Here is a 144,179-nt window from a genome sequence, read left to right on the forward strand (position 1 = left end):
CAGAGATAGTTATATCAGACAAAATAGACTTTAAACTAAAAATGGTGACAGGGACGAAAAGGTCATTACATAAAGTTAAAAGCGTTAATCCATCAAGAAGATATAACAATTTATAAATATTTATGCACCCAACATCAGAGCATCTAAATATATAAAATAAAAACTAACAGAGATAAAAGGAAAAATAAACAGTAATACAGTAATAGTTGTGGATTTTAATACCCCACTCTCAACAATGGATAGTCCACACAAAGCATCAATAAGGAAACAATGGATTTGAACACTATAGGTCAAAATGACAGACATATACAGAATATTCTCTCCAACAACAAGAGAAACACATTTTTTTCTAAGCTCACATAGAATATTTTCTACCACTGAGCATGTGTTAGGCCACAAAACAAGTCTTAGAAAATTCAAGAACATTGAAATCATGTGAATTATCTACTCCGACTACAATAGCATGAAACTAGATATCAATAATAAGAGGAAAACTGGAAAATTCAGAAACACATGGATATTAAACAACACTCTCCTGAAAACCAATGGATAAAAAAGATAACTTAAAAGGGAAATTAAAAAGTTTGAGACAAAAAAAGGAAAACATAAAACACCAGGATCTGTGGGATACAGCAAAAGTGGTTCCAAAACGGAAGTTCATAGCAATAAATGCCTACATTATGAAACAAGGAAGATACCAAATAAACAAGCTAACTACATGCTAATGAACTAGGGAAAAAAAAGCGAAAAGTTAGCATAAGAAAGGAAATAATAAAGACTAGAGCAAAAATAAATGAAATAGAGAACATAAAAACAACAGAAAAGATTAACCAAACTAAGAACTGGTTCTGTGAAAAGATAAGCAAAATCGATAAACCTTTAACTAGGCTAACCAAGGAAACAGGATCTAAAGCAACAAAATTATAAATGCAAACAGAGACATTACAACTGATACCACCAAAACTGACAGAATCATGAGGATCCTATGAGCAACTATACACTAACAAAGTGGACTACCTAGAAAATGGAAGAATTCTTAGAAACATACAACTTACCATGACTAAATCAGAAAGAAATAGAAAATCTGAATAGACCAATTGCTAGTAAGGAAATTTAGTCAGTAATCAAAATTTAAAAAAAAACAAAACCCAGGACCAGATGGCTTCACTGGTGAATTTTACCAAACATTTAAAGAATTAACAGCAGTTTTTCTCCAATTCTTCCAAAAAAATCAAAGGGATGGGAATATTCCCAAACTCATTTTTCTGGGCCAGCATTCTCTGATCCCAAAACCAGAAAAGGACACTACTAGATACAAAATTATCAGCATTCCTAATGAGTATATTCCTACTGAGTATAGATAGAAAAATTCTCAAAAAAATACTAGGAAACCAAAATTTAGCAGCACATTAAAAGGATAATTCACCATGATCAATTGGGATTTATCATTGGGATACAAGGATTATTCAGCAAACGTAAATCAAATAATATGATACACCACATTAATAGAATAAAAGAATCATATCATCTCAATAGATGCAGAAAAGTATTTGACAAAATTCAACATCCATTCATGATAAAAAAAACACTCTTAAAAAATTAGGCATAGAAGGAACATATATCAGCATATTAAAGGCTATGTATGACAAGCCCACAGCTGACATCATCCTCAATGGTGAAATGTTGAAAGCTTTTCCTTTACGATCAGGAACATGACAAGGGTACCCACTCTCACCACTCCTATTCAACACAGTACCAGAAATCCTAGCTTGAGCAATCAGCCAAGAAAAGGAATAAAAGGCACCAGAACTGGAAAGGAAGAAGTATAGTTTTATCTATTTGCAAGTGACATAATTTTATATAGAAAATTCTAAAGAGCCAAATATCAGTTAGGTCTAATCAATGAATTCAGTAAAGCTGTAGCATCCAAAATTGACATACAAAAATCAGTAGTGCTTCTCCACACTAACAATGAGTTTTCTGAAAAAGAAATAAAGAAATTGATCCCATTTGCAATAGCATCAAAACCAATAAAATACTTAGAAATAACTTTAACCAAGGAGGTGAAAGATCTGTGCAATGAAAATTGTAAGACATTGATGAAATAAATCAAAGAAGACTCAAGTAAACGATGGTTAGGTAACACATGTTGAGGGATTGGAAGAATTAATACTGTTAAAATGTCAATACTACCAAAAATCATCTATAGACTCAACGCAATCTCTATCAAGATTCCAATGGCATATTTATAGAAGTAGGAAAACACTCCTAAAATCCAAAAAGAACCAAAAAGACCCTGAATAGCCAAAAAAAAAAAAAAAAAAAAAAATTAAGAACAAAGCAGGAGGTATCACACTTTCTGATACAAAGATATACTATAAAGCTATAGTCATCAAAACAGTATGGTACTGGCATAAAAACTAACAAACTGACGAGTGGAACACAATAGAGTTCCCAGAAACAATACCAAGCATATACAGTCAACAATATTTGACAATGGAGCCAAGAATACTCAAAGGAAAAAGATGGTCTCTTCAACAAATAGTGCTGGGATAATTAGATATTCACATATAAATGAATGACTCCTGGACACCTACCTTTCACCACTCACAAAAGTTAACTTGGAATAGTTTAAACACTTAACTATAAGACCTGAAAATATGAAACTCCTAGAAGAAGGCATAGGAATAAAGGTCCTTGACATGGGTGTTTGTAATGAGTTTTTGTGTATGACACCTAAAGTACAAGCAACAAAATCAAAGATAATTAAGTTGAATGAATCAAAGTAAAAAGGTTTTACATAGCAAAAGAAACCATTAACAAAGTGGATAGAAAACCTATGGAATGGGAAAAAAATATTTGCAAACCATATATCCAAAGTACAAAGAACTCATACAACTCAATAGCAAAAGAAATAATAACCCAATTACAAAATGGGGAAAGGACCTGAATAGACACTTCTCCAAAGAAGATATTCAAAAGGCCAACAAGTACATGAAAAGTTGCTCAATATCATTACTTATTAGGAAAATTAAAATCACAATGACATGTCACCTTACACCTGTTATAATGGCTGTCATAAGAAGACAAGCGATAACAAGCACCAGTATGGATGTAGAGAAAAGGAAACCCTCATGCATTTTTGGTGGGAATGTACATTGGTGCAGCAATAATGGAAAACATTGTGGAGGATCATCAAAAAGTTAAAAATAGATCTACCATATGATCCAGCAATTCCACTTCTGGGAATATATCCAAAGGAAATGAAAGCATTAACTCAAAAAGATATCTGCCCCTATGTTCATCGTAGCATTATTTACAATAGTCAATACATGGAAACAATCTGTGTCCACTGATGGATGAATGGTTAAAGAAACCATGGTGTGTGTGTGTGTATATATATATATATATATATATATATATATATATATAATATAATTCTTAATAATTGAGGATTTTCTCTTTTTTGTGACAACAATGATGGACCTTGGAGGCATTATGATAACTGAAATAAGTCAGATAAGGAAAGATAAAAGCTGTATGATCTCATTTATATGTGAAATCAAGAATAAATCACCTCATAGGAAAGGAGATGACTTGTGGTTACCAGAGTAGAAGGCATGAGGAGGGGGAAGTGAAGGAAATTATTCAAAAATATAAAGTTCCAGTTATAAGAGAAACAAGTATTAGGGATATAAAATACAACATAATGACTATAGTTAACACTGCTGTAAGATATATAGGGAAGTTATTAGGAGAGTTAAACTAAAAGTTTCATCACAAGGAGAATTTTTTTCTTTTTTTTCCTTTCTTCCATCTTTTCATTTTATCTATATGAGATGATGAATTTTAGATGAACCTATTGTAATCATTTCAAATACATGTAAATCAAACCTTCATGCTGTATGCCTTAATTGTATACAGTGCTATATATTAATCATTTCTCAAAAAAATTAGAGAAGAAAATTATGGGGTTAAAAAAAAAGAAGGCTTATTTAGCCTTAGAAGTAAAGTAACACTAGACTTATCTCAGTAAAATATAAAAAGAAGCTCAAAAAAATTAAGCTCATCTGCAAGTTAATTAACTGCCTACCAGAATAAAACTTCTCCCTTTTTTAAGGCAACACAGTCTAAACATTAATAAACTAACATATGCAAAGTGCAGCAAAAATAGCAAATTATTAAACTTAGATATAAGAGAAAAACCAGTCAATAGCCACAGACTCAGAAATAATGAACATAATGAATTTTGCTGACACAGATTTTAAAATAATTTTTACAACTATGTTTAAGGATTTAAAGGCAAATGGGGATTTCAATACAAAAAAGAAAAGAAAATACATAAAATAAGAACCAAATGTAAATTACAGGTCTGAAAACATATTCATATAAGGATCAAAAATAGATAAATGTTTTGAAAAGATTAACTTTATAAGAGATATTTCAGAATAAATAAAAACTAAACTTGAAACCACTGGAAGCAAAAATTGTCCAAATAAAATCAAAGATAAAGGTTTAAAGAAATTGAACAATGCATCAGTAAATTTAGGCAGTATCAATAACTCTATCATATTTGTAATTATATTTCCAGATAAATAGGGAAGAATATTAGGACAGAAAAAAACATTTAAACAAAATTTAAAAATGGATAAAATTTTTCAAATTTTATGTAATCCATAAACCTAGGGTTTTCAGTAGCTCAAAAAACTCCAACCTGAATAAGAACAAATTAACAAAATAAAAATGTGTGGAATATCATAATCAAATTACAGAAAATCTTTGATAATAGAAAATATTAAAAACAGCCAAAGAAAAAAAGGACCCATTATATACCTGAAAACAAAACTAAGGAATATCACTGACTTCCTAACAGAAACAATACAAGCCAGAAGACAATGTTTTAAGGGCCAAAGAAGGTGAGATAAGACTGTCAAATAAGTTTCCTCATACAGTAAAAATATTCTTCAGAAATTAAAAAAATATAAAAATCTTTTTAGAGAAAAAATAACAAAATTTTTTACCATGAGAACTAGAATACAAAATACATTAATAAAGAGAATTTTTAATGCAGATGGAAAATACCATAAAAATATTGAATATAGAAAGAAAATGAACATGCTTATTGACCTCTTAGCAAAAATAATAGCAACATGTTGAATGTGAGCTTTAATATATATAAAAATAAAATACATGCAAATCTACAAAGAAGAGAGGGGGAAATGGATATATACTCTTAGAAGGTTTTCGTATTACATATAAGGAATATAATATTAATTTGACGTAGACTGTTTCAATTAAACTCTATAATTCCTAGAGCTAGTACCTAAACAAAGCTAGTACCTAGAACTAATAGGAAATAAAAGAGAATATTTAAAATAAATTCAACTAGGGAAGAGATATAAATATGGTGGAGTAGGGGGATGCAGAACTCACCTCCCCCCATGAATATCTCAAAACTACATCTACATGTGGGGCAATTTTCACTGAAAACTAAATGGAGACTGGCAGAGAGACCCTTGTACAATTGAGGCTGTAGAAAGGATCCACATGGAATTGGGTAGGAAGGGAAGAGAAGCTATCAGGTTGGGAGCTGTGCCCCTAGGAGAGGACTCAGAATGGGAGGGGATTACACAGGTAGAGATCCTCTACCCATAAGAGGATCTGGAGAGTGGTTAGAGCCACATAATGAGTATCCCAGCCTGGGGTCTGACACTGGGAATACGAGTCCCCTTGGCTGTTTGGAGGGCTGGTGGAATTAACAGGAGGAGTGTGGGAAGCCTGGACTCTGCCCATGAGAAGGGTACACACATTTGCTTACTCCTGAAATAGGGCAAAGAAGGCAGCTTAAAAATGCATGGGATGATGACCAATGTCCTGCAACCACCCTGGCGTACACCCTAGCCTTAGCTGAGTGCCTGCAACTGCACGACTTGCTTCACAACACAGTTCCAGCCTGGGGCAAGGGCTGCTGTGACCAGGGGGAGAGCTCATTTGGGAGGGATGGAACTGGCCCAGACCCAGAACAGTGTCTGAGCAGGATGGAGACAGCCATTACTGGCACTTACAGAGGCAGTGCATTCAGAAGATTTCCCAGACTCTAAATGCAGCCAGGGCCACCACAGCCCATGCCCAGGCCCGTGCGAGGTGCCTGCAACAGCTGTGCCTGCTCTGTGGTGCAGCTCTGCACTAGGGTGAGACTAGCATCAGCTAAAGGGAGAGCTCAGTTGTGAGGGACAAAGGCAGCTCAGACCTGGAGTGGTATCTGAGTAAAGCAGGGGGCAGTCATTACTAGTGCTTATGGAGATAGTGCATCAGAAACAATCTGGGCTAGGTCCAGGACCACCACAACCTGCAGCCAGGCCCAGGCTGAGTGTCCACCCATCCCATCTTGCTGTGGCACTGCTACTCCCTAGGGCGAGGGAACTGGTTCTGGGAAAGGTGAGAGCACACACTTAGAGGGAAGAAAGCCAGTTTGGATCTGACCCTCAGGGCTTCTTCCCACCACCAACGTGGTAGTGTTAGCCACTGAGCAGAGGAGAAATGGTGACTCACACCCCTCCATCTCCAGCCCCGCCTCTTAACAAGGTGACAGCTGCAAGAATACCCCAGAGCAAGGCATGACTTGTGCTCATAACAGATCCACATCTCCCACTAAAGCCAATGGGGACAGACTGACTATATAGGGATGCTCCCACATGACATTTCTTCAAGACTGGGGTAGCTAACTGTTTCACCTAATTTCCTAGAGACAGAGACAGAGACAGAACTGAAGAATACAATTACTGAAATAAAAAACACACTAGGAGGGGGGCTTCCCTGGTGGTGCAGTGGTTGAGAGTCCGCCTGCTGATGCAGGGGATGTGGGTTCATGCCCCGGTCCGGGAAGATCCCACATGCCGTGGAGCGGCTGGCCCCATGAGCCACGGCTGCTGAGCCTGCACATCCGGAGCCTGTGCTCTGCAACGGGAAAGGCCACAACAGTGAGAGGCCCGCGTGCCACAAAAAAACAAACAAACAAAAAACACACTAGGAGGAATTAAAAACAGACTAAGTGATAAAGAACAGTAAAGTGACCTGAAAGATAGAATAATGGAAATCACCCAATCAGGACAGATAAAGAAAAATAATGAGAAGAGTGTAAGGATATCTAAGACAACAGCAAATGGACCAACATTCACATTATAGGGGTTCCAAAAGGAAAAGAGAGAGAGAAAAGGGTAACAAATATATTTGATAAAATTATGGCTGAAAACTTTCCCTAACCTGAAGAAGGAAACAGATATTCAGGTACAGGATACACAAAAGGTCCAGAATAAGATGAACCCCAAAAGACCAACACCAAGACATATCATAATTAAAATGGCAAAAGTTAAAGAGATGATTCTAAAGGCAGCAAGAGAAAAACAGATATGAAAAAGAGAACCCCCATAAGGCTATCAGCTGATTTTTCTGCAGTCACTTAGCAAGGCAGAAGGGAATGGCATGATATATTTAGAATGCTGAAAGGGAAAAATCTGCAACCCAGCAAGATTATCATCTAGAGCTGAAGGAGAGATAAAGTATTTCTCAGACAAGCAAAAACTAAGAGTTCATCGATACTAACCCTACCCTAAAAGAAATGTTAAGAGGTCTTCTCTAAGTGGAAAAGAAAAGGACATTACAAAAAGTAAGTATCTATAGGAAAGATAAAATCCCACTAGCAAAGGCAAATATATAGTAAAGTCTGAGGATCAACCACTTAATAAGCTAGTACAAAGATTGAAAGACAAAATCTTGTAAGATCTACTATAACTACAATAATCAGTAAAGGGATAAACATGAAAATGTAAAATATGACATCAAAGATGCAAAATGGAGTCGAGAGGAGTAAAAAATGTAGATCTTTTAGAATGTGTTTGAACTTAAATGACTACCAATTTAAAACAAGTAGATAAGTCAACATATACGAATCCCAAAGTAACCATAAATCAAAACCCTATAAGATACACAGAAACTAGACAGAAAGGAACACAAGCATACCACTGAAGAAAATGATCAAATTACAAGGGAAGAAACTAAAAGAAGGTAAAGAATAACTACAAAACTACCAGAAAACAAGTAAAAATGGTGATGATTACATACCTATCCATAATCACTTTAAGTGTCAATAGAATAAATGGTCAAATTAAAAAACATATGGTAGCTGACTGCATAAAACAAGAGCCATCTATATTCTGCTTAAAAGAGGCTCACTTCAAGGCTAAAAACACACAGACTGAAAGTGAGGAAATGGAAGAATATATTTCATGCAAATGGAAATGACAGGAAAGCAAGGGTAGCAATACTCATATCAGAAAAATAGACTTAAAAAAACTAAACCTATAACAAATGACAAATAAGGACATTATAAAATGATGAAAGGATCAATACAAGAAGGCCACATAACATTCATTAACATATGCACCTAATACAGGAGCACCTAAATATATAACACAAATATTAGCAGACATAAAGGAAGAAATTGACAGTAAAACAATAGGGGATTCTAACATCCCACTTAAGCCAATGGACAGATCATCCAGACAGAAAAAATCAATAAGGAAACAGTAGTCTTAAATGACAATAGTACAGTTAGACTTAAAACATATCTACAGGACATTCTATTCAAATACAGCAGAATACACATTCTACTCAAGTGCGCACAGAACATTCTCCAGGGTAGATCACACACTAGGCTACAAAACAAATCTCAACAAATTTAAGAGGCTATAAATTATATCAAGTATTTTTTCTCTACTACAACAGTATGGAACTACAAATTAATTACAGGAAGAAAAATGGGAAATACACAAACACATAGAGACTAAACAACATGCTACTAAAAAATCAGTTGGTCAATGAAGAAATCAAAGAGGAAATCAGAAAATACCTCAAGATAAATGAAAATAGAAACACAACGTTCCAAAATCTATGGATGTAGCAAAAACAATTGTAATAGTAAAGTTTATAGTGATAGAAGCATAACACAAGAAATAAGAAAAATCTCAAATAAGCAACCTAACCTCTCATCTAAAGGAATCGAAAAAAGAAAAACAAACTAAACTCAGAGTCAGCAGAAGGAAGGAAATAATAAAGATCAGAGAGGAAATAAATAGAGATCAAAAAAGGAATAGAAAAGATCATTGAAACCAAGAGCTAATTTTGGAAAAGATAAATACAATTGATAAACATTTAGCCAGGCTCCTCAAAAAGAAAAGAGAGCAGACCTAAATAAAATAAGAAATCAAAAAGAAGAATTAACCAATATCAAAGAGATACAAAAAATCATAAGAAAATACTATGAACAGTTATATGCCAACAATTGGACAACCTGGGAAAAACAGACAAATTTCTAGAAACACACTGTCTTCGAAGATTGAATCAGGAGAAAATAAACAATCTGTGCAGACTGATAACTAGGAGTGAAATTGAATATGTAATAGAAGAACTCTCAGCAAACAAAAATTTAGGCCTGGATGGCTTCACAAGGAATTTTACCAAACATATAAAGAAGAAATAATACTTATCCTTCTCAAACTACTCCAAAAAATTGAAGAGGAAGGAATACTCCCAAACCCATTCTACAAGCCCACTGTTACTCTGATACCAAAACCAGGCAAAGACACTGCAAAAAAAGCAAATAACAGGCCAATAAATCTGATGAATACAGATGCAAAATTCCTCAACAAAACATTAGCAAACAGAATTCAATAAGATATAAAAAGGATTATACACCATGATCAAGTGGGAATTATTCCAGGGATGAAAGAATGGTTTAATATCAGCAAATCAATCAATGTGATACACCACATTAACAAAAGATAGGATAAAAATCCCATGATAATCTCAATAGACATAGAAAAAGCATTTGACAAAATTCAACATCCATTCATAAGAAATCTCATCAAAATTGGTATGGGGGGGGCTTCCCTGGTGGCGCAGTGGTTGAGAGTTTGCCTGCTGATGCAGGGGACACGGGTTCATGCCCCGGTCCAGGAAGATCCCACATGCTGTGGAGTGGCTGAGCCTGCGTGTCCAGAGCCTGTGCTCTGAAACAGGAGAGGCCACAACAGTGAGAGGCCCGTGTAAAAAAAAAAAATTGGTATGGGGGAACATATCTCAACATAATAAAGACCATTTATAACAAGGCTACAGCCAACATAATACTCAGTAGTGAAAAGCTGAAAGGCTTTCCTCTAAAATCAGGAACAAGACAATGATGCCTGCTTGCACCACTTCTATTCAACATAGTGTTGGAAGTCCTAGACACAGCAATCAGACCAAAAAAAGGCATCTAAATTGGAAGAGAAGTCAAGCTGTCACTATTTGCAGATGACATGATAATAAATATATATATATATACACATATATATATATATGACTCTAAAGTCACCACCAAAAACTATTACAACTAAAAAATGAATTAGTAAACTTGCAGGATACAGAAATCTGTTGCTTTTCTCTACACTAATAATGAACTATCAGAAAGAACAAAAAAAAATCCCATTTAAAATTGCATCAAAAAGAATAAAATAACTAGGAATAAACAAACAAGTAGGTGAAAGACCTGTAATCTGAAAAGTATAAAATATTGATGAAGTAAACAGAAGATGATACAAAGAAATGGAAAGATATCCCATGTTCTAAGATTGGTAGAATTAATATTGTTAAAATATCCATATTACCCAAAGCAATCTAAAGATTCAGTGCAATCCCCATAAAAATATCCATGGACTTTTTTCACAGAACTACAACAAATAATCCTAAACTGTATATGGAACCAAAAAAGCCCCAAATGCCAAAGCAATCTTGAGAAAAGAGAACAAAGCTGGAGTTTTCACATTCCCTGACTTCAGACTATACTACAATCTACAGCGTTATCCTAGCACAAAAACAGACATATAGATCAATGGAATAGAATAGAAAGCCCAAAATAAAACTACACACCTATGGTCAATTAACCTACAACAAAGAATATAAGTATATACAATGGAGAAGACAGTCACTTCAACAGATGATGCTGGGAAAACTGGAGAGCTACATGAAACAAACTGAAATTAGAAAATTTTCTCACATGACATACAAAATTAAACACAACATGGATTAAAGACCTAAATATAAGCCTGGAATCCATAAAATTTCTAGAAGAAAATAGAACATTCTTTGATGTGAATCATGACAATATTTCTTGTATCTATTTCCTAAGGCAAAAAAAAGCAAAAATAAACAAATGAGTTGTAATTAAACTTAAAAGTTTTTTCATAGGAAAGGAACCATCCACAAAATGTAAAGACAATATACTAAACAAGAGACAATATTTGCAAATGATATGACTAATAAGGGGTTAATATCCAAAATACATGAACAGCTCATACAACTCAATAAGCATAAAAACACAACCCAATTAAAAAAATGAACAGAAGACCTGAATAGTCATTTTTTTTCCCAAGAAGATATCCTAAAAGGCACACGAAAAGATGCTCAACATCGCTAATCCTCAGAGCAAAGCAAATCAGAACCACAATGAGATATCGCCTCACACTTGTCTGAATGGCTATCATCAAACCATCAACAAATAACAAATGTTGGCGAGGATGTGGAGAAAAGGGAACCCTAGTACTCTGCAATTGGGAAGGTTAATTAGTGCAGCCACTATGGATAAGAGTATGGAACTTCCTCAGAAAAAATAGAATTGTCATATGATCCAGCAATTCCAGTTGCTAGATATATGTCCAGAGGGGAAAAAAAAACACACTAATTTGAAAAGATACATGGACCTCAATATTCATGGCAGCATGATTTACAATACCCAAAATATGGAAGCAACCTAAATGTCCATCAACAGATGAAGTGGATTTAGAAGAAGTGGTTTATATTTACAACAGAATAATACTTAGCCATAAAAAATGAAATTTTTTGAATGAAATTCTGCCATTTGCCACAGCGTGGATGGACCTAGAGTGCATTAGGCTTAGTGAAATATGTCAAAGACAAATACTGTATGTTGTCACTTATATGTGGAAGCTAAAAAATAAACAAATGAATATAACAAAACAGAAACAGACTCACAGATAAAGATAACAAACTAGTGGTGTTACCTGGGGTAGGAGGGAATGGGGGAAATGTAGGGGATTAAGAAATACAAACTACTATGTATAAAATAAATAAGCAACAGGATATGTTGTACAGCACAGGGATATATAGCCATTATTTTCTAATAACCTTAAATCGAGTACAATAAAAAAGAAAAATCAAACCTCTATGTTGTACATCAGAACCTAATATAATATTGTAAATCAACCATACTTCAATTTAAAAAGATAAAGAAATTTAACTATCTCTAAAGGAAGCAGAAATGGGAAAAAAAAGAAATAACAAATGAGACAAGTAAAAAAAATGGTATAAAGTACAATATAATGATATCGATAATTATTTTAAACTTAAATGACTCATGTACTTCAATAAAATGCAGAAATTTTCCATTTGTATTCAAAAGTAAGGGTAACTTACCTGCTACTTATAATGCTGAAGCTTAAATATAAAACCAGACAATGATAAAGCAAAAGGATAAGAAATCATAAACAAGCAAATAGCAGTAGAAGGTTACTGGGATTATATTATTATTGACTATATTATTGTTGATTATATTATTATCAGACAAAATAGACTTGGCAATACCATGGACAATTACAACAGACTGAGAGATATATTTCTTAGGAAATGATAAAATTATCAAGAAGACATAACAATCCTAAAGAAACCTAATAATAGAGCTTTAAGATAAATAAGTAAAAACTGACAAATCTAAACTGGAAATAGACAAAGCTAATGTTATTATTGGAGATTACATTTCATTTATCAATAATTGTTAGAAAAAGAAGAAAAAATTCAGTAAACATATAGAACATCTGAACAATTTTCCAACCAAACACTCAAAAACAGCAGAATACATTTTAAAATGAAATATTCCCTATAGACAGTGTGCATAGCAGTAATGATAGATATACAGATGAGTAAAAGAGGATAGAGAGTGAAAAAATAAACACAAACTTATAGGGTGGATTTATTCTCTACAAAGTGCCAAGTTAGTTCAATGAAGAAAAGACAGTCTTTTTAATAAATGATGCTGAAACAATTGAATATTTCTATGGGAAAAATAAAAACAACATTTCCTCCCCCAAAATGGGCAATTTTGAATAGACAATTCACATAAGAAGTTTGATGAATGCCAACAGCCGTATGAAAATGTGCTCAGTTAGTCACCCAGAAAATGCAAATTAATACTATTATAATGAGATAACACTACATAATTATTTGATTTGCTAAAAATCAAAATGCTTGACAATAACCCAGTTTTGGCAAGGAAGTGGAGCAGTTGGAACTCTCAGAGATTTGTGATTGAAATACACAATGATATAGTCATCATCAACTCATTAATAAGCAAGCAAATTGTGATATCCCAATATCAGAGTACTACTCAGTAATAAAAAGAAACAACATACTTATACATCAAAAAACATGGATGAATTTCAAAAGTCTGCTATGTGTAAAAATTCAAACACAGAAGAGTAAATAGTATGATATCATTTATATGAAATTATAGAAAAGGCAAAACTATGGCAGACCAGTGTTTCCCAGTGGTGGGAGAGGGTGGCCACAGGAGGCATGGACTCCCAAAGAGCCCAAGGATACACGTCAGTTGGTTGGAAATGTTCTGTATATTGATTAATGGGCTAATGACTATATACAATTGGCAAAATTCATAAAACTGTACACTTAAAAGGGTAAATTTTTTCTAGTTTAATTTTTTATAATTGACTTTTATTTTTCGGCTAAAACAAAGTTCATACAATTCAGAACTTGAGATTTCACTGCCTCTTTTGCAAAAATTGAAGCTCACTCTGGTCCAAGCATATTTCTTCCGATTCCTTTACCATTTCAATGTACATTAGCCACTGGCATACTTCCACTCCTACTAGTTAGGACTGCAATTTCTTATCAAAGTTCTTGCCCTTAAGGCTGCCAGATCATGTTTTACGTGTTCTACCAGGAAAAGCCAGCATCCCCTCACCTTTTGTAACCCAGTGGTTGACTGATGTGTGGGATAATAATTCAAGTGTTCTATCTCTTCTCTCTTGTCAGACACTCTGAATTGGTATATACTTTTGCTAGCTCCAGAGATCCCCTGCAGGATGGAACTAAAGTTGCCCTACAAAGGACTTTGCCTGTTATTGAGCCTTTTCCCAATTTTCTTACTCTCTTTCTGATTTTTACCAGAAGGCTTCTTTATAAATCACTTACACACAAATGTTCATCCTTGGATCTCCACTGATATAACCTAACCTAAGTAAAAGAAGACATTCTTTAGTGCTATTCATGAGCCTCCCAGTTAAAAATAAGAAAATTCCAATTAGAATTAGATGAGGTTTAAAATAAAGTGGAATTGTATTGGCAGAAGTGCCTCTGGACTGTCAAGGCTCTCATAATGCCTTATATCTTTTTTCTTTATATCAACCTAAATTATCTCTTGTTGCATAGGGTTAACTCTATACAGTGCATAGGCAGGTGGGGTGGGAAAGGCAAATATTTATACACCACCAGAGACTATCTGAAGCTAACTCTGTTTATGAGATATAAAATGAAGGTGAAGAGCTTGAATATTAAACTGCTAAGGGAGAGAAAGTAAGTATTTTCTGTGTTATTTTTGGTTTTGTTTTAAATATTTTTTCTATTTCCAATATGTCTCTATAGAAAAATATGTACTGAGATACACTTTGGATATTGGCTTTATTGAAAGACAGGGAACAGAGTACATTGTATATGGCAGGCACTTATTAAATATTTGTTAACTCATTTTTTTGTTGAATAGTAGTAAAATGTGCTTTAAAAGAAAAAAAATAAGATGACTAAAAGCCTCTGGTAGAAACTTGTCAAGCAAGTACATATTCATATTATTTGCTACTTGAAAAAAATTAACATGTTTTACCTGATACTTAGGTTACAGAATCAATACAGTTTCTCTAGCCAAATAGTAGGCACTGATATTCACAAAAAGAGAAGACAGTACCAAGAAAGCAATAAGATTGAGTTTTTTTGTTTTTTTGGCCACACCATGCTGCGTGTGGGATCTTAGTTCCCTGACCAGGGATCAAACTTGTGCCCCCTCGCAGTGGAAGCACAGAGTCCTAACCACTGGACCACCAGGGAAGCCCCAACAATAAGTTGAGTTTTGTGTGATTGCTTGATTTTATTTTGGAATGAAAGTGTTATTTTATTGTTTTTACTTTAACCTATTATGAGGCAGACTATCAATATAGAGTATATGCAGAGATTTTGGGGGAATCAAAAAACATAAAATATCTGCATTTTATAAAATATATTTCTTTTGAAATTTTTATCGATCACATTCATAATTTTTTACTAGTAAATGTTCCACAAGGTGTTTAAATAATTATTTTCTATTAATATGATAATCAACTGAACAAGGAAGAAGAAAAGAATGTTAAAATACCTCTCCTGGAGGAAATTACAACCAATCGAGATATATCTTAAATCAATACTAACTATAAATTTACCTCCTCTACTCCTGGGACCATAACTAGAAATATACACCAGAAGCCCATGAGGACTTCTGTTATGGCATTAAAATCAATGACCACAAGAAATAAGAAATAATTAATATTGTGAAATCACCCCTGAGTGGCATAACGTGTTATCCAATTATGTGATGTCTTGAAGGTAAAATATTTTGAAGGTGACAATGATGATGATGATGGTAGGCAAGGAGGGAGAAGGTGGAGAAGAAAAAGTTAGCAATGGAGGAGGGTGAAGGAGGGAGAGAGAATTGATGAGGACAAAGAGAAAAATGTAAGAAATATGGACAAAGGGGATGCAGGGAAACAGGCAGGGGAAAAGCAAAGAGAAAAAAATATTTTATGTAAATTTAGCTGAACCCTTTAGAAATTACTTTATTGGTCATTAAGAAGTTAGAATGTTACATTTAATTTCACTCAGTAATTTTGTCGCTTTCTTAGCTTATATATGAGGGTTTTTAAAGTGATAAACAAAAATATATTTAATGATTAAGACCTTAGTTTTATAATGTCAATGTCAGATGATAAATACCAACATATATTGACATATATCTATGTATCTATATGCATACATTCATACAGATATATACCCTTACATATTCTTGTCCATATGTAAAAGTATATAGGCACAAGATTACACAATTTTTTTCTATAATAAACCCTATTTTTCCTTCATTATTATTCAGAAAACTCACATAATTTTGCACACAGATTTTGAAAGGTTTACTTATATTACCTGCCATGAAAACTGGATTCAGTAACTCTCCTCTCATTAGTCTCATACACAGACAGTGTATGACTTCACCCTTAGCAGTCTCTGTGTGATGCTTTTTAATGTTTTGTGCATTGACAATTGGCAGGTAAATTTCTTAGGAGTATAGACAACATATGCCATACAACACTCAGAGAGTAAATGTTTCCTTGGTTGGCTTTTCAGGCACAGTACAGGTAAATTAAGTCAAACCTGAAATAAGTGGTACAAGGGAGGTAATGCAAGTTGAAAAGTGATAAAAAAAAAACAACAACTAGTAAATGGCTATTTTGCAAGATAAATGTACATCGTTGGCATGAGATACAAATATGTATTAGAAAAAACAAAATTTCTCATGAAATATGCAAATTATTCTGTTACTTTTAGGCTAGCTTCCACAGAGTTAATTTATCTTCTGAAAGAATAGTTATTTTTTTTCCTGCAAGGTTCAATGATATAAACTCTATTGAATGCAAAGGTCAAGGAATGCTGGGTGTGAGAGGCAATGATAAAAGAAGAAATGCCATCAGTGCTCAGGGCTCTAAACTTCTAAGCTAGGTACAAAAGTTCAAAGATTCTTAGAACCTGGACATTCTTCCTCAGCAAAAATCTGACTGGGTGTCATTGAAATCTTGCTTAATGTATCCGCTTGGCCAAAGATCTAGCTGCACTTGGACTGACACTGGGGATTCTTTTCTTGTTTTTACTAAGTAAGCTTAAAGTTTTGTGTTGTGTCACAATATCCAAATAAGCAAGATGCGTGTTCCTTCTTCTGAGGTTTGGGCCCTCTATTAGTTTACATCTTCCAAGTCCTTTCAAATTCATGTTATATTCTCAGTAGTCTGTTTGCTCCCAAATCCAGTAATCTGAAGGTTCTCTCATTAAACAAATATAGAACTATTAGAAGTTAAAGCATATATCTAATTCAATTACATCACAAAGTACAAATTTAACTTTAATTAATCATACAGTTTAATACAAACCATTTTTATTCTATAAATCTTAAATATTAATATAGGTTTACTTTTTGCTAAGGGTGATAGTGGGACTTGTATGCAACTCGTCTTGTATTCCTTATTACATGTTAAACCAAAATATACTCAGTATCAAATTATAAATATCATAATGAATTAAGATCCTGTCAATTGTTTATTTTGTTCTAGAAGATAAAAATATATTCTGGAAAATTTTTTGTGCTATTTTAAGCTCAACTCCGAGAGTGAAAAATTACTCAGAAGAGTTTAAGAATTAGTCTCAAACACTGTATTGAACCAAAAGTCATTAAAAAATTAAGGGCTTATGTGTTGAAAGAATGTGCATATTCTACCACAGTTTTAAAAGTATGGTGATTCTAAAAGTCAGCAAAGTATCCCACAAATAAAAATTGAAATTATAAACTGTGAGAGTAGTTAGATACTAAATTTCTTATAAAAATAAAATTTTTTACAAAAAGAGTGGAAACAATTTACCTAGAATATATAATAAGCTTATATATGCACATATATTTACATGCAATATTCTTTTTTTTCTTTCTATAGTCTCTCTATAGAGTGCTGCCAGTGTCTTCATTTTTTTCTCCAGGTAGAAGTAATTTGAAACACTTAAATAGACTAGGAGGAAATATTTGAGGTATGCTCGAAAAATTCTTTTGAAGAAAAAATGTTTGTAAATAATAGTAACAATTAGCATGTACTTATAATGTCTCTTACTAAACACCTTATGCCATTTTTCTTTTGTAAATAGAAATATCTGTTTTTCAAAACAAAGTGTCATATGTCATAATTATCAAACATCCTTGATTTAAAATTTCATGTGATAGGGAGGCTTAGAATAGAGGAGAGAGTGTTGTTGGACTTTGAGTAGAGTTAGTTAGCATACATAGTTGTCATGATCTATAAAAGTCATTATTGAGCTATTGATACTAGCTAGACAGTGTGGGGAGAATTATAAATAATGCAGGAAGAAAACTGTTCTGAAGAGGAAATTAAGGAATGAATTGGTGAAAAAGATTAAAAGGAGTCTGGACAAAGGTTTGAATTTCAAAATATAGCTTCAGAAATTTCCAAAGTATTGGGTAAATAAAGCCAGCCAATATTTTAGATTTGTAATTTTTCAAGAACTGTGAGCAAGTATATATAAAATCTATATCTAAATAACAATATAACTTTTAAAAGCAGTTTTAATTCATGTTTCATCTATAAGAATCCAATCATTTTAAAATTTGAAATTCTTTGTAATATTTTAAATTTTGTATTCAGGGTTTTTGGATGTCTCACTTCTGTAGTTAAAGCCAATTATGCCCATGACACTAATGGGGGAAAAAATGAATACCCTGAATATGTCTTGTTTTAATAATAAAATATTCTAGATAATTAAAATGTTTAATGTGGAAGAAGTTCACAGGCAGCAACATTCATACAGCATTCACGAATTCATGCATAATAGATGTGAAGCAGAAAAACAACTTCAATAATTATTGTGCACAGTATATTGAATACTATGATGATAAATAAAAGAGAAAAAATGTAGAAAACCTGTATTTTTTAAAATGTACATTAATGATGAAAATATTAAAAATCTTTCAAACTAACTCAACTTGGCTACTTTCTCAATTCCATTTTTATGCATTGTCTATTTTAAAATACTATGCACAATTTACCCTCAAAGATAGTTTTCAGTTTATTATCAGTATGTAATTTATTTATTATTTTTATAAGGCATACAAATTGTGCTTATGATCTATATTAACACAGCTAATGTTAAAAATAGCCAGAGTTGTGTGATAGCTACAGGGCTATTAAATGTGTTGATACACAAAATATTCATTAAATTTCCTAATATTTATGTAAATGAAATCCATAATATGAATTATACAAAGACACAAAATACCATCTGAGTTACTTTACCAATCAAATTTCTGGAGGTAGCATTGCAAAGGAACTTCTGTACTTAGAAAATTGAATGCAAATGTTCTCCTTCAGAACTTTTATAATCAAAGTAACATAGGAGCAGATAGGTGAAAGACAGTCTAAAAATACTTTCTGGAAGTAATAAAAAGTGCAAGACAATGATATGAACACTTATTCCATACAGTACATTTTTGTGTTGTGTTTTTGAGTGTTATTTTTATGAAATATAAAAATTTTCTCTGCTCTCAAATATGTTTTTAGGTAAAATATTATATAAAATTATGATTGTTCCTACATTTTGCCAAACATATGTATAAAAGAAAAAATACAGTTAATCATGCAACTGTTATTAAGCAGGTGGCAATTTGGCATCATGCAGACAAACCATCTGGTTGATTGACTAAAATTTCACTTTTCATAGATCTCCCCATAGCATATAAATGTGTCAAAGATTCCCAACATTTTTGAAAAACTGGCTGTGCTGTCATGTTTTAAAATACAGTGATGTACCAAGTATATTTTATGACTTTATATAAGCTATTTAAAATATTTGTCAGGTTTTATTGAGTTTTTTTCTCATGCTATTTTGCAGGTATGATTCCTTGGAAAATAACTAGTTTTCTAGTTTCTTTAATTGCATTCTGTGTTTAATTCTTCTTCACTTTCTTCCTTAAACCTGACCTTTAGGCATTGGTGGCTACCTTGATACTAAAATTGTTACACAGTTTCAATAACTGATTGCTACTCCCGATCAACAGAGATGTTAAACTTATTTAATATACCTTAAAATGTTTGTCCTTCTATATTCTGGAAAACACCTTTTATTTCTAACATTTAATTTGACAATTTATAAAATAATATACAGTTGACCCTGGAACAACACTGGGGTTAAGAGTGCCAACCCCTGTACCATTAAAAATATGCATAGTCATCCCTCCCTATCCACAGCGGATTGGTTCCAGAATCTGTCCTGGATACCAAAATCTTCACATGCTCAGGTCCTATAGTCAGCCCTCCTTCCACATCCTCAGATTCAACCAACAGTAGGTTTTCTAATACTATATTTATTGAAAAAAATCTGTGTATAAGTGGACCCACACAGTCCAAACCTGTAATTTTCACGGTTCAACTGTATATTCATTATATATATTTTATATATACATTTATATATTATAAAATATTTTATGAATGTAACACTCATATAAAATATATTTTACATTACATGTATGTAAAATTACTACTAAAAATCAGAGAATATAAGAGAGAACCAGCAGTACAACACTTGAAAAATAACCATAATTAATTTATGGAAAATATACTCTCAAATAAGTTTTATTTCCACATGGGCACACAAACATATGTTTTAATTCTGAACCAAATAAGGCTCATATATTAGGTATTGTTTCAGAATGTACTTTTTCCCTTAAAATTTTGAGGTTATTTAGAGGTAGTAATTCCTTTGGAAACATTTTTTTCTGCCCTTGAAGGGAAAAATACAAGTTAGTATTTTTTTAATACATTGCATATTCTGTTACAGGAAGATGGGAAGAAGAGTTTTAAATATAAAAATAAAATGGACTTTTCCAAATAATACATGTTTCAGTTTAGAAAGTACTTTCCCCTTTACTAATTATCTGCATATATTAAGGATGTGCCATTCTCCTTCAATAAAGTATATGTTCCTTTGTATGAGAAATGGGTCTATGTCTCATCTATCTTTGCATTCCCTAGTAGGGCATAGAGTAGTTGATGAAAGTTTTTATTAAATAAAAAATACCACCCTGTTCTAGTTGTTGAATTCATTTGTTCATATGAAAATCAGATATATTGTATATTTTCTTTTATTGTTCCAAGTGCAATCCAGACTAGCTGATTTTTGGCACCATACTTGTTTGTATTCATTGTGGAGCTAGCAAAACTGTCTTTATTTACACTATTTTGCTAATACTACTGTGTCTGCTTTTAAACAATTGACAGTTGCTACTTTTAATTATTACTGTTTTTAAACAGTGGATATTTACTATGCTCAATTATTATTTTTAAAAATCAAAGGACACTATTATCCTAATTAAAAACAATAGAGATCATAAGAGACTTCTATGAATAATTATAAGCCAACAAATTGGACAATCTAGAAGAAATGGAAAAATATCTAGAAACACACAAATTTCCAAGACTGAATTATGAAGAAATGGAAAATCTGAATAGACTGATTACTAGTAACAAGATTGAATCAGTAACCACAAATCTCACAACAAACAAAGGTCCAGGGCCAGAGTGATTCACTGGTGACTTCTACCAAACATTTAGAGAAGATTTAATAACTATACTTCTCAAACTATTTCAAAAAGTTAAGAGAACACATTCAAACTCATTTTAAAGGCCAGCTTTACCCTGAAACCAAAACAGACAAAGAAACTACACAAAAAGAAAGTTACAGGCCAATATACATGATGAACTTAATGCAAAACTTCTAAACAAAATATTAACAACCAAATTCAACAATTCATTAAAAGGCTGGTACAGCATAATAAAGAAGGATTTCTTTCAGAGATGCAAGGATGGTTCAACATCCATAAATCAATCAGTGTAATACACTGCAATAACAAAAGGAAGGATAAAAATCTTATGCTCATCCCAAGAGATGTGAAAAAGTCGTTTGGCAAAATTCAATATTTATGATAAAAACCATTTATGAGTTATAGAGGGAATGTACCTTCATATCATAAATGTCATATATGACAAGCCCACAGCTAATATTATACCCAGCATTGAAAAGCTGAAAGCCTTTTCTTGAAAATAAGGAATAAGACAAGGATGCTCACTATTGCCACTTTTATTCAGCATAGTATTGGAAATGATAGCTAGAGCCATTAGGCAAGAAAAAAGGCATCCAAATTGAAAGGAAGAAGTAAAACTGTCACTATTTGCAGATGACATGATACTGTATATAGAAAATCCTAAACTCTTCACCAAAAACCTGTAATCAATTCAGTAAACTTTCAGGATACAAATTAACATACAGAAATCTGTTGCACTTCCACACATTAATGATAAACTTGCAGAAATAGAAATTAAGAAAACGTAACTGTATCAAAAATAATAGAATGCCTAGAAATAAATTTAACCAAGGAGGTAAAAGACCTATACTTTGAAAACTATAAGACATTTATGAAAGAAATTTGAAGAAAAAAAACAGAAATGGAAAGACACACTGTGCTCATTGCTTGGAAGAATTAATATTGTTAAAATGTCCATACTACCCAAAGTAATCTACAGATTCAATGCAATCCCAATCAAAATACCAAAGACATCTTTCACAGTACTAGAAAAAATAATCCTAAGATTTGTATGGAGCCACAAAACACACTGAATAATCAAAGCAATCTTGAGAAAGAAGAACAAAGCTGGAGGAATCATGCTTCTTGATTTCAAACTATACTGTAAAGCCATATTAATCAAAACAGTACAGTACTGGCACAAAACAGACACATAGATCAATGGAACAGAATAGAGAACCCAAAACTAGATCCATACATGTATGGCCAATTGGCCTACAATGAAGGAGGCAAGAATATATAATGAGGAAAAACTATTTCTTCATCACATGGTGTTGGGAAAACAATTCAGCTACATGCAAAATAATGAAACTGGACCACTATTTTATACCACATACAAAAATTAACTCAAGGGCTTCCCTAGTGGCGCAGTGGTTGAGAGTCTGCCTGCTGATGCAGGGGATGCGGGTTCGTGCCCCGGTCCGGGAAGATCCCACATGCGGCGGAGTGGCTGGGCCCGTGAGCCATGGCCGCTGAGCCTGCGCGTCCGGAGCCTGTGCTCCGCAACGGGAGAGGCCACAGCAGTGAGAGGCCCGCGTACCACCAAAAAAAAAAAAAAAAAAAAAAAAAAATTAACTCAAAATGAATTAAAATTTTGAATGTAAAACCTGAAACCATAAAAGTCCCAGGAGAAAACATAGGCTCATAGGTGGTAAGCTCTTTGACATCGGACTTAACATTTTTGTATCTGATTCCACAGGCAAGGGCAACAAGAGCAAAAGTAAACAAATGGGACTACATTAAGCTAAAAATCATCTGCATGGTGAAGGAAACCATCAATAAAATGAAAAGGCAACCTACTGAATGGGAGAAGATATTTGCAAATGATTTATCTGATTAGAGGATTAATATCCAAAAGATATAAAGAACTCATGCAACTCAATATCAAAAAATTTTTTTGATTAAAAAATTAGCAGAAGACCTTGATAGGTATTTTTTTGAAGAAGACATACAGATTGCCAACAGTCATATGAAAAGATGCTCAACATCACTAATCATCAAGAAAATGCAAATCAAAACTACAATGAGATACTACCTCCTCTCTACCTCTTATCCATCAAAATGGCCATTATAAAAAAGACAAAAAATAACAAATGTGGGAGAGAATGTGGAAAAAAGGGAACCTTTGTGCAATGTTGGCTGGAATGTAAATTGGTGAAGCCACTATGTAAAACAGTATGGTGGTTCCTCAAAGATGAAAAATAGAACTAATTTATGTCCAGTAATTACATTTCTGGGTATTTATCTGAAGAAAACAAAAACACTAATTTGAAAAGATATATGCACCCTTATGTTCACTGCAGCATTATTTACAATAGGCAAGATATAGAAGCAACCTAAGTGTTCATTGATAGATGAATGAATAAAGAACATATTGTGTGATATATATACATATACATACATACATACATATACATATATATAATGGAATATTAGTCAGATAAAAGGATGAAATCTTACCAGTTGCAACAACTTTGGTGGACCTGAGGGTATTATGTGAAAATAAGTCAAGCAGAGTAAAATAAGTCAGACAGAGAAAGACAAACACCATGTGATTTCACTTATATGTGGAATCTAAAATAAAAAATCAAAAACCCAAAAGAACAAACCAAAAACCCCACAAAACCATAGTTATAGACACAGAGAACAGACTTGTGGTTGCTAGAGGAGAGGGGGTTTAGGGATGGGAAAATGAATGGGAGGTGTCAGGAAGTATAAAATTCCACTTATAGAGTACATATGTCATGGGTATCTAATGTACACCATGGGGAATACAGTCAATAATATTTTATTAACTTTGTATGATGAAAGATAATAACTAGACTTATTGTGGTGATCATCTCATAATATATATAGACATGAAATCATTATGTTATACACATGAAAATAATATGATATTGTATGTCAATTATACCTCAGTAAAGATAAATAAAACTTTAAAATATGGTGTCTACTTTTTTCATATGTTGCATATACTGAATACCTAATAATGAAACCTTTCCCTATTTTTGTATGATAGGAAGATTTGAAATTATTTTTCAATTTAAATATATATATTTCTTATATGCTATAAAATATTTTCTTCTTCAATGTGATTTAATCATATAATAATGGATCACCTAAATGATTTCTCTTACAGAATCAGAATTTTATAAAATGTACTCTCTATGCCATATTCCTCAGAATCAAATGAGTTGATATTTTACAAATAAGAATATGCAGTAATTAGATTACAGTGGAAGAAAAAGATGCAATCGCCAAAATAAGCATATGAAAAGGCCAAACACTGTTCACACGAAGGATCAATTCAAAGAGGAGAGAATATGTTTACTATATACAACTGACATCAGAACACTAGTGAATAGCAGCAGAAGCATATAGCATAATATCTTTTTTTATATTTTTAGAGCACAGCAAAATTAAGAGGAAGCTATAGAGATTTCCCATATGTTCCCTGCCCCCTCACATACAGAGTCTCTCCCATAATCAAATCCCCCCTCTCAAATCCCTTTGTTACAACTGGTGAATTTACACTGACACATCACTATCACACAAAGTTCATAATTTACATTAGAGTTCACTCCTAGTGTTGTACATTCTATGGGTTTGGACGAATGTATAATGACATATATCCATAATTATAGTATCAGAGTATTTTCACTGCCCTAAAAATTCTCTGCACTTCTTCACATATTCATTCTACTCCCTCACCCCACCCCTACAAAACCTTGTTAACCATTGCTTTTTTTTTACTGCCTCCATAGTGTTGCCTTTCCAGAATGAAAAATAGTTGGAATTATACAATAGGCAGACTTTTCAGATTGGCTTCCTTTATTTAGTAATGTGCATTTATTTCCTCCATGTTTTTTCATGGCCTAATAACTCATTTCTTTTTAGCAATAAATAATATTCCATTGTTTAGATATACCACAATTTATCCATTCACCTACTGAAGGACATCTGGATTGCTTCCAGGCTTTGGCAATTGTAAATAAAGCTGCTAAAAACATTTGTGTGCCGGTTTTTATGTGGACATGTTTCAACTCCTTTGGGTAAATATCAAGGAGCATGATTACTGGATAGTATAATAAGAGAATGTTTAGTTCTGTAAGAAGCTGCCAAACTGTCTTCCAAGGTGGTTGTCCCATTTTGCATTCTCACCAGCAATGCATGAAAGTTCCTGTTGTACCACATCCTTATCAGCATTTGATATTGTCAAGGTTCCAGGTTTTGACCCTCCTAATAATTAAGTAGTGGTATTTTATTGCTATTTTAATTTGCATCTCCCTGATGACATATTATGTGAAGCATCTTTTCATACATGTAATTGCCATTTGTATATCTTTATTGGTGAAGTGTCTATTCAGGTTTTTGGCCCATTTTTTAATGGGGTTGTTTGTTTTCTTACTGTTGAGTCTTAAGAGCTCTCTGTATATTTTGGATAACAGTCCTTTATCAGATGTGTCTTTTGCAAATATTTTCTCCCAGTCTGTAGCTTGTCTTCTAATTTTCTTGACATAGTCTTTTGTAGGGCAGAAATTTTTAATTTTAATGAAGTCCAATTCATCAGTTATTTCTTTCATGGATCATGCCTTTGTCATTGTATCTGAATAGTTATCACCATACCAAAGGTCATCTATGTTTTCCCCTATGTTATCTTTTAGGAGTTTTATATTTTTGTGTTTTACATTTAGGTCTGTGATCCATTTTGAGTTAATTTTTATGAAGGGTATAAAGTCTGTGTCTAAATCCATTTTTTTAATGTGGATGTCCAGTTGTTTGAGCACCATTTGTTGAGAAGACTATCTTTGCTCCATTGTATTGCCTTTGCTCCTTTGTCAAAGATCAGTTGACTACATTTTGTGAGTTTATTTCTGGGCTCTCTTGTCTATTCCATTGATCTATCTGTCTGTTCTTTCACCAATACCACACTGTTTTGACAACTGTCTTTTTTTTTAATTCATGAATTTATTCATTCTTTTGACCTGTTCGTTTTTATTGTGGTAAAATATACATAATATAAAATTTACCATTTTAACCATTCTTATGAGTACAATTCAGGGACATTAAACACATTTCATCTTTGTGCAACTGTCTCTACTATCCATCTACAGAACTCATCATACCTAACTTCATCTCTGTTATCATTAAACTGTTACTCCCACTTACTCCCTCCCCCAAGACCCTTGTAAACATTATTCCACTTTCTGTGCCTGATAACTGAAAGTCTTAAAAACAAGTTGTGTCAGTCCTCCAATTTCGTTCTTGTCTTTCAGTATTGCGTTGGCTATTCTGGGTCTTTTACCTCTCCATATATACTTTAGAATCAGCTTGTCCATTATGATAAAATAACTTGCTAGGATTTTTATTCAGATTGCACTGAATCTATAGATGATGCTAGTTATAGGTTTTATGTAAATATTATTTAACAAGTTGAAGAAGTGCCCTCCTATTCCTAGTTTGCTGAGAGTTTTTATCATAAATAAATGTTGAGTCTTGTCAAATCCTTTTCTGTATTTATTGATGTAATCATGTGATTTTTCTTTTAAGCCTGTTGATTGACTTTTGAATGTTGAACAAGCCTTGCATACCTATGATAAATCCTGGCATAATAAACTTTTAATTAAGTATTCACTATAAATTTTAATAATGATTATTTGGAATATAAATGGAATAAGAAATGGAGTTTTTATTTGTACATTACTATGGCCCAGTGTATACTAAGAATGGTACACCCATTATTTAATCAATTCTTATTATTGCCCTGTTAGTGGTATTCTCGATTTTATTTAGGATAATAATGAAACTGAATGAATTTTGTTATTTGAAAAAAGTTAAGAAAATTCAAAGAAACTTAATGTGAAGATGATATTCAAAGCCAAGTTGTATCTTATTACAAAATATTTTCTGTTCTGTTAGATTGAAAATATTAAGATTAAACCAGTCTGATATTACATTTGCACTTAAATAACTGGCATGTCTTTTTATTTAAATATGTTAAATGACATAAACACATGTATATGTGTTTTTGTGTATATGTGATTCCATATGGAACTAAGTTAAATAATACACCCATAAAAAATCATTTCTAAATACACATTTTAGAGACTATTTTAATAGAGTATGTCCAAGTAAACATTTGCTGCTGCTGCTATTATTGTTATTGTTGAGTTAATATTACTATGGATGCAATGAAAGTAAATCCTGATTCCATTTGTGGTTTAAACTAATAATCTTTAAAGTCCTCCCTCCCATTCTGATTTTCTCTTGTTTGGTAAAAAATATATGAATAATGCCACACTGTAGAGGTGAGCATCTGTTTGCTAAAAATGGTAATGTACTGTTTTTCTTCCCCAAAATGGTATGTACCACAAAGTGTATCCATTTTATGTTTAGAAATTAGGATATTTATTTTAGTGAAAAGAAACTGTGTCTTCATACTCTAAATTATAATAGAATTGTTTCAGTCAAAAAGCAATTTAAGTCAGCAACATATTGAACTGTAATTAAAGATTTATGATTCCATTAAAAGTTAATGTTATAGTTAATCCCTAATAATAAAACACTTCATTAAAGTTCAGTGTTATACACAAGGAGGAATATAAACACCAAATTTTCTCAAATATTTACTGGGCTTGCGATTCTATAGAAATATTAACACTTGAATTTCAATAATATATCAGACTTATTTTAGATTTGATTGTGGAATTATGATTGTCTTTCTCTGCATATATGTGCAGAATATATTTTGTGGGATGTGATATATTTATTAGATAACTGGATACCCTGAAAAATATTGTGATGCTTTCTTTTCATTGTATTTCAATCTAATTCTTAAAATGATGATGGATTTCTGATCAAGATGATACAGTATATTCATGTTACAATGCCCTTTCTTAGCTCTAAACATTATAAGTATAGATAATTGAAAAGGCATGGCCAGGGTGGAAAAAAAGAGGTGGAAAAAATGAATGCAGTGTTGAAACTATGGGCTCTTGATCCGTAAATATACAGAGATGATCAAGGATTTGGCTCTGACATGATAAGGGCCAACATGTGTGGGAAGAAGAGTCAGAATCACTATTTGAATATAAGAATTGGCTGTTAAGCTCTCTATCTCAGCAAATGAGGCTAGCAATTCTACTGAACAACCACTACTTCAATAGTATTGTCATATTTAGTAAACAGAAACACCAAATATAATGGGGCATATTTATACTAAAATATTATCCAGTTTATCTTAATTCAAATTTACCTGGGCAATCTTCATTTTATCTGGCAACCATAGTCCTAAAGCTACAGTTAAAGAAACATGTACAGCTTCATAGCTGAAAAAAAATTATGGTAACTCTGTGTTTAAATTTGGCTCCCCCAAACCACCATAGAATTAAAAACTCAATATTTTATCAATTTTATAAGGCTATAATATTTCATCATAAGTCTCAAAACTTAAAGACTAGTAGGCCAGGGAACAAACTGCTGGCTAGGAGATATTGATATTAACCATCAATAAATATAATACAAAATAAGACAAAGAAAAATTATAAATATATTAGAAAAGAAAATTCCTTTTCCAAATAATAAAACATACCAAATTCTAAAATGTGAAAGAAAAATAAATACTAACTATAAAAACAAATATACAATTAGTATGTAAATTAAATCTAGATGAAAATGATTTTATAAAATGGTTTAATGAAGAGATTAAATTCTGCATGTTTGTGATTCTCAAGTAGTTATATAAAAAATTTTAAAGAAAAAGGTATTATGAAATGAAGAATGAGATAGTTTTTGACTATGGAAAAAAGAATTGAAAAATTTGGAAATAAATAAATAAATGCGTGTGTGTGTGTATTCCCTGAAATAGAAGCACAACAGATAGCACAAATTAGATAAGACACAAATGAGGAAAATCTTAGCAACTTTTCAGACAATCCTGAGGAATTTGCCACTAATGTACCAAAGTGTTTAGACGTTGGCACTGGCGTAATGTTAAGAAGATCGGTGGTATAACATGTAGAGACTCTGAAATAGACATTTAAGTTTCAAAAGAAAGTGGAAGGAATATCAGAGTGGCAATACTTGAAGATATTATCAATGTGATATCTTGATAACTGAAGAAAAAAAGTTATGTTTTTATATTACACTTATGCTAAAAATGTAAATAAAATATATCTGTACCTACATCCATTATATGGAAAACTTCCAAAAAAAAAAAACTAATCAAGTTTTGGTTTTTTGTTGGTTGTTTTTTGATTGTTCTAACTTATAAAAGAGAAAAACAGATCATTTGCAGAAGAAATAAAATTAGTTTTTTATGAAATTGAAATATCAGATTTTTTTAACCAGCTGCAAAGAATATCTGAAGAAATGTTGAGGAAAAATAACTAAAAACCTAGAATATTAGCTAAACTTTAACTCAAAACTGAGAAAAAAATTTAGATTTCATTTTGAGCTCTATGATGACCAAGGCAGCTATCTAAAAACCATCAATAAATATAATACAAAACAAAACTAATATATAGGATCTTCTTTAGCAAGAATAAAGAAGGATAGAAATGCTGAATAGATTAAGACAGTATCATAGGTAAACCTGGAATTCTAGAATAGAGCTATAATTTAAAAATTGCAAGGGGCATGTGACTTTTTCATTGTCCTTTCAGAAATCTTTCAGAATCAAGAAGGATAAAAATATGAAATGCAATCAGTATTTGCAACAATAATAGGAAAGTTATGTATCCTGACACTATATTATATGGGGTAAGTCTGTTAAATGGAGGCAAATTTAGATAATGGTTTGGAAAGATGTCAACAAAAGGTACCCATGGCTGAAAACTTCACTACTATGATTGAGACAAATTCTCCAAATTAAGTGATGCAGTTTGAGATTCAAAACCAAAATTGCTTATTTGAAACAGGGCAGTATATTATGGCTGTGGCAGAGTTTCCTCTTTCCAACCTCATTTGTCATGAAGAAACAGCAGGAAAGTGACTATGTATGAGCAATTCCAAAGAGAAGTCATTTAAACAAAGTAGTTTCTGCAGTGAGGCTTTGTTGTCTAGCAGAAATGAAAACTAAGAGACTATACTCAAATAGATGCTCTAATTTCATAAAGAAAGTCTTTGCTATACTATAACATGACCCTGGTCCTCCTGATAAAAGCTGGTTCAGGGAGTAATTACACTATTCAAATACAAGTAAAATGCAAAATATCAAGCATGGTATCTATAAGATGTATGGAGAAAAGAAGAAGAAAAAAAAATATCCAAATGGTTATACTCATCGGGAAAAAAAATTTACTACAGAGAAGTGTAAACACTGTGACCAAAAATTTTGTCATTACACTTTTAGAAAATATAAATCAATGTCCTTTTACTTTTGTGAAATTAGAGTATAAAACAGACATACAAAATCTCAGGGACAATATATCAAACTAGAGAAATAAACTTTGTACTAGCTGACCTTTGTGAAGAATCATAAGAGAAAAATCAAACTATCTTAGAGGAAAAAAATTACCTTGAGGTAGCACAAAGGATGCAATATGGGGCATGAAAGAGAGAAGTAAAAAAATTCACAAAATTTTTAAAAAATGAAGTAAAACAACATGAAACTCAAAAGAACGTTAAAGAAAAAGTATTGAAATCAGCAACTGAAAAGACATACTGTGTCTTAGAAAAAAAATCAAGAGTGATTAACTTAGAACTATCTAAATAAAGCTAGTTAATTTCAAAGCTTATCAAGAATCCATGGCAAAAGTGAGGGAACTTTGCAGCTGTAATTACATTCTATAATCAGTTTACTTTTTACTTTAGGTTAATAAAAGGAAGTTTATCTTGTGTAAGCCTGATCCAATCAGGTGATCCTCTGAAAGAAGGCTTAATGATGAGAGACACTCTTTCCTGAAGCAAGCTTTATCCAGCTGCAAGAAAATGAATCTTGCCAACTATACATTAAGTTAGACGAGGATGCGAAGTCCTTTGGTTAAAATTGAAACAATTCTCTCCTAATTGTGCATGTTTGCAATAATTCAGAATTATTAAACAAAGGTATGATGTGGTCAGATTAAATCCAAACAACATAGAGAACTGTTCTGAACTGAGTAGAATGCTGAAACGAGTTATACATCATATTTATCTTCTAGTATAAAGTAGTTTCTTGTACATCAACTTACATTCCTCAATATTTTTATCTTTCTTTTCCTTCTCTTTTTTGAATTTTTATGTCTATTAATCTCAATTATATATGTTTTTTCAAAAATGAATTGGTCTAATATTTTGGGCATTGAATAGCCATATGAAATGTTAACTAGTTACAAAAGAATTTCTTTCAATAAGTCTGAAATTCATAATGTAGACTTTCATGATTTCCACCATTTTATAAAAATGCTTTATGTCAGAAACACTGGTGCATGAAGAATTGAATTGATATATTGAATAGAAAAAGTGCTGAATATTTCTAGATATATGCTCAAATTTCAGATGCTTTTGAATGTGTATGTAGAGAACACATGATGTCTTTGATGTTCCCAAAAGGTTCAAAGACAATAAATGCCTGATGTAAGGAAATGGGCACTCTTTGTTGACACACTGCTGATACCATGTAAATGTCTTTATACGGTATCTCATTAAGATTTCAAATGTTTCTATAGTCATAGTCATTATTTGTTATCCTTCAGAGGAATATGGGATTTTAAATTGTGTCAGAGCAGCTGTTCAAAGAAGCCACTTGAGTAGTGAGGGTTATTACTCACAGTCTTAGCATGATGATTGCATTACCGTGTGCTGGAATATGATTTTGAAAAATGAGAAGTACTCTATCTAGGAAGAGAGGAATGACTTGCTGTTTGTTTCTGAATAACTCAGTCTGCCACATGTTAGGTTGCAATAGATACAGTAATCTTATAATGATTATTGAAACCTCAGTAAAATGTCTCATTAAAGCAAACTACAGGGTATCTGAGGTTTGATATGTATTTTTCAAACAACTGATAGGACAATTGTCTTTGAAAAATGAAGAGATGAGTTTCAAGGGCATAAGATCCTAACATGTGGTTGTTACCAAAGATATTTTACTATTATTATTATTAATCATAACTTATTTATTTTGTTAATTTCTAGGATAAGTATAGTTCAGGTGCTACTCCCTGTGTTCCAGTTGTGTTCCAGGAGTTGTGTGATAATTTTTATTTTAATCATTCAAATTTTATTTTAAATATGTTAGGAAGATACAGACCATAAACTACTACTACTATAAATTATTGTGAAAGTTAATTGCTCCTTGTAATAAAAATAAACACTGCTTGATGTAATAATATTATGTCTATAGTTATATAATATTTATAATATTATATGTCTATACTTTTTTACATACAAGTTCCATCAAAATGGTCAAGCAATTAATTTTACTAAATGGTTTAACATTATTATGTATACTACTGTAGGCTAATCTCACAACCATTCAGACTAGTTCAGACATTCCTTCCTTTTAGTAGATTCTATGTTTTGGCATATCCAAAATAAATATAAAAGTTATCTATATCTTTTATATATAAAAATGGTTTACATATAAAAAAACCACATATATATATATATAAAATCTTTTCCAAGGTAAGAAATAATACCTAATAGCATTTGAGAGTGAAAATTTAGAATACTATAGAATGAATACATTACTCTCCCTCCCACTCACCACTGAGTCCAGAGCTCCCTGTAGGATCAGTTGAGGTAGTTTTTGCAACTACATTTCAGTTAACATTTGTTCTCTCTCCAATCTTAAGACATTCCCTGATAAATTTCCTACATAAGTATATCTCTTTCTTGGAGTCTTTGCCCCAGCAAATCTGATCAATGACTCAAAAACATTTAAACATGCGCACATATATAGATACACCCACTTCTTTTTTTTTTTTGCGGTATGCGGGCCTCTCACTGTTGTGGCCTCTCCCATTGCAGAGCACAGGCTCCGGACGCGCAGGCTCAGCGGCCATGGCTCACGGGCCCAGCCACTCTGTGGCATGTGGGATCCTCCCGGACCGGGGCATGAACCCGTGTCCCCCGCATCGGCAGGTGGACTCTCAACCACTGCGCCACCAGGGAAGCCAGATACACCCACTTCTTAAACACACAAACATACACACTCATGTCTAAGTTTTGTTGCTTGCCTTTCCCCTACCAGTATTTTTATTTATGCTGAGGGTGTCTTTGGGAATGAGGAACAGTGCTGCTTATCCTACAGCCTTTCTCTGGCATATACGCCTTATTATTGAATACTCTCTAATTAGAGCAATGCCTGGAAAATAGTGAGTACATGATAAGTACTGATGTTGAATGATAGGTCAAATAAAGGAATAAAACATAAATAAAGCCATCATTTCTGTTCTCTGACTTGCAAAAAACATTTAATTTACTTTTGGAGCAGACTGTTCTATGTAGCCACATGTGGCTACATAGATTTAAATCTGTATTAATTAAAATTAAATGAAATTTAAAACAGTGATTTTTTTTTTCAGCCTCACTAGCCACATTTCAAATGCACAAAAGCCACACAAACTACCATACTGGGTGTTCAGATTATAGAACATCTTTCCATTGCAGAAAATTCTATTGGAAAGTACTAGTTTAGAGATAAAATGCCTGCCAAGGGAATGCTGTCCTTTAGATATATTTATCTTTAATGGAATTTTGCAATATTTGAGTGACTGTTAAGATGCTGGAATCTCAAGGAAAGGTGCTCAGCAGAAGTACGGTTAGTGACGGTGTTAAAAACACTTTGTGTACCTAACATTACATTCATTTTAAAAGAAAGGAAACCATTGGAGAATCCTGAAAAAAATCAAAAAAAAAAAAACCAGATATTTGTAAAAGACATCTAAATTTTGTGGTAAATTGTCTTTGCTTAAAAATATATTCTTTAAAATTAAATAAATAAGTACACAAAACAACTACAAATCATTCAAACATTCCTATGATACTTCTATTAAATTCCAATTACTAGATAGAAAAGCACAGCTGTTACATGTTCAGTCCTCCCACTGCCTCTCCAGGCTCACCAAAAGAAAAGCTGCTGAACTGGTGCAATGATCCAAACACACATGAAGCCAGAAGCACATAGGTATTATGTATTTTTAGAAGATATCTGTACCTAGATACACTGGAAGGAGGCAAATTATCTGTGTCACAGAGTGGTATAGTTTATACATACATATCATATATCTAACAGATATTGGATATATAGCATATATATATATATACACATGTGTATATGTAACTATATATATACATATATAATATATATGTATATACATATATAAATCTTGGGTAACAGGAAAGTTAGGGCTGTATATAGGCATGGACACATTAACAGAGCATTCATTAACCAAAATATCCAGTTACAGATCTGTATACAGATGCAAAAGTTCTCACAGAACAAAATATTCACCAAAGATTGGCTGCTCAATAATCCTCTCTCAAACATTCTTCCCCATTTCACACAAAGGTGTATTTCTGCCAAATATCTGTATTCCAACAATCTCCATCATATCAGTAGTTTTTGTTTTCTGTCTGTTAAACACTTTGTTTTGAACTGTTCATGTAAAATAATGTAATGCAAAATTTCAAAATAAGACTGCAAATATTTGAAATTTCATGAAACTTTTGAGCAGCTACTGGTTTGAGAACATATGCAAAGCCCTCTGCAGTGCAAACCTGTCAGAGATCAATTTTTATAAAAATAAATAGGTATTATGAACTCATTAGCTATTAACTAATTAGTTCATTAATTAATCGGTTCAGTTAACAAATACTGATCCAGGTTCCATTATTTCCCTGACATTTTAGTTTCTGTGAATAACAAAAAAAAAAACAAAAATTTCTGTTCTTATTAGATCTCATGGGGAGAGGAAGTTTCTCTGCTCCTTAGCAGACACAGAGACATCCCTGGGAAAGGCAGGCATTGGGAAGATGAGCAGCAGGGATCTGACAAAATATGCCTATAGGACATGTTCTTTAAAAATATGATGGATTCATTTTATGTGTCAGCAAAAATAATTTGTTCAGTGATCAAGCTGCAAAATTCCAATGTGAAGTGTGGAACTTCCTATAGTGCCGTAAAATATTTTGCCAAGAAAGTTTGGAAAATAAAATGGTACAGATAAGAGTATAACAAGGGGTTTCACTCTTGAATTTTTGTAAAATTAGAATACAGCTCAATTTTGATTTGAATTTTATTAAACATGATTATAAACATGTTTTTATAATTTAACAATATTTTCAAGGTAGCACTTCACATCTAAAGACACAAACAGGCTGAAAGTGAGGGGACAGAATAGGGTATTTTATTTTCATGCAAATGAAAATAAAAAGAAAGTCAGAGGACCAATGCTTATATCAGACAAAATAGAATTTTTAAAAAGGATTGTAACACAAGACAAAGGAGGACATAACATAATAATCAAGGGATCAATCCAAGAAGAAGATATAACAAATGTAAATACAACTGCTCCCAACATAGGAGCACCTAAATACATAAGACAAATTATTAACGGACATAATGGAAGAAAGTGACAGGAAAACCATAATAGTAGGGGATTTTAACAACCCTCTTACATCCATGGACAGATCACTCAGACAGAAAGTCAACAAGGAAACACTGGCCTTAAATGACATGTTAGATCAAATGAACTTAATAGGTATATATAGGACATTCCACCCAAAGCAGCAGAATACACATTCTTTTCAAGGGCACATGGAACATTCTCCAAGAAAGATCACATGTTAGGACCCAAAACAAGTCTCCATAAATTTAAGAAATTTCAAATTATATCAAGCATCTTTTCTGACCAAATGCTATGAGATTAGAAATCAACTTTAAGGACAAAAACCACAAAAACACAAACATGTGGAGGCTAAACAATATGCTACTAAACAACCAAGGAATCACTGAAGAAATCAAAGAAGAAATCAAAAAGATACCTGGAGACAAATAAAAATGAAACACAAAAATACAAAATCTGTGGGATGCAGCAAAAGCAATTCTAAGAGGGAAGTTCATAACAATATAAGTCTACCTTATGAAAAAAAGAGAAATCTCAAATAAACAACCTAATCTTACACCTAAAGGAACTAGGAAAAGAACAAACAAAACCCAAACTTAGTATTACTAGAAGGAAAGAAATTATAAAGAATAGAGCAGAAATAAATAGAGACTAAAAAACCAATAGAAAAGATCAATAAAACAAAGAGCTGGTTCTTTTAAAAGGTAAACAAAATTGATAAACTGTTAGCCAGATGCATCAAGAAATGAAGAGAGAGGGTCCAAACCAATAAAATCAGAAATGAAAAAAGAGAAGTTACAACCGATACCACAGAAATACAAAGGATCATAAGAGATTACTAGAAACAATTATATCTAACAAAATGGACAACCAGGAGAAATGGACAATTTCCTAGAGGTGTACAATGTCCCAAGACCCAGGAAGAAATAGAAAATATGAACAGACCAACTACCAGTAATGAAATTGAATCAGTAACCCCCCCCAAACCCCCCAAAATTCCCAATAAACAGAAGTCCAGGACTAGATGGCTTCACAAGAGAATGCTACCAAACTTTTTTTTTTTTTTTTTGCTGTACGCGGGCCTCTCACTGCCGCGGCCTCTCCCGCCGCGGAGCACAGGCTCCGACGCGCAGGCTCAGCAGCCACGGCCCACGGGCCCAGCCGCTCCACGGCACGCAGCATCATCCCGGACCGGGGCACGAACCCACGCCCCCCGCATCGGCAGGCAGACTCCCAACCACTGCGCCACCAGGGAAGCCCTACCAAACTTTTAAAGAAGAGTTAACACCAATTCTCCTCAAACTATTCCAAAATAATTGAAGAGGAGGGAGCAATTCCAAACTCATTCTACAAGGCAAGCATCACACTGATACCAAAACCAGAAAATGTCACTACAATAAAAACATTATAGGCCAATTTTCATGATGAACATAGATGAAAAAATCCTCAACAAAATATTAGCAAAACTAATCAAACAATACATTAAAAGTATCATACACCATGATCAAGTGAGATTTATTTCAGGGACGCAAAGATGGTTCAATAACTGTAAATCAATCAATATAGTACACTACATTAACAAAATGAAGGATAAAAATCATACAGCAATTTCAATAAATGCAGAAAAAGTATTTGACAAAATACAACATCCATTTGTGATAAAAACTGTTAACAAAGTGGATATAGAGGGAACATACCTCGACATATTAAAGGCTGTATATGATAAGCCCATAGCCAACATTATATTCAAGGGTGAAAAGCTGAAAACATTTCCTCTAAGATTAGGAACAAGACAAGTATGCCCACTCTCACCACTTTTATTCAACATAGTATTGGAAGTTCCAGACAGAGCAATCAGACAAGAAAAAGAAATAAAAGGAATCCAAACTGGAAAGGAAGAAGTAAAACTATCACTGTTTGCAGATGACATTATACTATATACAGAAAATCCTAAATATGCCACCAAAAGACTAGTAAAACTCATCAATGTATTTGGTACAGTGCAGAATCCAAAATTAATATACAGAAAACTGTTGCATTTGTGTACACTAAAAATGAACTATCAGAAAGAGAAATTAAGAAAACAATCCAATTTAAACATTGTTTAAATGTTTAGACAATGTTTTAAGAAAACAATCCAAATTAAGAAAACAATCCAAAATACCATGGAATAAATTTAACTAAGGAAGTAAAATACTTGTACTTGGAAAACTATTAAGTTACAGATGAAAGAAATTGAAGATGAAACAAAAAGATGGAAAGATATGCCATGTTCATGGACTGGAAGAATTAATATTATTAAAATGATCATACTACCTAAGGCAGTCTACAGATTCAATGCAATCCCAATTGAAATACCAATGGCAATTTTTACAGAACTAGAACAAATGACATTAAAATTTGTATGGGTACAAAAAAGACTCTGAATAGCAAATTTTGAGAAAGAAGAAAAAATCTGGAGATATCACATTTCCTGATTACAAACTATACTACAAAGCTACAGCCATTAAAGCAGTATGGTACTGGCACAAAAAGAGACACATAGATCAATGGAACAGAATAGAGAGCCCAGAAATGAACCCACACTTATGTGAGCTATTAATCTACAATGAAGGAAGCAAGATTATACAGTGGGGAAAAGACAGCCTCTGCAATAAGTGGTATTGAGAAAACAAGACAGCTGCATGCAAAAGAATCAAACGACTACTCTCTCACACCATGCACAAAAATAAATTCAAATTGGATTAAAGACTTAAGTAAGATCTGAAACCATTAAACTTGTAGAAGAAAACATAAGCAGCACTCTTTCTGATATTGATCTTAACATTATTTTGGCTATTATCCTCAGGCAAGAGAAACTAAAGCAAAACTAAATAAATGAAACTACATCAAACCAAAAAGCTTTTGCACAGTGAAGGAAACTATCAACAAAAGAAAAAGGCCACCTACTGAATGGAAGAAATATTTAAAAATGATACATCTCATAAGGGATTAATATAAAAAATATACAAATAACTCATACAACTCAGCATCAAAAAGCAAATGACCCAATTAAAAATGGGCAGAGGATCTAAATAGACATTTTTCTAAAGAAGACATACAGATGGCCAAAGACACATGAAAATATGCTCAACATCACTAATCATCAGGGAAATGCAAATCAAAACCACAATGAGATACTACATCAAACATGTCAGAATGGCTACCATCAAAAAGGCAACAAAAGCAAGTGCTGGTGAGGATGTGGAGAAAACGAAACCCTCTTGCACTGTTGGTGGGAAGGAAATTTGGTGCAGCCACTATAGAAAACAGTATGTAGATTCCTCAAAAATAGAACCACCTTATGATCCAGCAATTCTACTCCTTGGTACTTATCCAAAGAAAACAAAAACATTAATTCAGAAAGATATATGCCCTCCTACGTTTACTGAAAAATTATTTACAACAGGTAAGATATGGAAGCAACCCAAGTGCCCATCAATAGACAAATGGATAAAGAAGATAAGGTATATATATATGTATATATACACACATACCATATATATGTATATACAGAATGGAATATTATTCAGCCATGAAAAGAATGAAATTTTGCCATTTGTGACAACATGGATGAAACTAGAGGGTATTATGTTAAGTGAAATATGTGAGACAGAGAAAGAAAAATACTGTGTCATTTAACTTGTATATGTAATCTTAAAATCAATACAAATGAATAAATAAAAGAAAACAGAAAGAATTATATATACAAGGAACAAACAGGTAGGTACCAGAGAGGGCGAGGGGGAGGAAAGAAATAGGTGAGGGACATTAAGAAGCACAAACTTCCTGCTGCAAAATAGATGAGTCATGGGTATGAATGTACAGTGGGGGAAATATAGTCAATAAATAAGTAATTTCTTTCTATGGTGACGTATTGTAACTAGACATTGTGCTGATCATTTTGAAATGTGTAGGGAAAAAAATCACTCTGTTGTGTAACAAGAACTAACATAGTGTTATAGGTCAACTATACTTCAAAAACAAACAAACAAACAAACTCATAGAAAAAGAGATCGGATTTGCAGTTATGAGAGACAGGACGTCGGGGGAGGGGGAACTAACTGGATGAAGGAAGTCAAAAGGCACAAACATCCAGTTATAATAAGTAGTAGGATCGTAAGGTACAACATGATAAATATAATTAACAGTGCTGTATGCTATATATGAAAACTGTTAAGAGTAAAGCCTAAGTGTTCTCATCACACAAAATTTTTTTCTATTTCTTTACTTTTGTACCTATATGAAATAGTGGACGTTCAATAAACTTATTGTGATAATCATTTCAGTATGTAAATCAAATCATTATTCTGTACAACTTAAATTTATACAGTGCTGTATATAAATGATATATAAATAGAACTGGAAGAAAAAAAATCCATGCAAATAGATGTGAAAATATAGGCAATATTCATGCCTTTCAAGTATACACTATGGCTAAAACCAATTATTTCAAACCTTTGGAAAAGTAAAATAAAATAATTATTTTCAATCTTCTAAATATTCAAAATAATGGGTCTAATTTATTTCAATAAATAAATACCATAAAAATATAGCAGATATATTATCAGTGTGCATTTGCAATTAGGACCTACACTTGTTAACTTCAAAATAAAACTATTTTCATTTTAAATTTCTATTTCCAATTTTTTAACATCTTTATTGGAGTATGATTGCTTTACAATGGTGTGTTAGTTTCTGCTTTATAACAAAGTAAATCAGTTATACATATAGATATTTTCCCGTATCTATTCCCTCTTGCATCTCCCTCCCTCCCACCCTCACTATCCCACCCCTCTAGGTGGTCACAAGACACAGAGCTGATCTCCCTGTGCTATACGGCTGCTTCCCACTAGCTATGTATTTTATGGTTGGTAGTGTATATATGTCCATGCCACTCTCTCACTTTGTTGCAGGTTACCCTTCCCCCTCCCCGTATCCTCAAGTCCATTCAATGGTAGGTCTGTGTCTTTATTCCTGTCTTGCCCCTAGGTACTTCATGACCTTTTTTTTTTTTTTTTTTAGATTCCATATATATGTGTTAGCATACGGTATTTGTATTTCTCTTTCTGACTTACTTCACTCTGTATGACAGACTCTAAGTCCATCCACCTCAGTACAAATAACTCAATTTCATTTCCTTTTATGGCTGAGTAATATTCCGTTGTATATATGTGCCACATCTTCTTTATCTATTCATCTGTTGATGGACACTTAGGTTGCTTCCATGTCCTGGCTATTGTAAATAGAGCTGCAATGAACATTGTGGTACATGTCTCTTTTTGAATTATGGTTTTCTCAGGGTACATGCCCAGTAGTGGGATTGCTGGGTCGTATGGTAGTTCTATTTTTAGTTTTTTAGGAACCTCCATACTGTTCTCCATAGTGGTTGTATCAATTTACATTCCACCAGCAGTGCAAGAGGGTTCCCTTTTCTCCACATCCTCTCCAGCATTTATTGTTTCTAGATTTTTTGATGATGGCTATTCTGACTGTTGTGAGATGATATATCATTGTAGTTTTGATTTGCATTTCTCTAGTGATTAATGATGTTGAGCATTCTTTCATGTGTTTGTTGGCAACCTGTATATCTTCTATGGAGAAATGTCTATTTAGGTCTTCTGCCCATTTTTGCATTGGGTTGTTTGTTTTTTTGATATTGAGCTGCATGAGCTCCTTGTAAATTTTAGAGATTAATCCTTTGTCAGTTGCTTCATATGCAAATATTTTCTCCCATTCTGAGGGTCATATTATTGTATTGTTTATGGTTTCCTTTGTTGTGCAAAAGCTTTTCAGATTCATTAGGTCCCTTTTGTTTATTTTTGGTTTTATTTCCATTTCTCTGGGGGGGGGGTCAAAAAGGATATTGCTGTGACTTATGTCATAGAGTGTTCTGCCTATGTTTTCCTCTAAGAGTTTGATAGTGTCTGCCCTTACAATTAGGCCTTTAATGCATTTTGAGTTTATTTTTGTGTATGGTGTTAAGGAGTGTTCTAATTTCATACATTTACATGTACCTGTCCAGTTTTCCCAGCACCACTTATTGAAGAGGCTGTCTTTTTTCCACTGTATATTCTTGCCTCCTTTATCAAAGATAAGGTGACCATATTTGCATGTGTTTATCTCTGGGTTTTCTATCCTGTTCCATTGATCTATATTTTTGTTTTTCTGCCAGTACAATACTGTCCTGATTACTATGGCTTTGTAGTACGGTCTGAAGTCATGGAGCCTGAATCCTCCAGCTCCGTATTTCTTTCTCAAAATTGCCTTGGCTATTCGGGTTCTTTTGTGTATCCATACAAATCATGAAATTTTTTGTTGGAGTTCTATGAAAAATGCCAGTGGTAGTTTGATAGGGATTCCATTGAATCTGTAGATTGCTTTGGGTAGTAGAGTCATTTTCACAATGTTGATTCTTCGAATCCAAGAGCATGGTATATCTCTCCATCTATATGTATTATCTTTAATTTCTTTCATCAGTATCTTATAGTTTTCTGCTTACAGGTCTTTTGTCTCCTTAGGTAGGTTTATCCCTAGATATTTTATTCTTTTTGTTGCAATGGTAAACGGGAGTGTTTCTTTAAATTCGCTGTCAGATTTTTCATCATTACTGTATAGGAATGCTAGAGATTTCTGTGCATTAATTTTGTATCCTGCTACTTTACGAAATTCATTGATTATCTCTAGTAGTTTTCTGGTAGTATCTTTAGGATTCTCTATGTATAGTATCATGTCATCTGCAAACAGTGACAGCTTTAGTTCTTCTTTTCCGATTTAGATCCCTTTTATTTCTTTTTCTTCTCTGACTGCTGTGGCTAAAACTTCCAAAACTATGTTGAGTAAGAGTGGTGAGAGTGGGCAACCTTGTCTTGTTCCTGATCTTCGTGGAAATGGTTTCAGTTTTTCACCATTGAGGGCGATGTTGGCTGTGGGTTTGTCATATATGGCCTTTATTATGTTGAGAAAAGTTCCCTCTATGCCTACTTTCTGGAGGATTTTCATCATAAATGGGTGTTGAATTTTGTCAAAAGCTTTCTCTGCATCTATTGAGATGATCATATGGTTTTGCTCCTCCAATTTGTTAATACGGTGTATCAGATTGATTGATTTGTGTATATTGCAGAATCTTTGCATTCCCGGGGTAAACCCCACTTGATCATGGTGTATGATCCTTTTAATGTGCTGTTGGATTCTGTTTGCTAGTATTTTGTTGAGGATTTTTTCATCTATGTTCATCAGTGATATTGGCCTGCAGTTTTCTTTCTTTGTGACATCTTTGTCTGGTTTTGGTATCAGGGTGATGGTGACCTCATAGAATGAGTTTTGGAGTGTTCCTCCCTCTGCTATATTTTGGAAGAGTTTGAGAAGGATAGGTGTTAGCTCTTCTCTAAATGTTTGATAGAATTCACCTGTGAAGGCATCTGGTTCTGGGCTTTTGTTTGTTGGAAGATTTTTAATCACAGTTTCAATTTCAATGCTTTTGATTGGCCTGTTCATATTTTCTGTTTCTTCATGGTTCAGTCTTGGAAGGTTGTGCATTTCTATGAATTTGTCCATTTCTTCCAGGTTGTCCATTTTATTGGCATAGAGTTGCTTGTAGTAATCTCTCATGATCCTTTGTATTTCTACAGTGTCAGTTGTTATTTCTCCTTTTCCATTTTAATTCTATTGATTGAGTCTTCTCCCTTTTTTTCTTGGTGAGTCTGGTTAATGGTTTGTCAATTTTGTTTATGTTCTCGAAGAACCAGCTTTTAGTTTTATTGGTCTTTGCTATCATTTCCTTCATTTCTTTTTCATTTATTTCTGATCTGATCTTTATGATTTGTTTCCTTCTGCTAACTTTGAGGTTCTTTGGTTCTTCTTTCTCTAATTGCTTTAGGTGGAACGTTAGGTTGTTTATTTGAGATGTTTTTTTTTTCTTAACGTAGGATTGTATTGCTATAAACTTCCCTCTTAGAACTACTTTTTCTGCATCCCATAGGTTTTGGGTCATCGTGTTTTCATTGTCATTTGTTTCTAAGTATTTTTTGATTTCCTTTGATTTCTTCAGTGATCTCTTGGTTATTAAGTAGTGTGTTGTTTAGCCTCCATTTGTTTGTATTTCTTTCACATTTTTTCCTGTAATTGATATCTAGTCTCATAGCTTTGTGGTCAGAAAACATACTTGATATGATTTCAATTTTCTTAAATTTCCCAAGGCTTGATTTGTGACCCAAGATATGATCTATCCTGGAGAATGTTCCATGAGCACTGGAGAAGCACGTTTATTCTGTTGTTATTGGATGGAATGTCCTATAGATATCAATTAAGTCCATGTTGTGTAATGTATCATTTAAAGCTTGTGTTTTGTTATTTATTTTCATTTTGGATGATCTTCCCATTGGTGAAAGTGGGGTGTTAAAGTCCCCTACTATGATTGTGTTACTGTCAATTTCCCCTTTTATGGTTGTTAGTATTTGCCTTATGTATTGAGGTGCTCCTATGTTGGGTGCATAAATATTTACAATTGTTATACCTTCTTCTTGGATCGAGCCCTTGATCATTACGTACTGTCCTTCTTTGTCTCCTGTAATAGTCTTTAAAGTCTATTTTGTCTGATATGAGAATTGCTACTCCAGTTTTCTTTTGATTTCCATTTGCATGGAATATCTCTTTCCATCCCCTCACTTTCAGTCTGTATGTGTCCCTAAGTCTGAAGTGGGTCCCTTGTAGACAGCATATATACGGGTCTTGTTTTTATATCCATTCAGCCAGTCTATGTCTTTTGGTTGAAGCATTTAATCCATTTACATTTAAGGTAATTATTGATGTGTATGTTCCTAATACCATTTTCTTAATTGCTTTAGATTTGTTATTGTAGGTCTTTTCCTTCTCTTGTGTTTTCTGCCTAGAGAAGTTCCTTGAGCATTTGTTGAAAAGCTGGTTTGGTGGTGCTGAATTCTCTTAGCTTTTCCTTGTCTGTAAAGGTTTTAATTTCTCCATCAAAGCTGAATAAAATCCTTGCTTGGTAGAGTAATCTTGGTTTTAGGTTTTTCTCCTTCATCACTTTAAATATGTCCTGCCACTCCCTTCTGGCTTGCAGAGTTTCTGCTGAAAGATCAGCTCTTAACCGTATGGGGATTCCCTTTTGTGTTATTTATTGTTTTTCTCTTGCTACTTTTAACATTTTTTCTTTGTATTTAATATTTGATAGTTTGATTAATATGTGTCTTGGCGTATCTCTCCTTGGATTTATCCTGTATGGGACGCTCTGTTATTCCTGGACTTGACTAAGTATTTCCTTTCCCATATTGGGGAAGTTTTCAACTATAATCTCTTCAAATATTTTCTCAGTCCCTTTCTTTTTCTCTTCTTCTTCTGGGACGCCTGTAATTCGAATGTTGCTGCATTAAATGTTGTCCCAGAGGTCTCTGAGACTGTCCTCAATTCTTTTCATTCTTTTTTCTTTATTCTGCTGTGCAGTAGTTATTTCCTCTATTTTATCTTCCAGGTCAGTTATCTGTTCTCTTTCCTCAGTTATTCTGCTATTGATCCCTTCTAGAGAATTTTTAATTTCATTTATTGTTTTGTATATCACCCTTTGTTTGCTCTTTAGTTCTTCTAGGTCCCTGTTAAAAGTTTCTTGTATTTTCTCTATTCTATTTCCAAGATTTTGGATCATCTTTACTACCATTATTCTGAATTCTTTTTCAGGTAGACTGCCTATTTCCTTTTCATTTGTTAGGTCTGGTGGGTTTTTGCCTTGCTCCTTCATCTGCTGTGTGTTTTTCTGTCTTCTCATTTTGCCTATCTTACTGTGTTTGGGGTCTCCTTTTCACAGGCTGCACATTTGTAGTTCCTGTTGTTTTTGGTGTCTGCTCCCAGTGGCTAAGGTTGGTTCAGTGGGTTTTGTAGGCTTCCTGGTGGAGGGCACTAGTGCCTGTGTTCTGGTGGATGAGGTTGGATCTTGTCTTTCTAGTGGGTAGGTCCATGTCTGGTGGCGTGTTTTGGGGTGTTTGTGGCCTTATGATTTTAGGCAGCCGCTCTGCTAATGGATGGGGTTGTGTTCCTGTCTTGCTTGTTTTTTTGCACAGGGTGTCCATCACTGTAGCTTGCTGGGAGTTGAGTGAAGCTGGGTCTTCTCATTGAGATGGAGATCTCTGGGAAATTTTCACCATTTGATATTACGTGGAGCTGGGAGGTCTCTTGTGGACCAGTGTCCTCAACTTGGCTCTCCCACTACAGAGGCATAGCCCTGACGCCTGGCTGGAGCATCAAGAGCCTTTCATCCACACAACTCAGAATAAAAGGGAGAAAAAACAGAATGAAAGAAAGAAGATAAAATAAAAAAATAAAGTAAAATAAAGTTATTAAAATAAAAAAATAATTATTAAGAAAAAAAATTTTTAAGTAAAACAAAAAGACAAAACAAACAAACAAAAAAAAACGGGCAGACAGAACCCTAGGACCAGTGGTAAAAGCAAAGCTATACAGACAAAATCACACACAGACACATACACACTCACAAAAAGAGAAAAATGGAAAATATATATATATATATCGTTTATCCCAAAGTGCACCTCCTCAATTTGGGATGATTGTCTATTCAGGTATTCCACAGATGCAGGGTACATCAAGTTGACAGTAAAGATTTAATCCTTTAGCTCCTGAGGCTTCTGGGAGAAATATCCCTTTCTATTCCTTGTTCTCACAGCTCCCAGGGGCTCAGCTTTGGATTTGGACCCGCCTCTGCATGTAGGTCACCTGAGGGCGTCTGTTCTTCGCTCAGACAGGACGGGGTTAAAGGAGCAGCTGATTCGGGGGCTCTGGCTCACTCAGGCCGGGGGGAGGGAGGGGTATGGATGCGGGGCGAGCCTGCAGTGGCAGAGGCCAGCCTGACGTTGCACCAGCCTGAGGCATGCCGTGCGTTCTCCTGAGGAAGTTGTCCCTGGATCACGGTACCCTGGCAGTGGCAGGCTGCACAGGCTCCCGGGAGGGGAGGTGTGGATAGTGACCTGTGCTCACACACAGGCTTCTTGGTGGCGGCAGCAGCAGCCTTAGCATCCTATGCCCATCTCTGTGGTCCACGCTGATAGCCGTGGCTCGTGCCCGTCTCTGGAGCTCCTTTAAACGGTGCTGTTAATCTCCTCTCCTAGTGCACCAGGAAACAAAGAGGCAAGAAAAAGTCTCTTGCCTCTTCGGCAGGTCCAGACTTTTCCCCGGACTCCCTCCCGGTTAGCCGTGGTGCACTAACCCCTTCAGGCTATGTTCCCGCCGCCAACCCCAGTCCTCTCCGTGCACTCCGACCGAAGCCCAAGCCTCAGCTCCCAGCGCCTCTTGGGCTGGTGAGCACTGGTCGGCACTGATCCTCTGTGCGGGAATCTCTATGCTTTGCCCTCTGCACCCTGTTTCTGAGCTCTCCTCCGTGGTTTCGAAGCTCCCCCCTCTGCCACCCACAGTCTCCGCCCGCGAAGGGGCTTCCTAGTGTGTGGAAACCTTTCCTCCTTCACAGCTCCCTCCCACTGGTGCAGGTCCCGTCCCTATCCTTTGGTCTCTGTTTATTCTTTTTTCTTTTGCCCTACCCAGGTACGTGGGAGTTTCTTTCCTTTTGGGAGGTCTGAGGTTCTGCCAGCGTTCAGTAGGTGTTCTGTAGGAGCTGTTCCACATGTAGACGTATTTTTGATGTATTTGTGGAGAGGAAGGTATTCTCCACGTCCTACCCTTCTGCCATCTTGAAGCTCCTCTTCCCAATTTATTTTTAAAGATAAAATCTCACATACATATTTCCCCCTTCACAATTAAATAATGTCTTTGTTTTAAAATCTATATACTTTAGTTGGTCTCTTTTGTAACAACTATATCCAAAAAGTAAAGCAATTCTATATTATTGGGGTATTGTGCACACATAAGTATCATAATAAAAGTTTCATCTCCTACATAAACAAAACATGTATATTGTTACAAATTTTTCATTCCTCTTCTTGACCTTAGACCTTGTGATAGTCTGTTTAAAACATCTCATGCATTCATTCTTTTATGTCTATTTGTTCATTCTAGACCTTAAAGATATTTCCACACAAATCATTTAAACTTCTCAGTTTTTGTTCCCCTCTATTAGTCCTTATTTTCGAAAATAACCAATGATTTTAATCTCTGTGATCTCCTTTTTTGTTCTCTCCACCAATTTCCATTTGCAAAGTGTAAATTGATAAAGGTATGTAAGATGCATGAATGATAAATAGCTAGATGCTACATGAATGGTGTATATAGCTGCTGGATTCATAATCTTATATACATGCATGTATGCCTGTATGTATGTTTATAAGCATATATATGTATAAACATCTTTGTTTGTATAGAGAGAATATATAAATGTAATCTTTCGACCCTCTTTAACCTCAACTGGATGCCAGATATCAGTAATCTTTTTTCTTGAATCAAAAAGTGAGTTTGAAAAAAATTATACTTGTCTATTTTCTCCTCTGCTGAGCATAGTTTAACATATTTTAGCATAGTATAAGAGCACAAAATAAAGTGAGCAAATGGAAGAGGAAAGATTTTTTTTAATGCAAATTAAGATATTCCATTTTTTTTTCTTTTTACCAACTGTACATGTTATTTTCATCTCCTACACTAATCTTCTGATCTTCTATCCTGATTTCATGAAGAATGGGGTGAGGCAAGATGGAGGAGTCTAAGATAATACACTCAAGCAGGTGATGAGTTTCTGTGTTTTCTACCATAAGTTTTATACTTCTCTTCTGAGGTAGGGAAAGACTCCTCCTGTAATTTCCTCACTATGAAGATATTCTTAATCTTCAAGATACAATTGTGATATTTATTACATGATTCAAGAAGGGTCAGAAGGACTGTATAACATATTTATTATGTTTTTAAAAAACATGACAAATAGACATCAGGATTGGAAAAAAATAGGCAGGTTGGGAGAGCATATATGAAGACCCTGATGAAGGAAGAAAATTAGAACTGAGGAAAAGCTAGAGAATAAGTACAAGCATGGTGGGAGATATTTGGGTGTTGTTACACTAAGAACTAAGGGAAACTACTTGTATTAGCCTGGCTTCTCCAAAGAAACTGAACCAATACAATATAGACAGATGATAGATAGGTAAATTTATAGTGAAGGATTGGCTCACATTTATGAAGCTTAAGTTCCATGATCTGCTGTCTGCTCACTGGAGGGCAATGAAAAACAATGGTAGAGCTCCAATCTAAACCCAAAGGCCTGAGAACCAGGGGAACCAATGGTGTAAGTCTCAATCCAAGTCCAAAAGCCAGAGGACGAGGAGTACCAATATGAGAGGGCAGGAGAAGACAGAGGTCTCAGCTCAAGCATAGAGAACAAATTCACCCTTTCTCTGACTTTTTGTTTTATTTGGGTCCTAACAGATTGGATGAAACTCACCCACATCAGTGAGGGTGATATTCCATACTTAGTCTAATGATCAAACACTAATCTCTTCTGGGAACACCTTCACAGACACACCTAGAAGTAATGTTTTACAAGGTATCATTTAGCCAGTCAAATTTACACGTAAAATTAACCATCAGACTACTGAATGTTTTTCTGAGTAAAGTAATAGGCTCAGATGTTGATTTGAATGCTATGGAATTACTTGGAAAATATCTTTAGTCTATTGTGTTTCCAATTTGACAAAGTCTAACAAACTTAACTGAGTAGACAGTTTACTTTCTAATCTCTGGAGTAGTAAGGGTATCAATGATTTCAATAATACTTAGCCCTATAATAAGATTCCTACTCAGATACTCATCATGATTTAACCAAGTTTTAATCAGAATCATGGGTTTGGCTTTAGCCAACCAATAATATACTGATAATAGCTGAAGGTACCAGAAGTTGTGATTGGACTTATTAAATTCATAAATGTATATACAAGTTTAAATGGTCCTTCTCCTCAATACTTACTGATTGTGTTGGTATGATATTTTGAACACTATATTTAAGCGCTAGGGGAAAAAATGAGGAAAGAGTGCATGCCTACAAGAACAACACAGTCTATTGGCTGAGAAAGTTCAGAATAAGAAATATAATAAAACAATAGAAGAGGATCAATGCAGAGGCTACAGGAGACTATGAGAGGGGCACAAAACCCAGGTTATGGGGTTAGTAAAAGTTCTCGGGTTAGTAAAGTTTCTCTAGAGGAAGTAATTTTGAATCAATTTATTAACCTAATGAGGAACACTGTAGATGAAGAAGGAAGATGAGAAAATTGAGACACTAGGATCAGAATGTTTAAAAGGAAAACATGTGGCATATTTTGAGAAGAGCAGGTAATTTCACATTAATGGACTGCAAGTGAAAAGAGGAACAAGATTATCTCTCTGTTGAGTAATTAGGAAGAACAATGTATCTTGAGAAGACAAGCAACAGAATATACCATTTCATTTAGATTGCAGGCCCTTATTATAGGACTGATGGGTATGAAAACAAATGCTATATTTAGAATAATGACCAAAAATGACATAGTCAAACTGGTTATTTTTTAATTTCATAAGAATGGTCTGTTTTGCTTTATAACCATACTATATAAATTCAGTTATCTATGGATTGTTATATGAACTTATTATAATGATTTTTGAAAATGATTTTAAAATTGCATGCTCTGTGAAAAGTTCAGAATAGTAGGTGGTTAGAACATTAGCTGTGTTTTTTTATATTATATATAATTCATTTGTTTCAATAATATGTAGTTCAGCCTCTCGTGAGCTCTAGGAATATAAAATGGCTCATTTAACATAGTTAAAATATATTTATAGAACTATTATATTTATGACCATTTTTAAATATAGTCACTATTAAAAGCTTGTTAACAGAATCATGAGTAGAAATTTGGCTTGTCTTTTATTCTGTGAAAAGATGAAAAAGAAACAATGCATAGGAAACATTTTCTGACAAATACACAAATAGAAATTTAATCTTAACTGGAGGGATTTCCCTTAGAAATCATAATAAGCCTATTTAATGTTCTAGAAACAATTATTGAATGAGATTCTCTGTGCTCTTGGAAGCAAAAAACATTTTCCCCACAATCTCACTGCTTTGATGCTTTATCACCAATGCCCAAACATCATTTTCTCCTCTACTATAGTAGTAAAATACTGACTTTCCAAGCTTTTCTGATTGATAGGGGTGGGGCCATGTGGCATAGCTCTGGATAATAAGGTACAAGCAGAAACTTTCTGGGGAATGTCTTGCACAATTTTAAAAATATTTCCTTCCTAACCAGGAAAAAAGACAAGGCTGGCTTGTCCTATTGCTTTTCTCCTTGCTGGCTTCAACCGAAATGTGATTCAGCATCATGCCCAAGGACAAAGGTATGGTAAGTATATATTTAATGTTATTAGAAACTGCCCAACTATTTCCCAAAGAAATTGCGCCATTTCACATCCACACTAGCAATGTATAATAGTTACAGTTGCTCACCATTCTTGCGAACACTTGGTATTTTCAGTATTTTCCAAATTTTCTATTTTAGTTATTCTATTGGGTATTTGAAAGTAACCCATAGTGGTTTTAATTTGTAATTCTCTAATGACTAATGGTTTAGAGCATCTTTTCATGGGCTTATTGGTTAAGTGCATGTTTTAAAATATTTTGTCCACTTTTTAATTGAGTTGCTTGAATTATTACTGAGTGGTATATGTTACTTACATATTTTGCTATGAACATTCTTGTGCGAGTCTTTTTGTGAATATATATATATTTCTCTTGGATAAATACCTGGAATTGTAATTGCTGGTCATAGAGTAGATGTACATTTAGATTTAGAAGAAACTGATAGCATTATTTTCCAAGGTGGTGTTCCAGATAATTCTCCATGGGTTTCTCACATTTTTGCATTTTTTCCAGCAAAGACAATGACAGCCTTTGTTCCAGACTGTCTTTTATATCTTTATGTATATAAAGATATACATATATGTGTGTGTGTATATATATGTGTGTAGGTATGTGTATATGTGTGTATGTGTGTGTGTGTGTGTGTGTGTGTGTGTATAAAGACCTTAAAGATAGAGTTCACTCTCCCCCCAGATTCACTGATTATCCAATATGAAAGTATGTCTTCCTTAGGGGCAGAGGTCAGTCAGGCTTAGTCTACATTATAAAATAATTATGTTCCCTAAGTTTGTAAATTCCTTAGCTGTGATACAACCCACTGGGCCCATCCATCTGGATCTCTCTGCATTGTTTTCACAGGACTTGGTGGGCAGAGAAAACTTATGTAAACATGATTCTCATGCTGCTTCCTGTGCCGTGAGTAAGAGTAATTTATGTATGATGCAAGAATCTCACATTTTCTGCTAGCATGCAAGAAACAGTAAAATGCTAAAATGTTATATTGCAAGTTATGGTAAATCTCAGACTATTCATAGTTCTTGATAATTGACTGTACTGTTTTACACTCTAACACATGCATAACAGTACTGAATATTATATATTCTTCCCCAAATTTGATGTTGTTTAATATAATTTTAAATATTCAAACTAGATAAAAATTCTAAGTTGATATCTTTATTATTAAAGCCTTAAAGTTTTCATTGTCATTGTTTCTAACAAGAAGACCAGTCATTTCATCATTGTTTCCTTGTATGTAACATCCAAATACAGGAGGTAAGTTTCTTGACATTGGTCTTATCGATGATTATTTTGGATTTGATACCAAAAGCTAAGGCAACAATAACAAACATAAAGAAATGAGAATACATCAATCTAAATATCTTCTGCTTAGCAAAGGAAACCATCAACAAAATGAAAAGGAAATCTATGAAATGGGAGAAAATATGTGTAATATACACATCTGATAAGTGGTTAATATCCAAAATATACAAGAAACTTATAAATTCAGTAGCAAAAAATCCCAAACAACTCAATTAAAAATGGGCAGAGGATCAGAATAGAAACTTTTCCCAAAAAGACATGCAAATGGCCAATGAGTACATGAAAAGATTCTGAACATCACTAATCATCCAGGAAATGCAAATCAATACTACAATGAGATATCATCTCACATCACTGGGATGGCTATTATCAAAAAGACAAGAGATAACAAACGATGGTGAGGATGTGGGGAAAAGAGAACACTGGTGCACTGTTGGTTGAATGTAGATTGGTACAGCCACTATGGAAAAAAATATGGAGGCTCCTCAGTAAATTAATAATAGAGCTACCATATGATCCAACAACCTTACTTTTGATGATATTATCAAAAGAAACAAAATCATCTTCTGGAAGAGATATCTGTACTCCATGTTCATTGCAGCATTATTCACAATAGCCAAGGTATGGAAACAACCTAATTGTCCATCAGCAGATGAATGCATTAAGAATGTGATACACACACACACACACACACACACACACACACACACAGGAATATTATTCAGCCTTCAAAAAGAAGGAAATCATGTTATTTGCAATAACATGGATGATCATGGAGAGTGTTATGCTAATCAAAATATGCCACACAAAGTCAAATACTGCATGGTATCACTTATCCATGGAATCAAAAAAAAGTTGATCTCATAGAAACAGAGGTAGAAAAGTGATTGCCAGAGGCTAGGGAGAGGTTGGTAAAAAGGGATAAACTTTCATTTATAATATATATAAGGTCTGAATAATATATACCCTGGTGACTATAATTGATAACACTGTATTATATAATTATAATTTGCTAAGAAAGTAGATGTTAAATGTTCTCACCAAAGTTTTTTTAAATTAAATATGTTTGGTGATGGATATGTTAATTAACTCAATAGGGGGAATTGAAAAAATGTGTATTTATGATATTATCTTTCAATATTTAGGTGGATATCTTTGAATGTATAAATTGTCTATTTCTTTCCTGTATCCTACAATATAAATAAAGAAGCAAACTCTTAAGAAATCTTTTAATAATATCTGTCATGGGAGTGTTCCCAAGAGTATATTCTAAGTGTTATTTTGAAACCTAAAAGAACATACAAATTCAATTTTCACCATGTCAAAAAAATTATGACGAAGAGAATAAAGGAAAACACTACACAAAATAAAAGTGGGACATGGGGATTTTTGAAGAGCTAAATCTGTTTAACATGTATAGCAATAAAAATGAGTCTGAGTAATAGAAAATGAGAATATAAAGAATTTCAGGAGCACTATCGTGAAACTGAATATAATATTGTAAAATGAGTCTATGATACAGAACAAAAAATAAAATGCATTTCTAGTTTTAGTCTTAACATTTTAAAATATTTGTCTTGAAATATCTCACTGCCAGTTAATAACCTACATAAAAACATGAACTGCATCTTAAGCTTTTTTGTTTCTCTGGTACCCAGCATGAGTCCCAGAATTCAGCTTAATAGTCATTGAATGAAAGAATAAATTAACAAAGAATAGATAAATGAATATTATTTGGCTAGAAGGATATTGAAATATGATTCATGTGGCTGTAACATACTACTTCGTAGGAAATATACAGATAAAAGTAATCTAGATATAACACACATTGCCTTTCTTTGGGAATTTTACCCACTTCATCCCCAATACACACTCTTCATCCCCAAATCCCAGGAAACAATTAACTGTTGAATTGCTTAGGCTCTACTCTGGAAATGAAACAGAACTCTGAAATTCTTCTAGTTACAACATCCTGAGTTTTGTACTATTGTTCCAGTGAAAAAACAGCATTTCAAAATCAAATGTTAATTAAATTAATTCAGAGTATATTACTTAAATCCTTCAAATCATTAAGTTACTTGGACACAGTTAGGAATAGGCAATGCACTTGCACTAATTAGATCTGATTAGAACCTCAAACTTTCTAGGTATAAAAGGAAATTTGAGTGAGAGCTGTGACAGTTGTGAGACTGGGGAAAACAAAAATAAGGACACAGCAGAATCCTCTCAAATATATGAACCTACTCAGAAAGGATGAAATATATTTTCCCATTAGTATCCCATAGATATCCCATAGATATCCCATAGATATTTCATATTTTCCCATTTCCCATTAGTATTTGCCTGTTGAAGTTTGACATTTAAAAAAAATTAACCAGTTCAAGAAGTTCTGACTTACATTACCATTAGTTAATCTTCCATTAAAAATGTCACAGATCCAGACAAAAAATTACGCAAGCTGCATGGATGCTATATAGTATAAAGGGGAAAGTTGAAAGAGGTGAACATGCAGATATCTTCCTGGAGGACAAAAAGTTAATAATGAGAATTTTTCATCCCCCCTCAATATGTCCTCTTGAAAAGCCATAGAGATTGTGTTTGCAAGACATCCAGGTTTTCTAGCAGAATATTAATAACAACAAAAACAACTATTTTGCAATCTAAGACTCACTCCCTTATTTTAAAATGGCATTTGACTTTCTTATTCATTGCTTTCTTGGTTTTTAAAAAATATATATTGTAAAAATATTCTGAAATGCACATTTTCATTTCCCTGAAACTTAGAAATATGATGCCTGTGATAGTTCTTTGTCTTTTTGGAGATTTATGAGAACCTGGACACCTAGAGTAGTTTTGCAATCAACTTTAGACTTCTTTTCACAGAAAAGGTGCCTCAGTGAGGATTTTTTCTCTTGTAGGTATTAATCATGAATTTGTTGTGAACATCAGTTAAGCCAGTCTTCATAAAACTGTCTACAAATGCAAGCCTACTTAGGGGTAATACAGCTTATATTTCCAAAGACCCTAATCACAAAACTTAATATAAATAATAATGAAATTAAATGATACCCCAACCATGCTGTATCATTTCCTATATATCACACTTACTCCATAACTGCACATATTTTCTTTTGCATTTCTTTCATAAGGCAATCCTCATAATGAGCCAATTTTCAAGATACCTTGGTCTTGGCAGCTTTCTTTAATATAAATGTCACTTTGAGTGCATCCTTACACTAAATCTTGACATCATGGATGCCATTACAAACTAGGAAGCAAATATTTCTGTATCCTGGGAGTCATAAAACTGAAAGGATGTCAAGTAAGTAATTTGTTTTTACCTTTCTCTTAAGGACTATATTTTCCCCATAATTAAGCCTGCAAGACTCGGAGCTCTGTGGCATATTTAAACATTAGTTCAGTGGTGCTTTGGTGACTCAGAGCAGCAGATTACATAACAATCCTAAAGGGACATAAAGAAAGAAACAGAATCAAAACTCCTGGAACCTGAGGACTACAGGGCATCTATCAAAGTCTTCCTTTTCCGTTTCATTCCTTTCCTGAATCTCAGAGCTACAAGTTTTTTTATATCACAAATAACTTACACTTAACTTTTATATCTTGGTGTTTCAGGCAAGTTTCAGTCAGTATGCAGCATTATTTTCTTCACTGGATTTTATTTTTAAATTAAGATTTCTAAAGTACCTCAAACTAAATGGACTACCTTGACTTCTTCAAGTGAGACCAAAAAATTCGTTCCTTGAATCCATTTATGGTTTCCTTTTTAACAAACACTAAACATCAGTCAAATCTATTCAGAAAACACAGCTTAAAATAAAAATTTTAAGAAACTGACAACATTGGTTGACTGGGGCAGTGAAGAAGCCACATAGAGTATTAATTACTTTATCATATTAAAATTATACAGTTCTTTTTCCAAATGTATTTATTACTCATAATTAAGAAAATATTTGTAATTATTTATTTATAATTAATTTAACATCATTTCTGAATCCAGACTATTCCTCATAAAAATAGTTACTTTTCTTAGATTTCAAGGATATAGCTACTTTTAAACTTAAAAAAAAAATAATCCTTCAAAATGTCTTTCCTAACACTGGACACAAAACGTTCTCTTTCATCACTTGAGCCTTTTATTCTCCAATTCACTCTTATTGCTCTTTTTTGAAAATGCTTGATAGCTCTTCATCACCCCCAGATTAAAGATTAAACATGTATCCATGGTATAGGAAATTTTTCACAATTTGATATCACATCCTGCTGTGTTGTCATATTTTGTGTCTGTGTTTACATGCCATTAACTGCAGGTAATCACTTCTCTTCTCTCAGCTATTAAAATATGTCAGTTGTGCCATCCTACCCACCTATATTAGTCATATAGGGCTACCATAACAAAATATCAGATTGGGTGTCTGAAACAAGAGAAATTAATTTTCTCACAGTTCTAGAGGCTCAAAGTCCAAGATCAAAATGTCGGTATTTTTGGTTTCTCCTGAGGATTCTTTCTTTGGCTTGCAAATGGCCACCTTCTCACGCTGTCATGACCTTTTCACTGATGTCTCTTTTCTGTATCCCAATTTCCTCTTCTGATAAAGACAGCAGTCAGATTGGATTCAGGCTCATCCATATGACCTCATTTAAATGTAACTACCTCCAAACAGGTCACGTTATGAGGTAATGGAAGTTAGGGCTTCAAATGTGTTTCCCCCCTGCCCCATGGGGGGACTCAACTCAACCTATAACAAAACCCTTCTGTAATTATACAGTTTTCTTCTTCCAAATTAAGAAATGAGATTGTCCGTAACACTACCAATTTCCAAAGAGATTAGTTACAAAAAAACAAACCGAAACAAAACCAAATATTCATTTCTGGTTTAATGATTGGAGGAATATGTACAATATTTTTCTGAATGATATTTCATTAGAGTTGGAAGAATCAGAATAAAACCCATTGGTATATCTTAATAATCTTAGAAAGATTGGATCAAATCCATCTAAAACAGTAATTTGGCTTTCTGAACTATTTTGTTAGTAAACTGGCTGAAATGAGCAAAGCAAATATCGCTTCTTATACTAGATAAAATAAAGAGATGGGAAGTGTGACAATACATAACAATCTAACATAGATTATTGTGAGCAGAACTTATAGCATGTTCTTTGAGAATATTTAGAATATGACAACACATTCCTAGAACTCTGAGAAAAAAAATTAAAATTTGTGGTCTCTAACCATAAAGATTCTGACAATGATCTCAGTGGGCCAGGGTCGTAGCTTCAGTTTTACTCATTCTTAATATTTTCATGACGGTCTATTTGTTTTATTAACTAATTTGTTAAGCCCCCTATTATGAGTCTTAAGTAAACAAATGCTTAATTCAACATTTGATCTATGTCGTTTTTACTCATATTGTTATATGTGCAGTATTTTCTTTCTAAGACTCACTGACACTAATATCTAATTATGACTAATTTTTCACTAGCATTGCTAGAATGCTTAAGATTAGAACAAATTGGCAAATCTCTTTCACCAATACTCTCCAATTTTAGAAGACTATGAATCAAGTCAGTTAATGGAGTAACAATAAAAGGGAACAAACAAAAATATTATCCCTTAATTACTAATATACTAATTTTTGTTATTGTTATAGTCAGAGATCCTAAGCTCCACAATGGAGATTCACTGATAACATGGAAAACATATGTAACTCTGCTACTAAGAGAAGTATTCCTTCTTCAATAAAGAATTAACTGAAGTTTTTTCCTAGGGGGAGCAAAAAAGGAAACTTTACCGAGAGTTATACAAGAGGCGTCCTTATCGAATAGATTATCTAGTAACGCCAGATTTCTCACTGATGTGTATATTGATCTAGAATTCAGTAACCACCTGTCACTTCCTCACAGTCCAATACTAAGCCCATGAAATGGAATGAAGATGGACATTCACGGTCATCACACTGAAGCTTCATGCTGGCTGAGAGGAAGACAAAAAAGGAAGATTTTCATCCTGTGAGCTTTTCTTTAAGCATTGTGTAGTAAGAAATAGGCAGAAAATCTATCAGATGCCTCAGTAAAACTATATAAATGTTACAATTAACTATCTCTTCAGTTTTTTTAAGTTGTTTAAGGCCAGTTATATGAAAGGAAAAAAGGAGAAATTCAGCAGTCCCTGGGCTACACGTAAAAGGCAACATCTTCCCCTCCCTCTCAATTATGTCACCACTTTATTCTCTAGTCATCTTGCTCAAAAATCATCTTATTTTTCACTTATTACTTCTTGGGTCTCTTAGAATAATTTGTTCAAGTCAACCTAGTTCTTCCCCTTATCCTAGGTACAAACTGTTCTTCCTACATATACATTCCCAAGTACATTTCCCTAGTCATACCTGAAGATACAGATTTTCCCCTCATCTGAAAGCTAGGTGTTTCCACTAAATCTTTTGTAAGCTGAAATGGCCTAAAGTGAAGAAAGTGAAGTATGTTAGAATACACCTTGCTAATCGATGCACAAAATAAATCAAGATAAAGCACAGATGCTCATAGACGCAAATCAAAGCTGAGATGCTGAGTGTACTTTCCAGGGAAGTACAGGGGAAGGAGCTTTGTGATGTCACTCTTACTGCTAGGGGTGTGTGCTGCTTCTTTAACAGCTCCTGGCAAAACAACTGCTGAATGCTATTTTCACTTCTGGCCTTTTTTGTAAAAGTGAAAATCCTCTTTCGATGTCTTCTGGTTAGCAAAAAGGGTTACTAATGTAGGTCTTTCCTAAAAGTGAAGTGGCATAAATCATACTTTTAAAGAGGGGGCTTGTACTCCCAGCCATTATATTGACTTAAGCTTATAATTTGTTCCATTCACAAATTGAAGTTGCTTAGATCCCACAGAATGTTCCTTAAATTATAGTGATAACCATATACTACTGTTGCAACCATAGTCAATTGAAAGTGACCGTACAACTCTACTTGTGTTCTTTATTCAAAAAATTTCACATTCATTTCAATATCTACTCAACATGGGAATTGTCTTAATTATCAGTGTTTTTTACTGAGTGACATCTCTCATTTTTAACTGACATAGAACTTTCTGTATTCTACACCCACAGATATTTACACAGCCATTATTATCAGACAATTGCCTCATTCAATATTTTTGATATTTTCATTTTTATTTATAAACTGTTCAACTCAAGAAAATTCTTTCTGTAAATAATATTCCTATGCTCATCATCACCAATAATCAGCTTATGCTAATAGATATTTATTTTATTTTCTACTTCCCTCAGTTTTGTCACCTTTTCAACAAAGATATTTGTGTGAGATAGGTTGCAGTGATACATGTAGACAGTATGGTAAATAGAAAAGTTATATTGCTACTAACATTTCATTATTAAACCTATCTTCTGCTTTTTCTCTAGAGAAGTGGAAATTTTTGTCTTCAACAACAAAAAATATATTTTTGAAAATTTATATGAAAATGTTTTCTCCTTAGGTATCTCCAAGGTATCTGATGCAACTAATAGTCACTTAGTACTAATATGAAGGAAAGAGAACATGATTTTGAACAATTATTGTCAATTAAAATTAATATCATATGAATCTGACTTACTGGGATTCAATGTAATTCTTAGTTTGATTTTCTCTACTTAAAATTAAGGCAAATAAGCTATTTTAATTGATAGCAAAAGCATAATATGCATAGTTGAGCTAATTTAATTAAAATACTGAAATTCTTTAAGAATTAAAACTGTATTTAAACTTTTATACTAGTGAAATTTTCATTTGCAAGAGAGAGATGAGTGTGACATTTGGAGGAAGGGGTTAAAATTATATATTTTCAATTCCATGTGCTTTAATGCTGTTTCTTTAAAAATATATTGTTAGTATAGAGGTTTTCTGAGATGGTTTTAAACTTTAAAATAATTTAAAGAGGTAATTTTTTACAGCAGAAGTTAATACAACATTGTAAATCAACTATACTTCAATGACATTTTTTTAAAAAAGAAGTAAAAAAGGTAATTTTTGTTCTTGTGTCTTAACAGCTAGAAATCCTATAAGCCTGTTCATTCCTACCTACAACACATCACAACAAACAAAAGTCATGTCAGGTTAACAATGAATTCTAACAAAACATCACTGAATTTCCACTGCTGAAAACGTCAACCATAGAATAATAAAGTGAACAGAAAAAAACTACATTAAAAAAAAAGAGGTACTTAGTAAATCCTTCACACTTCTTGCTTTTTTGTCAGCAATGAATCATACTTGGTAACCATTTTTGGAGTGTTTTATACAAGAAAAAGCTTCAGAAAAGATGCCTATATTTGAAAAACCTGAATATTTCTCTTTCTAAAAAAAGTCAACATTATTCTAGATGTACATTTTTAGATTGAACATACACTGGAAAACAGGGCTAATTAATCTTTTAGTAAACAAATCTTATATTGAAAATGTTGTCAAATATAGACACTATGATGGAAGTAGTTTTAAAATCTCTTAGTAAGAGATTTTGCTTTTGTAAATACTTTCAAATAGATATCCTTGCTTGATCGTTATAATAATTGTTAAGAATGACTGAATAATTAACCGCTCAAAACCATAGTCAAGCTTAAAATAAAACAGAAATACAATCTCTGTGTCAATCCTATGTTGACTGTTTTTTTCCCCCCTCAGATAACTGAAGCCAAGAAACTCTCTGACTAAATGAAAATTAAGTCAGAGTCACCAACTTACAGCTAAAAACTGAGATGTTCTGGAGCAAAGAATGATGTAGGTGGAATCTTCCAGCCTACACCTTCCCTCCTGAATACTTCAAGGGTTCTTTCAAGCATATGCATATACAGAAATACAAATGCAAACGATGAATACATCAGATACAGTTAAATTAGCTATGCTTTAGAAGAAAAAGGATTTGGAGTTCAGTTTTCCAGAGAGGAGAAAAAGATAATGAAGAAAGGTCTAACCATTCAAATAGTTCCTGGAATGATTTACATTTTAATAGAGCAATGATATAAAAAGATATACAGTATTATTTTTGTCATTCAGATTTTATAATTTTAGGTTATTTTAAGTGAAAAGGTAAAGAAATAGGTCAAATTCTAGTATTCTTTTGATTCTCTAAGATATTCCTTCAGAGAGTGGTTATCAGGGTGATATATATGTGTCTCAAAATACTCTACTGATAATCTGTCAAATGCATGCTAGCCCATGCTGCTGGTATAGGGCAAACTGTCATTCCTTCTACTTCTACCTGTAATGCAGTTGCTTATCTTCCATTCTCTGTACCACTACTCCTGAACTATTGCCATAATAACCATTTTAACTGTGCCTGAAACATCTGTCATGATGCCATTATTTTTTACTCCACCTTCCCTATCTGTTTTCTTTTTTTGTATTAAGTTCTCAAAAATTGCTTGGGTAGAGAAAATGTTTCTTGAAATGAAGGCACCACAATTTTTTATCTCTTCAAGTTATAATACTGTGTTTTGTTTTGTTTTGTTTTGTTTTTCTTTACAGCTTTCTCTCAGCAGTTGTAAGCATTGGTACTTTGACCATTTTAATAAAAATACAATTTTTTCCTTCCCTGGGATTGTTCTGTTGCCACATTTGCAGGGCATGGAAAGTGCTCAAGGTTCCAATGCTCTAGTCTAATATCTTCCAGGATAATTTTTAAAAGAACACTTCTGGATAAGTAAATGCACACCCCCTCCTTTATAAAACCAACAGGTTTTTCTGCCATCTTCCTGCTTTCTACTATAATGATCTACAATCCATTTGCATGGATAAAATATGACCCTGGTTGGATTAAAACCAACTTGATGTTTATATATATACTTATATATCAAGTATAAAAACATATTTCACTAATTGATGTTTCAGGAAGGATTATGGTACACTGATCAGCCTTCCTATTATTGTAAGTAATCATTATGTAGGAATAATGTATTTACTAAAGGAAATATCATAAATGTAAAAATAAGCTGACAAAGAATACAGAATAATTAGTTCAAACACTGTGTGAATCTAGGAACCAGGAAAGGTAAGTTGAGCACTAAACCCAGTTTTGCATTTGCCATTATCATGTAAATTTAAACTGTGTTGACTACATCGGGGCCTAGAAAACAAAGCCTGGCACAGAGGAGGCTTCAGAGGTACTGCTGTTTTATGTCTGAAACTGGGTATTAGTTACACAGCTGTTAAATATTTTTCTTCTTTATACAATAACCATAAGTTCTTTAGCATATATATGCTATGTTTCACAATTCACCGTTTTAAGTACTTGAAACACAGTATCAGTAATAAGCAACCTGAGGTATTCTTTTTGTCAGCATACTGTACAACTTTAATACTATTCAATCCAAAATGCCATGTATCTTCCAATTATAAAAGTTTCATTAGCTTGCCAAAATAATTACATCTGTGACACAACTGAAAGTCCATATTAGTCCCTGCTCCTTCCATCTGATTTGGGGCAAACGTGTATATAATGTAAATTCTCCTCTTTTTATCATTTTTATTCCTGTGTGCCCTTTATTTATCAACACTGTCTTATAGTTTCATATTAGCTTTCCTGCTCGGTAGGCAAACACAGTTCTTTACTTATGCCCTTGCCGTCAGCTCAAAACAATAACATAAAAAAAAAAAATAGTAGCCATTCTATAGGTTAGCTGCTGCAATTTTCTTAATATTTTTTTGCTGTAACAAAATAATAATAAATTATTTGGCATAAATTCCCTCTTTAAAACTGGATTTAAGGTTATATAAGTCAAGGTATCTAATACAGCCCATTTTACTCTGAATACATGAAAACCAGAAGATCCCCTATAAGATTCCTTGAAATAGACATGAAGCCTGGGGCAATTTTCTTGAAAACTATTCCCCTCATGAAAAAATGTCAATAATACAGGCATGCCATAGCTGATCTTACCCAAACATGCCTGCTACTGAAGTTACAATTTCAAAATCCTGAAGATCCATTTGCTTCTCCTTGGTAATTCTCACTCAGTAGATAAATTATTCCATTTTCCCCACTCCAAACCCAGCTATGTTTGCTCTTCTAAAAGGAATCTTGCTAAATCTGAGTCTGATTTATCCTCTCGTTTGCCTCAATTCCAAGGTTTTTGTTTTAGCAATAGTAAACCTTTTCCTGCCCCCCGCTATCCCTAATATAATCATGTTAATATTTCTTCATGTTTTATATAAAAACATGTTTAATTAGGCTTATGACCCATTTATAGACTTAGGTTAGGAAAACTTTATATATTCCGGTGCTTGTAGCAAACTTTCTGTGTTCATAACATTTTATTATATTTTATAATTAGAATATATTTTATTTTGAGGTGAGAGTTTGCTTAGATTTCTTTACTCATTGCAATACTTGGGGAAGTAGATATTGAAAAGAGCAAAGAAGTAGCATTTGTGTGGGCAGTGGTGAATAAAGCAGTAGCCACGTTCTTATAATTACATAAGATAAATATCATTATGCAACCCAGCCTTCATTTTAAAAATATAAAACTGAAAACTAAAAATATTTTGGGACAGCTAACTATATTTTCACTCCTCAGAATTCTTCAATATACCTTATGGTCAATAGATTTAATATAGTACTCTACAGCAGATTCCTCAGGAAAGCCTGCTCCCATGCTGATGGCTACATCCTGTGCAGAGATCATCTGATTCATTCTGTCTAGGTCACTGGTTTCCCATTCCAAGGGCATCCTGGACACACCTACAGAAGTGAGTCTCAAAGTATGGTCCCTAGACCAGCAGTTTTAGCCTCACCTGAGAATTTGTTAAACATGCAAATTCTTCAGCCCTACATTATACCTCCTCAGAGACTCGGGATAAGGCCCAGGTATCTGTGTTTTTAAAACTCTCCAGATGATTCTGACACATGCTGATGTGTGAGAAACACTGAAATACTTAGATTGTTCTAATTATGATCTACCATGCCTGTTCCAGGCTGAAACTTTTAGGGATAAGATCTTTCCTGTAAAGTTCAGTAAACATCTACAGGCATATAGTGTAGTGATTAGCAGAATAATCTTTGGACCCGATTTGGCATGTTCTAGAATTCTTCAAATAGCCTAATTTCCCTTACTGCATTTGCTACATCTATATAATGAGGATATTAGTATTCATCTCCTAGAGTTATCATAAAGATCAAGGAATAAGGATCAAAGAACTAATATTTCTAAACTCTTTGTAGAATGACCCACACAAAGAAAATCAAAACAATAATACTTATTGATGACATTATTATAGATATGGTAAATATATTTTTATTGTTAATATAAGAAATTATCTTCACAATTATTCTTATTGAATCTATTTCAGCTTTGGCATTCAGTTTGCATTAGATATTCCTAGCTTATAAAGTAATATTCACTGTTGCATTTCTCTTTGTGTTTAGGGAAGGATATTGACATCTAATTTTCTATAGTTTCTTTTCCCATTTTATAAGTTGTTAGATACGCCAAAACGTGTTTTTCAAAGTTTTAACATGATAATTCTAAACAGTATAATTTATTTGGTCACTGAAGGTATAAGTATGTGTATAGATATATATAAGTGAAATAAAATACTACAAACAATACTATATATGATTTATTCTGATATTTTATATCCCATATATGTATTATATATATTTCTATTTTACCTAAGTAAAATACTCTGCTACCATCCCCCATGTAATAAATATAGGCAGTATGAAGAACCCTGATTAAGCCAAATATAATTTAATAAGAATATTTAACAACTGCCAATTTATACCATATCAGGTACTATAAAGATATTGTCCAATATGACAGAGTTGATTGTTCTCTTCTTTGCTTTTCCACAGCTCTTCATAATTATAACAGTTATCACATTACATTATAATTACCTATGTTTCTATTCTTTCCACTCTTACCAAAAAATGGAGTTATTGTAGAAAACAATCCAATTATACTGCCTAGTGTGAAATACACATTGAATGTAAGTATGGTTAGATATTCAAACCACTTTTTTGTTGTTATATCACTGCTCAACTCATAAATGCAAACATTGTTTCTGGTTTAAATGGTTACCAATTAGCACAATGCATATATGAATGCATAATATATAAAAATGGGGTTTAATTTTTTATTGTTTTTATACTAGAATTTGTTTTCTCCTATAGGCATATGATTAAAATGTGTGCTAAAAGAGCAAATTTTCAACACAGTGAGAGAAAGGATTTTGAACTTTTATGTACCATATATTAGCTTTTTTTCTTATGATTTATATATCCATATTATTGCTAAAGCATCATTGCCTTGATTTTGTAAGGCAATATTGATTTGATCAAACAGATCCTTTATTATAATTAACATGAAAGTATTGATGGCAAGCTTTCTTTTGTAGTCATATACATTTTTATTTCCCTTAATGCCTTCAAAAATGTACCAAAGGATTTTCCAAGCATTTACAACGTTAAATATGTGTCAATTTCTGTAAGTATATCTTGAATTGTCTACTTCTCTGTTAGTCATTTGCAAGCACAGATTCACTTGGTTGTCAATGCCTCATTGCTACATTTTGGCTTATCAAATAAACACACATACTTAATAAGAATATTCAGAAACTATCTTCTTGGAGCAACCATGTAAACTTTTTTACAAAAATCATGATCCTCATATTTCTTTCCTTCATGATTACTGATGAAATGGAAAAAAAATGACCTTTTCTGTCTGACTGCCCAGTGAATTCTGCACTCAGACACTGAAGGCAGCTTTGATTGTGTTTTGATGTTTTCACCAACCTATTACTGTATTGACTTGATGGAGCCAAAACATACATTTGTGATCTCATTTTTCTCTAGCAGTTTTTTCCACTCAAACAGACATGTACACAAATATCCACAGGACAGAAGAATGCTTTTAACTGAAGCAAATCTCTTAGGAATAGTGTCATGCAAGAAGCTCTTTTTGAAAGACTATAGCCTGCTGTTTGTGTCAAGCATTTTTCTCCCCTTAGTGAATGACACTGAAATAATGCCAGAAAGAAAGATTGCATTATGAATAAATGATTCTATTACACCAAATGTTCCCATGGTGCTAAAGACTGAGTAGTAATTGTATCTCTTTTGATAAAGGCCACAAGATTTCTACCATCTATTTGCTGTATTAATATGCTGCAACTGTCCCTTTGAATTAGCATTAAGAAATATTTCTTGCTAATGTCATGGAAGGGCAAAAAGTATGTCTCTTTCAGAGAAGAAGCACCCAAATCAGAGTTGTCTTTCCTTGGTTCTCCTCTATAGTCCACTATTACAATACTACTTTACTTCTGATGCTAAACTAATTAAATTATTACAGAGATCTAGATGTTGTTATTACTAAAAACTGAAAGATGATGAGTGGAGCCATTTAAAATAGAGCTGGAGCAGCCATTCCAGAGAAAACGCCTTGCAGGTCCTATTTTCTGTACCTCTGAACTGGACGAACTACCAACATTCTGAGAAGTAAGCAAATATACTAGAATATCCTGTTGAAAGAACTGAAATGAACGAGTGACCACTTCACCTAACCAATCAATGAAATACAAATGGAGCTTTACCTCATCTTTTACCAACTAACACCTCACCTGGTTGATTACTGCATTATGCACCAAAGAACTCTTCTCAAAAACAAATTACCTCACCTTTCTCTCTTTTTCTCCCATAAAAATCCTGAGCTCCACTCTTGTAATCAGTAAAACTATTTGGGTTTCTCCCTAAATCTGTGTACCCCAAATTGCAATTATTTGATCCCAAATAAACACTTTGCCTCTTGAATTGTACGTTCATTTTTTAAGTTGCCAAAATATTTTAGAAATCCTCTTTCTAATAACCCCACACCCCTCACACACATGCTATTGAAAAATACATATTAATGGTACTTTATTTTATTGCTGATTTCATGAAAATTCAAATTCATCAAAAGCTATAAAGTTTGTGTATTTATCAAAGGCTTATTCTTCATTATTGCATAAGCTCTCACCTTTAATTTGTACAGTTGTTTGAACTATATCTTTCTGAAAGCGTTTCCTTTATTTCTAAACACATTTTACCAATGTTAATTTTAATTTGCTCTTATTATGCATTCATGGATAGGAGTCTACTTTCTTTAAATAATCATCTTTAAATTTCTAAAACATGTTCCATGTAATCACTTCCAGCATTTTCTTATGTCAATACAATTATTCATGTCCTCTCCCCTTTGTACTGTGTCTATTCCACTCTATGTAAAGAAATATGAATAATCTTGTTTTGAATTATTAATGGATGTTTAATTAACAGAATGTTTTGTTAAGTATTTTTTAGACTATGCCAAAAACTGTGAGAGTTATAAGCTTGAAAAGACGCATTCTGATTTTTTCTGTGGGGATAAAATAATCTTCCAGGATGTTATCATGCATGAAAGAACTTAACGCCTCCTGTGCCGAGTTCTATTGGAGAGCAGGGAAGAGGAAGACCCTCTTGTACAGAAGCATGTCGCTGAGATACTTTTAGAGGCTGACTTTAAAGCATCAATAAAATTTTAATTAATCACTGGAGAAAAGAAATGAAGAAAGAGACTGCAGTTTGAGGGACTGACATAAAACTATGGGTACAGAAAACTGCAGAACATCATCAGTTAAATAGTCCAGGTGGCTATAATACAGGATATGGAGTTATTTTGTTTTTGTTTTTGTTTTGCGGTACACGGGCCTCTCACTGCTGTGGCCTCTCCCGTTGCGGAGCACAGGCTCCGGACACGCAGGCTCAGCGGCCATGGCTCACGGGCCCAGCCGCTCCGCGGCATGTGGAATCCTCCCGGACTGGGGCACGAACCCGTGTCCCCTGCATCGGCAGGCGGACTCTGAACCACTGCGCCACCAGGGAAGCCCCCAGGATATGGAGTTTTACACTTCCCTCTACTCACATAAACTTTTACATGTTAAAACTCGATTGACTAATATTCAACTATTATATACTGCTTTTTCCATTCCTTATTCCTATGCTTACCTTTCATATACATGCTAACTTATCCATGTCCCCTTTAAGTATGAACTTTAAAACTGGACACGTGTCAAACGTAATTAGATCAGTTTTGACTAGGGTAAGGCTGTTCCCTCTCTTGATCTGGATGCCGTAATCAATTAGTAATAATACATATTTTAACGATTTTATTAGCTGTATTATCTGAGTTTATCAATAAAAATTCCAAGATTTTTTTTCTTGTCCCCTCCCACCTCCTGTTAAACCAGGTCTCACTACTTATAGATTACTTTCATATTTATTTGAATTTCTTACTGCTCAATTTGATTTTATGGAATTTGGTCCTCTATAGCTGCATGCTTGCTGAGTTTTTCTGATTTTTTTAGGTTTTCTTATGCATGTTATTTTTAAAAAACTATTTGGCTAAGCTATTAAATGCTATTTAAAGAAAATAATCAAAGACCTCATTGGAGAACACCCACAAAGTTAGCTCAATCCTTCAATCAATGCAGATTAAATCTAATTTTTAAATAATGACAAATTCACTGAGTTGTAAGTGTTCCCTTAAACTTTGACATGATTTGTATATCAAAATAGACTTTTTTCTTGTGGCATTACCCTGAGCTATTAATCTTATAATTTCTTGCTTAAATATCATCTCTACAAATTGTGAATTATAAATCAATTCATGATATGTTCAATGATTTAAATGTTTACCAAAACTAAATATTAAAATAAATATGTACATTATTGTCTATAGATATATACTGGTACCATGCGGCAATTAAACTTCAAAGAAACGGTTTTCACATGTTTCTGTCCCTTGAAATGATTTTATTCAATTCCTTTTTTCTCATTTGGTATATAAGAAAATTAGAACTGAATATTACTACTTTCTTTGAATGATCTGTTATATCACACTGCAAAGATTAGGCCTTTCTCTTGCCAGTTATTCTTATTATAATGGTATCACAAAAGTATTCACTCTATAAGCCGTTTCTTTGTCAAAATGTGGTTCCAACTAGCAAACTGTTATTTTTAACACAGACTATTTTTTCTCTATTTGGAAAGCCATATCTAACTTCCTATTCAAAAACTTCCTTTAGCAATTTTAAGGCAATACAGTCAAAATTTAACTGACCGTTGTCTACCTAAGTCTTTTCCTGCTTCTAAAAGCAAAATTCAGAATTCAGATATAATAGGATTTTTTTGTTTCTATTGTCAAATTGTTGAATAATAATCAAACTTCCCTCAGTCCTTCCCACTGCTGAAAGAGAGACACATCCTCACACTCTAAGTTAACCTCAGAAGTCATTTCTGAAAAATAATAACAGAAAACTCATTTCCGATTTGTGCATTTGAGAAATTAAGTGAAAAGATATACGTCACACTATTCAGCTTCTTTAATGACAAATAGGAACTTAATGTAAGTTATTAGTATATAATCTGCTTGTATTATTTGTGTTTATTTTTGAGTCACTCAATCTTTGCTCCAAGAACATGATGCTGTCAAGTTTAAAAGCCAGAGTTTCTCTGTTATGTCAGAGAAGGCACTACTAGCACTTTGTTTCTTTGAAGTCTTTAATCATTTCCAGTTTTCTCTCAAACATTTAGTCATAGCATCATCTCTTCTCCTATTTCACAAAATGATTTAGAGCACCTATATAAGCCAAAGTCATTTTCATGAAGTGGTTAAGACAACATAAGCATACAGAAGGACAAGTAAACTATTTCATGTCATTATTGATATCATAAAAAGGTTTGAAAAAAACAAGGAAAAACCTCTGGTTAAATTATTGTAGCACTAAGTTCCTTAACTCTAATTCTCTCTACCTTCTTTTTAGCACAAAAAGGGATTGCAACTCTATCTACATGAAATCAAAAAATTGTTCTTATGTGAAAACAAAACCAGCCAATTAATTCACTTAATAGCATATAATAACCAAAAATATGATTGAATTGACTGAATTTTGCATATGACATTTGGAAAACTCCTTCAGAAATTTTTTGTCAAAAATATTTACTACAGGGCTTCCCTGGTGGCACAGTGGTTGAGAGTCCGCCTGCCGATGCAAGGGACACGGGTTCGTGCCCCGGTCTGGGAAGATCCCACATGCCGCGGAGCAGCTGGGCCTGTGAGCCATGGCCGCTGAGCCTGCACATCCGGAGCCTGTGCTCCGCAACGGGAGAGGCCACACAGTGAGAGGCCCGCGTACCGCAAAAAAAATAATTTACTACACACTTCTATTTAATTGAATAATGCTGTTAAGAATTTTTTAATTTTAATGGAATCTAGTTAGCTAAAATCATTATATAATACCATAGGAAAATTCTGCTCACTCTACCATGATTAGAAAAATGTGTAGTAAGCTCATTCTGTCATCAAGTAGCTGTAGCACGTGAAGTCCTAAGAGTGACAATTCTAGCAACACCATATGTTTTACCATCTGGATGATGGTGTATGGCCCATGTAGTGGTACACACTTTTCTTTAACAATTTCTAAACTGAAACTCTCAGGTTTTGTGAAGTAACTACCATTAATTCAAATCAAAATTACTGACAAGTTGGTGGGGAGAATTATATGATGCTATTTTGTCCTTGCCTTTTTGTAGTAACAGAAAATAAATTAACAAAGGACAATTCCATGTCCTACATTTAATAAATGACATATTAGAATTTGAGGTTCACAACTCTATTTTTGATTAATTCATTTTGGTAATTTAAAATTTCTTAAATATTTTTGAGGACTTGCTAGGTTTTGATGAAGCTATTAAAACAATTTAGGGCTTCCCTGGTGGTGCAGTGGTTAAGAATCTGCCTGCCAGTTCAGGGAACACTGGTTCGAGCCCTGGTCCAGGAAGATCCCACATGCCACGGAGCAACTAAGACCGTGCGCCACAACTACTGAGTCTGTGCTCTAGAGCCTGCGAGCCACAACTACTGAGCCCATGTGCCACAACTACTGAAGCCTGCGCCCCTAGAGCCTGTGCTCTGCAACAAGAGAAGCCACCACAATGAGAAGCCCGCACACTGCAATGAAGAGTAGCCCCTGCTCACCGCAACTAGAGAAAACCTGTGCGCAGCAATGAAGACCCAACACAGCCAAAAAAAAAATTAAAAAAAACAATTTAAAACCATTATATATTACAGCATATTGTGCACAAAATTTCATAATTAAATTGTTAATACCTTTTCAAACATTTATCTTCACAGCCTGATTTTCACTTGTACAGCCTCAAAATACTGTTTAAAGTGATAGATTTTTTATGATGTTAAAGAATAATTTGACAAATGCAAAGTATGTTTATGGGAGGAGCGAAAGAATTCTGGTTATGGAATAAGCTGCGTATATCCATGTGCGAGTGCTGTAACATCAAAATTGGATTTTCCATGAAATGTTTAAAATAAATGTTTTATTTAAAACCATGGATCTTGTCACATACTAGAAACATTTCCAGTCAAATCAGTTAATTAGTGTCTCTTGAAGTCAGTTAAAGTGCTGTCATCCCTGTAGTTTCCATAGCCTTCTGATACATATCTAATATGAGTTTGATTGATTGAAAGATACTACCTGTCAAATAAATCTGGTGGAAACAAAGTTAAGAAAAGGAAAAAAAAAAAAGTCCTACTTCAGCAAAGTGCCTCAGATCTTGACTAGGCTACATGGACAACTATCCACTTGAAGCAAGTAATTTAAATTTCAACTCATATAGTAGAGAATCATATTTTATAAATGGCAAAAGGACTAAAAAATTATTAAAGACATAAAATATTAATATAGAAAAAAACAAAGGATTGAGAAACATATACAGTATATAATGTAGGAATTTAGAACAATTTAATTGGACTATGATCACCCTAACATATTAAACCACAGGTTATGAAATGATGGCAAGTATCTATTAAAAATGAGGAGGAGAGGGGCTTCCCTGGTGGCGCAGTGGTTGAGAGTCCGCCTGCCGATTCAGGGGACACTGGTTCGTGCCCCGGTCCGGGAAGATCCCACATGCCGCGAAGTGGCTGGGCCCGTGAGCCATGGCCGCTGAGCCTGCGCGTCTGGAGCCTGTGCTCCGCAACGGGAGGGGCCACAACAGTGAGAGGCCCACGTACCGCAAAAAAAAAAAATGAGGAGGAGAGAAAGAACTAGCTCACACATATCAGTACAATATTTGGAAAGACAAAGCAAATCTGTACGGTTGTATTAGACACCTTAAGGGCATTATGTAAAGCTGACCCCCCTCATATCTGATCCTTGATGGCATGTTAATTTTATATTTTCTCTCTTTATAGACATTACTAATTTGAACACAGGAATATAACTGGTCCCAGCATAGGCAAGCAGATTATTTCTATTGCAGTGTGAAATGGTGACAATAAGATAGCCCGACAGTATCTGTGTTGGCATAAATTAAAATATGTGAAGCTGTCTCCACTGTGGAGGACATATTTTGTCATGTATATGTCAAAAATGTAACATCAATATTGTAATATGTCACCTATCATTTTTCACATTCTACGCAGGGTGAAATAATTATGAATAATCACATAGATGTGAATATTTTGGACAAGCTCCAACAGATCTAGTCTCAGCCTAATTTTCATCTCAAGCTCTTCTTTCTCTTCAATCTTCATAACTAGAAAAACTGTCTGGCTGCTGCTTTAGCAATCATAAATTCATATTAATATCCATATCATATTATTGTCCTACATAGTTTAGAATGGGTGGTGAAATTCAAGGCCACCTACTTAATTTGCAGAACCTAGTAAAAATAAAAATGTGAGATTCCTTGTTAGAAAAGCAGGGGGAGAGTGCTGTTAAAGGTAATAAATATAAAGCTTTTCCCATCCTTCCATGATGGGTGTCTCAAAGTGTCATTGCAATTTATATTTACTATATAATGCCATTTTAGGTAAAAAATAAATAAAAAGTTAAATCATTAGCATAAGTTTTACCATTGTCTTTATATTGTGTAATGGCAGTTTTTAAATGCCTGAAATTATACAATTTGTATTTTATAGCTCACACATGCATATGCATATTGTATGAACAGGGGAAACACTGCAGAAATCTAACTCAACTGCTTTTATTTCACTTCTCTACATTTGGCTGATAGGTAAGGAAGGACTGAAAGATAAAGGAACTATAGATTGCCCTATCTTTCCTTTTTCTTCTATGTCATCATTTTCAGCATAAATGGTTGGCTAATACAGGGAAGTAACGTAAGAAAGAATATAATAGGACCCTTTGATTGTTTGCATTTTTTAGAACACCATGGCCTCCTTTAAGTCTTCAAAGCAAGTCTGGTCCAAATGAAAACTGTGGCTCTCAGGCTCATTGCCCTTGCTTACTTGATTATAGATGAGACACAATTACCTTGACTTGTTTTGAGTCACAAAGAACTTCTGTGAATCTTAGGTCCTCTGGAATTCTCTACTCATGGGACATTGTGAACTATGTATGTGAATGGGATGAGAAGGAAAGGTGGATATGCAAATTGCATATATCTCTTCTGCTTACATGGATGATTCATTGTCCATGATTCTGTAAGTCAGTCTTCACTTACAGAACACAAGGTTAAAGATAAAATTATTAAGAATTTTAAATATGGTGATTGCAGAGTGTTAAAGCAAGTGTGGTGCCCTTCCGAGTGCAAGGCTCAGTGTGACAATACAGGTCACATGCCCATTAAACTGGCCCTGGTTAAATGACAAACTCTTTTTGAAAGTCCCAATAGGCATATTTGACCCCATATTTTTGTGTCTTTACCATAATATATTCATGGTTATCCATTAACTTTTGAAGTCAGATTAATTCAGTACATCTAAACCTTTTAAAAGTCGTTCATGGAGATGTCTGGTCACTACCCATCATAATTCTTTATGTGAGAATTTCATAGGTAGTCTTAAAAGTATCTATATAATACATGATATTTTGATTTCTTTTGTAGAACTGAAATACAGTTGACCCTTGAGCAATGTAGGGATAAAGGGTGCTGACCTTCCACATAGTCGAAAATTTGCATATAACTTTAGACTCCCCCCAAACTTAATTACTAATAGTCTACTGTTGACCAGAAGCCTTACCAATAACAGTAAATTAACACATGTTCTGTATGTTATATGTATTATATACTGTATTTTTATAATAAAATAAGCTAAATAAAGGAAAATGTTATGAAGAAAATCATGGGAAGAGAAAATATATTTACACTACTCTACTGTATTTATTAATACTGTAAGTTTACATAATCTGTTTACAAATTTACATCATCTGTTTATAAGATGAAATGTCTGTCAGTACCTACATCAATATTGTTTTATATGATACAAAACACTGTATATGTTATACATATTACTAGTACTAGGTATCAAAAATGAAAAGATAATGTAAAAAAAATTTCTTATTTACAGGTAAAACAATTCATGCATTGATAAGTAAAAGGCAGCAATATTATTGCTTTATGTAGCTTAGTGTAATCAATACGATTGCTTTATAGTAGCCTAACCTATACACTAATGAATGCATCATTATAAAATTTTTATGGCATACAGTATTACAGTCATTTTCATAATAAGTATTGGAAACATTGTTACATTTTTTTTGAAAGCACGTACCTGTGATAATAGGTTGCTATGCAGTTTTTTCCAGTTATGAGAGAGGCATACTGCACAGTAATGTAATTCTTTGAAAGCAAAGTTATAAAATGGTAAGCAAACTAACACATTATTAATTTTATATTAAGTGTTACTCACCTGATGCCTATGTAAGGATAGACTAGTATCTACATGTATTTTATGCATTCATGATAAAACTTTTAAAAAATGTTTTCAATGTTTCTAGGCTATGTGGTACATCTATGGGGTTCTTTCAACTTGTCACAAATCTCCAAAAAATTTTCAAATATATTTATTGAAAAAAATCTGCATATTATTGGATCCACACAGTTGAAACCCATGTCATTCAAGGGTCAATAGTATTCTTTTTCATCACACATACATGCACATATACAGATTTTTCTCAGACAATATGTAAAATTATTTAAAGTGAACATTAATACTTAAAAAGTTTTAAACTGCTTAACACTTAAAAAATGAAAATCAACAGGATTTAACTGAAACTCGTCCTTGAAAATTAAAAAAAAAAGTAAGGGAATGTAACTTCATTTGAATAGAATAAGTAGAGAAAACAATGCCAACAAACTAACTCATCAGTTGTTCTATACAACACAAGGAGATATGAGAGAGCTGTAAATCTTTAAGGTTAGTTAAGGAAGAATATTGGCTGCTCCTCAAGGATCAATTGAATGATGAATGTGCAGATTTCTATTTGCAACCACATCCCAAATGCTGATGTATGTCAACAAACAAGTAAAACAGATGTTACCCAAGTTGCCTATGGAGCCAAGAACTGATGGGCTGGATGTGTTGCATGAGAGCAAAAATGTACCTGAGTTGTGATCTCACAGAGTGGATTCCTATTGACCACATCTATTTTATAGTAGGACAAAAATTATTGGGGAAAAAAAAGAAGAAAAGAAAGTTTGTAGCTGACAAAGCTGTTTAGCTGTGGTCAAAAAGAACTGATGTACTGTACAAAATCTACAGTGATGGAAGGGTAAAAACACACAAGGGACTGTATGTGAAATTAAGTATGTATAAGCTATTAAATAAGTGATAATATATTATTCATTATAAAACATATTTTGCTAATAAGCATCTGAGTACAATAAAAGTAATTATAATTACTAAAACTCCTGTATATTCCAAATCTGTCTCAAACTATGTAATGCCTCCAAAACTAATGTATGCTTTTAGAATAACATATGACATGTCTTATCTTCTCAGAAAATCTAAAAGGTATACAAATTATTCATATACCCACAGATACACAAATATTTCTTTCTCAGAAACAAACCTAGAAGAATACAATTAAAACACATAGTATTATTCATTTTCAGCATTTTCATACATTAAAACAAATAAATTAGGAGTCAAAGGAAGAAAACAGTGTTCTTCCATCTATGTTGTTTATCTTCAATGTCATCAACTGCTCTCGGTCAAAGTATTCCATTTCGCCTACTGTTTCAAGTGTTCCCATTCCTATAGTGTGCGACTATGTCTAAGCTTTCTCTCGGGTTGCCAGTAAGCCACCCTCTACCTCAGGCTGGCACAAGTCAAGGAGCTCTCTTTGAGTCCTTGGTAGGCCATCTCCCAGCACAGGTGTTTCTTATTTGTCTAGAACTACAGGATGGAAGAATTGTTCTCCAGCCAAATAATCTGGACACTATCCACCTTAATTCTATAATGAGCCTACAAAGAACAGTTCCACTATTTTTCACATGTAATCCCCACACCCTGCACCAAAGGCATCAAGCCTCCCAGGTCATTATCAGCTATGCTTATTTCTATAATGCCCTAAAAATGCCCTGAAATGATATATCTGATACATTTTCCTCTCCTCACAATTTCAAATACAGTCTTCTCTGGAGAGTAGGACCTGTTACCAACAAACTCCCTCTATCCTCATTCTGCTTCTCAGGATTACAGTCACTTCCTTGCTCTAGTGGAAACCTGAAGGTCTGCTTCTAATATGAACAAGTCAGATCGTACATGACTTTCAACCCCTGCCTTTCCAAAGATAACAACTAAAAAGTCCAGACAAATACAAGAAAATCACCTGAATGCACTAAAGACAACAAAAAACAAGGAGGAAAATTCTGGAAGAGAATGGAAACTGGAGAGAAAGGAATAGTACAGAGTAAGTTACTCATTTTTAAGGCTTTAAGGCTTTAACCTGAGGATTGGATGAAATCAGAGCCACCAGTGCATCTAAATCTGATAGAAAACCTAGTCTTCTGTCCAAATGAACAAGGAGACTAACTTGGAAATAAGCACAGCCCCTAGAATGTCAGGAGGGAATCAGAAAGGAGAATTGCAAGAGTGGGGGCCCCAGATTCTATCTACAAACTTTTCCTGATTGTCTGGCTGACCTTGGAACCATGTACTCAGAAGACAGACTGATATTTGATGAACTAAACTGAGGAAATGTTGAGTAAGAAGGATAAAACATATTCAGCTACAAATGATGGTTGAGATTGAGGAATATATGTCTAAATGATACAAGTCCAATTTTTTTTCGCCAATACATTGTCAGCATATAGGCAATTTAGAATGTGCACAATACTTATTTTCTGTTCTTCATATATGAATATAATGTTACTTATTAATAGGCTTTGAATTATTTTTCTGTAGTTGATAAGTTTACATAGTATGTTTGCAAATGACTTTTATAATTTTAATACCTAAATCATAAACCTAATATGTTCAAAATATAGTTCCATACATTTAGAAATCATAAAAAATCACTAAATTTCTACAAGATGCAAACATCTATGGAAAAAAAATTATGGTATACATCTATGGAAAAAAATAGCAATTAACAGCTAAATGGTCAAAAAAGGAGAAAGAGACAGATTTTAAATGTCATTATCACAGTTGTGAAAATAAATTAAATTGAAAACATCCCAAATTTGGGGGTATAAGGGAGAAACACATAAATGTATAACTGAGAGTGGTATAGTTAATTTTATATTAATGATCTGTATTGTCCTCCTAAACTATCTTAATATACTGCTAGGCAAGATAACACTGTAAAGTATTTCAATACTTCCATAAGTAAATCTGTAATTATATAACAAGGAGACACAGGACCCCCATATAAGCTACACACATGTGTAAATCATGCATATATACACCTACATATTTGCATATTTCTGGATCTTCAAAAACTTGCTGAAAAGCTAAAATGAAGGTTACTTTACACTTCTTGCTTCTAATTATTTAGTCCACATTGTAGGTTTTGTAAACAATGTATTTTCTTAGGATAAAGTTTTATAATTCTCTCAAAGAATTGGCGTTAATCAAAAAATTCACTGAGAGGACCCTAACTTACTTTTGCTACAAAGATTCTTACATCTATTGTGATAAAAATTGATAATGAACAACTACAACTTGATGTCTACTTAAAAATTTTACTCCATCTGGTACATATTATGGTAACTACTGCCTATTAAAGAGAGGAAGAAATAAAAGAAGAAGCAAACAAGGAAGGATAAGAAGAAGGAAGGAAGGGAGAAAGGAGACAAGCAAAGAGAGAGGAAAGAAGGAAAGGAGGGAGGAAAAGAGAGTGGAAGAAGACTGAAAATTGGTATTTGGGTGAATGTGTACATCATATTTTTAAAAGCGGATGTGTGTTTAAATATAATTTATCCCTCTTTGATTTCAGTTAAGACTAATCTATTTGCCAAAAATAATATCCTATAAGTTAAAAAATCATTTTGCCTTTACTTTTTTTTTTTTTTTTTTTTGCGGTATGAGGGCCTCTCACTGTTGTGGCCTCTCCCATTGCAGAGCACAGGCTCCGGATGCTCAGGCCCAGCGGCCATGGCTCACGGGCCCAGCCACTCTGCGGCATGTGGGATCTTCCCAGACCAGGGAATGAACCCGTGTCCCCTGCATCGGCAGGCGGACTCTCAACCACTGCGCCACCAGGGAAGCCCCTTTTCTTTACATTTTAAACTAGAATTTACAGTAGATACAAAGTAAAGCTAGGAATTCCACTCAAGTGGCAAGCCAGTTAATCATCATTTGTTTCTTTTGATTTCACAATTAATTTGAATGGTTGAGAAAGCAAGTAATTGTTTTTGGCAGCCAGATTTGAGCTGGAAAGAGATTGTACAGTCTCTCTATCCTCTGAAACAGCATTAAATTTGGTTTCCTAAGGTTTGCAATGAGCTGAATACAAGTTAAGCTGAAGTTGAGTACAATTTAAATGACAGTTGAATGTGTGAGCTACACACAGCATGTTGCCTAAATAAATCAGTAAGCTTATAATCAGGCACTACTTGTACTTTTCAAAGGCCAAATATCATTACTTCACAATTGGTATGATTTTCCTCTCCACTAAAATTTACAATCTTTTTCAAGTGCAGATTTGTAAGAGCACTTAGAAAGACAATGTTCAAGGCAATTTTTCACCATATAATCTTCTTGATTGAGGGTTACCTTTAGCTCTTTCAAACTCTTCATCTTGAGAGATTTAGTCATTAGGAAGGTGTTGAAAACTTTTAAAATTTAATTTGTCAAGATAACATACCGATGATTTTTCATCTTACAATTCTCACCTTAATTTTAGGAATTTGACAGAAAATTCCCCTCAACATAGGCAATCTGAGTTTATCCTGGGCTTGGAAGCCTATTGGTTTAAACCATTCTCTCTCCAGCTATAAAATAGAGCTAGATGAAAGGTGGAGAAAACTGACAACTGAGCATGTACTATCTGTCAGCTATTTTGCTGAGAATTTTTCATATGATATTTTATTTAATTTCTTTTGTGATATGTTATTATGCACCCACCTCCATTGTTTTATTAGCAGAGATTGGGGTTTTTAAACCTACATCTACCCAATTTCAAAGTCCAAATAATTTGTACCAAACCAAGCTAGATCCAAAGGAAGCATTGTTAGAATTTCTTTTGTTTTTCTGTTTGTATTGGCATAAACTCCTTTTCTATATGTTGAAAATACTACATCTCAACAAATAAGTCATACCAATTTAATATCCCTGAAATGAAAAACACAAAATATATTAGAGGAAATATGAAAGAATAGTGATCAACCCTATGCCATTGTATAGAATTTACTATATATTACAAAAGCAAAACTTTTATAACAGAAAATTAAGCAAGCAATTTAGATTTTAACAGCACCTTAACAACTCCAAAATAGTTACTTATCTTTCTATTCTGTTATTTAATTTGGCACATTCCTGTTAAAATTCTTACCACTGTAAATTATAGATATGTAAAGATTAAAATAGTGTTAACAAATTCAAAATTCCTAAGTGTTAGAAGTCTAAGTACTAACTAAATTTAATAGAAGTATACAAAAATCATTATAACAAATGCATTAATGAAGAAAAATAAATTAAGCACCATAACCTGTGATGATTTCAATGAAAAAAAAAGACAAAGAATTATGGGTGTATCTCAGAAGAAACCTGAGATAGGTTTTAACTTATATGTTAAACAACTCACAATCATTTGAAATGTTCTCATATATTTTGTTTGATATTTTGTATTATCATGTTTTATATTTTGATTGATAGTGCTTTTGTCATCATCTTTTGGTGATTGTCAGAGAACCTACTAGATTTTCATGTTAAGAATTAAAAAGCAAAACAGCAGATAATCTAGATTTGTATCTGTCCACTAGGGAGACGCTTGATTATTTTTGTTGGAAATGTGTCATCCAATGTTTCTAACATAAATACTGAAAATATTTGGAATAAATTAAGGCAAAAAAACTACCATATTTTAAGGTTCAACTGGTCATTAAATATCTACAACAACAATATTGTAATAAGTGATGTCAATATCATGGAGGCATGAGACACTCTGTCTTTCCCCTTCAACTTACAATCAGTTAAACATCCATAACTCTTCCTCTGCCTCTATATACAAGTAAGTTAGAGAGTTCCACATATCTGTACATCTACAGGTGGGTGAACTGGAACACAGGAGACAGAACTGGGGGCAAAGCAGAGGCAGTGTTCATAATCCTGGTCTTCTGGCCATGGCAGCTGAACCTGCAGCCCCAAAGAACCTTGTAGCAGCAGAGGAGGTAACACACATAACTCTGGCCTCCCAGCTCTAGTGGCTTCTGTGGCCACAGGGAATTGTGCTGCAGCAGTGGGGCATGTAACCTCACCTTCAGCTGTGGAGGCATCTATGACTCTGGTCCCCCTACCACAGTGGTGGTGTCCACAAATCTGACAAACCCAGATAGAGCATAGGTGACCATTCCCCCAACACTGCCCCATCCTCCCACTCCCTGTGCATTGGCAGAGCCCACAACCCAGGCAAACCCATATAGGTGAAGACACCCATCTTCCTGGAGCCCCAGGCAGTAATGCCAGCAACAGCAACAAAACAAGCAGCAGCAAGGCATCAGTGACCCTGGAGACATAAGCAGCAACAATAAGGGCCCAAGGCAACACCTCTAGCAGAGGTAGTGTAGGGTGGAAAGTGTCAATTCTCAAATATAGCCAGAGACAACGTAGGTAAGAGAAATTTTTTTAAAAAGCTTATGCTTTAAAATTATCTACTCAAAACCAAAAGAAAGGCCTCTAATTACTAACCTTTGAATTGTTAGAATCAAGTAAAAAAATCTTTAGCTAAAGAAGAAAGTTGTTTACTATGTCAAATGTGCCAAGAGAGGAAAAACTTATCAAGCACTATGAAAAACTATAACATGGTATCACAAAAAGGACATTTCTCCAGAAATCAAACTTAAAGTCACAGAATATTTTAATCTAACTGATAGAAAATTCAAAAAGCTGTCACAAAGAAAAACAATGAGCTACAAGAAAACTCAGAAAGTCAGTTAAATGAGCTCAGAAATAAAACTAATGAACAGAAGAAATACTTTTTTTAAAAGGATTGAAACATTAAAAAAAAGAACCAAAAATAAATTTTGTAGCTGAAGAACTCAATAACTGATATGAAGAACACATTAGCACTGGAAATAAAGCAGACCATATGGAAGAGAGAATTAGCGACCTTGAAGACAGAAATCTAACGATGATAAAGGTAAAAGAGGAGAGAGAAATAAAATCTGAAAAAAATGAAGAAATTCTATAAGCAATATACAAATTCATGAGGAAGGGTGACATAAGGATAATGGGTATCCCAGAAGAAGAAGAGAGGTAGAAGGGAGCAGAAAGTTTATTTTTAAAAAACTAGCTGAGAACTTCCAAACCGGGAGAAGGAATTGGATTTACAAATCCATACTGCTAATATAACACCTAATCACCTCAACACAAAAAAAGATCTTTTCCAAGACATATTATATTAAAACTATCAAAAGTCAATGACAAAGAAAGGGTTTTAAAGGCAGCAGGGAAAAAATTGACAGTAACCTACAAAGGAACTCCCATTAGGCTATCAGCATATTTCTCAGCAGAAACTCTACAGGTCAGGAGAGAGTAGAAAGACATACTCAAAATACTGAAAGATAAAAACTGTCAGCCAAGAAAACTCTATACAGCAAAGTTATCTTTTAGATATGAAGAAAAAATGAAGGCTTTCCCAGACAAACAAAATCTGAGGGAGTTCATCACCACTAGACCTGCCTTATAAGAAATGTTGGAAGGAGCTCTTTTTACTTGAAATGAAAAGGCAAAAGTACATGAAACTTTGATCAAGAAATTTAAAGCTCTATATCAGAAAATTGAAACTCTATATCAGAATAGGTGGTTAAACAATTATAGCATAAAGGTTAAGGGGGAAAAAGAAGTAAAAATAAATATAGCTACTTTAATTTGGTAATGAACTCACAACATAAAGAGAAATAATTTGAGACAGCAAAAGCATTGAAGAGGAAAAGGACAGAACTTGTATAGGCAAATGAAGATAAGATGCAATCAGTAGAAAAAGGACTATTTTGCCTATGAGATGTTTTATACAAACCTCATAGTAACTGCAAAACATAAGTCTAGAGTAGAGACTCAAAACATAAAAAAGGATCTCCACTGGAGGGAGATCAAGATGGCAGAGTAAGAGGATGTGGAGTTCACCTAACCCCACAAACACAACAAAAATATATCTACATGTGAAGCAATTGTCATGGAAAACTAACTGAACACCTGCAGGGGGATTCCTATACAACTAAGGCTAAAAGAAGGATACACACGTAATTGGGCAGGATGAGAAGAAAAGTATTAGGTCAGGACATATGTCCCTGGGAAGGGACAATGAGGAAAAGGGAGATCACATGAGTGGTCACTTGCCCTGGGGAGTGAGCAGATCAAGCCCCAGACTGAGTGGCCCAGTCAAGGAGTCCTACCTGTGGGGGACAGGCCTCCTTGGCTGCTAGGAGAAAGTCTGGGACAGAAAGAAAGTCTGGAGGAGGCTAGACTCCACTTGTGAGAAGTGTGCAGGTACTGGCTTGCCTCCAGATAGGGTGGAGAAAGATGTGTCCTAGCAGCTGCCACCTTGTCAGGCATCACAGTGTGAGCCAAGCAAATGTCCAGGATCCACTCACTCCATGCCACAGCTTGGTACTAGATCCAGGCCAGCCAGAACCTGGGAAAATACTTGATCTGGGAATGCAGAGGTGACCCAGGGACCTGGGATGTAGCCCACGTATGGTGGCAGTGACCATTGTTGGTGCTTACTCAAACAGCACCCCAGAAGAAGCTCAGACTTCTGATGGCACCATGGCTGCTTGAATTCCCACAACCAGCACGCTGTGCTCCTCAGTTCCAGCCAAGCAAATGGTCCAGCCTTACCTGCTCCACACCACAGCCTAACACTAGATCTGGGGTCACTATGACAAGGGAAAAGACAGGACCATGGGCTGTGTCTAAGCAGAGTCACAGACATCTACACAGGCAGCACATCAGGCCTCTGTAAGTGAACAAGTCCATTTGCTTCAACACTACACTTCTTTGGAGCAAACGCCTCAGTGCAGGGAGAAGGAAAAACACACACTTGAATGGAACAGAGCTGGCTTGAGTGCAAACTTTAGGATTTCCACTCCAGCAACTTTGGCAGCAAACCATGCCCCTGACAGGGTGATGATGGATACCTCACACTCAGCACAAGCTCTAGCTCCTCCATCACCAGCCACATCCACTACCAAGGTGACAGTGGCTAGCAGATCCTGAGGAAAGACGTGACTGGCATCTAAATCAAATTCAGCCCCTCATCAAAGGCAGTGGGAAAATGTAATCTACATAGTGATGCTTTCACATAAGAATACCCGTTCAATATAACAAAGGGTAACTGTTTCACCTAAGTTCATAGTGACAGAGAAAGATAAACTACTGAAAGAGCATGAGAAATCCACTGAAAAGATAAGGAAAATAATGAAACAGAGATAAAAAGTCTGCCAGAGAAAGTATTCAAAACAATGGTAATAAAAATGTTAACTGAATTAGGAAAGAGAATTGATCTAAGCACAAATTATTTTATTAAGGAAAAAGAAAATATAAAAAAGAACTGACCAAAAAGGAGAATAAAATATCTGAGATAAAAAGTACTATAAAAGCAATGAATAGCAGACTAAATGACACAGAAGAACATATAAGTGATTTGGAAAGTAGAAGAATGAAAATCACCCAAACAGAATGGCAGAAAGAAATACAAAGTTTAAAAGAAGCAACATAAGAGACCTATGAGATCACATTAAACATACTAACATTCGTAATATAGAGTTTCCAGAAAGAGAGAGAGGAGGTTATCGAAAATATACATAAAGAAATTATGGCTAAAAATTTCCCAAACCTAAAGAAACAAACAAATATACAGGTACAGGAAGCACAGGGTGTCCCAAACCATGTGAACTCAAAAGAGCAACAGCAAAACACATCATAATTAAAATGGCAAAAGTTAAAGCAAAAGAGAGAATTCTAAAGGCATCAAGAGAAAACCAGAGTCATATACAAGGGAACCTCCATAAGTCTATCAGCTGATTTCTCTGCAGACACTTTGCAAGCCAGAAGGGAGTGTCATAATATATTCAAAGTGCTGAAAAGGAAAAACCTGCAACCTAGGATATTCTAACTAATACATAGATAAAAATACAAAAAAATATAAAAGCAAATAATAATAAACAGTAAAGGATAAGCATGAAAATGTAAAATACATCAAAAGCACAAAATGTGTGGGAGAGTAAAAAATATAGATCCTTTAGAATGTGTTTGAACTTAAATAACTATCAGTTTAAATCAAGTAGATATAATCATAGGGCAACATATACAAACTCCATGGTAACCACAAATCAAAAACCTACAACAGATACACAAAAACTAAAAAGAAAGGAATCCAAGCATATTATAAAAGAAAATAATCAAACCATTAAGGGAGAAGCAGAAAGAGGAAATGAACAGAGAAGAACTTATAAAGCAACTGGAAAACAGGTAATAAAATGACAATAAATACATACTTATTAATAATTACTTTAAATGTAAATAGACTAAAAGTTCTAGTAAAAAGACAAAGATGGATGACTGGATTAAAAAAACAAGATTCTTTCTTTAATAAGATACTTCCTACAAGAGATTCACTTTAGGGCTAGAGAAACACACCGACTTAAAGTAAGAGTATGGAAAAAGGTATTTCATGTAATCAGAAATGACAAGAAAATGGAGATAGCAATACTCAAATAAAATAGACTCTAAAATAAAGGCTATAACAAATTACAAAGAGGAGCATTATATAATGATAAAGAGATCAATACAAGAAGAGGATAGTGCACTCATTAACATATACACTACCAACACAGGAGCACCTACATATATAAAGCAAATACTAACAGACAAACAGAGAGAAATTGACAATAATATAATAAAAGTAGGGGACCTTAACACCTCACTGACATCAATGGACAGATCATCCATACAGAAAATCAGTAAGTCAACAGACGTCCTAAATGACACAATAGACCAGTTTGATTTAATTGATATCTACAGGATACTACATCCAAAAGAAGCAGAATACACATTCTTTTCAAGTTTACATGGAATGTTCTCCAATGTAGATCACATACTAAATTACAAAACTGCTTTGCCGAAAACCTGCTTTCAGTTTTCGGTTAATTGGATTTGCTGGCAAAATAACCACTAACCACTAACCAATAACCAATATATTGGAGATAAATGTCATATTTCCCTGTTTGACAATTGTATCTGTTATCTATTACTGTATAATGAAACAGTCACAACTTGTTGGCTTAAAAAACAATAATTTCATTTCTCAGGATTCTGTGAGACAGGAAATTGTGCAGTGCTAAGGCATAACACATGTCTTTTCTTTATAATGTCTAATTAGGCCTAGATTTCAAAAGGCCTAACTCATATAATTTGAGTTATTACTCTAAGTGGTAGTAGTAAAATATAAGGTTTTTACTAATGTATTTGCTTAATAAATTTGTCTTGTAATATTATTTATTGATTTTACAATATGTATTTTTTTTAACCACACCAGGTCATTTTATCTTGTTTATGATGATCCTTAATATTTAATTTTATTTTCATGTGTCCCTTGTTGTGATAACAAAATAAATAAAAACAATTAAAACATTTGAAAAATTATCAAAATTATCTTTTCTAATCTCCAGATATTAACTAAAGGCTAGCAAAAATCTGCAAACATTGATATATTTTAACTTGCCCTATTCCCATTCTCCTCTCCCCATCTCTGCAAAATCTTTAAAAACCAACAGTCTTGCAAACATAAAAGCAGTGGAAATAAGCATTGTAGTAGCCACTAGAGCAGGTAGAATGGGTTTGGAGATCACCAGAAACCTCATCCCCAGAAAACTGTGACAATTTTGCCTATCTGGAAAGTCCCTGGAAAACACTTATTCACAGGGCTTGTCTTTATAGACTTTACTCAAACTTACTCAGTAAGAAAAATAATATCCTCAAGGCATTTGCTGAAGATAATTAAGAATTTTTTAACAACAGAGATTCCTGAGTTAGTAATACCAGTTAAGATAAATAAAAAACTGGCCAAAAATTTAAAAGGAAAATCTGGGAAATGAGATGATGATATGGGTCTTTGAAAAATCCAGACAAACTGTTCATATCTATATGTCCACATTAAATTGAAAGAAAGTCCTGAGTAAGCCCTAATCTCTAACCTATGGCTGACATTGATGCACTGCACAAAGAAGTGAAATCTAAAGCAGAATTGAAAACTGAAGGACTTATTTGTACATGGCATTTCATAAAATGTCTGTATAATCATTAGCTGGCAAACAAATTAACCAAGCTGAGACATGAGTTATCCCACAAAACAAACAATTCAGAGAAAAGTAAACAGAATATTGACTTTAAATAAATAAAACAGCAAAGGCACAAAACAATAGTACCACCATACCAAAGACAAAGGAAAATAACACCATGAATAAACTTTTAGAGGGAAGAAGAATCTGATTTCCAGAATGTTTACATTATATTATTCAATAAATTCAGTTTTTAACACAAAATATGAAATACACAAACAGAAAAATATTACTGATACACAGGAAAATAACAGCCGATAAAACCTATCCTTGAGGAACTCAGTCTAAAGAACTATAGAGAAGTGTGAGAATGCTGTCTCACAAATTAAGAATATCAGTAAATTAATAGAAATTATTTTAAAAAATCCAAACAGAAATTCTGAAGTTGAAAGCATAACTGAAATGAAAAATTCACTAAAGGGATTAAATAAGGTTTGGACTGATAGAACAAGGACTTAAACAACTTGAAAATAGGTGAATTGAGATTATCCAGTCTGAGGAACAGAAAGAAAATAGAATGAAGAAAAATAAACACAGACTTAGAAACCTGTAGGGCACTATCAAGTGTACCAACATAAGCATAACAGGAGTCTAAAGTTGAGATAAGAGAAAGGCAGAAAAATTATTTGAAGAGATAATGAAAGTTTAAACTTCCCACATTTGATGCAAAATGTTAATCTACACATCCAAGAAAATAAACAAACTCAAAGTAGTATATCAAAGAGATCCATACCTTTACATATCATAGTCAAACTGTCACAAGCCAAAGACAGAGAGAGAATCTGGAAAACAAGTAAATGGACTCATCACATACAAGCCATCATCAGTAAGATTAACAGCTAATTTCAAATCAGAAACAATGGAATCCAGAGGACAGTGAAATGATATATTCAAAGTGCTGAATTTTTTAAAAAGTCAGCCAAGAGTTCTACACCCAGCAAAATTATCCTTCAAAAATTAAGAAAACATTAAGACATTATCAGATTAAAAACAATTGTTGTACAAATCCAAAGGGAAACACATACTATTAGAGCTAGTAATCAAGTTCACCAAGATTGCAGAATAAAGGATCAATACACAAAAATCAGCTGCATTTCTGTGCATTAACAATGGACAATCTGAAGAAATTAAGAAAAATATTCCAGTTACAAGATCATCAAAAATAATAAAACACTTAGGGATAAATTAAGCAAAAGAAATGCAAGATTTTTACATGAAAAAGTATGAAACATTATTTTAAAAGATTAATAAATGGGAAGACATGCCACGTTTAATTTTTTTACAAAATAATTTTTATTGGAGTGTAGTTGATTAACATTGTTGTGTTAGTTTCTGCTGTACAGCAAAGTGAATCAGTTTTCCTCTTCTTTACACAATATCTGCTCCTTTTTATATTCTTTTCCCATATAGGTCATTACAGAGTACTGAGTAGAGTTCCCTGTTCCATACAGTAGGTCTACAGCTATACCACCCTGAATGTGCCTGATCTTGTCCCATGTTTATTGGAATCTTATTAGTTAAAATGGCCATGCTCCCCAAATTGACACACAAAGTAAAAACACTCCCTGTCAAAATTTCAGCTGTCTTTAGGAGGAACAAAAGGGAAAAAGATATTGAACAGAGTGAGCAAATACATTGTATTTTGTACCACTGTATTTTGTGCATAGAATTTATAGCCCAGTTATCTGTAATATTGAGTTCCTATAAGATATAAGATTGAAATAGAGACCTTCAAGATGGTGGAGGAGTAAGAAGTGGAGAATACATTCCTCTCCACAAATACATCAAAAATACATATACACGTGGAACAACTCCTACAGAACACCTACTGAACACTGGAAAAAGACCTCAGACTTCCCAAAGGCAAGACAATCCTCACGTACATGGTTAGCGCAAAAGAAAAAAGAGAAAACAGAGACAAAGTAATAGGGAGCTGTGAAGGAGGAAAAGTTTCCAGACACTAGGGAGCCCCCTCACTGGTGGGGATGGACAGTGGGCAGGGGAGAAGTCTTGGAGGCATGGAGGACAGCGCAGCAACAGGGGTGCAGAGGGCAAAGCAGAGAGATTCCTTCACAGAGGATCAGTGCCAACCAGCACACACCAACCTGAGATGCTTGTCTGCTCACCCGCTGGGGCGGGTGGAGGGTGGGAGCTGAGGCTCAGGCTTTGGAGGTCAGATCCCAGGGAGAAGACTGGGGTCAGCTGCGTGAAGACAGCCTGAAGGGGGCTAGTGTGACACAGCTAGCTGGGAGGGAGTCTGGGAAAAAGCCTGGACCTGCTGGAGAGGCAAGATACCATTGTTTCAGGGTGTGCAAGGAGAGGGGATTCCTTCCCTGTGTGCCCATAGAAGTCAGAGCACTGCCTAAGCAAGCTCCAGTGACAGGTGCAAGCCACAGCTATCAGCTCGGATCCCAGGGACAGGCATGAAATGCTAACACTGCTGTTGCGTGTTAGAATTCTGTGTGCAAGCAAAGGTAACTATGCACCCCTCCACCCCCACCCCCACTCCCCGGAGCCTATGTAGCACGTCACTGCCAGGGTCCCGAGATCCAGGGACAACTTCCCCGGGAGAACACATGGTGCACCTCAGGCTGTTGCAATATCACACTGGCCTCTGTCACTACAGGCTCGCCTGACTTTCCAATTATGACTACCGTACCCCTCCCTCTCCCCGGCCTGAGTAAGCAAGAGAACACTAATCAGTCGCTGCTTTAATCCTCTCCTGTCTGGGTGGGGAACAGATGCCTGAGGGCAACCTAACATTCAGAGGCAAGGCCCAAACCAAAGCTGAACCCCAGTAGCTGGGTGAAAAGAAAAGAAAGGGAAATTTCTCTGTGCAGCCTCATGAGTAACAGATTAAATCCCCACAATCAACTTGATGAACGCTGGATCTGTGGAATACCTGAATAGACGACGTATGTTCCCAAAACTGAGGTGCTGGACTTTGAAAGGAACTGTAGACTTGGGGTTTTCTTTCTATGACTGATTTGTTTCTGACTCTTATGTTTATTTTAGTTTAACTTTTTAGTGCTTGTTATCATTGGTGGATTTGTTTATTGCTTTGGTTGCTCTCTTATTTTCTTAATTTTTAATTTTATTATTTTAAAATTTTTATTATTATTTTTACCAGTTTTTCTCCCTTTTCTTCTGAGTCCTGTGACTAGCAGGGTCTTAGTGCTCTGACTCGTTGTCAGGCCTGAGCTTCTGAGGTGGAAGAGCTGCGTCCAGGACACTGGACCACCAAAGACCTCCCAGCCCCACAAAATATCAATCAGCAAGAGTTCTCCCAGAGATCTCCATCTCACACTAAGACCCAGCTCCACCCAAAGGCCAGGAATCTCCAGTGATAGACACCCAAGGATAAACAACTAGCAAGATAGGAATCACAACCCCCCCTCCATTAGCAGAGAGGCTGTCTAAAGTCATATTAAGTTCACAGACACCCCAAAACACACCACCGGACATGGCCCTGCCCAACAGAAAGAAGAGATCCAGCCCCACTCACCAGAACACAGGCACCAGTACCCTCCATCAGGAAGCCTACACACCCACTGAATCAACCTCACCCACTGGGGACAGACATAATTAACAATGAGAACTATGAACCAGCAGCCTGTAAAATGGAGACTCCAAACACAGTAAGTTAAACAAAATAAGAAGACAGAGAAATATGCAGCAGATGAAGGAAAAAGGTGAAAACCCACCAGACCAAACAAATGAAGAGGAAATAGGCAGTCTACCTGAAAAAGAATTCAGAGTAATGATACTGAAAATGATCCAAAATCTTGGAAATAGAATCGAGAAAATACAAGAAACATTTAACAAGGACCTAGAAGAACAAAATAACAAAGAATGATGAACAACACAATTAATGAAACGAGAAATACTCTAGAAGGAACAAATAGCAGAATAACTAGGCATAAGAATGGAAAAGTGACATGAAAGATAAAAAAAGGGGAAATAACTGCCACAGAGCAGAATAAAGAAAAAAGAATGAAAAGAATTAAGGAAAGCCTCAGAGAACTCTGGAACAAGATTAAATGCAACAACATTTGAATTATAGGTGTCCCAGAAGAAGAAGAGGAAAAGAAAGGATCTGAGAAAAATTTGAAGAGACGTTAGTTGAAAACTTCCCTAACATGGGAAAGGAAAGAGTCAGTCAAGTCCAAGAAGCACAGAGAGTCCCATACAGGATAAATCCAAGGAGAAACATGCCAAGACACATATTAATCAAGCTATCAAAAATTAAATACAAAGAAAAAATATTAAAAGCAGCAAGGGAAAATCAACAAATAACACACAAGGGAATCCCCATAAGGTTAACAGCTGATCTTTCAGCAGAAGGTCTGCAAGTGAGAAGGGAGTGGCAGGACAAATTTAAAGTGATGAAAGGGAAAAACATACAACCAAGATTACCCTACCCAGCAAGGATCTCATTCAGATTTGTTGGAGAAATTAAAACCTTTACAGACAAGCAAAAGTTAAGAGAATTGAGCACCACCACATGAGCTTTACAACAAATGCTAAAGGAACTTTTCTAGGCAGGAAACAGAAGAGAAGGAAAAGACATACAAAACAAACACAAAACAATTAAGAAAATGGTAATAGGAACATACATATTAATAATTACCTTAAATATAAATGGATTAAATGCTCCAACCAAAAGACATAAACTGGCTGAATGGATACAAAAACAAGAACTGTACATATGCTGTCTACAAGAGACCCACTTCAGATCTAGGGACACATATAGACTGAAAGTGAGTGGATGGAAAAAGATATTTCATGCAAAGGGAAATCAAAAGAAAGCTGGTGTAGCAATTCTCCTATCAGACAAAATAGACTTTAAAATAAATTTTCTTACAAGAGACAAAGAAGGACACTACATAATGATCAAGGGATCAATCCAAGAATAAGACATAACAATTGTAAGTATTTATGCACCCAACATAAGAGCACCTCAATACATAAAGCAAATGCTAACAGCCATAAAAGGAGAAATCATCAGTAACACAATAAGAGTAGGGAACTTTAACACCCCACTTTCACCAATGGACAGATCATGAAAAATGAAAATAAAAAAGGAAACACAAGTTTTAAATGATACGTTAGACCAGATGGACCTAATTGATATTAATAGGACATTCCATCCAAAAACAACGAATACCCTTTCTTCTCAAGTGCTCATGGAATATTCTCCAGGATAGATCACATCTTGGATCACAAATCAAGGCTTGGTAAATTTGAGAAATTTGAAATCATATCAAGTATCTTTTCCAGCCACAATGCTATGAGACTAGATAACAATTATGGGGAAAAAACTGTAAAAAAAAATAAAAACACATGGAGGCTAAACAGTATGCTACTAAATAACCAAGAGATCACTGAAGAAATCAAAGAAGGAAGGAAAACTACCTTTAAAAAAATAACAGTGAAAACACGAGGACCCACAAACTAAGGGATGCTGCAAAAGCAGTTCTAAGAGGGAAGTTTATAACAATACAATCCTACCTCAAGAAACAAGAAACACCTCAAATAAACAACCTAACTTACACCTAAAGCAGTTAGAGAAAGAAGGGGAAAAAAACCCCAAAGTTAGCAGAAGGAAAGAAATCATAAAGATCAGATCAGAAATAAATGAAAAAGAAATGAAGAAAACCATAACAAAGATCAATAAAACTAAAAATTGGTTCTTTGATAAGCCCAGAAGAACTGGAGAAATTCTTAGAAAAGCACAACCTTCTGAGACAGAACTAGGAAGGAATAGAAACTATAAATAGACCGATCACAGGCACTGAAATTGAAACAGTGATTAAATATCTTCCAACAGACAAAACTCCAGGACCAAATGGCTTCACAGGTGAATTCTATCAAACATTTAGAGAAGAGCTAAAACCTATCCTTCTCAAACTCTTCCAAAATATAGCAGAGGGAGGAACACTCCCAAATTCATTCTACGAGGCCACCATCACCCTGATACCAAAACCAGACAAAGATGTCACAAAGAAAGAAAACTACAGGGCAATATCACTGATGAACAAAGGTAAAAAACTCCTCAACGAAATACTAGCAAGCAGAATCCAACAGCACATTAAAAGGATCATACACCATGATTAAGTGGGGTTTATTCCAGGAATGCAAGGATTCTTCAATATACACAAATCAGTCAATGTGATAAACCATATTATAAAATTGAAGGAGAAAAACCATATGATCATCTCAATAGATGCAGAAAAAGCTTTTGACAAAATTCAACTCCCATTTATGATAAAAACCCTCCAGAAAGTAGGCATAGAGGGAACTTACCTCAACATAATAAAGGCCATATATGATAAACCCAGGGTCAACATCTTCCTCAATGGTGAAAAACTGAAACAATTTCCACTAAGATCAGGAACAAGACAAGGTTGCCGACTCTCACCACTCTTATTCAACATAGTGTTGGAAGTTTTAGCCACAGCAAACAGAGAGGAAAAGGAAATAAAAGGAATGCAAATCGGAAAAGAAGAAGTAAAGCTGTCACTGTTTGCAGATGTAATGATACTATACATAGAGAATCCTAAAGATGCTACAGAAAACTACTAGAGTTATCAATGAATTTGGTAAAGTAGCAGAATACAAAATTAATGCACAGAAATCAATTGCATTCCTATACACTAAAGATTAAAAAATCTGAAAAAGAATTAAGGAAACACTCCCATCTACCATTGCAAAAAAAAAGAATAAATTATCTAGGGATAAACCTACCTAAAGAGACAAAAGACCTGTATGCAGAAATCTACAAGATGCTGATGAAAGAAATTAAAGATGATACGAAAAATGGAGAGATATACCATGTTCTTGGATTGGAAGGATCAACACTGTGAAAATGACTATACCCACCAAAGCAATCTACAGATTCAGGGTAATCACTATCAAACTACCAATGGCATTTTTCACAGAAAAAGAACAAAGAATTTCACAGTTTGTATGGATACATAGAAGACCCCGAATAGCCAAAAGAATCTTGAGAAAGAAAAATGGAGCTAGAAGAATCATGCTCCCTGACTTCAGACTATCCTACAAAGCTACAGTAGTCAAGACAGTATGTTACTGGCACAAAAACAGAAATACAGATAAATGGACCAGGATAGAAAGCCCAGAGATAAACCCACGCACATATGGTCACCTTATCTTTGATAAAGGAGACAAGAATATACAACAGAGAAAAGACAGCCTCTTCAATGAGTGGTTATGGGAAAACTGGGCAGCTACATGTAAATGAATGAAATTAGAACACTCCCTAACACCATACACAAAAATAAACTCAAAATGGATTAAAGACCTAAATGTAAGGCCAGATACCATAAAATTCTTAGAGGAAAACATAGGCAGAACACTCTATGAACATAAATCACAGCAAGATCCTTTGGACCCGCCTCCTAGAGAAATGGAAACAAAACCAAAAATAAACAAATGGGACCTAATGAAACTTAAAAGCGTTTGCACAGCAAAGGAAACCATAAACAAGATGAAAAGACAACCCTCAGAATGGGAGAAAATATTTGCAAATGAAGCAACAGACAAAGGATTAATCTCCAAAATATATAAGCAGCTCATGTAGCTCAGTATCAAAAAAGAAACAACCCAGTCCAAAAATCGGTGGAAGACCTAAATATACATTTCTCCCCAGAAGATATACAGATTGCCAACATACACATGAAAGAATGCTCAACATCACTAATCATTAGAGAAATGCAAATTAAAACCTCAACGTGGTATCACCTCACACCAGCCAGAATGGCCATCATCAAAAAATCTACAAACAATAAATGCTGGAGAGGGTGTGGAGAAAGGGGTACCAACCCTCTCGCACTGTTGGTGGGAAAGTAAGTTGATACAGCCACTATGGAGAACAGTATGGAGGTTCCTTAATAGAATAAGAAAAGAACTACCCTATGATCCAGCAATCCTAGTACTGGGCATATACCCTGAGAAAACCGTAATTCAAAGACATGTACCCCAATGTTCACTGCAGTACTATTTACAATAGCTAGGACATGGAAACAAACTAAATGTCCAATGACAAATGAATGGATAAAGAAGATGTGCACATGTATACAATGGAGTATTACTCAGTCATAAAAAGAAATGAAATTGAGTTATTTGTAGTGAATTGGATGGACGTAGAGTCTGTCATACCAAGTGAAGTAAGTCAGAAAGAGAAAAACAAATACCATATGCTAACACATGTATGTGGAATCTAAAAAAAAAAAAAAAAGTTTCTGATGAACCTAGGGACAGAATAGGAATAAAGATGCAGACCTAGAGAATAGACTTGAGGACACGGGGAAGGGGAAGGGTAAACTGGAATGAAGTGAGGGAGTAGCATTGACATATATACAGTACCAAATGTAAAATAGAGAGCTAGTGGAAGCAGCTGCATAGCACAGGGAGATCCGCTTGGTGCTTTGTGGTCACCTAGGGGAATGCAATAGGGAGGGTGGGAGGGAGACACAAGAGGCAGGGGATATGGGGATATATGTATACAGATAGCTGATTCACCTTGTTATACAGCAGAAACTAACACAACAGTGTAAAGCAATTATACTCCAATAAAAATGTTAAAAAAATTGGAAATATATACTGTTAAAATACAGATTAGTTAATAAACTCTAGGCTAATGAGACCAGCTATTTATTTTTTTGAGAATTATGTGGGGGCTTCCCTGGTGGCGCAGTGGTTGAGAATCCGCCTGCTAATGCAGGGGACACGGGTTCGAGCCCTGGTCTGGGAAGATCCCACATGCCATGGAGCAACTAGGCCCGTGAGCCACAACTACTGAGCCTGCGTGTCTGGAGCCTGTGGTCTGCAACAAGAGAGGCCACGACAGTAAGAGGCCTGCGCATGGCGATGAAGAATGGCCCCCGCTCTCCGCAACTGGAGAAAGCCCTCACACAGAAACGAAGACTCAACACAACCAAAAATAAATAAATAAATAAATTTAAAAAAAAAAAAAAAGAGAGAGAGAATTATGTGGGCATCACTGACAATTTATGATCATGGAAATGACATGATTTAACCCAAGTCTGAGATATCTTAATCTAGGGGCAACGTAAATTATCAATTTGGAGAAAGGGAGTTTGCAGGGCAAAGGCTAGTAGATGCATCCAACCTGCAGAAGGTGTGGCAAGATAAATGAAAGAAAGCTGAAGGATAGTTAAAGCTAATAGAAAACTGTCAGCATTTGACAACTGACAGGATAGAGTTTTGGAGGGAAATACATTTTGAGGTATGAAACAGAATTAACTTAAAGAATGGCACTTCCATTTAGAGAAATAGAGTGATTAACTACCTCATGGATACCTCTTTCTGAATTCTCATCACTTTATTCATCAAATTGAAAACTGAATAATAAATTGCCCTACTGTACACATGTAACTCTACCAATAAAGTTTTTCTTTTTCAGTGAACCCAGCTTGATAAATGACACCACCATATCCTAGTCAATTAAGTCAGAAAACTCAAGAGTCACCTTAAAGTTATACTCTCTGATCTATCATCATATCTGTTTTATTTAATCCTATGTGGAAGAGAGATCTGATGTCTCTCTTCCAGGTGTGGAGAAATTATAAGCAGTTGACACTGCTTTAGTAATGTCAGAAAAGATAGCTTGGTAATGTGTGCTTCCACATGTGCAAGAGAAGCAAATCTTTGTATCTGGAAAGTTAGACAAGAAATAATCACAATTGTCTTATTAGAGATGCCAAGGACATTATCTACAGTTTATTCAAAGTTGATCTATGAACTCTTGGTTTCAGACATACCAACTCATTCACTGTGTTAGCAGACTTAATGATTGGCTTTGAGGGTTGCAGCCTGAATAAGCACATAGTTTCATTGCAGATGATAATTTAATGGTATTTAATATTCATCAAATACTACCCCCTTTCCTATCTTCATGTTTGTCTTCTACACTCCAGTGAAATTCTTGGGTATAATTTCTGTCCCTTATACCTTTGAATTCTGAGAGTCTAGCTCAGTGCCTGAAATATAGAAGATAGTCATTAGACAATGTTTTTTTCACTGAATACATGAATAGTTACATAATACGTTGCAAGATTATTTTTACCTAGTAAAGGATGTCTACTTTATAAGAAGAAAAGGGTAAAACTTTAGTTTAAAACTTTAGTGCTAAAGGATTAAACTTTAGCACTTCCAGACAGAACTGCTAACATTTAGTAACTCATGACTGGGTTTTCTGATTTCAGTTAAGTGGGGTTTTTTTTGGTAAAGAGTGGAGAAAAGAGAAAAGGAATAAATTTGAATCCATAGCTTATACATTCAAGCAGTTCACTGTGACAGCACAAATATTAATAAGGCAAAATGTGAGTGAGATGACATGAGTTATGCATTTGAATTAAATATTATATTTTTAAATCCATGGCAACCATGTAAAAGCTAATTTGGATAACATGGGTTGAGTTCAAAAATGACTGAGGAAAAGAACAAATTTTCTCTTATGCAAAATGTGTTATGCTCTCAAAATATAGAATATGCAAATATGAACATAGCAACATATAAACCTAAGGAAATATAGTAATATCTTTTATCAGCATTCCAGTGGTTACATAATATTTACCGGGCATCACCTGATTTTACAGCACTATATATTTGCATGTTATCAAATCACTAAAGTGCATATTAATGTTTCAATGAAATTAAATTTTCTATATTGTAGAAACAAATGTTTACAGAAAATGTAATATTGTGAAAAGAAAGGTAATTTTTTTCCTCTATTACAGATAATTCTAGGTGGTAAAAGGATTGTGTTAAACATTCTGAAGACTACTAGGTATAATGTACATCAGTGTTATGGATTGAAATATGTTTCCCCTAAATTTGTGTTGAAGCCTTAATGTGCCATGTGACTGTATTTGGGAAAAGGGCCTACAAGTATGTAGTAAAGGTTAAGTGAGGTCATTAAGAGTGGGGCCTTAATTCAATAGGACTGATGTCCCCATACAAAGAGGAAGAGATATGAGGCACCTCTTTCTCCACAGAGTGCACAGAAGAAAACTTGTTTGAAGACACAGGGAGAAGTAGCAATCTGCAAGCCAGGAAGAGAACTCTTACCAAATCCAAATCTGCTGTCACCTTGATCTGGGGCTTTTAGACTTCAGAAATATGAGGGAAAATATGTTTCTATCATTTAATAAGCCACCCGTTCTGTGGCATTGTTATGGAAGCCTTTGGTGATGTTACCTAATGATGACTTCTCATCATAGAATATCAACATATAATTATGAGAGTATCTTATTAGAGAGTATCATGAAGTAGGTGGAGAATAACATTCATGGATCCTTGCCACCCATCCCTAAATCAGAGAGTGGAGAATAGGTTCTCAAATAAGCAACCATTTCAAGGAAAATGTCAAGATGGCAGGGTCAAGATAGCAAGTCTTCTTTTCTGATGGTAACTACAAACTAAAACAAGGAAAGGGAAACTGTATAGTATTTTCAAAAATAAAATAAGCAAAAGAGAAAGCTCAAAATCCATGAAAATATACTGGATGAAGGAAAATGCTTCTCTCTTAAAAAAATATTGTAAGAATCCAGCCAAGGGGATACTGTATCTATAAAAACTAAGAAAAATTAAAGGGAAATGACTTGAGTTTTAGGTAAAAATCTTGTAGGTAAAAGTGACAATTTGTCTATTATAAACTATAATAGAAGCAAGGAACAAAACTGCATGTACAGAAAACAAATGTAGTAATAGTACTACATTTGTAGTAGTACAAATGTAGTACAAAATAGTAATCATGATTTATGGAATTATATAATTAATTTTCCAAATACTACCATGGATAGGAAAAGTTAGATCTGTGATAAAAATGTGATACATCAACACAAGAGAGTTTCTGAAATTTGGCAATTTTCACACACCTAGAAACTTTAGTGTATAATTCTAAATTATGACTATTTTTCAAACAGTCTAGCGTTTCAACTCTAGCAGTTAGGAAGCCTGTTAATAAGTGCTAGGTTGCCTCTACTCAAGAGCAATAAGAGCAGAAAGCAGAGCTAAGTTGAAAATATTCTTAGTAAACAAAGAGTGGCAGTCTTAATAGCACTAGGAACTTAATCAAAACCTCTGCCAACCCCAGGCTGAACAATAAACTACTATAACCCATAGCAAATCATAGGAAACCAGGAATAAAGTAAAATCCAGAAGTATGTGTCTGCATTTAAGACTGCACACTCTCAGGAGTGATCAAAGTGTTTTGAGAAGAAAAATCTCATCTGTTAGACCTAGGGTGAAAATGGGACAAAATAATTCCTTACTGTGATAAAAACCTACAATACACACACACACACTACACACTCACACAATTATATGGGGGTAAAATACAACTTGCTAAAAGTCTTTGTTAGGATTAAGTATAACGTTAGACTTGTAAGTGGCATATGTTAATCTGGGGAATTTCTTAAAGAGCCAGGCTAAAAAATAAAAACAAAACAAACAAAAATCAGAGGCTACATATTGCAGGGAAAGAAATTTCATATAATCAGTTTAGTCAAGCCATTATACAAATAAATAAATGACCATGAAAACAACATCACCTTCAGGGGTTGAAGGGTTGAGTGTCCAGGGTAGATATAATATTGTTTATTATCTAAAATATCTAGTTTCCAACAAAGCATAGAAGACATACAATGTAATAGGAAGGTGTGGCTATTATACAGGAAAGACATCAGGTAATAAAATTTATTTTTGAAGGAGCTCTGTTAAACTTGACTAACAAAGACTTCAAATCAGCTATTATAAATATGTTCAGAGAACTAAAGGAGATGATGTCCAAAAAACGTAAGGAAGGTATGATGACAATGTGGCATAAAATAAGTTATGTCAAAAAAGAGATAAATATTACAAAAAAAGAATTTAATGAAAATTCTGGGGCTGAAAAATGACAATAAAAATTTTAAAATTCACTAGAGGACTTCAAAGTAGATTTGAGTTGTTAGAAAAATAGCAAACTTGAATACAGATATACAGAGATGATGCAATCTGAAGAACACAGAAATAAAAAGAATTAAGAAAATTAAACAGCCTCAGAGAAATGTGGAATACTTTAGTTCATCAACATACAAATAATGAGAGTATGAGATGGAAAGAAGAGAAAGAACATAAAAATATTCAAAGAAATAACAGCTGAAAACTTTCCAAATTTGATAAAAATAGTAATGTATACATCCACGAAATTCAATGAATTCCAATAGGATAAACACAAAAGATCAACTCCCAGACAAATCATAATAAAAATGCTGACTACTGACAAAGAAAAAAATCATATAAATGGAACCCTAATAAGATTAACAGCTGACTTTTTGTCAAAAAGAATGGAGGAGAAAAGACACCTTAACTATATATTCTAAGTAGTGAAATTTTTAAGAAAACCTCAAAAATATAGATTTAGCAAAACCATATTTCAAAAATATAGGTAAAATAAAGACATTCCAAGATTGGCAAAAATTGATAAAATATTTTACTGGTATTCTACCATTCAAGAAATACTAAAGAGAGTTCTTCATGCTAAAATCAAATGACTACAATACTGAGTGAAGTCAGTCAGACACAGAAAGACAAATGTCATATGATATCGCTTATATATGAAATCTAAAAAAAGGGTATAAATGAACTTATTTACAAAACAAAAGTAGAGTCACAGATATAGAAAACAAATTTACAGTTATGAGAAGATAAGTGGGGAGGGGATAGGGATAAATTGGGAGATTGAGATTGGCATATACACACTACCACATATAAAATAGATAACTAATAAGAACCTACTGTATGGCACAGGGAACTCTACTCAATATTCTGTAATGGCCTATATGGGAGAAGAATATAAAAAGAGTGGATATATATAACTGATTCACTTTGCTGTACACCTGAGACTAATGCAATATTGTAAATCAACTAAACTTCAATAAAAAATATTTTAAAAGTGCAAATTCTGATGATAAAAAAATAAGCAATCAAAAAAAACTCAAGTGACTACTGATAATAATTAAAATTTATGCAAAAAAAGTTTAAATAATGCTGGTTAAAGTAATTATGAATTATAAAATTGTAAAATACACTATAATTGTATATTTCTTTCTTTTCTCAACTGATTTAAAAAGTAAATATATAGAATGTTTACATAATTGTATTTTTGAATTTGTTTATAATATATAGAAATATAATATATTGTACAATAAGAGCACAGCGGTGGTGACAGGGAAGAAAGATACATTTGAGTAAGAAAATGACTCAAGAAAATAACTCACAGAAAGAAATCTGCAGAAATCAAAATGGTAGGTAAAGATAATATAACAAATACCATAAGTATATACTCTCCTTTTTACTCTCAGCTTATTTGAAATACATAAAATGATATAAAGTAATAATTATGATAATCTCTTGTTGATTTTATAACATGAAAGGAATATGTATTAAAATAATAGCACAAAGAAGGGGGGATAGATAAAAACTATGAAAGACTAATGTTTGTTTTTATTTTATTTTATAAATTTATTTATTTATTTATTTATGGCTGCATTGAGTCTTTGTTGCTTCTCATGGGCTTTCTCTAGTTGCAAGAGTGGGGGCTACTCTTCATTGCAGTGTGTGGGCTTCTCATTGTGGTGGCTTCTGTTTGTTGCAGAGCATGGGCACTAGGTGTGCAGGCTTCAGTAGTTGTGGCTCGCAGGCTCAGCAGTTGTGGCACATGGGCTTAGCTGCTCCATGGCATGTGGGATCTTCCCAGACCAGGGCTCAAACCAGTGTCCCCTACATTGGCAGTAGGATTCTTAACCACTGTGCCACCAGGGAAGTCCCAAGTTTGTTTATTTTTAGAACTGAGGTTTTATATATCTAAAATATATCCAAGAAGTTAAGATGTTTAATATAAGCCCTAAAACAAGCAATAAAGTAATAAATAATATATATATATATAGAACTACTAAAGGGATTAATATGTTTTACTAGCAAATATTCATTTCATAAGGAAGACATTAAAGTGGAGCAGGGGATTAAGGGAATAAGAAGACTTGAGGAAGGGCTTCCGTGGTGGTGTGGTGGTTGAGAGCCTGCCTGCTGATGCAGGGGACACGGCTTTGTGCCCCCGTCCGGGAAGATCCCACATGCCACGGAGTGGCTAGGCCCGTGAGCCATGGCTGCTGAGCCTGCACGTCCGGAGCCTGTGCTCTGCAACGGGAGAGGCCACAACAGTGAGAGGCCCGTGTACCGCAAAAAAAATAATTTACTACACACTTCTTGTGTAGTAAAGACTAAAATAAAGTAAAAAAAAGACTTGAGGCATATAGAAAACTATAATCAAATGGCAGATGTTGATTCTACCATATTATTAATGACAATAAATGTGAACTTATTAAACAATCCAAACAAAAGGCAGAGATTATTAGAGCTGGGGTGGCTAAAATAAACCATAATAGGCTTTAAAACAAAACCATTAGAGATAAAGAGGGGCATTTTACGATGATAAACTTGTTAACATATCTGGTAGAAACAGTAATTACACACATGTATACAGCTAACAGCAGAGACCCAAAATACGTAAAGCAAAAACTGGCAAACTTTGAGAGAAATAAAAAATGCAAAAATAATAGTTGGAGAGTTCAATTCTACATTTTCAATAATAAATAGAACAATTAGGCAGAAGATCAAAAGAAAATGGAAGACTTGAATAACCTGAAAATTCCAACTAGACCTAATAGATCAGTAAAGAACATTTCACCCAACAACAGCAGATTTCATATTCTTTCAGGATCACATGGAACATTCTACGATATAGATGATAAGTTAGGCTATAAAACAAGCCTTAATAAATTTGAAGACATTGAAATCATTCAAAGTATGTTCTCTGATGATAATGGAATGAAATTAGAAATCAATTCATTTCAATGCATTAAAATTAGAAATTAGAAGAAAATTTAGGTAAAAATTTAAAAAAAAAACTAGCAATGAACAATCCAAAAATAAAATTTAAAAAATCAATTTATAAAATCAGAGTGCCATAACACTTAGGAATAAATGTATCAAAAGGAGTGCAAGACTGGTACACTGAAAATTACATAGCATCATTGAAAGTAATTAAATAAGACATTTTAAATAATTGGAAAAACATACCATGTTAATGGAGTGGAAGACTTAATGTTATTAAGATGACTATCTCCTCCAAAATGATATACAAATTCACTACAATCAAAAATACAATAAGGCTGACAAAAATCACAGCTACCTTTTTTTGACAGAAACTGACACACTGATTCAAAGATTCAAATGGAAATGGAAGAGGTAAAGAATAGTCAAAATAATCTTGGAAAAATATGGTGGAGAATACTTCCAGACTTCAAAACTTTCTAGAAAACTACAGGAACATGACAATGTGGTACTGGCACATGGACAGACACATAGAAATTGTAATAAAATTTAGAGTTCAGAAAAAAAAGACCCTAACATTTGTAATTGATTGGTTTGACAAGGTTTACAAAATAACTCAAAGGGGAAAGATACTTCTTTTCAAACAAATAGCAATGGAACAACTGAATATTCACATGCAAAAGAGTTAGTCCTTATTTACACTACACACAGAAATTAACTGTAAATGGAACATAGACCTAAATGTAAGAGCTTAAAACTATAAAACTCTTAGAAGGATACATAAATCTATATGGTCTTGATTTAGGAAATGGTTTTTTAGATATGATACCAAATGCACATGTGACAAAAAATAATTAAATTGGACTATATGAAAATTTAAAACATTGTGAAGATAATATCATTAAGAAATTAAAAGATAACCCACAACCATGTTTGCAAATCATATATCTGATGGTGGATTGATATCCAGAATATTTAAAACAAAACTCAATAATAAAAAGACAAGTTACTCAATTAATAAATGACACAGTATTTGTATAAAATACTCAAACTATTGAACAGTAATACTCAAAAGAGAGGAAACACAGCAGGAAAAATAAAAAGACAGAAAGAAAGGGACAGACTTCTTGAGACAAAGAGAGAGGCAGAGAGAGCCAAGGAGGAGCAAAGATATAGGTAAATAAAATGATCACAGTGACAAATGGATTTAAACATGAATTTAAATAGATGCATGGAGGATCTTAAAATATAAAGGGAGGTAGAAGGAGTTTATTTTAGTTTCATCAATAGAAGCATATTTTACTGAAACTTTGCTTCAAAGGAAATTTAAAAACAGTTGAAACAACCACAAAATTGGACATTTAAGATAAAATTTACCTAGAGGTATTAGGGTAAAACAGTTTCTGCTAAGTGGTGTAATGGTTGGTCATTAATGATAGAAGTCAAGAGAACACTTCAAGGATAACACTTCTCACTGACACCCTTCTATCTTACCTTTTTTTCTATCTTCTTAGCTTTTCTTTCTTTGAGAAAGTAATCTTACAATATCTGAGTTATTTTAATTTTGTTTCATTGATTTTAGTTTATTTTGGTACAAGTCTATCTCTACCACTTTTTTTTTTTAACCATATCTTATTATTTAATTTTAGGAATAAGAAAGAGATGAACATAACCTGCTGTGCATGCTTCCCACAGATAAATACAATTATGTGCCACATCTCCACTGAACCATCTCTGAGTGAGTAGGCGGTACATTTGCTGTAAGCCACAATAAGCACAGTTCAGAACTGAATATCAGTGTGGTTATAAGTAATTTTAGTAAACATATTCATAACTGAGTCACAGTTACAAAAAAACATTTTATTTGATTCATATAACTGTGAATACTTATTAAAGAATTTTGGTTACAGGTCATTAGTCCTGAAGAAATGTACTTTAAATTTCACTCAAGGAAATTGCAGATTTATATTAACACAGAAAAAATAAATGATGAAATGAAAGTGAATCTTGGATTACATTTTTACTTAAATGACCATATGTACTGTTAATGTGAAAATGAATAACCCATGAACAAAATAGAAGACTAAACCTTACAGAGATTTTGAATGAATATGGAGCTTTAAAATATTGATCAAGAAATGAGTCATTGTTAAAACCTTCTATATGTAATATTGAAACCACAAAAACACTTTCCTGATAAAGGCACATGAGCACAGGAAGGAATATCCTAAATATTTTTTTTATCAGAGCCATAGGAAGTGAGTGATTGACATTCATTAGACAACCAAGTTGGCTTCAGCTTGCCCTTCTTATACAGATTAATGCCCTAATTATTCTTTCTTGACAGTTCTGAGATTACTACTGAATTTCCATAGCAAAGTGGATACGTACAATCTGATTATCTGTTTAGTTTCATATTCTCCATAAATAAAATAACCAAGTGATATGCTCTTACCTGACCTTGTTTTGCTGACCATGATGTGTATCAGAAAACTTCTCATTTCCAGTGATGCAGATCTAAAGCCTCACAGGTTTTTGCTGATATTGTACCTTGTCCCTGGAGGAGACACAGATATAAGACATAGGAAAAACATGATAAAAATTCAGCAGAAGGGTAAATTAAAACTACAACTTGGGGAATAACAAGAGAAGGTCAATAACATTAATTTTATATAATGACTGAATTTAAATGATGTAGATACAAAAAACTTAGAAATTACAGTAAAATTTAATAAATATAAGAAAATTATTGTTTTCAGAAAAGGAAAATGAGACTTAGAAAATGATTTGTCCATCATCACAAAGTGATATGGTGATATAAAAGGAATCTAATTATAGATCATTTGACATCAAGCAATTTGTTCCGTTCCAAAATATATTTGAGAGAAAAAAAAATTTTATGTGGGTCAGTTTTCATAAGTCTTTTCTTCTCTGGGGCACATTATAATTTTGCCTTCACTTCTGGGAAAATTTATCTTTTCTTCCATGTATTTTCTTGATTTTAATTAATTCTTGTTTTATTTCTGACACTCATTTACATGGTTTAATTCTCATTTAAAGAATTAAATTGAGAAGTTATTTTGTTATAGTTGCTGTGTAATGTTGACTAATACTTTTGTCTACTTACATTGTAGACAAGATTTAAGAGCATCCTCTTTCATTAGTCTAGCAAGGGACAGTTTTGCAGTTTAATTGATGGATTCTTGTGTTTTTGTTTTCTTTTAGTAAGATATTATTCCTATGTTGTTTGTTCTCTTTTATCTTAAAAGTTCCTCAATATCCCATGTTCTTTATTTTTTCTCTCATTATTTTGTCTGTAAAGTATTGTTTTCCCTTCTTTTCCCCAGTGGTGATACTTTTTAAAGATTGCCTCAAGTTCCCCACACTTAAAAATCTTTTCCCTATAATATTTGTTTTGATCTACCATGACATCTTTCTTGTAATTTCACAGTTCAATATTGTTGTAAACTGATATTCCAGAAATACAAACATAGTTAGTTGCTTCAGCATTTTTCCTCACATGTTTCTTTTAGTATTTATGTTTTGAGAAATATTAAGTTTATTGTCCTTGTTAATGTTTATTTTAGACCTAATATTTTACATAGGTGATTCAGGCTAGCATTTTCTATGGTGTTAATCTCATTATAAGGCTGATACGGATCACATGTAAAATAATTTATTGTACAAGGGAAATATTTTCATAATGACTAATTTGGATATATTCAGTGGTATTTCAAGGTACACAAATTGAAACAAGAATACAGTTTTCACAAGAATAACTAATGAAAATGAAATACAAATAATACCTTATGTTTTAAAGAGATTACTAGATAGCTCAGTAATGCATGCTTGGTCTTACTTTTTATTCTAGAAAATCACTAATCTTTTGGAAAATCAAAAATAAGTACCATAGCATTAATCATAAAACCTAAATGCAGCAGTATGAACATCATTTCATGGGTAAAAATAACTTTAAAAATTCTATTCACTACTGACTTGTAATAAATATTATTTGCATAGGTAAGAATTTTTTTTCTAAATTATAAATGACAAACTAGGAATCCATCTTAACTGGAAGAAATAAAAGTGAAATGGAAATCAGTGAAACACATTTTTTTCATGCTCCAAAATTCTATGCTTTGATATCTTGCTAAAGTATTTGATTAAAGATAGGCTGAAAACTTGTAAGGAGATGGAAAACAAATTTATCTATCAGTGAAATACCTTTAATCTTATGCAACCATTATCAACACACTGCAGGATATTCAACACAGAGGAAAAATATGGCATTACTACAGACTCAAGGTAAGCAAGGGCTATCATTTATTTATTTATGATTTCCTTGTTTTAAAAAAGGCATAGGTTATCTTTTTATAAATTCATTTAAGCCCAGTGATTACTTCTGGCTATGTCTCATTAAAACAATAGGCCATGCTTTTAGAGAGAGTTCAAGATGGCAGAGTAGGAGGACACTGGACTCACCTCCCCTCTCAAACATTTCAAGACTACAAATACATATATAGAACAACTTTCACTGAAATTGACCTGGGAACTAGCTGTTAAGAAAGAACAACACAGGGGGCTTCCCTGGTGGTGCAGTGGTTAAGAATCTGCTTACCAATGCAGGGGACACGTGTTCGAGCCCTGGTCTAGGAAGATCCCACATGCTGTGGAGCAACTAAGCCCATGTGCCGCAACTACTGAGCCTGCGCTCTAGAGCTCATGAGCCACAATTACTGAGCTTGAGTGCCACAACTACTGGAGCCTGTGCACCTAGAGCCCATGCTTCACAACAAGAGAAGCCACCACAATGAGAAAGCTGTGCACTGCAACAAAGAGCATCCCGTGCTTGCCGCAGCTAGAGAAGGCCTGCATGCAGCAACAAAGACCCAATGCAGCCAAAAATAAATAAATAAAAGTTAAAAAAAAAAGAAAGAAAGAATAACACAAAGTTTGCATGCGAAGCAAGCTGGTCAGGAACTGCACCTCTAGCAGGGGACAAAGAAGAGGAGACTTATCACAGGCTTGGGGATCTTACCTGGGGAGTAAGGTGTTTGAGCTACATATTAGACACCCCAGCTCTGGGGTCCAATACCAGGAAGACAAGCCCCTTAGCTTATTTAAAAACCAGTGCGGCTTACTGGAGGGCTATATGAAACTGAGACTCCACTCTTAAGAGCACATTCACAGATTTGCTTACTTCCAGTCACAAGGCAGAGGAAGTAGACAGAAAATTGCCTGGGGCTCTGGCCAGCCTGCCAGGACCATCCCAGTGGGCCCCCCCGCCCACACTCAGCTCCTGCTCCAGTACCTCTTTCTTCAGTGCTTCTCCCCACTAAGGCAGAAGCTACCTTTGTCAATGAGACTGCACACATTTGGAGGGAAAGTAGCTAGGTCAGACTCAGTCCCTGTCTCTGACTGGGACATGCTTTGGTGTTCACACTCTGAATGGAGTAAAGGTAGCTCCAGGGCAGAGACCAACACCTCCACAGAGCACAGTCCTGTGCACACTTGGGTAGGGGCAGAGACAGCTCAGTGGTGTGGTGCCAACCTCTCCAGCCCCAACCCAGCTACCAATTAAGGTGTGCCCACCAGGGGAAAAAGTAAAACCAGAACTAAGTGTAGCCCCAAGCCATCAGGTCCCTGTGATGTCCTAAACCAAGGTGGAGCCTGCCATCACACCAGGGAGAAACTCAACTCACTCAGGGTTCCTGCTCCAGCCCCTTGGGCCCCAACCATGCACCATGTTTAGTGGTGATGGCCACTAAACATGAGAGAAGTCCCTGCTTGCAGCTGGCTCAGCTCTAGCCTCTCCAATTCCATCCCTACCTCTCACCAAGGTGGAGGCTACCAGCACACCTTGGGGGAAGACAGAGACCATGCTCACTAAAAATCCAGGTCTTCCACCAAAGCCACTGGACACATGCAGACTGCAGAGGGATGTTCCACACAAGGACACACTTTAAGACTTGGATAGGTAAATGCTTCACCTAATTTCACAGGGATAAAGTTAAACAAAATGAGAAACAGAAAAATATGTTTAAAATGAAAGAACAAGGAAAAAAAACCTGAAAAAAAAACCCTAATGAAATACATATAAATAATTTACCTTAGGCTGGGGGAAAGAACAGATAAACACAAGAATATAATAACTGTAAAGAAAAAGTAAACTAGTAGTGGGAATTAACAGCAGTTTAGGTGATACAGAAGGAAACACAAGCAATTTGGAAGATAGAATAATGGAAATCACCTAATCAGAACAGCAAAAAGGAAAAAAAATTAAAAATGAGTATAGTTTAAGGGACCTCTGAGACAACATCAAGCATACTAACATTTGTAGTATAGGGGTCCTAGAAGGAGAAGAGAGAAAAAAATGCAGAAAATATATTTGATGAGGTACTGGCTGAAAACTTCCAGAACCTGAAGAAAGAAACAGGTCTCCAGCTAAAGGAAACACAGAGAATCTCAAACAAGATAAACCCAAAGAGATCCACACCAAGACATATCATAATTTAGATGATAGACATTAAAGGCAGCAAGAGAAAATCAAAGAGCCACATACAAGGGAACCTCCCTCAAGCTATCAACTAGTTTTTCAGCAGAAAACCTGCAGGCCAGAAGGGAGTGGCCAAATATATTTAAAGTGCTGAAAGAAAAAAAACTACAACTTAGGATATTCTAGCCAGCATGGTTATCATTCAGAATTGAAGGGGAGATAAAGAGGTTCTCAGACAAGTTAAAACTAAGAGTTCATCAACACTAAACTGCTCTTCCAAGAAGTGTTAAAGTGTCTTCTTTAAGTGAAATAAAAGGGCTACAACAAGAAATAAGAAAGTATGAGAAAGGAAAAATCCTACTAGTAAAGGCAAATATAAAGTAAAGTAAGTAAAGGCAGTTGATCAACCACTTACATAAGCTAGTCCAAAGCTTAAAAGAGAAAAATTGTAAAATCAACTCTAACTGCAATAAACAGTTAAGGAATAGACATGAAGATGTAAACTATGACATAAAGAATGCAAAACATCAAAACATGAGGTTGGAAAGTAAAAAAAGTAGAGCTTTTAGAATGTGTATGAACTTAAATGACTATCAGTTGAATATAACTAGATATAGCTATAGATGAACTCCATAGTAACCAAAATGAAAAACGTACAATACACAAAAACTAGAGAGAAAAGAACACTAACACTAAAATAAATAAATAAATAAAGCCACAAAGGAAGAGCCTAAAAAAAGAACAGAGAAGAACTACAAAAACAACCAGAAAATAACAAAATGGAAATACATAGTATATACCTCTCAGTAATCACTTTAAATGTCAATGGACTAAATGCCCCAATCAAGAGACAGGATGGCTGATTGGATTTTAAAAATCCATCTATATGATGCCTACAAAAAACTCACTTCAGAGCTAAAAACATATAGACTGAAAGTGAAGGAATGGAAAAAGATGTTCCATGCAAATGGAAACAAAAAGAAAGCTGGAGTACCAATAATCATATCAGACAAAGTAAACTATAAAACAAAGTCTAGGGCTTCCCTGGTGGCACAGTGGTTGAGAGTCCACCTGCCGATGCAGGAGACACGGATTCGTGCCCCGGTCAGGGAAGATCCCACATGCCGTGGAGTGGCTAGGCCTGTGAGCCATGGCTGCTGAGCCTGTGCGTCTGGAGCCTCTGCTCTGCAACAGGAGAGGCCACAACAGTGAGAGGCCCGCCTACTGCCAAAAAAAAAAAAGTCTATAATAAAAGACAAAGAAGGGCATTATGTGATGATAAAGGGATCAATACAAGAAGAGGATATAACATTTGTAAACATAAATGCACCTAATATAGGGGCACCTAAATATATAAAGCAAATATTAACAGACATAAAGGGAGAAATTGACAACAATAAAATAATAAGAGGGGACTTTAACACCCACTTATATCGATGGACAGATCATCCAGAGAAAAATTCAATAAGGAAACAGTGGTCTTAACTGACACATTAGACTAGGTGGAGTTGATAGATATCTACAGGACATGTCATCCAAAAACAGCAGAATACACATTCTTTTCAACCGCACATGGGATATTCTCCAGGGTGGATGACATAGTAGGCCACAAAACATGTCTCAACAAATTCACGAGGAAAGAAATTATGTCAAGAATCTTTTCCAAACACAACTGTATGGCACTAGAAATCAATAACAGAAAGAAAATGGGAAAAATGCAGACACATGGAGACTAAACAACATACTGCTAAGAAACCAATAGGTCAATGAAGAAATCAAAGAGAAAATCAGAAAACACTTTGAGACTAATGAAAACGAAGCACAACTTTTCAAAATCTATGGGATGTAACGAAAGCAGTTCTAACAGGAAAGTTTATAGTAATACAGGCCTACCTCAAGGAACAAGAAAAATCTCAAATAAACCACCTAACCTACCATCTAAAGGAATTAGAAAAAGAAAAGCAAACAGAGCCCAGAGTCAGTACAAGGAAGGAAATAATAAAGAACAGAGAGGAAATAATAAAATAGAGTCCAAAAAACAATAGAAAAGATCAGTGTAACCAAGAGTTTATTTTTTGAAAAGATAAACAAAACTAATAAGGCTTTAACTAGACTCATTAAGAAAAAAAGAAAGAGGAACTAAATAAACAAAATAAGAAATGAAAAATGAGAAAATAAATTGATATCACAGAAAACAAACTTATGGTTACCAGGGGTAAGGGGGGAAATAAATTGGGAGATAGGGATTTATATATACACACTAATATACATAAAATAGATAACTAATAAGGACCTACTGCATAGCACAGGGAACTCTACTCTGTAATGGCCTATATGGGAAAAGAATCTAAGAAAGAATGGATATATGTATATGTATAATTGATTCACTTTGCTGCACACCTGAAACTAATGCAACACTGTAAATCAGCTATACTCCAATAAAAATTTTAAAAAAATTTTTAATGGAAAACAAAACAAAAAAATTACAAACAATCATAAGAAAATACTATGAACAGGTATATGCCAACAAACTAGACAACCTACAAGAAATAGATATATTACTAGAAACATACAATCTTTTAAGACTGAATCAGGAAGAAATAGATAACTGTACCTACAAATTACTAGTATTGAAATTGAATCAGTATCAAAAATCCCCCAACAAACAAAAGTTTGGGACCAGAGAGCTTCACAGGGTAATTCTACCAAACATATAAAGGAGAGTTAATACCTATCCTTCTCAAACTATTCCAAAAAATTGAAGAGGATTGAACAGCCCCAAATTCATACCATAAGGCCATTCTTACTCTGATGCCAAAAGCAGAAAATTCATCACAAAATAGAAAATTACAGGCTAATATCCCTGATGAATACAGATGCTAAAATCCTCAACAAAATATTAGCAAGCCAAATTGAACAATATATACCAAAGATTATAGACAATGATAAAGTGGGATATATTCCAGGGATGCAAGGATGGTTCAATATCCACAAATCAATAGTTTTCAAAGTACTGTACTGTAAGATTAAAAATGTTTTCTTTATTTTTTGTTTGTTTGTTTTTTATGTATTATTTGTGTGAAAAATATTATAACACTATTACAGTACAGTACTGTATAGCCAATTCTGTTAGTTGGGTATCTAGGCTAATATTGGACTTATGAATGTGCTCTCAGAACTGAACTCATTTGTATGTAGGGGACATAGTAAACATAAATAAATGCCATGTATAACAAGCCCATAGCTGACATCATACTCAATGGTGAAATGCTGAAAGCATTTCCTCTAAGATCAGGAACAAGACAAAGGTGTTTACTCTCACCACTTCTATTCAACATAGTAATAGGAGTTCTAGTCACAGTAATAAGACATGATAAAGAAATAAAAGACATTCAAGTTGGAATGGAAGAAGTAAAACTGTCACTATTTCAGATTACATAATGCTATACATACAAAACCCTAATACTCCATCAAAAAAAATTATTAGAATAAATGAATTCAGTAATGAACTATCAGAAAGAGCAATCAAGAAAACAATCCTATTTACAATCTCATCAAAAAAGAATTAAATGCATAGAAATAATCAAGGGGATGAAAGATCTATACAATGAAACTATAAGATATTGATGAAGGAAACTGAAGATGATACAAATAAATGAAAGGTATCCCATGTTCATGAATTGGAAGAAGTTATACTATTAAAATGTCCATACTCATCAAGCAATCTAAAGATTTAATGCAATCTCTATAAGAATACCCATGGCATTTTTTCACAGAACTAGAAAAATAATCCTAAAATTTGTATGGAACCACAAAAGACCACAAATAACCACAGCAATCTTGAGAAAAAAAGAACAAAGCCAGTAGTATCACACTCCTTGACTTTGGATTATACAACAAAACTACAGTAATTAAAGCAGCACAGTACTGGCATAAAAATAGACACATAAAACAATGGAACAGAATATAGAGCCCAAAAGTAAACCCACACACATATGGTCAATTAATCTATGACAAATGAGGAAAAATATACAATGGGGAAAAGACTGTCTCCAATAAATGGTGCTGAGAAAACTGGACAGCTACATGCAAAAGAATTAGAATTCTTTTAGAATTCCTCACACCACATATAAAAATAAACTCAATATGTATCAAAGACTTAAATACAAGACCTAAATCCATAAAACTTCAAGAAGAAAACATAGACAGTACACTCTTTAGCACCAGTCTTAGTAGTACTTTTTTTTTGGTATGTCTAATCAGGCAATGGAAACAAAAGCCAAAATAAGCAAATGGGACTACATAAAACTAAAAGCCTTTTACACAGTGTGGGAAATGATCAACAGAATGAAAAGGTCACTTAATGGGACGTTTGAATGGGAGAAGATATTTGCAAACAATATATATCAATCATAAGAAGTTAATATCCAAAATAAACAAAGAACTTATACAACCCAACATCAAAACACCCAAGCAATCCAACTTAAAAAATGGGCAGATTACCTTAAAAGACATTTTTCCAAAGAAGACATACAGTTGGCCAATAGGCACATGTAAAGTTGTTCAGTAACACTAATTATCAGGGAAATGCACATCGAAACCACAATGAGTTATCACTTCACACCTCTCAGAATGGCTATTTTCCAAAAGATAACAAATAACAAGTGCTGGTGAGGTTGTGGAGAAAAAAGAACCCTTGTGCACTATTGGTGGGAACGTAAATTGGTGCAGCTATTATGGGAAACAGTATGGAGGTCTCTTTAAAAAATTAAAAATTGAACTACCATACAACCCAGCAATTTTATTACTCAATATTTATCTGAAGGACTTGAGAACACTAATTTGAAAAGATTTATGCACCCTCATGTACATTGAAGCATTATTTACTATAGCCATGATACACAAGCAACCTGAGTGCACATCAACAAATGAATGGATAAAGCTGATGTGGCATATATATATACACACACACACACACACATACATATATATACACACACATATATATACACACACACATACCCACACACACAATGGAATATTACTTATCTATGAAAAAGAAATGTTGCATGTTGCCACTTTTTTGAAACATGGGTGGACATAGAGAGTACTATGTTAAGTGAAATAGGAGAGACAGAGAAAGACATATACTGTATAAATTCACATATATGTAGAAATCTAAAAATACAAACACTCAGAAATACAGAGAACAGGCAATTGTCAGAGGGAGGGGACTGGGGAGAGGAGAGAACTAGCTGAAGGAGATTAAGAGGTACACATTTTCAGCTACAAAATAAGTTATAGGTATGAAATATACAGTGTGGGAAATATAGTCAATAATTATGTATTATCTGTGTATGGTGACAGATTGTAACTGGACTTACAGCGGTGATCATTTTGAAATGTACAGAAGTATTGAATCACTATGTTGTGTAACAGAAATGAACATAGTACTGCATATCAATTATACTTCAAAAGCAAATAACCAGCCAAATAAGTTCAAAGAAAAAAGCATCATATTTGTGATTACCAGAGACAAAGGGTCAGGGGAAGAAAAATTGTACTGAAAAAAGAAACAAAAGATTATTATTTAAAACATACCTGATTAAGATAAAGCTTATTATAATAAGCTTATAAAGTTTATAATAAGTTTTTCTTTTATGTTGAGAACAAGAACTCTCATTTACTGTAGTGGTATTTGGAAAACAGTTTGGTGTTACCTATCATACTTGAATTTGTGCATATACTATATGTTATATAAATTCTACTCCTAGAAATATATTCTTTTAGTACTGTCCCACATATCCACCAGAGATATGTATAACAGTGTGTATATCAGCATCATTCATAATAGTAGTAAATAAATAAATATATAACCTGGAAATATATATAACACAAATATTCAATAGCAGAAAAAATTCTTGTATCTCAATGAAATATTATAAAATTGCGAAAATGAAGAATAGGCAAACATCATCAATATTAATAATTCTAATGGGACTCTATGATAAAATAACTAGGTGTTTGGAACCAGACTTCCTGGTTTCTAATCCTGGCTTAGCCATTTACTTGCTGTTTAGCCTTATGCATAATACTTAACCTCTCCTTGACTCACTTTTCTCATGTATATAATAAGGATAAATAAAGCAAACAACCACCAAAAATTTTTGCAATGTTAGAACATTTATGTTCATATTAAGTACCATAAAATTGTTAGTTTTTGCTATCCCACAAATTCCCACCAAAATATTACTGAAGAAATAAATTTCAAAAAAATACATAATTGTTAGCATATTTAATATTAAAAATAAGCAAAACATAATTATTTAACAGATATTTATATTTGGCGTAAATGTATTTTTAAGGAACAAGAATATAAATAACTAGAAAAAGGACAGAAGTTAATGACTTGAGGGTCAAAAGGGAATAATTTCAGGCAATGGAATACAAGCATTTTCAATTGTGTTAGTGATGTTTTATTTTTAAGCTAAGTCCTGTGTGCACAGTTGTTTGATGATTATCACTATCCTTCAGATTGCACAGTCATGCTATATACTCTTTATGTGAAATGAATCACAATAAAATTTTTTTAACTTTAAAAAATTGTCTAAAATCTACAACTATTCATAAGTACTATTTTGTTTCATTACAATATGTTAAGTTTCTTAGAGCAGAAATTTCTGTTCCTGCTGGACCTCCAATGCCTACAAAAGTCCCTGGTTGCTCAGTGCATATTGATGATGGATTGAATGTTAATATATAATAACCTAAACAAGATTGAAGAAAAATTATGTTGAAATTGCACTGTGACATTATCGAACCTTCATTTTCCACTTACACAAACCTGAGAACATCGAATTCTTCCTGACCTAGATGCTTTGTTTTTGATCCTCTTTTCCATGATGTACTTAGATCTGCCAACTCTTGTTCCATAGTCTCTCTGAAATCTATCTTTTCTCCTTTTGCATCCAGACCTCACTAACTTTCTGAGTACTGCCAATATTGCACTAAAATTCATGCTCCATACTCTGGTATAAGTTCTTTTACTTGAACCATAATTTTAAGCTAGGCAAACAGACTCCTGCAAATTTAAGTTAGGCAAACAGACTCCTGCAAATCAAAGGTGGTATAGTTTATAAATAAAGGAGTAAGAAAGAAATGATTTTCATTCATCTTATTTTTAATCACAAGAACTATTTCCAAAAAGGACAAAACTCAAGAAAGCAGGCAAAAAACAAAACCCATAAAAACCCAAAAACCAAACCAAACAAAAAACTATGCTTGCGAAAATAATGAAATAGTTATTCAGTTAAAAGTTTTAAAAATACATAAATCTCAAAAGAAATAATTTTAAAATGAGGAAATCAGCCACTTTTAAATGTTAGATTGGAGAACTTTTATAAATCTGACAATTTACCTTATAGAGTGAAATATAGTTTGAGCCCATTAATCAACATGAATCCCATCTAAAAATAATCCTCAATATGGACTTTCTCAGGACATATAAGATATGTAAGAAATAACATATTCTTGCTAATTTATAATAGATGTTATATAATTGTATAATTGCTCCTTCTGAATAGATAACTCAATATGAAAAATATGAAATCCATGTCAAGCAAGCAATACAAATATTTAAGCACTTATTATTCATTTTTAAGCACTTTTTTTGTGTCCAGTTTTGAGAAGATTACCAGTGATATAAAAATTAAGAAATACATTATATTTATGTTCAAATAGCTTGTAGTCTCATTAAAGAGATAAGTAGCTATAGTACTAATTAACTGCTGTAAATAAGTATTCACAAGATCACATGCAATCCCAGCAAACAAAGTCTATCTTAAATAGGCAAAGCAAGGAAGAAAATGCATAGATATTGAAATCTAAGTGTTTTCTGAGTGAAAAATGGGAGAAAATGGAGATAGATAGGAAAAGCCTTCCAGGTAGATGCAAAAATACAAAGATGTCAAAGCATATAAGAAATCTGAAGAATAAAGTCTAATGAAACAAGAACATGAAAGTATTTAAAGCAATGATGAAAATACACTGATGAAAATTCAAATTTAAATTTGGAACCAAATTTAAAGTCCCTTGCATACATATTAAACCATATAACTCAATGAGCATAAATGCTATTTTGTTTCTTCATAATTAGTCTCTTAGTGCTTGATAAAATATAAAATAACATTTTGCAGCCATTGTGACCTAAGGACCCTTTCCAGGATGTAACACTTTGTATATATTCCAAATATGAAGTTTAGATCTGTTATAAAAATCATAAAATCAACATTGATGGTGGGAAATAAGTCTCCTTGGGACACCTTTAAGAAAATACGTATTTTAAGTTATATTATTCAGAGATAATCTTGAGTGCTATAATATCCTAGAACTGAATTTTTCTTTCATTTACAACTTCTAGAGGTCTTCTCTGTTCCTGGTTTCCAACAGGCCCGTTTGGGGAAAAGTGAACATTAGAAATGTGGATTCCATATTCTTTCAGTATTATAGGAGACATTAAAACAGGGAAAAAGCTTCATGACATTGGTCTTGGCAATTATTTCTTGGATATGATACCAAATCACAGACAACAAAGCAAAAATAGACAAGTGAGACTACAAACTAAAAAGCTTCTGTACAGCAAAGGAAATTAACAGTGTGATAAGGCAACAAATGGAATGGGAGAAAATATCTGCAAACCCTGCATTTGATAAGGGGTTACTATTCAAAATGTATAAAGAATTCTACAACTCCATAGCAAAAAAAAAAAAAAAAAAATTAAAAATGGGCAATAGACTTTTCTCCACATAAGATATTCAAATGTCCAGCAAGTATATGTAAAAGTGCTCAATATCACTAATGTAAATGAAGGGAAATGCAAATGAAAACCATAATGAGACATCATCTCATACCTGTTAGGATGGCCGTTACTAAAAAAAAGAAAAGATAGCAAGTGTTGGTGAGGATGTGGATAAACTGGAACCCTCATATACTGTTGGTGGAAATATAAAATTGTTCATTTGCTCTGGACAACAGTTTGGAGGTTCCTCAAAAATTAAAAATGGAACTATCATATGATCCATCAATCCTACTTCTGGGTGCACTATTCAAAAGAATCAGGATCTTGAAAATTTATTTGCACTTCTATGTTCACTGTAACAATATTCACAAATACCAACATTTGGAAACAAATTTCCACTTATAGATGAATAAATAAAGATGGCTTGTCAACCATATACGAAGTAAATCCTGTCTCCATTCTCTATTTTCCTGCTGTCTTGCATAGGCAAGTTTTGAGAGAATATGAATACAGCTATTTAATTGCTTGACTATAATGTTTCTTGATAGATTGACTCTTTATGGTTTACAAATAATCCCTATCCAATCCCTTTCATTCTCCAAGTGTAGGATAGCTGGTGAAGACTTGAATTATCTCAGATCAAAGGAATAGCTGGATAATTCCTATTGGAGTTTCAGGATCTACTGACATCTATCCTTAATTAGATTCTGATCTTATACGCTATTGCAGACTTGACTCCATTCTTTAGATGTGTTTTTAGAATCATTTCTCCTTTGAGATCCTGTTTGTAGTTCATCCTGTAACTTCAAACTTACAGTAAATTTTCTTGCTTTCTAGACACAACCTATCATATAAGTCTTGCTGACATTTTGTCCCCATTAACTTCATCCTCCTGAATTTTTCCTCTTGGTTCAATCCCCACTGATTTGTCTTGAAGTTACTATCTCTGAAATTGGCAGAGGACTTGTCTCTGAGTACTGTTTTTAGAGGCAATGACACAAGATTCTTGGAATTTGGACGGTGGCAGGAACTCAGTTAATAAGAAACTGTAGGGAAAAGGTCAGAATAATACCAAAAGCAGAACTGACAAGTCTAACTTGCTGAGTACTAAACTAGGAATTCTTATAGCTATAGGGGTTAGAATAATGTAGAGGCACGATCTTAAGAGTCTTGAACAAAAATATACTATTTTACTAAGTTTGATTTACATGTCATCCTGCTGGAGCATACTTAACATGGGTGTGAGGACATCTCTGTGCCTGTGAAGAGAAATGGCAGAGGCATGAATGTCTCCATTTGACTCACGAGGAGACAGAGAACAAAGTTGTCTGGTTTGAGTCAAGGCTGATGTTTTTAAAAGCAGCTATTTATATTTTCTATATCATTGCTTTATATCCAAACGCTTTCTTTAAAATGTCAGTTGCAGGAACATTGAGTTAACTTATAAACTTGCAGACTTTCTAAATATTCATAAAAGAGGTAACTTATTTGAAGTAATCTATAAAGACAATCCAGCTTTTTCCCCCACATCTAAGATCAATAAATCAGATACTATGTAATGTCTTTGGGGGATGGGATTGATTTTTCAATATTTTAATATTCCTGTAAAACTACTGTATTAACTCTATAAAGTTCCCATTTAAATTTGGTCTATTACACTTTATTGGAGCTACGTAAACTGATTTTAACTACTGAATATCCTCTTTTCCCACAAAAAAGAAGAAAAAAATCTGAGAATTTAATGAAAACTACAATAATTACCACTGCATGCTATTTATAAAAATGCATTCTGCTCCTGACCTAGTGTGTTACTTAGTGATATCTTGAGTCTTGACATATTTCCTGTGGGTGGAAAATTAATTGACTACTTTAATTTAATACTATACTATTTTGGAATGGTGTTTCTAAGTAAATATGCTACTGAAAATTTACTGTTATTCTTTTAGAAACTTTATTATTCTAGTTTTATTAGTATGGACATATCTCCTATTATTGTAAAGTTTATATAAAATGATCTTTCTATATTATGGTTTGTCTTAGGATTTAAATATTAGCTTTTTATATTATATTATATTAAATTTCTTAACTTGAAATTTTATATGTACCAGCAGCATAATTTTTAGTTGTAAGAAAGTAACAATACACTGAAATATTTGATAATGTGTATTTCTTTTGTACACTTATGAAATCATTTAAATCTAACTCATGGAGATAAGAAGCTTCCCTATTAATTCTTATTTATTCACCTTTTTAAATTTATTTTTGGCTGCGTTGGGTCTTCGTTGCTGCACGCGGGCTTTCTCTAGCTGTGGCGAGCGGGGGCTACTCTTTACTGCGGTGTGCGGGTTTCTCATTGCAGTGGCTTCTCTTGTTGCAGAGCACGGGCTCTAGGCACGCGGGCTTCAGTAGTTGTGGCCCGCGGGCTCTAGAGAGCAGGCTCAGTAGTTGTGGCACACGGGCTTAGTTGCTCTGCGGCATGTGGGATCTTCCCAGACTAGGGTTCGAACTGGTGTCCCCTGCATTGGCAGATGGATTCTTAATCACTGCGCCACCAGAGAAGCCCCTCTTATTTTTAATATTAGCGCTCAGATACTTCAATGAATATGTTCAATTCTTGGAATTTGGTCCACTGAAAAATTTTAAAACTAGTCTCAATCTTAGACAAGAAACAGAAACATTGGGGTACCTGACTTTCTTATGCTTTCTATCTTCTTATTTTTCATAAGGTACTATTATTTCAAAGGAGGTAAATAGAACTCAAGCACATATGTTACTTCATTAACTTCAGCCATAAAGATAATGGCTATGTTTTATTATAACAAAACATAGATAATTATAAACTCACATTCTCCCTTTCTCATATTTGAGTAGTGTTGCTTTGCAAAGACATAGTTGTGCCTGCAAAGTTCAGAGAAGTTAATTTCTGCTTCCAAGAAAACTTCTCTGATTTTTTTTTTTTTTGCTTTGATTTCTATTGGCTTTTAATGTCTTTCTTCAGGCTAATATCTAAGACCCCCTACCTGCTGACTCCTTGTAAAATACTTTGGAATAGCAACACAAAAATACCATTGTATAGCCAGTATGATGCTGTTAAATCTTAATGGTAAAACATTCTCTTAGTAAGTTTTAACATAGTCTAAATGTCCTACTTAGAATGAGAACGTATTTCTAAATGTTAACTATGGATCATGTAATTCTGGGTAGCAGCTATAAGAAATTTCAAAGACTTTCATAATATTAGGTTTAACACAATAAAGACAGATATTTCATTTATATTACATTTATGTATACCACTGTAGTTTGAGTTTTTATATCTTAAGAAGTGTATGCTTTATTAAGATCAAAGCAATTGTGATCAATTGATTATCACAGGTATGAATCCCTATAGTGACCTTTACTAATATTAAACAATGATAATTTTAAAGGAAAATATTTACTTTGACTTACAAGTTTGAAGACTGTTGTACAAGTTATTCATAGCAGGAATAACTTAGATGTCTAAAATACTGCTAAGTACACAAAAATGCATATGAAAAGAACTATACTTAAAATTATATTTTATTAGCATATTAAAATATGATAATAAAACTCTGTTAGCATAGTTCTGATTGCATAGATTCATAAACAAAAAATTCATCCCTCTTATTTCAATTTTACTCATTAATATGGTAAATTTTGATCCTAAATTATACTTCTACCAATTTTTAAAAATACATCTGTCACTACACTGGGGTCTGGCATTAAAAATTGGATAATCAATTAAATTGATAAACTCAGCAAATCTTCAAAAACTCATTATAGCTTTTTTTAAACTTGAAATAAAGTAAACTTGGCATCACACAATGAAATAAAATATAAACAGGCTGGATCCAGATGTTTAACCATCAAGACACAAGATGGTTGAACTGCTGGAAAGGGATGTGATTTATGTGCTTTGACTCAGAAAGCTTTCGAATGGTTAGAAGTAGATCAAGGGAGGCAGGAAAATTATCAATATGAATGCTACACTGAGTTATATTTTTTCCAGCCAATACCTGGAGCAGTCTGTTGGTAGTACAGCAATCAAATGAACAAATAGAATTGTCATTAGTGGCTTTGCACTCATGCCTTACTTATGAAAATTGACAAAAAGACAGATAGTTTGCAAAGGTTTGAAATCTAAATTGAACAAATTAACAGAGAAAGTTAATAACCTGGAAACACCAATCGATGGCCCAAAGGAATAAACTGCTAGTGTTGACTGAGTCATTACATGAAACTCAAAGGAAATGATACACTCTAAAAATTTTGCAGCAGTGGGAGAGAAAGGAAGGTCAAGTTTTATGACTTTAACTAGAAACCAGTGAGAACTGTACATACATGCTCTATAAATATCAAATTTACCTCAGGGGTTAGAGAAACCAACCAGGTAGCCTACTTGAAAAATGATGACTCCGAAGTGTTTAAATTGAATGCAAGGTGCAATTAGTCGATTCCTCAGGAAAAAAAGCAACAATCTATATTCTGGGGTATCTTATTTGCTTTTTTTTTTTTTTTTTGCCTGGTTTTCAGGAAAAGTATGTTTCTAAATTGACAATGGTACAGTAAACTAAAGTGGTTTCCAATTTACTTTTCAGAAATATTAATACAAATCACTTTCTCTCCTGTATAATTAACAGTATAATAAAACTCCAGAATTAATGAATGCAATAACAAATGAACAAATTAAAAAATGGAACTGTCATTGCAAATAGACTATTATATTTTAACCTACTTTTTCCAGAGTTATTACTATCATTTTAATTCACTATTCATTCTAAACTTAAATAATGCCCCAAATTTTATAGGAATTATGCCCAGATATACAAATTAATTAAGACTCATTGAGGGCTTCCCTGGTGGCACAGTGGTTGAGAGTCCGACTGCTGATGCAGAGGACACGGGTTCGTGCCCCAGTCTGGGAGGATCCCACATGCCGCGGAGCGGCTGGGCCTGTGAGCCATGGCCCCTGAGCCTGCACGTCCAGAGCCTGTGCTCCGCAACGGGAGAGGCCACAACAGTGAGAGGCCCGCGTACCGCAAAAAAGAAAAAAAAAAAGACTCATTGAGAAGTTAGCATTTGAAAAACACTTTGTCAAAACACCATCTTTTCTGACTATAATTTAAGTTCTCTCTCTCTCTCACACACACACACACACACACACACACACACACACACACACACAAAATACTTCTATTTATTGTGTAGTCCTTCACAGCATTCTTTGTTCTATCCAGTTCTTCCCGTTTGGCAACATTGTTCAAAACTTTGAATAGTCTGGAACACAGAAAAAAATTCTGTATAATATAATATTTGATAGGAGATGGGTTCTTAGAAGAGACAGCATTCTGCATGCTAGGATTCATTGACAGTTTGCAACTGCTGATATACTAAGAATACTAAGGGCATATCAGAAGAGACAACTGGAAACTATTAAGGTATACATTAGGTAAATCTATCATTTCACCTTTGTTCCACACTTCACCTTTGTTCCACATTTGTTCTACATCTGAAGGGTCATATTGATAAATTTTAACAGAAGACCAACATGAATGACTAGTTAGAGTAACAAAACTAGTAAGATCAGAAGTTTTAAATGGCATATGGGAAGACTGTTCTGGGACCCATTAAAAAAATTGAGCCATAGTAAAAAAGCTGGACCATGGAAATATTCAACAACAAATATTGCAGATGATTTTTAGGCATATTACTTGATCTGATCAATCAATGTTTTAGTTAAAAGAATGGTTTATTTGAGTATTTGACATTGCATATGTCACTGCCTCCAGATGATGGGTTTAGTTTGCTTAACAGGTCTGTTTTCTGTAATGTAAAAGCCAATGTATTTGGGGATACTCCATTTCTTATTCAACATATAAATGCTTCTTTCATAAAAATATATATTGCAAAAAATAAAACTAAAGTGAGTAAATATCACTCTTTAGTAAAGATGTTGTTTCATATTTAAAATATAATAAATATTCATGAGATAGAAATTAAATATAGAGGAAAGTAGAGAAAAGAGAAATAAAAATTTCTTATATTACCCCAAAACAGAGACAAATACTGTCAACAAGTTTGTGTGTTTCCATTATTCTGTCAATGCACTGAAGTATATCTTATATATATAAACATATTGTACATATATATGTATATGTATAATTCTAATTGTTTTGTACTTTAAAATGGACATATGTCCGTTTATTTTCAGCTAGATGGTTGTAAAATTGTATATATACACACACACGCACACACACATACACAAAGTAACAAATGGTAGCCTTATGAAAGAGATGGGATGCTTGTGCTTTGAAGAAATGATCTTTCTGTGAGTACGGGAAACAACTTCTCTGGGAATGCACGGTCATTCAGACTCAGGCAAGGAGAAGCTTGGTTTAGGGTGCTGGTAATTTCTTCCTAGATAAAAATTTTAAGGATCAAATTAAATGTGTAAACATGATTCTGGGGTCAGAGAAATCATTGAATTGAAGCAACATCAATCAAAAATGTATCATAACTCTCTAGAAACATGCTTATATATACTAAAAAGAAATGATTAGAGAGATTATAGTGATTAACTGAAATTTTCTACTTAGCAAAACTTTATTAAGTTTGTATTTTATGACACATTTTTAAAGGAAAGGGATTTATTCTATTCTTCTATCAACGATTTATCTTACTTCATTATGATTCTAACACTGTTCCATTAATATTGATTTCTTAGCTGCCTTTGGAAGTAAAACAACACTTTAAAATGTGTGCATGGCTTGAAACAGATAGATAATGCAAACATATAGCAAAAGAATTTGTGGATACACTCAACTAGTATTCTGCTTGTTCTTCTGCACCAAAAGGAGAAAATTTTACATAAAATTAGACAAAGATTGACAAAGAAGTTAAACCCTGAAGTTAAGCACCTAGATCACCAGTTCCCAAGCCATCCATGACTGATTTCAGTAAGAGGTACAAAGTAAATTTTCAGATGACATGGCTGAACCACCTTGAGTTGGTTTAAAAAAAAGTGTGTTAAATAAATCTTCATCATCACCATGCTACTAACTTTACCAAAGTTGCTTGTGAGAGCTATATTTTAATTAATTACAAATGATTATTCTATTCATTATTACAAAATAAATATACATTTCAGATTTGAAAAAAAGATTATAGGCACAAAATCACAGGAGTTTTCTTAACTTTCCTGTAATTCGCAACAGCATAGTATTGTTATAAGAGACAGAATATTAGGAAGGATATACAGTTTCTTACTTACAGTTACTTTATTTTTAGTTGATCATGGCACTACAAACTGTCTTGTCATTTAAAGAAAATTGGTTTTATTTAGTATGTAATGGGCTTTTATAATACTCAGTATAATTTCAACAACTGAGAAAATTATATCCAGAGGACAATTTTATGAAGCACTTAGACACAAACAATGTAAAACTACATTAATGTTATCTCTTCTTACTTGTCTGTAGCCACCATTTGATTTTTGTAAAGTAGAAGAAATTATTTATGCATATTAACAAAGTAAAATCTCCAAAAGGAAAGATAAATAATTGATAAGCTATTTCCCTATGAAACAGTGATGAGAAAACAAACCACCATATGGTTTGTTGATGGGATCTGAGTCAGAAAGCTTCAAATTCTTTTGTTACAGGAATTTGTTTTCCTCCAAATGTATATAATATTAGCTGTTTAGTTTACATTGCAAATAAATTTTAAAATTCTAATCTTTTCGAGTCTTTAACTTAGTAACCATCTGACATAATTGAACATAAATATTTTATATTTTCTTTCTCTTTCTAAGTATTTTTAACATAAACATGTTGAGAAATAAACATAAACCAATTTTTTACTCTACTACAAGCTGATAGCATCATTGTCAAATTTTATTTGTTTAAAAAGAAAAATCTTTGCATGGGTCATGTGCATGTATGTAGAAACAGGAATTCTTTTATGAGAGTGAAAAGAAAGAATTTGCGATCTTGTTTTTCCAATTGTCATATTCTGGGATCTAACTGGAAAAATCATTAAAAATTAGGGCCACTAATCATTTAAATCCTTCTCTTAACAGTTGGACAAGAGCAATAGTGTTTCTGTCCTGCATAATTAACATAATGAATACTAATTTCTGTTTAGTATATTAACTAAATGTGTGTGTGTGTGTGTGTGTGCGTGTGTGTGTGTATCTATGTGTGACTTTTGGTATCAATAGAACAAACACTTATAAAATTATCTCCCTCTAATTTGTGGACTTGCTTAATTATTTGAAAGTGTAGACTTCATCTTGGAGATCAAGTCCAAATATAGTGTCCTGCAAGCCTAGGGAGATAAGATTAAAGTTTACATTATAAATAGGTAGGATCAATATGCCAAGAACTCTGTAAAATTTAAAGGTAAGAATTTTCAGGTTGAAAATCTAAGTTTTAAGACACAATCCAGAAGAAAATCCCAGGTATGTATGAGACTGTAAAGCAGAGTTATTAATTAGGATGTAGAGTACAAAGTTGTTATATACACACTCTTAAAACTTTGGAATAAAACCTGAGAGATAAAAGATTATTAAATGTCACTAATGTGCATACTTGAGAACTGTTCAACATCATCCATAGCTCATTACTTTGAGTAGGCTACTGGGAAGGGATGGTGAATATATTTTTTCCCAAAACATAACAGGGTAGGTCTCAATTTTTTTTAAAGAGGATAAACTGTTTATTAAGTAACTATGGAAAAAATAATGATTATTCACTAGAAGGGCAAAAACACAACTATAAAATTTAGCTTCTTATTCCTTATCCAAAGAGAGAAAGAAATATCAATAGCCATTAATATTTAGTTTCTCAAGAAAGTAAAATCACATAAAAATATATGTATTAATTTTCATATATCATATTTGATAGTTTTTTTTATAGAACAGTTTTAGATTTACAGAAAAAAAAATAGAGAAGATAAACAGAGTTTGCCATACCCATGTACACAGTTTATCCCTGGCTATATACCAGAATCATCTGGACTTCCATACCAGATCACTTAAATCAGAATTATTTAGGGAAAAGCTTATGCATGGATATCCTTAAAAGCATCTTTGATGACTCTGAGAGCTATCCCTATACATAAATTTCTAGTTAATGAGACACATTTAATATACATTCTTAATACCATTTCCTTCTGAAACATCAATAAACAAAGTCAAATGGAACAGGTAAAAAGATGGCAGCAAAAAATATTAGAAGCTTTAATGAAGATAGACAAGTAGTAACTTATTTAGCAGGCCAGAAGAGAAATTGAAATTTAAAGCAGCACTGGAGGGATGCAGCAAGCGAAGCCTCGCTTGAACCTTAGGAAGCCCAGGAGTGGAAGACTCCTGCTAACTAAACAAAGGGTTCAAACAGAGCTGAAACTAAGAGGATTGATTGAAAGTCCATTGGAACATGGACTTCAATTTTTCATTAAAACCTTTTAAAAATACTAAAATTTAAATATACTTAAAATCTGTAAGGATTCACAGTTATAAAAAGTTATAGAAAACTTATAAAACAATTTACTTTATGGCAAAGTGCAGTTAATGATTGTAAACTATAAAGAAGATTTTCTACTTTTACCCTTATATTTCTACCATATTGGAATATTTTATGGGAACATATTTTATGTATAATTTAATTAATATTCTAAAGAGATTAAATCTTGCCAGTGTTCATTATTTTGAAAGTAGGATTCTATTTTCTCTACTGAAATTTCAAGGAATGTACTTTTAAAGTTTATATCTCTTCTACCAGATTATAATATAATGACATGTAAGTCATTATTTATGAGTATAGTGAATACTTCTTAATTGTTTACTTATGGATCCTATGTTGTGCTGTACTATCCAAAATCCCCTTGTTATGGACCAAATGTCTGTGTCCCCCACAAATTCATATGTTGAAACCCTCATCTCCAATGTGACAGTATTTGGAGGTAGGACCTTTGTGAGGTAATTAGGGTTAGATTAGGTCAGGAGGGTTGAGTTCCCCTTATGGGATTAATGCTCTTATAAAAAGAGGAAGAAACATAGGTATCTTTCTCTCCGTGCTCTACCCTTTACCTGTCAACCCCTCCAGGAATGACTTGAACTGCAGAAAGTCATTTAACCAAGGCCACAACCCTTTCTGGGGCAGGCTACATACTATGACTGATTGCTATGGGTTATAAAAGCCTGGACATCAACCTCACTTGAGACAACTATGAAAAATCATTCTAATCTTAAGATCTTTGTGGAGTTTTGGGCTTGTATCAGAGCTTGACTTTTCCATCTGTCCAATACTACTTCCTTTCCATAGCTGTTGAACTCAAGGACACTTATGCACATTAACTCCAACTCAGAGAGTCTAAATCCTGGAACCTCATCTCCATAACCTTTAAAGAGGTAAAGTATGTTTTTCATGCATATAAGAAACTTTTGCTGCTGATTTGTTTCTCCTCTATTTAGACTGTGTTTGTTATGATAAAACACACCATTAATCACAAGTTAATATTTTATGGATCATCAGAACCCAATCAAAAAGATGTTCTCATTCATTAAATTTGTGTCTCTCAAAGTAAGTTAAAATTTTAAAGCAATACTAGTTTGGTCATACTCTCCACACCTTAGGTCTTAATAAAATATGAACTTGAACAGTAAGTCTTGATTGAGATGAAGTAGAGAGACACACTATGAAACTTAAGATTCCTGAATATAGATTGAGGAAGATGTCAATGATATAATTCCCCCTGATCTCTTCCATTTTTTCACAAACCAGAAAGAAGGAACACAGGTAGCTCAAAAAATACCCCAGGAAGAACATTTTACATTTTCAAAATATCTATCTTCAAACGTATATCAAACTTTTCAAAGTTTTTTGTCCTGGAACAAGAGGTAAGTTATCAAAGCTACACAGTTATACAGACTGCCAACAAACACATGAAAGAATGCTCAACGTCATTAATCATTAGAGAAATGCAAATCAAAACTACAATGAGATATCATCTCACACCAGTCAGAATGGCCATCATCAAAAAATCTAGAAACAATAAACGCTGGAGAGGGTGTAGAGAAAAGGGAACACTCTTGCACTGCTGGTGAGAATGTGAATTGGTACAGCCACTATGGAGAACAGTATGGAGGTTCCTTAAAAAACTAAAAATAGAACTACCATATGACCCAGCAATCCCACTACTGGGCATATATCCTGAGAAAACCATCATTCAAAAAGAGTTATATACCAAAATGTTCATTGCAGCTCTATTTACAATAGCCAGGAGATGGAAACAACCTAAGTGTCCATCATCGGATGAATGTATAAAGAAGATGTGGCACATATATACAATGGGATATTACTCAGCCATAAAAAGAAACGAAATTGAGCGATTTGTAATGAGGTGGATGTACCTAGAGTCTGTCATACAGAGTGAAGTCAGAAAGAGAAAGACAAATACCGTATGCTAATACGTATATATGGAATTTAAGAAAAAAAAATGTCATGATGAACCTAGGGGTAAGACAGGAATAAAGACACAGACCTACTAGAGAATGGACTTGAGGATATGGGGAGGGGGAAGGGTAAGCTGTTACAAAGCGAGAGAGTGGCATGGACATATATACACTACCAAACGTAAAATAGTTAGCTAGTGGGAAGCAGCTGCATAGCAGAGGGAGATCAGCTCGGTGCTTTGTGACCACCTAGAGGGGTGGGATAGGGAGGGTGGGAGGGAGGGAGATGCAGGAGGGAAGAGATATGGGAACATGTGTATATGTATAACTGATTCACTTTTTTATGAAGCAGAAACTAACACACAATTGTAAAGCAATTATACTCCAATAAAGATGTAAAAAACAAAAACAAAAAACTTGACAACTAGTAACAGAAAGTAGTGACCTAATCTTCAAATAAAGGTCTCATGAAGAAAAAAAAAAAAAGGAAAATACATTTTATCAATGTTTTGGGAATGTAGAAATAAATGTATTTATAGGGAAATTTATGGTATTAAGTGTATATATTAGGAAAGAAGAAAGTTAAAAATCAGGAGCCTATCTTAAATTGTGGTAAAGTAGACAAAAGAAAATTAAATTTAAAGGAAATAGCAGAATGGAGGTAAGAAAAATAAGAGCAGAAATCCATTAAATTAAAAAAAGGGGAAATGATAGAGAAAATAAATGAAACCAAATGCTTTTTCTTATTAATAGACTAATGAAATTGATAATCCTCTAATCAGGTTAACTATGGGGGAAGTAAAGGAGGCACAAGTTATGAATAACAAATCAATAGGGGTCATCCCTACTGATCCAATACACATCAAAAGAAAAATAAGTGAATATTTGAAGCAACTCTAAGCCCCAAGATTTCATAACATGGATGAAATTGACCCATTCCTTGAAAAATAAAAACCATTAAACTTACGTAAAGATAGTTAACCTGAATAGCTTTTTATCTATTAAAATAATTGAAATAATTAAAACTCTTCCCCCCAACAAAATAAAGTACTAGACTGAAGGTTTTATAGGTGAAATCCACCAAACATTCAAAGAAATAATAGCCAGTTTCCACCACATTTTCCAGAAAGTAGAAGAGAGAATACTTTGTAACTAAATTTTATGAGGCTAGTATTATATTATTAAAACCATATAAAGACATAATAAGAAAACTATAATCCAATATCTCTCATGAATATTGACATGAAAACCTTGAACAAACTATGAGCAAACCAAATTCAGAAATACAAAAATGTATGTCAAAACAAGTTTTTATTCTACAAATGTAAGGCTCAATCAACATTTGTGAAGCAATCATTGTAATTTACCATTTTATTAGACTAAATAACAAAAACCCTATAATATCAATAGATGTATAAAGAGCATTTGACAAATTCCAACACCCTTTCATGAAAAAAAACTCTCAAAAAACTAAAACGTGAACTTCCTTAAGCTAATAAAGGAAATATTCAGAAAGCAAAACAAAACAGCCTACCTTATAGTTAGTTAAAGGTGGGAAATGAAACATTTCTCCCCTAAGAACTGGGAACAAGTCAAAGAAGTCCTCTCTAAACAAGGTTTTTCTATATAATACAATGAGAAAAGAGGAAATGGAATATATATATGGCTAGGAAAGAAAGTATATACTGTCTTTATTCATAGAGGGCAAGATTGTCTATGTAGAAAAACCAAAGAATCAAAAAAAAAAAAATCAAACGAAAAGTTCTGGAACTAAGTAATGAGTTGGCAAGGTCAATGGATACATGGACAATATACAAAAGTCAACTGCTTTTCTAAGTGCCAGCAACAAAAAGAATTGGAAATTTTAAAAAGTGTCATTTACAATAACAATGACAGATGAAATTATTACTTAGAAATCTAACAAAATACCACAGATTCTTCAAGTGGAAAACTACAGAACACTGAAGAAAAAAATGTAAAAAGAATCTAAATAAATGGAGCATTATTTTTGACTGGGTTGAAAGACACAATGTTGTTGAAGTGTCATTTTTCTCAACTTGATCTGTAGATTCAATGAAACCACAATCAAAATCCCAGTGAGCTGTTTTGGAGACTTGAAAAATCTATTCTAAAATTGATGTGGATATGCAAAAAAAAACAAGAATAGTCAACATAATATTGAAGAATGAAGTTGGAGGGTGCCTAGTACTTGCTTTCAAGACTTGCTAAAGAACTGCAGTAATCATGACTGTATAATATTAGTCAAAGAATATACAGTTAGATCAATGGAACAGAAAACCCAAAAAGACGCATAAAAATATAGTCCACTGATCTTTGTCAAAGAGAAAAGAAAAATTAATGGAGAAAAGATAGTCTTTTCAAAAACTGTGCTGGTACAATTAGACATCCATAGGAAAAAAAAAGAATATAGAAATAGACCTTACACTATACACAAAAATTATCACAATTAGATGAAAGACCTAAATATAAAAGGCAAAATATAAAACACCTAGATTAGAACCTAGGAGAAAATCTAAATGATCTTGGGTTTGGTGATGTTTTTAGACATAACAGCAAAAGAATGACCCATGAGGAAGAAAAATGATAAATTGGATTAATATTATAAATTTTTGCTCTACAAAATACACTGTTTAAAATACGAACAAGTCACAAGATGGCAGATTTGCAATATTTGCAATTTTCTTATCTCATAAAGGACTTGAATCCAAAATATACAATGAATTCTTAAAATTCAGCAAGAGGAAATAAAAGTCCAATTATAGACAGAAGATCTGAACATACACCACACCGAAGAAGATATATAGATGGCAACTAAGCATGAAAATATTCTATTATGTCATTCAGGGAAAGCTTATTAAAACACCTCCTAGAGTAATGAAAATTAAAAATAAAATAAATGGGAACTAAGTAAACTTAAAAGCTTTTGCACAGCAAAGGAAACCATAAACAAAATGAAAAGATAAACCTCAGAATGGGATACAGTATTTGCAAATAAAGCAGCCGACAAGGGGTTAAACTCCAAAGTATATAAACAGCTCATGCAGCTCAATAGCAAAAAAAAAACCCCAAACAACCCAATCAAAAATTGCGCAGGAGACCTAAATAGACATTTCTCCAAAGAAGACATACAGATGGCTAAAAAGCACATGAAAAGATGCTCAACAACACTAACTGTTAGAAAAATGTAAATCAAAACGACAATGGGGTATCACCTCACACTAGTCAGAATGGCCATCATCAAAAAATCTACAAACAATAAATGCTGAAGAGGGTATGGAGAAAAAGGAACCCTCCTACACTGTTGGTGGGAATATAAATTGGTATAGCCACTGTGGAGAACAGTATGGAGGTTTCTTAAAACACTAAAAATAGAGCTACCATATGATCCAGCAATCCCACCCCTGGGCATATATCTGGAGAAAACTATAATTCGAAAAGATACATGCACCCCTACATTCATAGCAGCACTATTTATAATAGCCAGGACATGGAAGCAACCTAAATGTTCATCAACAGAGGAATGGATATAGAAGATGTGGTACATATATACAATGGAATATTACTCAACCATAAAAAAGAATGAAATAATGCCATTTGAAGCAACATGGATGGACCTAGAGATTGTCATACTGAGTGAAATAAGTCAGATACAGAAAGACAAATATCATATGATATCGCTTATATGCAGAACCTAAAAAAATGGTACAAATGAACTTGTTCACAAAACAGAAACAGAATCACAGATGTAGAAAACAAACCTATAGTTACCAAGGGGGAAAGGACAGGGGCTAGTGGGAAGGGATAAATTGGGAGATTGGGATTGACATATACACACTACTATATATAAAAATAGATAACTAATTAGGTCCTACTGTATAGCACTGGGAACTTTACTCAATACTCTGAAATGGCCTATATGGGAAAATAATCTAAAAAGGAGTGAATATATGTATATGTATAACTGTTTCACTTTTCTGTATAGCAGAAACTAACACAACATTGTAACTCAACTATATTGCAATAAAATTTAAAAAACAAGATATATGAGCCTTAAACATCAATGAATCCATAAAATTATGAAAGTTTGATGAAGAAAATGATGTTGACAAGCCTCAAAGTACTTTCCCACAAAGACTACATCTTGTATGATTTCACAGAAATATCTAGGAAGGCAAAACTTTAGTGGAAAAAAAGATCAGTGGTTGCCTTGAGCCAGGAGTGAAATGAAAATTGACTACAAATGTGCATAAGGATCTTTTGCGGGAGGTGATGGAAATACTCTAAAAGTGGTTTTACAACTCTGTGAATTTATTAAAAGTCATTTAATTGTACAATTAAATGGATAAATTTGTGGTATTTAATGGTAAATTATAACCTCAATAAAGATGTTAAAAGAGTTTTCCCACAAAGGGAAAAAAACTAACTTTACAATAAAGATATTGTCAGGCACCACCTAAATCAGGTGATCAAATTTAACATCAACAATAATGGAACAAATCAAAATCATGTAACACCTGACCAAAAGCAATGAGAAGAACAAAACATCACACCTGTCATATTTCTGGCAAAAATGCATGGGCTGAATCTAATAAAATATAAATTAACCCCCAATCAAGGAATCTTTTTAAAAAATAACTACCCTGTAATCACCAAAAGTGTCACAGTCATGAATCTCAGAAAACACAACTGATAACTGCTACAGATTAAAAGAGAAAAAGGAGACGTGATAACTAAATAGAATGTGTAATCTGAATTGCATCCTATTGGTATAAAGGACATTGGCAACAACTGAAACTTGAAAGGATCCTAAAGGTTACATGATAGTCATGGATCATTGTTATTTCCTGATGGCCGTGATTACATATAGATATATAGGATAATATACTCATTTGTAAGAAATTCATACTAATATATTCATGAGAAATGAGATATGTTAGGAAGTCTCAAGTTGTTCAAGAAAAAATATGGTGCTATTTTTGCTCATTATAAGCTTAAAATTATTTCAAAGTAAGAAGAAAAATATGACTATTGAATTTTAGTTGACTATCAGGAATCAACAAATTGCTGTATATACCATATTTAAAATGCTAATAGTAGAGTTAAGATTGTCTTTCAAGGTTCTAATTGTTACCCAGAACAGCAAGGACTAAGTTACCAAGCATTCATTGAGCACTTTGAGTATGTTTTGTTTGGTTTTTTGCGATACGCGGGCCTCTCACTGTTGTGGCCTCTCCCGTTGCGGAGCACAGGCTCCGGACACGCAGGTTCAGCAGCCATGGCTCACGGGCTCTACCGCTCCGCGGCATGTGGGACCCTCCCGGACCGGGGCACGAACCCGTGTCCCCTCCATCGGCAGGCGGACTCTCAACCACTGCGCCACCAGGGAAGCCCCCTGAGTATGTTTTTTTATCAGGAAGTTCAGGATGCTGCTTCCACCTAGAAACCACACAGCAAGCAGTCCCCCCTCCCTCACTCACCTCAGAAGCTCTGAGTCCTCAGCAGGCCCAGCTGCCAGGGAGCCTCCACTGGCTTGTTCCTGTCTTGTGCGTTCACAGTGGCATCCTTGGTTTGTAAGGAAAAAACGATTGCCTCTTAAGAGCAACTCTGTTTCCAGAACATGCTGTCTGTTACACAAAGCCTGCTGATTCTGAAGGGGGCAGCTGCCTTTTCCTGCTTGTTCGCTCCTCTTGTTATCTGATAAATGTTAAAATCAGAAACAACTGGAGACCAGCCTCGAAGATTCCCTGAGCAGACAAAACCAATTTAGTCTTACAGACAAAGCTTAATTTAGCTTAGTTTGCAAGACTAACTTGACCTGGGTCATTCCTTGCTTGTGCCTATGGAAATCATAAGCAAAACTTTAAATGTTTCCCAAGGTTGATGATGAGGTAACCACTAACCAATTCTCTATCATTTAAGAAAATTTTAAATAACGAATTACTATGACGAATAAACAGTCACTGTCTCCGCACTATATAAACTGCTTTATGATAATATACCCCTTAGCCTCATTCCAGTGTTTGGCTTAAATGCTCCCAGTTTGAGAACTGTCTTTTTGGTGTGTGCATTTTCATACATAGAGCTCTTCAACTTTATCGTGCATGCTGTATTTTGTTTGTTGAAGTTTCTTGTTAAGTCACCGTATTCTGTTCAAAAGTCTTCAGGCTGAGGGTGGAGGGATGGGGAACACCGGTGATTCCCTCTGTTTTGAAACACCTGTTGAAAAACAGGACCATCCCCTCCACAGTTAAGACATCTTAGGGAATCTAAAGGTAAAGATGGGTTCCACCTGGTCTATGGACTGGGCTCTTGTGCCTTTTTGGAAAATATGGAATGAAAAACTTTGGCTATCTGAGCAAGTAACCTTCACTTAGTCCATATACCAGAACCAAAAAATAGATCCAACTATTCTTTTGAATTCTGTACCTGAGACATGACTAAGATCTCTTATTTACAACTGTATATTTATATATGTCTATGTGTCTATGTGTGTATATTATGCGTGTGTCATGTTTTTTAAAGAGCTCTATTTAATTGGTTAAATCTTGGCTCCTGAAATATCTCTGCTCTGAGGAATTTTTCAGTCCTTGGCTATTAGTCTCCTTATAGCCATCACATTAATCTCTCTAGTGCTTTATATCTTTTCAAAGATTTTAAACGCCTGTCAGAAACCACTCCTGTGCCAAATTGTATCCATCAGGATCAGACAACTGGATGAAATTAACAATAACCACACAAATGATGAAGATGGTGACTTCATAGACCTCTGGGCCTGATGACTCAACTAAGTGAAACAGTGAGTATGTGATTCTTTGGCCTATGTCAATGTTGGCAACTGAGAATAAAGCTATACTGCTTGGTTATACTTTCAGACTGCTAAAAGAACGACCAAAAGGGGAGAATTGTTAAAATGAAAAACAAACAGAAACCAGTCTTGAAACTTGCCTGATCAGAAAACAGTTTAGTCATACAAACAAAGCTTAATTTAGCTTATTTTGCAAGACTAATTTGGCCTGGGTCATTCCTAACTTATGCCTCTGGACATTATAAGAAAAACTTTGTTTCCCAAGTTTGCTATGGATGCAACCACTCACAAATTCCCTATCACTTAAGAAATTTCTAATATTATAACCAATCACTATGAAGAATAAACAATCATCATCTCCTCGCTATATAAACTGCTTTATAACAATATACTCCTGAGACTCATTCCATTCCAACTCTTTTTGGTGTGTGCAGAATAAACTTTTACTAATTACTACTTCAGTGATTCGTTGGATTTACTTCAGCTATTTCTGAAATTTTGACATAAGGAACAAACACTAGGCTAAGGTACCTATCCCATTTGGGCAGTGGTTTTACTTCCATACATTGTAAAATCCCAGAAAACTTGGGTCTTGCTGCCTGTCCTTCCTCAGCACAGGCAACCTAGGAGCTCCTTATACTCACAAAGCTAAAGAAATTTACTTACCTTCTGTGTGTTTTTTGTTTTTTAACTTCCTATTCTCTTATAACACATTGTGTTCCTCTGCCCTCATTTTTCACCTTTATCATGAAAATTTTAGATGCAGGAATTGAGGCAAAGCCCCTGTCAGTGGTCTGTGTTGACCACTCCCCTCATCAAGTTCCTTGTGCTTCCCCATCACCAATATTGAAGCCAGAAGAAACCAGGTGTGCCTGGACCCTCCTCTGGTCTCTGGAACCAGCTTAGGGCTCGCAGCTCTCTTAAGCCGCAAAACACCTTCCAGCAGGACACTTCATGCTGGCAGCAAAGCAGGCAAGAGTTGTCTCCATGGCCTCAGCTGGGTCCCAGTGGCCTGGCTGGGTCCAAGCCTAGCTATGTTAAAGCATCTAGAGAACAACATTTTACTCTGATGGAAAGATGGCAAGAAATTTAAAGACAGACAGGAATTTATTATTATTATTTAGGATTTGTTAGTAACGTCTGATTCTGTGGATTTTCCATTTTCTTTAAACATGATTCCTTTGAAGATCACTTCTGAACATGGGCGTGCACTTGAGCAGGGGCCTAAATAATTGTCAATCTGCTCAGAGCAGTTTGATCTCACTTGATTTTTATTACCTGAGAATCAGCCAGTGTAGGATTGTGGAAAGTGTGCTTTCTAGGAACCAACTTTATCTTTTTGAGGAGGGGTAGTTTGTAATTTCATTTAAATTATTCTCTTCAACAGCTGGAAATATTGTGCTATCTAATCTGAACCCTGAATGTGTATTTTTATAGCTGGTACGAATTGATACCATGATGATTCTTGATGGCTCTAAAAAGTTATGGGGTATTTTTTGTTTTCATAGATAACTTATGGATTAAAACATGACCAAAGGCTTTATTAAATTTGTACTTCAGCAAAAATATTTTCAAAATTTAGATATAATTGACATATAACTTTATATTACTTCCAGATGTACAATATAATGATTCAATCTTTGTATATATTGTGATCACCACAATGTCTAGTTAACATCCATTGCCATATATAGTTATAATTTTTTCTTGTGATGAAAACTTATAATATCTGCTCTCCTAGAAACTTTCAAATATACAGTACAGTATTATTAACTATAGTCCCTATGTTGTACATTACAGCCCCATGACATTTATTTTATAGTTGGGAGTTCGTACTTTTTAGCCCCCTTCTCCCATTCTCCCATTTCACTCCCTACTTCTACCACAAATCTGTTCATGAGCTTAATTTTTAAGATTCCACATAAAAGTGATATTATACAGTATTTATCTTCCTCTGACTTATTTCATTTAGCATAATGCCCTCAAGTTCAATCCATGTTGTCTCAAATGGCAAGATTTCCTTAATTTTTATGGATGAATAATATTTTATTGCATATATGCACCACATTCTCTTTTAAATTGGTTTAAACATTTTATAAGTTTCATGTGTACAAAGTTGTATTTCAACTAATGTATACACTATGGTGTGCTCACCGCCAAAAGCTTAGTTTCCATCTGTCACCATGCTCTTGGCCCCATTTTTGCCCTCCCCTCACGCCCACTTCCCCTTTGGTAGCCATTACTCTGTTCTCTGTATCTATGTGTTCGTTTTTGTTTGGTTTGGGTTTGTTCATTTATTTAAAAAAATTTTTTTATTCCGCATATGAAGGAAATCATACTGTATTTGCCTTTCTCCGTCTGACTTATTTACTTAGCATAACACCACCAAGGTCCACCCATGTTGTGGCACATGGCAAGATTTCATCATTTTTTATGGCTGAGCAGTATCCTGTTGTATATATCTTCTTCCTCTGTTAATTCATCCATGAGCACTTAGGTTGTTTCCATAGCTTGTAAATAATTCTGGGATTAACATAGGGATGCATATGTCTTTTCAACTAGAGGAATAGCTGGATCATATGATAGTTCTATTCTTATTTGTTTTGAGGAATCTTCATGTTTTCTATAGTGGCTGCACCAATTTACATTTCCATCAACAGTGTCCACATCCTCTCCAACACTTGTTATTTCTTGTGTTTTTTAAGTGGTTCATGTCTGCTCTATTTTGTGGCTGAAAGTTATTTTCTTTATTGGTATTTTTAGTCTAAATATATCCAGATCTGTACACTCAAAGCTGTTCTTCAAAGTGTACTGACTAGTGCCAAATTGTCATGTTTATTATTAACCATGCACTATTTAAAAAATTTATTTATTTTATTTTTTATTGAACTATACTTGATTTACAATATTGTGTTAGTTTCACGTATACAGCAAAGTGATTCAGTTATACATATGCATATATACATACCTATTCTTTTTCAGATTCTTTTCCATTATAGGTTATTAAAAGATATTAAATGTAGTTTCCTGTGCTATACAGTAAATCCTTGTTGTTTAATTTATATATACTGTTATCTGTTAATCCCATACACCTAATTTATCCCACTCCCCTTGCATGTTTGATAATAACCATGCTAGAAGATGTGAGGTAATATCTCATTGTGGTTTTGATTTGCATTTCACTATTAGTGATATTGAACATCTTTTCATGTGCCTGTTAACCATCTGTATGCCTTCCTTGGAAAAAAATTCTATTCAGATCCTCTGCCAATTTTTTAATTGGGTTGTTTGGTTTTTTGTTGTTGAGTTGTATGTATTCTTTGTATGTTTTAGATATTAACCCTTTATCAGATATATGATTTGCAAATATCTTCCACCATTTGGTAGATTGTCTTTTCATTTTGTTGATGGTTTCCAATGCTGTGAAGAAGCTTTTTAATTTTGTATAGTCCTACTTGTTTATCTTTGCTTTTGTTGCCTTTGCTTTTGGTGTCAGATCCAAAAAAACCATTGCCAAGATGAATGTAAAGAAGCTTGCTGCCTATGTTTTCTTCTAGGAGTTTTATTGTTTCAGATCTTATATTCAAATCTTTGACATATTTTGAGTTGAATTTTGAGTACAATGTAAGTTTTATTCTTTTCATGTGGCTGTCCAGTTTTCCCAGTACCATTTATTAAAGATAATGTTCTTTCCCCATTATTCCTGGGCTCTCTATTCTATTTCATTGATCTATGGTGTCTGTTTTTATGCCAATTCCATACTATTTTGTTACTACAGCTTTGTCACATAGTTTGAAATCAGGGCGCATGATGCCTCCAGGTTTGTTCTTTTTTTCTAAGCATTGCTTTGGCTATTCAGGGTCATTTGCAGTTCCATACAGATTTTATGATTGCCTGTTCTATTTCTGTAAAAATTGCCATTGGAATTTTGATTGTAATTGCACTGACTCCGTAGATTGGTTTGTGTTGTATGGACATTTTAATGATATTAATTCTTCCAATCCGTGAACATGAAATATCTTTCCACTCGTTTGTGTCTTCTTCAGTTTCTTTTATCAGTGTCATAGTTTTCAGTGTTTTCATCGTCTTCGTTAAATTTATTCCTAGGTATTTTATTCTTTTTAATGCAGTTGTGAATAGGATTATTTTCTTAATTTCTATTTTAAATAGTTTGTTATTAGTGTATAGACGCACAACAGATTTTTGTATATTGATTTTGTATCCTGTGACTTTACTGAATTCATTTATTAGTTCTAACAGTTTTTTGGTGGAGTCTTTAAGGTTTTCTATATGAAAGACTGTCATTTTCAAATAGTGACAGTTTTACTTTTTTCTGATTTGGATTTTTTGGGTTTTTTTGGTTTTTAATTTATTTATTTTATTTTTGGCTGCGTTGGGTCTTCGTTGCTGCATGCGGGCTTTCTCTAGTTGTGGCGAGCAGGGGCTACTCTTCATTGCAGTGCACAGGCTTCTCATTGCAGTGGCTTCTCTTGTTGCAGAGCACGGGCTCTAGGAGCATGGGCTTCAGCAGCTGTGGCTCTCGGTCCCTAGAGCGCAGGTTCAGTAGTTGTGGCATGTGGGCTTTGTTGCTCTGTGGCATGTGGGATCTTCCTGGACCAGGGCTCAAACCTGTGTCTCCTGCACTGGCAGGCGGATTGTTAACCACTGTGCCACCAGGGAAGCCCTTGTTTTTTGTTTTTATTGTTGTTTTTGTTTTTGGCCTAATGGCTCTGGCTAAGACTTTCAATACTATGTTGGATAAAAGTGGCAAGAGTGGGCATTCTTGTCTTATTATTGGTCTTAGAGGAAAAAATTACAGCTTTCCACTGTTAGATGTGATGTTAGCTGTGGGCTTGTCACATATGGCCCTGAGTCAACATCCTCTAGCCTTTTACACCTTATGATGTGCACAAAATACATATTTAATTGTTCAACTCAACATCACTTCATGTAGTATCTGACAAGGTTTTGTTTATTTAAAATGTATTTTTTGGTTTTGATTTATTATGTTACATAAGAATTTAATTGGTCAAATTTCCCCAGATATTCACTTTGACTGAAAGTCATTTGCATTAGATTTAAAAACCCTTCTTGTCAAAAGAATTAATTACATGTAACAGAACTGATGATTTGTAAATCATGTAAATATACAAAGGAATAGCTCAAAATATATTCATTAACACATGGCATATAATACTTCATCTTGTATTTTACTTGGAATTATTAAAATATCTTTCAAAAGTATGAGTTTGCTTATTAGAAATATTTTATTGAAATTATTTGCATCAATATTGAATAATATTTTGATGTTGAACTACAAAATAGAGAATTGTTTTGTAATGCCTTAGACAAATTTAGAAATGATAGTGAAATCCAGAAGGTACACTGTAGAATGAGTCAAGTAGCACAGAATATGGACTCAGGAAAGATGGATTTACTTCCAATAATACTGCTGTGTGCATGACCTTAGGGAAGTTATATCACCTCATTTGGTGTTAGTTACCACACCCCTTATGTAAGAGTTTTGATGTGACATCTAAAATCCCTTCCAGTTATAGTAATCTCATGCACATAACCTATGTGATGATTTCTAAAATTAAAGTACTGTACTAATTATACCTCATTTCAAATATAACTCTTAGGAAAGAAATATTTGAATTTTCTTAGATTAGTTTTATGACACAAAATTGAGTCAAAATGATATCATAGTAGTAGCTCTCATGTGATATATAATTATAATATGCCATCAAGGTATCATCAAAAGAATTATGGCCAAATACTTTAGATCATCACATAAGAATGTTGACAGATAAAGGTGCCCTAAGGTGATTCTTTCAAATCACATTATCAGTTATTTTTATAGAGTCCAGATGTCCTCTAGTAAGTGGAGCAAGTTACTACCTGAACACAAAGGTCCTCTGAAGGTTGAACTAACATTTTATGTATGAAATAATGATTATTTAATATGGATACAGTTCATCTGTTATATCTATAGGAAAGATTTCTGCTAATTTCTACAGAGACTAGATGCTGTGCTCAGATTGAAGAGGGGATCATTTAATGTTCCAATAATAAAAGCATTGTGTGGATAAAGTTGATGGTGTCTAATGTACCTTGAAATGTGCCCTGAAGTAGATTTCTATTAGAGCCAGGGACTTGAAAGAAAATAGTCTTAGTTTTAAGTAAATTAGAAATCCCATACCACTTCAGTTCATTAGCAAAAAAACGTATGTTAACTTTTAAGATGAATAATACATAGATTTCCCATGTGAAGCAAAATGTATCTTAATGGTCTCAGGTCTGGGATAGTTAAGTTAATTATGGTGCTAGTGACATTCTTGGTGAACAAGACAATCTCATGGCATGTGATAACAGAAATATAAAGACTTTAAATGAGCTAAAAGTCAAACTGATATTGTTAACACTTCAAAAATATAGAAAAGAAAGTTAACCTAACTTCAAAAGGATTGTAAAATTCCAAAATTAAATTTGTCAATGTGACAAGCCTAGCTCACAAGGATAATAATAAACTATACATTTTAATATTTTTGCACCAAAGGCAACTCACTAGTCATGATGGAAGTTTAGCTTTTCAAAATATCCACCTTAAAGTGACTAGTTAATAGCAATGAAGGCCTGTGCAATTGCCACCACTAAATCCTTTTTGGCTCTAGTTCTAAGATGTATCTACAATCCAGGATGTATCATCATGTCTACTTGCTCCTACTCTGCTGTAAGCTGCTGTCCTTCCTCAGGTGGATTAATGCCATGTATCCTAACAGGCTTCTCTTCTAGTTTTATCCACATGCCTCCTGCATGCTGACTTCACATTCAACATAGAAGGCAGAGTTATCTTTAAAAACTTAGATCCCATCACTCTGAAACCCTGCAGGTTCTCTCCATCCCATTCAGAGAACAAAGCACAAAGCCTTTTGCTAGGCTACA

This window comes from Orcinus orca, chromosome 5 (genome assembly GCF_937001465.1).
Source record: "Orcinus orca chromosome 5, mOrcOrc1.1, whole genome shotgun sequence".
NCBI classification, from domain to species: Eukaryota; Metazoa; Chordata; class Mammalia; order Artiodactyla; family Delphinidae; genus Orcinus; species Orcinus orca.